The sequence below is a fragment of the Euleptes europaea genome, chromosome 9 (assembly GCF_029931775.1).
Source record: "Euleptes europaea isolate rEulEur1 chromosome 9, rEulEur1.hap1, whole genome shotgun sequence".
NCBI classification, from domain to species: domain Eukaryota; kingdom Metazoa; phylum Chordata; class Lepidosauria; order Squamata; family Sphaerodactylidae; genus Euleptes; species Euleptes europaea.
This window is the reverse complement of record NC_079320.1, coordinates 84582719-84726897: the sequence shown is the minus strand read 5'-3', so window position 1 is coordinate 84726897 and position 144179 is coordinate 84582719. Positions and strand designations below refer to the sequence as shown.

The following is a 144179-nucleotide window of genomic DNA, read 5'->3' as shown; positions in this document are numbered from 1 at the left end:
TAGTGCTCTGTTTATGCTTTGTAATCTCCCGCCGTTTCTATACTTTATATCTCCAACTAACGAGCAAGACACTCATAGCTGTCATCTTATCCTCAATGCACTGTATTGCCTATTTGACCAGTAAAAGCCATCTGCTTGGAATCTAATTGTCTCTGTGGTGATTTCTGGTTCTTTGGGTCAAGAGCTTACATTGGGGACCACCTTTATAGTGTTGTAAAACTGCGTCCACATAAATGGTGGTTTCCACTTCCTTCACCTTGGTGGGAGCTTTCGGTTTAGCAGGAGATTCTGCAGGGGTCTGTGGAGACGCTCCACTCACCACAGACTGGAGCCGTTTTTTGACAAATCAAGGGGGGTTTCCAGGTTCAAAGCTGGAGGATTCCATTGGTTCTCTTCGTCACAAGAAGGAGAGTTGTCCCCCAATGGGGCATTTGTAATCCGGGACCCGGCGGGGTCACTCGATGTAGGAAGGTTAGATGAGTCCTCAACGTGAAGTGCAGAGGGTGTGGGTCTTCCCGGTGCTGCGCTGCGGGTGGCCGCGGTGCCTCTGCGTTGAGGTCGTCCTCGAGCTCGGGTTTCCATGCTGGGGCGAAAGAGTTCAGGGCGATGTGGGCAGACTGCCACAAAGTGGCCCAGTTCCCCACAAGTGAGGCAAGCTCCTCTTTGAAACCGTGTTTCGCAATCCTGGGGTGGACGCGCGGGCTTCCGTGGATTGGGGAGCGGTGCCTTGGGCTGGGGTTTTTGGACGCTTTTCTCCTTGTTTCTTTGGCGGACGAGGGAAATAAAGCGTCGGCGGCTTTCCACCTCCTCGGCTAATAGAATCCAATCCTCGAGGGCGTCGGGATCACCCCGCATATACGACCAGTTCAGAATGTCAGGGTGTAAGGCTTCCCTGAAATGGTGAATTAGGGTGGCTTCGGACCAGTCCACAATTCTGCTTGCTAGTCTCTGGAATTCATCGGCAAACTCTCGAACTGGAGTAGAGCCTTGTCTTAATTGTAGAAGCTCCGCTTTGGCTCATTCCCCCATAAAGGGATCCTCAAACCTCCTCCGTAAGGCAGTCATGAAATTGTTGAGGGAACGGATAGAGCGGGATCGGGTGTCGAACTGGAGGACCATCCAGTCGGCTGCTTTACCTGTCAAAAGGGAAGCCATATAGCGAACCCGGCTGTCTTCTGTAGGGAAGAATTGTCCTTGTTCCCGCATATAGCTGTCTACCTGATGCAAGAAACAGGGCAGGGTTTCAAGAGATCCATCGTAAGTAGTTTTCAATTTGAGTTGTTTCCAAGGACCGGGCATGGGTTGGCCCGGTTGCACGGGTGCCCCGGGTGCAGGTAAAACGGGACCTCCGGGGACCAGGGGTTGAACAGGCACATTGGCGGGTGGCTGGGCTGGCACTCCCTGCTGAACCGGTACTGCGGCCCCCTGTGGAACGGGTTGTGCTGGGGTTGTCAGGGCCCGCTGTAACTGCCTGTTGTCCTGAAGCAAGCATTCCATTAGCTCCTGGAGTTGATCTACACGGCCAGATAGCTCTCGATTCTGAGCTCGTAACAGGTGATCGTCCTCTCCCGGGCCACCTGTACGGTGAGGTTTGCTTGTTCGAAAACTTGTGGCCCATTGAGAACTGTTCCCATACAAGTCCCCTTCCTCAGACTCCCCGGAGTCTTGGCGTTGTTCTGCGAGGCGGCGTGCGCGTTGGGCCGTGCGCGACGGGGCAAATACCGGGGAAAACGACAGACCCAACGGAGGACCGCTCCGTCCGGAGTCTTTGGGGCGGCCGCCTGTCCGCGCCCGATCTGCAGCCAACTGCTGCTCCTTGTCCCTTGCGGCTTGAGCTTCGGCCTCCGCCTTAGCCGCATCAGCAGCTTCCCTATCCGCGAGAGCCTGTGCGCTTTCAAGCCTCAGAGCGGTAGCTGCGGTAACGTGTGGTAAAAGTTCTATCTCCAGGAGCGTGAGGAGGGGGTCGGGCTCCCCACCTAACAATGGTTGCACTCGGACCGCGACCGTGAGTGCATCGGCCCCGAACGTCGGGGTCAAACGTTGAGCCAAGGTGGCTACCGTGGTATCCTTTGTACAATCCGCAAGGAGGAGGGCTGTCTGGATAGCGATCCTCTTGGCTTCAGCTTGACAGTCAGCTGCATTGGGTACCAAAGAAAAACTTGCTGGTGCGGCTCCCGCCATGGCACCTTCCCCCGAGGTGACGGGACGCCTTAGAGCCGTGGAGGAGAGAGTCTCACAGGCAATATCCAACAAACCGGTTATCCAACAAACCGGTTAGTATTTGTAAGTCCTCAGTTGCCAGCCGGGCATCATCCAGCAACTGATCAAAATCCTGGAGGTCTAAACAAGCATTAGTATCCTCCGACGTTAACATCCAGAGAACCCTCCCTAGAGATCGCCACTGCGTCTGGACCAGTCCACTCAAGCGGCAAACCTCTGAATTAGTCCTAAAGAGTTCAGCTACTATGTCCCGTAGGAGGGTAGGATCCTCTGAGGAGGACTCCAGGGTTCCAGGAAGCAGTAGTCACGGTTCACTCGGAGAGCGCCCTCCTAGCTCCCATCCGAGTGGCAGGCGAACCCTCCAGGGCTCCAGCCTGACTAAAGAATCGATGAAGAAGAGTAATAGCTGTCATAATGTCACCTCTTGACCCATCGAACCAGAAATCACCACAGAGACAATCAGATTCCAAGCAGATGGCTTTACTGGTCAAATAGGCAATACAGTGCATGAAAGGCAAGATGACAGCTATGGCTTGTCTTGCCCGTTATTTGGAAATATAAGGCAGAGAAACGGCGGGAGATTACAAAGCATAAACAGAGCATTATTTCCCAGGAGTGGCGTTCCCAGGCTTTGGTATGTGTAGCCGTCCTTGAGTCTGGACGGTTCAGCAGAGAAACGAAAGGAAACATCTAAACCGAGATAACAGCCTGACAAATATATATAAATGCAGATTATCAAGTCTTTAACACTTCTATAAAAACTCTTGTAAAAATACAATGTATGTACAATGTATGCAGTAAAAGCAAGCAAGTCTTACATACTATTCAGTTTCAAAATCCAACTTATAAAATATAACAGTCAAATTATTCTGATTCAGTTCAAAGTATCTAATTCACAAAGTCTAGAGTAAAGTATTTAAACCATGCATACCATTCAGCCTTTTCTGAGAGCCTTTTGGAAGGTTCTAAATCTCTGGGCTAACTGTAGCTGTATTTATACTGTTTCTAGACTCATTAAGAGTAAAGAGAAATCTTTTATCCCCACTTTCTTATCCATCAAGAGGGATACCTTTTATTCCCTCTGTCAGATATGATGAGCAGTGCAGTAATGTTTTAGTAGCAGCTGCTCATGTCTCCATGACCATATATGGGCTTCCTTTCCTTTCAGTCTATTCTGCTTAAAGTATAAACACTCATTTCTGAGTTACATGATCACTTTATATACCGTATATACTCGCGTATAAGCCGAGTTTTTCAGCCCAAAAAAAGGGCTGAAAAAGCCGGCCTCGGCTTATACGCGGGTCAATATGGTAGAGGGGGGAGGGGGGAGGGGGGAGGGGGGAACTTACCGCCGTCACCGCCGCCATCGCTGCCGGGCCCGCGCACCTTTCCCCGGCCGGCAGCAGCCTTCCAGGGCCGGAGAGAGGCCCCTCCAGGCCACGCCTCCGCCGCTGCTGCGCCCGGGCCGCTCCCAGCAGCCGGCAGCAGCCTTCCAGGGCCGGAGAGAGGCTCCTCCAGGCCCCTCCAGGCCGCGCCTCCGCCGCTGCCGCGCCCGGGCCGCTCCCTGCAGCCGGCAGCAGCCTTCCAAGGCCAGAGAGAGGCCCCTCCAGGCCGCGCCTCTGCCGCTGCTGCGCCCGGGCCGCTCCCAGCAGCCGGCAGCAGCCTTCCAGGGCCGGAGAGAGGCCCCTCCAGGCCCCTCCAGGCCGCGCCTCCGCCGCTGCCGCGCCCGGGCCGCTCCCTGCAGCCGGCAGCAGCCTGGGGGGGCCTCCTGCAGGCACAGGAAGGCCGCTCCGCCGCCGATTTGCCGCGTCTCCCGGTGAGTAGGGGGTTCAGGGGATCTTCCCCCTCCCCCCCTTGGATGGCACTGGGGTTGGGGTGGGTTGGGAGGGCCCGGGAGGCCGGCGGGAGGGCGACCTGGGGCAGGGGCGACATCATCCCTGCGCTCTAAAATGGCGGCCGCCATTTTAGAGCGCAGCATTGCCGGTAAAGGGAATTTCTTATTGACCCTCGGCTTATACACGGGTCAATAAGAAATTCCCTTTTCTGGCCTCAAATTTGGGGGGGTCGGCTTATACTCGGGTCGGCTTATACCCGAGTATATACGGTACTTAATTTTTATACCATCCTCTTCGTTAGGACAATACGCATTAAATGAGACTACTTAGAAATCTGTAACACAATATTTAACTGTATAACTCATAAAACACAATTATTGTTTACATTGTCACTTTGTGAACATCTGTTAGTAATACACAGCCTTGAGCAGATTACAGAAGGCAAGAAAGCATATTACTTGCTAGGACTGCAGGAACCTTTAATGCCTTTAAGTTATAAAAAGCACAGTTTAAGCTATTAATGCACTCTTAGTACATTAAGATATCTTGAGACCTTGAGAAGGGCAAAAGTGTTCTGCCTTTGAAATTCTGACATCTGGCAGCTGAGTCAGAAAGGTGATTTTAGTTACATCTTATTGATAGATAAGGAAAGGTGCTCTGCTCTTCCCCTTCAAGGACAAGATCAAGGTAACATAATTAGTTAGCTCTTGAAAGAGCTGACCTTGAAAGAATTCTGTCAGCCTGTTTGCATTACACAGGCTTTTCATTATACAAACCTCTGCAGTGGCTCAGTTTGCATGATGTGTACTAGCTCTATATGGAATTAATTCTGCACATGTTCACAGAATACCATAATTATGTCAGAGACTGTGACAAGCACATGCTCAACAATTAGCAAAAAACAAATGCTATATTCAAAGGCAATGAGTGTAAAACAACACAATACCATAAACATGAAATCAAACTGTACCAAAGGCATACAGACAAAAACAATACATAACGACAGCTAAATAGATGGAATTCAACAAGGTAAGTAGGCTACAAAGTTCACTGCCAAAGTTGGTAAGCGCAGTGGTTGATCCTGCTGAAAGCAATCAGGAGCGGGAGCTGATAGACATGTGCAAAACGGCAATTGTCAAAGCAGAGTTGGTCATGTATAAAATAATAAAAGAATTTAACAGTTTTTTTCCATCCTATTTTTGTGTATTTTAATTGTGATGGTGCAAAATTTGGCAGTGGGGAGCAAAAGATTAAGAATCTCCCCCATCAGAAGCTTCTTAGACAGGAACTCAACTGACTTGTCTGGGAATATGCTGATCAGGGGAGCAATAAATCTAATACGAGCCCCAAGATAAAAGCCCTTATGTCAGATGACAAGATTACAGGAAGCCAAGGCTGAAGGGAAAGCTTTGAGTTGCAGTCTAAGAGCCTAATTGATAGAACAACCTTCATTTCAACAGAGATAAATGGAAAGTTCTGCATTTAGGTAGGAAAAATCAAATGCATAATTATAGGATGAGGGAGACTTCAGTTTATTGTTACGGTCATAGACCAGCACGTATATAAAACACAATCTTAAGCCGACACTTATATGAAATACAATCAACAATGCACATTAAAAAAATTACATAAACCATCATACATCCATAGCCAAACATGCACCTAGTTAAATATAAAAAACCTGTGCAGCAAACCTGCTATAATTAAATTATGTAAACCATCACTTCGGCACATGGTTTTACTATGTATTAAAATTTATTAGCCGTCCTTACTTTCTTACTACATTTCTTTTCTTGATGGCCAGGTGACAGAATTTTGCCACACCGTGAGACACATGAGCCACCTTATCATCCAATAGGTATCTAATTTTATCTAGCTCTGTTAACCTCGAGTAATAACCTGATTGCTCAAGAAGGCTAACAGTGGGGAAATGATATTAGTTCTAACATCAGTGTAAAATTCACACTGCAAAATTGTATGTGATATTGTTTTGACCATGTTGGCTGAACACGGGCAACGCCATTGCTCCAAAGGTATATGTCGGAACTTTCCTTTCAATACGGCAGACGGTATAGCATCAAAACGTGCTCTTGAAAAAGCCCATCTATATTTAAAATAGGTGATGGTTGACAGATATAGGGCTGCTGTGGATCTGACACAGGGTTTCAATACATTGTAAGATTTTGGCAATAGTGGAAAATTGGATTGACTTTCGATATCCACAAGGCGTTGATGGACCAATGATTTTGCTTGCCTCAAGCCTAACTCCAGGAGATGTTCAGGAACTAACCCAATCATGTGTAGCTTATTGATTATTCTGGATGACCATCTTGGATATGGAATCGCTGCTAGAAGGAGAGGGAGTAATCCATTGTGATTTAAGTGGACTCAGCCAGTAATTGATTTGCAAAATCTTTGTTTCAACCTTAAGCAAACCAACCTCCTGTCTTAGTACCACATTAGACGTACATTTGGGTACTTTAAATAGTGCTCTGAGGAAGTCTGATTGGACCCTTTCCAAAGCCACATAGTTGGTAGCGAATCCTAGTTGAAACCCATAACTGAGCTGAGCTAAGGATTTGGCTAAGTAAAGTTTTAACGGTGAGGGAATGTGCCCTGCCGATGAGGGAGACTTGTCTTAGCAGTAGTGTGGGCAAAAAGGATCTTGGGGTCTTAGTAGACTGAACACTGAACTTGAGTCAGCAGTGTGATGCGGTAGCTAAAAAGGCAAATTCGATCTCGGGCTGCATCAACAGAAGGATAGTGTCCAGATCACGAAAAATGATGCTATCACTTTACTCTGCTCTGGTTAGACCTTGTTGTAGGCATGTGTTATTTTAGCCTAAAAGGACATAGATTAATGCAACATCTGCTAATTAAATGCTAGTTTTAGTAAGTGGCCAGCAGAAGACATGCTTTAGTTCCATAGCTGGCTAGAAGCAGAAGAGGGTGAGCAGTAACCGGGCGAGCCACCAAAAGGCCTTTGCTGTAATGTCAACATCCAGATAAGTTTTTGTCCCTTTTAAATCTTGGAAGTCAGCCTAACGTGGGGGTAATTGAAATATGTTGTATGGAGGGTTTACTACCTTGGTGTGATGGGATTGACATTGATGACCTGGTTGTTACTATATCAGTAGGCCTTGCAACTGGTCATTGAGAACCTTGGAAACAGGTGAAAGAAATTAACTGAAGGTCTATGAAAAAACCTTATAAGTATATACCAAACCTTATAAGGTGCAATCCTTATAAGATGGCAACCTTATAGTGTGAGAAGCACCTTAACAAACTTTACAGAGATTACATCAAGGTTTAACATTGTTTTGAGAAAGTATGAAGACCCTTGAAAAGATGCCATATAAGGAATATCATAGATTAGATTTCCCATGTCAAAATGTATAAAAGGAGCCTGAAATTGTTAAGAAGTTGGAGGTCTGGTCGAGATCTCCTGGGCGATGGTGGTAACGTATGAACATGCATTTGATATGAGTTATGATCTGTATACGTTGTGCAAATTTCCAAAATAGCCTGTTGTGTGACTCTGCCTAAAAAAAATAAGCAATAAAAAGCATTTCTAAGATTCAATCTGTTGCCTCTTTACCTTAGTGGCTATTTCTACCAAGGAACCATACTTGTCAATCAGGTATACATTCTTTAGATTTAGTCATCAGATAACGGTAATAGAGCCCAGTACAACCTCACCTAGAGTATTGTGTTCAGTTTTGGGCACTGTAATTTAAAAAGGATGCAGACAAGCTGGAACATGTCCAGAGGAGGGCAACAAAGATGGTGAGGGGTCTGGAGACCAAGTCCTATGAGGAAAGATTGAAGGAGCTGGATATATTTAGCCTGAAGAGGAGAAGATTGAGAGGGGATATGATAACCATCTTTAAGTACTTGAAGAGCTGTCATATTGAGAATGGTGCCAAGTTGTTTTCTGTTGCCCCAGAAGGTCGGACCAGAACAAACTGTTAGACGAATTGCTCTTTAATGTGGGGAAATTAGCTTAATCAATCGGTAACTATGTATTTATAAAGCGGGATGCACTCAACTATACCAGAATCCGTTTAATGAGACCCTGAATAAAGACATAGACAATAGATTCCAAATTAAAAAGAGTTTATGTCGTTTTTCAATCAAATCAGTGTTGCATACACACATACAAAGAAATCTAAGAAATTCAAAGGAGTACAAGCACAGATGCCAACGTGGCAGGGATCATTGGTGGGGTGATATTTACCTTCTAGACGAGGTGTTGTCCAAATTCACGTAGACTAAGACAGAGAAATCAATAGCAAAGGCGGGGGCAAGGGGTTCCTGTAGACTTGGCCAGCAAGGCGGGAGGGAGCGTGGTCAGTGTGAGGGTCTCTGTCTTTGTGTCTCTGCTTTCCATCACCTGCGGTGTTATCAGTGAACTCGTAAAAGCAGTTCACACCTTCTGGTCTCAGGCGCCAGGCCTGATGGCCCATGTATCTTCCCCCCCGCTGTTCTTCCTGCCAGTACTCCCTCAGGCCGGTGCGGCCTTGGAAGTGTGATAGCCGCACCAGACTTCCTGGGATCCGTCTGATGTTTTGTATTATGCCAAGCTTGTAACTTCCCATAACAATAAGTGTGAACCCCAGTGCCCCAGTGCCCTGGAGTCAATATATTCTGTAAACCCGTATAGCCCCTCACTTGCAACTTTCTACCTGTGCCTGTCTCATCTCCTGAAGGCTTCAATAAATCTATTGTTTCTGTATCAACGTCTGAGCAACTGATTTGGAGAAGCAAACTCAGAGAGGGGGATCTCTCACAGTCAGGCTGCGCAAAACCCAAACCAACAGAGTAACGGCGAAGGTGCCAGGAAAGACCTAAGGTGAAATAATGGGCTAGGGGCACCACAGATATACTGTTCTTCTGGGGGGGGGAGAGGGAATTTACCCCTCCTAGGTTCCCAGGTGACAAAAGGTGTTTGGGTGGGGTAGTGAGAATTTGGAAATCTATTCTGATTCCAATGGCTTTTGCACGCCGGGAGGAACCGGGAGATCTCTGCTGTGGTGATTAACGTTCTGGAACAATGGGTGCGTTCTCTGCAAACGTCCAGGGATCGCTGCTGCATAACAGGAAGAATGACTCATCTGATATCAGGATCGCTGCTGATTGCCCATTAAGCTGCTGATGTTGCAATGGGAGAGGGGGGTGTTGGCACTGACTTTCCACGACATGGCTGCGGCTGGAACAGGCTTTGCACAGGAACATGGAGTCACTCAGGTTCTCTGGAGGTTGCCCTTGCTTCTGTTTCCAAGCTGCTGGCTGCATGGAGCTTGCAAGAACGGCCGTGTCTGTTTAAAATGGCACGCGCAGCGGCCGCCCAGTAGCGTTTGGAGCGGGTGTGCAGCTGGAACAGTAGTCGAGTGCCTGCATAGTGGGTTGCCAGGTCCAGTCCAGGAGTTTAGGCGGCCCGTATGCTTTCAATTCCCCTCCTTGTCGCCTGAAGAAGTGGGTCTGAAATGGCGACACACTTTAACACGTGTTGCTTGAAGTCTTGATTGAAGACGCCAAAGCCAGAGATGCAAAAGCCAAAGGGTTTTTGGGAACCATTTACTATACTAGAATCTCAGATTTAAAATGGTGACTGCGGGGGCGATCCAATCGGCAGCTGCTCTCTTCCTACGGTTAGGGGAAGGAGAGACGTCTGTCCATAACTTGAGCCAAGCTTTCCATCCTTCTTGGCCAGGTTTTAAATAGGGGGCGCACTGAGGCAGTCTTTGTGTGGTGTTGAGACCCGAGAGTTGGACGCAGATCTCTTTTAGGGACATCTGGGGCTGAATGAGGACGGTTTCCTTAATATCTGTTTTGATTACGTGTGAGCCAGCGACTTTTGGAAAATCGGCCATGAGTGTCTGAGGGTCTGAGATGAGGGGATCAAAAGTCAGATTAAATGAGTCCCCTGCTTCCACTTCTAGGTGATATTGTCCCGAAGTGTGTGTCATGTTGAGTTCTATCACTCCCAGGTGGTGAAACCTGATAGAGTGGGCTTGACTGGGACATTTGGGGTCCGTAGACCTTATAAGCCAGTCTGGAGGTCCTTGCTTTTTCAAGTCCTCATTGCTAACTGTCCAAGGGGTGCTTGACCAGTTTCTCACTTGGCTTGCTATGACTTCTCCAGTGGGAGTGGTTAGTTTGGTGGATGCTTCCATTCTAGTTCTGGTGCCTATTAGAATTACAATTTTGAGGTGTTCCTCTGCCTTCCAAATTGCGGCCGACACGATGCAAACTGCGCAGTTTGGAGCCCAATCCTCTGTAACAGGAGGAGGAGTGGGGGTGGGGACAGAGGTAGTCGCTGGTCTCGTGGCTTTTAGAATTTTGATTTTGGGTGGTCTCTTTTGTCTCCAGATGCATGATGCATTGACCAAGGGACTTTGTTTGTCCAGATGTGAGTAGCACAGTAAAGTTGGTGGTTAGTTCGTACTCCAACGCACAGGAGCACTAGATCTGGGGGTCTGATCCATTGTTCGTCGCAGCTTCTGAAAGTGCGACTGTTTTGTTGGATTGCGAAGAATGTGTATGCATAGTTGCTTTTAATGATATCACACACCATGATATTGTAATTGGTGACTGCTGATTTGCACCTCCAGTGGGGCTTGCCTAGAATGCTAGGGATGGTTTGGTTGTAAGAGATAGTTTTACCTAGTTGCAGGATGAAAACGATGCATAGGGTCCTGATTCATGTTATTCTTCCCATTCTGTGGGTGTTCTGGGGTCCCTGCAAGCATAGAGATTGGGCATGTTCAGGGCATGGTGGGGTTTCAGTAGTGAGAAATAAAAATTTTGGTTGGGGGTATTTTTTCTGGTTTGTATCTTCTACTTCCCCCCTTGCTTATTCTGTAGTTTCTAACCCAGAAGAAGCAAAACTAAAAAGAGCAGAAAAAAACTTTTGTTCAAAGTTCCATGAAAGTTCCTTCCAAAGGGATGGTTGGAAGGTGGCTGATGCTTCCTCTGGAGATCTGCCTAATGGAGACTTCTGAGATTGGGAGCAGTGGAGGGGGATGCGTCCAAGCTTTGGTTGCGGATGTGTTGCTGGTGGCTCACCTTTCCACTCTTTTAACTGTGAGCAGTGGAAATATTTGTGCCAGGTGTCACCCTTTGGTCGGGGGATGGCAACCTGATATACTGCTGGGCTGAGCCGCTTTGTGATGGGAACGGGACCCAGCCATTTGGCGAACAGAGAGTGTCCATCTTGTGAGAATTTCCTGTTCAGAATGAATTGTCCTTCCTCCCATTGCTGGGGATTTCAGACCCACCCTAGCTTTTTATCAACCCTTTGTTGGTTGACTCCAAGGGTGTGGGCTACTTGTTTGTGTACTTCAGAAATGGTTTTGACTAGGTTGTGCACCCATTCATCGTTGATGACCACTGTTTCTAGTTCCGTAGGCATCTGGGAGTTCAGCCAGAATGTTTCAGGGAGGCGCATTTTCCTGCCTGTCATGACCATGTGGGGTGTGTAGCCGTGGGTGGCTACTGTGCCCCTGATGGCCATGAGGATAATGGGAGGTTTTTCATCCCAATCCTTTCCTGATGACTTCACCATTTTATGGAGCGCCTCTTTAAGGGTGCGGTTGGTTCTTTCAATTGTGCCTGAGGATTGGGGGTGGTTAGCGATGTGAAATCGCTGTTTTATGCCCAGCGCCTTGCACAGTTCTTTGGTGATTTGCCCAGTGAAGTGTGTGCCAAGATCGCTTTCTACTTCACATACTCCGAATCTACTCCATATGTTGTTAAAGAGAAGACGGGCAGTGGTGGCGGCATCATTCCGTTTACAGGGAAACGCCTCGACCCATTTGCTAAATTGATCGATCACTGTCAGGCAATGCTTATTGCCTCTGGCTGTGGTCAGGAGCGGACCAATAAAATCAATTTGAATTTCTTTCCATGGACCCTTGATTCTTTGGTGTTGGAGGGGGGCTTTGGGGCCGGAGGAATCCGCATTTACCATGGCACAGGAGAGACAGTTATCCACCCACTGTGCCACCTCTTGGCGCATGTGCGGCCACCAGCCTACTTCCTGAAATCGGGAGTGTGAGCTCTTTGCCTCTGTGCCCCTGCTCATGAACAATTTGAATGAGATCTCCTCTAACGTCTGTTGGTACGATCCAGTGGAACTCGCCATCTGAATCTACCACCCAAACAACAGAGTCTCTTTCCTGTACAGAGTACCTGCCTGTAGCATCTTTCCCTGCTTGGGCAAGCGCTTGGATCTCTGGATCCTTTTCTTGTAAAGTGGCCAAATCAAGGAGGTTTGGGGGCTGCTTCTGAGCGGCAGCTCTCCTAGTGACCACTGGTCTGAGCTCATTAATGTAGTGGGGTGGGGAGGGTTTATCATATGCGGCAGCAGCCTTTGCTTCTTGATCTGCCTGGTCATTCCAATAAGCAGTCGCAGACTCCCCTTTTTGATGTCCCCTTACATGAGTGAGTTGCGTGATTGCTACACGTCTTTGAATTAGGGCTGCTGCATCCATCCAGCGTTGCTGGTAGGCTACAGCTTTTCTGTCCTGAGTTTTCCATTCATTTTTCTGCCACACTGGGAGCCAGATGGTGGCTGCTCTGACTGCCCTGTCGGAATCTGAATAGATTGCGATGGGGGTTCGGGGGTCTTCAAAATCTAAGACTGCTAAGAGCACGTCTATTTCTGCAGCTTGACTGGAGTGGGGGCGGGTGATGCCCCTTATAACATGTCGATCCCTTACTCTAACGGCTGCAAAGCCGGTACAAGGAGAGCCGTCAATATAGAAGGAAGACCCATTGCAGAACCAGCATTCGAAGCCAAGCGCTTCTGCTTCTGCTAAGGGGACTCCCTCAGTTGCCGGCCAGGGGTCGTTCACTATAGTGGGGAGGGGGCACTCGTGCTCTTCTCCTGTGACAATGAGCCCATAAGGAGAAGGGGGCTCGCTGGGGGCTGGTTGAAACTCCACTCCCTTATTTACCAGAGCTAGAGTCCATTGGGCAATCCTTGCGTTTGACACTTGCCCGTCTTGGATTTTCCCAGACAAAATGTACTTAAGAGGAATGTGTGTGGTGTGGACCACAACACGGGAGCCGCCTATTATGAATTCCCAATGGGTCAGACTCCAGACTAGGGCAAGGCACATCTTCTCGCAGGGGCTGAAACGTGTTTCCATGAGGCTAAGGTTTCTGGAGGCGTATGCCACCACTCGGTGGGCGCCTGCATGCTCTTGGGTTAGAGTCGCGTCTAGGCTGCGCTTTGAGGTAGCCAACTGAATATGAAAAGGCTTGGAGGGATTTGGGTGAGCTAAGGCAGGGGCTTGCATTAGGCTGTTTTTCAAGGCTGCAAAGGCTTCCTGTTGCTCTGATCCCCAGCTCCAGGGGACATTCTTTTTGAGCAGGGCATAGAGGGGTCTGGCCTTATCGGAGAACGACTCAATAAAGTCGTGCGAGAAATTAAAGGTTCCTAGCAAGGCTCTGAGGGAAGGGACGTCAGTTAGAGCGGGGAGTTTTGAAATTACTTCAACCCGCTGCGTGTCTGGCATTCTCCCGTCAGGTCCTAGTGCTAGTCCTAGGTACTTAACGCTGGTTTTGACCAACTGCGCTTTCTCGCGGCTCGCTTTGAAGCCGGTGTCTCCAATAAGCTTCAGAACTTCTCTGGTGATTTCTGCAGTCTTTTCTGCTGACTCCGAATGTACTAGAATGTCGTCCACGTAACTAAGAACGTGGGGACGAGAGTCAGGCTGAAGTCTATCCCACATCTGTACCACATGTGCATGGCAGATACTTGGGGAGGAATAAAATCCCTGGGGCGTTCGTTTAAATGCGTATTGTTGGCCTCTGAAGGTAAAAGCGAATTTATACCAACAGGATGAGTGAAGCTCAGTGCTATGGAAGGCATTGGCTAAATCAATTACTGAATAGAATTTTGATCCAGCAGCGATGGCTGCAAGGATCTCATTAAACTTAGCCACTACTGGTGCTACAGGAGGTGTAACGGCATTGAGGGCACGGAAGTCGACTGTCATTCTCCACGTGACTCCATCTGCTTTCAAGACCGGCCACAAAGAAGTGTTGCAGATGGACTGCATCGGGAGGATGACATTCCATTCCAAGAGTCCCTGAATGGTTTTCCCTATTCCCTCCTCTGCATCTGCAGGGTATTTGTACTGCTGTTGGGGAGGGGGGTCCTTCCCCTCGATGAGCACACAGGCACCATGAACCAGTCCGCATTCCGCCTTATCCCTGACTCACACCTCAGGGAACTCCTGTGTCCAGGAGTCCTCCACTAGTGGAGCCAAAGGGAAGGGGGCTTTTAGGGCGGCACAGCGGTGAACCGCATTTTCAAATTCTGGTCCTCCTGGGATATGCCACAGGAGTCCATTTGCTAGGTCAATGGTGAGCTGTAGTCCCTTGAGGAAGGGCACCACTAGGATACCATCATCTTCTCTCTTGTTTTCACAAGCCTGTAGGGAGGTTCTGATGCATCCTACATCTATGAAATTATATCAAGAGTTTCCATCTAGACATTAGGAAGAATGTTCTAACTGTTAGAGCGGTTCTTCAGTGGAACAGGCTTCTTCCCTGGAGGTTTTTAAGAGGAGGTTGGATGGCCATCTGTCAGCAATGCTGATTCCTAGACATTAGGAAGAATGTTCTAACAGTTAGAGCGGTTCTTCAGTGGAACAGGCTCCTTCCCTGGAGGTTTTTAATAGGAGGTTAGATGGCCATCTGTCAGCAATGCTGATTCTATGACCTGAGACAGATCATGAGAGGGAGGGCATCTTGGCTATCTTCTGGGCAAGGAGTAGGGTGTGTGTGGGGGAGGTTGTTGTGAAATTCCTGCATTGGGCAGGGGTTGGACTAGATGACCCTGGTGGTCCCTTCCAACTCTATGATTCTATGATTCTATATGGTTTAATAACAAATTGTTTGTTACAGCCCATTCCTGAACCTTGAGGGCAAAAGCCCTTAGGAGGCCAGGAAGGGGCTCCTTTGGGGTTTGGGCTTCCTGCGCCAGCGCCCGTGCTGCTTACGCTGTCCAAGGTGGCCCAGGTGCCAGCAGGGAGGCCTGGACGCAGTCCTTCTCGTGCTGCCTTTGTGCCTGTGTTTGGATGGCGCACTTCTGTGCATCGTCCCCAGGTGGGGGGCGGTCCCGGGTTGTTCCGGTACTGGGGCAGGGGAGTAGCTGCCTTTAGGCAGCCTCCTCTGCCCTTTCAGGCCAGGAATGCCAATTTTTAATTTGCCACCTTTTTAGGTAGTGTATCCCCTATGGAGGGTTGCACGGGTTTTTCCTGATGTGGGGAGGTTTTGGCCCCGGAGGGGGGGGGACAAAACCTCTTTAGAGGCAGCACTGCTGCACTGCCTTCTGTAACCACACAGCCCTTCCTCTCAGGAATGCACTGTTAGAAGAAAGCATGTTCTATTTAATTATGTGCCAGAACCAAAATAGTTTTGAACACTAAAAGATGATGCCCTAGCCTTGCCCACACTGGCTAATCAATTAAAGCTTTATTTCACTAATCTACTCCTACCATTTATGAGTGTTGAGGGAACTGGGATGTACAATTTGTAACACATAATGCAACTTTATATTTAGAAAAAGGCAGGCTAGAAATAAATAATACAAGGACATTTTCAATCCTAACTTCTGGAAGCAGCAGAGAAACAGCACAAGATCCAGACTGTGTAGGAGTGTGGTATACTCGCTAATGTCCTGGACTTTGACTGGGAGATTTGGGCTCAAATCCCTGCTCTCCCCTCAAGCTCTGGGCTTGGGCCAGATTTGCTTTCAACAGCCTACCTTGCATGGTTGTCATGAAGAAAAAGGAGGGGGCATGTACACAGCCCTGAATTGTTGGGAAGAAGGATGCACCAGAGTCCATCACACACATGATGGGGCTATGAAAACTTCTGACATAGTAGATTTGTTTGTTTTTAAGGTAATACAGGGCTCTGATCTAACAGCAGTCATAGCAGCTTCCATAATCTCCTTCCTCTTTTAATGCAGCATTTTTTTGTCTCATGAAGTCAAAGCCAATCTTTGTTGTTTCCAAGAGCCCTGTGATGCAGGGTGGTAAGCTGCAGTACTGCAGTCAAAAGCTCTGCTCACGACTTGAGTTCGATCCCAGTGGAAGTCAGTTGACTCAGCCTTCCATCCTTCTGAGGTCGGTAAAATGAGTACCCAGCTTGCTGGAGGTGATGTGTAGATGACTGGGGAAGGCAATGGCAAACCACCCCATAAACAAAGTCAGCCTAGTAAACGTCGGGATGTGACGACACCCCATGGGTCAGTAATGACCCAGTGCTTGCACAGGGGACTACCTGTACCTTTAAGAGGTTCCCCCTCACTTCCTCAGAGGATCCTTGTGCCAGAGGGCAAATTTCAAAGCCCATGAGACACAACATGCTGGTCATTAGGAGTGGGAATCTTGAAGCCAATCTCAAGTGATGTTCCTTGGCTTGAGAGTGGCCTATGATTGCCCACAACCCCCAGGAGACTTCTGAGGCAAGGCCTGGGGAGGGTCACATCTGTCCCATAAGTGACATAACTTCTAAATGATCTAGGAATCTCCCCAAATCTTTTGGGTTTTTTTGGTATCTTGTACAAAACCTGGATTTAGCAGATTGCTGAAAGGCAACAGAGCGTGCAACAAAGCCAATCTGGTTACGGTGTGTTCTAAGAACAAATTTAAACAGAACTTCTTTTACTATTCAAAACTAATATGCTTACTAACTCCATTTCTAGATAAAACAGGGTAGATATAGTTTGCTAATCTAGCCTAACTAACTAGGATCGAGGGAGATACAGGACCTACGTCCTTCACTCATAGTGGTAAGATGGAGAAGGGAAGGGGAAAGGAAAACTCAGATAGATAGATACAAACGACAACAACAACAAATCTCCCTGGTAAAAACCATAGAGATTCAGGGGATTTATTTTACTGTAACCTGAACATTACATCCCTTCTGGTCAGACACAACCCTTAGTCATTCCACCAGGAACATCAGCAGCTGTAAGAAAGTGAGTGCTGTGGTATGGGATCCACTGCTGGAAGTGGGCAAATGATTATCTCAGGTAGGATACATCCCTACATCAGCCTTGGCTGGCAGCTAACCATAGGTTTTCCACTATAACAGCCCTGATCGTTTTGGGACTCACTGTGTTCATTTTAATCCACTACCCGTGAACTGTTAGACATACTAGACAACCCCCATTTTTGCAGTTCCAGGCAAGAAATAAAAAATGAGGTTTATCGGGTTCTCAATTGGTTGCCAGGTGTGGCTGGCAAGCTGCATGTGCCTTGGTGGTCTAGACAGGTCCGTTCTGCTGTGCTGCCATAGTTTTGCCCTTCCTGGTGACCATAAACTGACAAAACAAGGTGGTAACACCCAGCAAGTCTCCCAACAACCCACTGATTATCCCCAGCTTTCTTGTTTACCCGCAAAGGGCTCATTTCCTTCATGTGTCTGCTTTCAGAAAGATCCTATTGTCCTCTTCCCAGCACATCACAGAAGGCACATGTATCCCTCTTTCCCACATTTACGTCATTACTAAGCATCCATCTATAAATGAGGCCACTCTCCCAGTGACTAGTTATGGAAAAGAGACCCCACAAATGTATTCTCTCTGCATAAATGCAGCTTGAAATTTTGCTGCAAAGGATTCTAACAGGCAAGCAGATACCTTGTTCCATCGTTCCCACCAGCATTCTTTCCTCATACTGCATAAAAAGCCCTTTTAAAAGCCCTTAAAAAGGGGGGGGGTTCTTGTGGTACAGTTGTCCCATTTTGTAAATAACTGTTCAATATGACCTGAGAAAATCCTGAGAAACACAATTTTCATATAAATTGGCCATGGCTGGAAGAGTACGTCTGACTGCTATACGAATAAGCACTCCAGGATAAAATTCTGATTTATCGAGAATGCCCATAAAATGAGGGAACTGCAGTTTGTGGATGAAACTCCTCATTTTAATTATTTAAGATATGATAAGACTAAAAGCAGATTCCTTTTAATGATATTGTTGTTGCTCAGTCCAGCACTGTGTTTCTGAGTTAGAATCATAGAATCATAGAGTTGGAAGGGACCACCAGGGTCAAGTCCAACTCCCTGCACAATGCAGGAAATTCACAATGACCTCCCCCCCACACCCCTAGTGATCAGAAGATGGCCAAGATGCCCTCCCTCTCATCATCTGCCTAAGGTCACAGAATCAGCATTGCTGACAGATGACCATCTAACCACTTCTTAAAAACCTCCAGGGAAGGAGAGCATACCACCTCCCGAGGAAGCCTGTTCCACTGAGGAACCGCTCTGTTAGAAAATTCTTCCTAATGTCTACACGGAAACTCTTTTAATTTCAACCCATTGGTTCTGGTCCGACCTTCTGGGGCAACAGAAAACAACTCGGCACCATCCTCTATATGACAGCCCCTCAAGTACTTGAACATGGTTATCATATCCCCTCTCAGTCTTCTCCTCTTCAGGCTAAACATACCCAGTTCCTTCAACCTTTCCTCATAGGACTTGGTCTCCAGACCCCTCACCGTCTTTGTTGCCCTCCTCTGGACATGTTCCAGCTTGTCTACATCCTTCTTAAATTGTGGTGCCCAAAACTGAACACAGTACTCTAGTTGAGGTCTAACCAGAGCGTGTTCTGGACACTATACTTCTGTTGAAGCAGCCCAAGACTGCATTTGCCTTTTTAGCTACCGCATCACACTGCTGACTCATGTTCAGTGTTCTGTCTACTAAGACCCCAAGATCCTTTTCACACACACTACTGCTCAGACAAGTCTCCCCCATCCTATAATTATGCATTTGATTTTTTCCTACCTAAATGCAGAACTTTACATTTGTCTTTGTTGAAGTGCATTTTATTAGTTCTAGCTCACTTCTCCAGCCTGTCAAGATCATCCTGCATCTTGGCTCTATCTTCTACCATATTTGCTACCCTTCCCAATTTAGTATCATCTGCAAATTTAATAAGCATCCCCTCTATTCCTTCATCCAAATCATTTATAAAGATGTTGAACAACACAGGGCCCAGATCCCTGAGGAACTCCACTAGTCACTTCTCTCCAAATGGATGAGGAACCATTAACTAGCACTCTTTGGGTACGATCTGTCAACCAGTTGCAGATCCACCTAACAATAATAGGATCTAAACCACATTTTTCCAATTTGTCAACTAGAATACTATGTGGAACCTTATCAAAAGCCTTACTGAAATCTAGATAAACTATGTCTACAGCATTCCCCTGATCCAGCAAGGTAGTAACTTTCTCAAAAAAGTAGATAAGATTAGTCTGACATGACCTATTCTTGAGAAATCCTTTCTAAATGCTCAAGGACTGACTGTTAGATGATTTGTTCAAACACTTTTCCTGGTATAGAAGTCAAGCTGATGGGTCGGTAGTTACCTGGATCCTCCTTTTTCCCCTTCTTGAAGATGGGGACAACATTTGCCCTCCTCCAGTCTTCTGGCACCTCACCTGTTTGCCAAGACTTTTCAAAAATAATGGAAAGAGGTTCAGAAATTACATCTGCAAGTTCTTTGAGTACTTTTGGGTGCAATTCATCTGGCCCAGAGGATTTTGTTTCATTTAAAGAAACCAGGTGTTGGTGCACTACCCCAATGCCAACTCTAGGCTGCAAATCCCTTCCCTCATCACATGTTCTGTTTATGCCATGTTGAGCACCACTTCCCTCATGAGAAAAGACTGAGGAAAAGTAGGAATTGAGGATTTCTGCCCTCTCTTCATCTCCTGTTACAATTTCACTTTCTGGTCCACACAATGGGCTTATCTTGTCCTTGTTCTTACTCTTACTCTGTACATAAGAAAAGAACCCTTTTTTGTTGTGTTTAGCATCTCTTGCTAGCCTAAGTTCATACTGAGCTTTAGCTTTCCTAACACTTTCCCTACAAGCACTAGTTGGGTGTACTTCCCCCTCCCCTAATTAAACGAAGGAAGAACATACCCTGGTAAAAAGATAAGGGTGCCAACCTCCAGCTGGGGCCTGGAAATCTCCCAGAATTATTTTTAATTAATTAATTAATTAATTAAATTAATCTGTTCCCTGCCTTTCTCCCCAATGGGGATACAAAGTGGCTGACATTATTCTCCTCACCTCCATTTTATCCTCACAACAACCCTGTGAGGAAGATTAGGCTGAGAGAGTGTGACTGGCCCAAGGTCATCCACGAGTGGAGATTCGGCATTCTTAACCACTACTCCACACTGTCTGTCCAGACTACCGAGATCAGTTCCCCTGGAGGAAATGCTGCTTTGGAGGGTGGACTACATTATACCCTGCTGAGGTCCCTCCTCTTCTCAAACCCCACACTTCACCCCCAAATCTCCAGGAATTTCCCAACCCTACAGAAAAGGTCTGATGGGGGTGGTGGGAGACACCCTATACGTTGCAAAGCAGGCTTACAGAAGCATGAATTTGAAGGGGCCAACCAGACCTGCAACGGTTACTTGAACACTGAATTCCCCAGCACAAGCAGTGCATTGTTTACGGCTGCTCCACCAAACCCCACTGACAGGATAGCAGGAGCACCTTTCTGCCATATCCCACAAGACTGGACTCATGAAGGAATGTGGCCCTGAACCAAGCCATGTGAAACGACCATTTACAGAGCACACCACTAGCAACTTGCAGCACTGGCTCTTTCTTTGCTGCGACAAGAACAGGGAAGCCGAGTATAAAAGCTTCACTTATGCAGTTTCTGTCTTTTGGATGAAACTATTATAAGAACAGGAACAAGGGCTGGAAAAAGTGGTCTCCCTAGCTGAGAAAAGACATCAGCCATGTTTTACCAACACCTCTGATTTTATCGAAGTCCTTTCCTTCATCTAAGTGTTAATTATTCAAGAGACTGCATTGCACACACCCACAATGCAAATTGCTGCACACAGAACTGCCTGCTAGAAAACAGAAAAGGAGAATCAATCACATTGGCCTGAAACAAAGGTTCAGATGTTTTGTTCTTGATCTTGTACACTGCTAACATTGTGTTAAGTCTGCATGCAGCGCCGGTTAAAGATATTTTCTTATCCCAAGCAAGGCCCACCCTTCGTTTCTTGCAGTGTGCTGGAGGCAGCACAGGCAAGGATGCAGCATCTGGATGGCTGGGCGCCAGCCAAGTCCCTGCAGTGCATCGGTGCCCTCCTTATTGTGCCACCCCAAGCAGCAGCCAGCCATGTCTTTTGTCCTACAAACATACTGACCACAGAAAGAATGTTTATCTCAATAGCATTCTAGATGTACCAGTGTAAGACCCTCATAGGTTCCCTATAAATTGGGGGGGGGTGTATTTTAAATTGCAGTTTGTGAGAAAGTGATGCCTCCATCCGCCTGCGCTTCTGTGGGTTATTTCGATTCCATGGGAGTTTACTTCCCATCCCAGAGTACCAGTGGGAGCTCTCAGAAGTGGGTTGGGGAGTATTAAGCTCTCCCTCCGCATGCTCAGGTTGCACTTAAATCCCCACCACCTTCCAATTTATAAAGATTCAGAGTTACACCTGATCCTCAACATGGCCTGCCGCCAGGGTTGCCAACCTCCGAGGGAGGAGGGACTACTAGAATTATAACTGATCTCAAGACCACACAGATCAGTTCCCTTAGAGAACAAATGGCTGCTTTGGAGGGTGGGCTCTCTGGCATTCGTATAATGCCCTTTCCTCCCCACACCCCGGCCACCGAAGCCCCCGACCCCAAAATCTCCAGGTATTTTCCAACCCAGAGCTGGCAACCCTATCTGCCTAACTTAAAAACTTTATTTTAGGAATATATCTACCATCTTTCCAAGGACATCAGCCTATATCAGGAGACCCTACAGTGTGGAACCTGAGGTCATTTTTGGAATTTTGAAAGGGTGATGGTAACCATTTTATAAAAGTGGCCATCAGGGCAAGTCCATATCCAACATGTTCATCGGTAAGCCTATCACAATATGTCTGACATGGCAGCTAAGACCAATTACAAGAGGTCCCCAAAAACACTGTGGTAGGGTTCCCCGGTTCCCCCCTCCTGATGGGGCCTGGAGATCTCCCAGAATTACAACTGATCTCCAGCCTACAGAGGTCAGTCTCCTTGGAGGAAATGGCTGCTTTAGAGGGTAGACTCAATGGCATCATATTTCTGGAGGGTGGATTCTATGGCATCTTACTCTATGACATCAACCTTTTCAAGCCCCAAGCCCCAGGGTCCTGCCCAAAATCTCCAGGAATTTCCCAACCCACAGCTGGCAACCCTACACTATGAGGTACCTGCCAAACATGCTTCTACCTTGGATGCAGCCAAATCTGACTGGATTCCAAATCTGTTGCAGAAACAAAGGCTTCCTGCCTCCTATGCAATTCTGAACCACCCCCTGCCCACTCCAAGCAAGGGGAAGGAAGAATTAGCTTTTTGCTGTGGGGAAGAGGTACTCTTGTGAAGAAAAGGGTGTGTTTGCTCCGAGCAAGGTCACAGGAGAAGGTTGCAAAACCCAGATACTCTTAAGTTCAAGGCATACGGCTGTGATGCATCTGTCCAAGATGAGCTTGGTGCTTTGCTAGTCAATAAACTGGTAGAAGATGGTCCAAAGCTCCCTTTTTTCTTGTTCCATTCAAGACTCGTTGAATTTTATCCCCAAGACTCAAGAAGAGAGCTGGTGCCAGGGAATGCGCCAAGTTGAGAATCACTGGATATATGTGTTTTATATGCCATCAAGTCACCTCTGACTTATTCTGACCCTGTGAATTAATGACTGCCAAAACATCCTGTTGTTAACAGCTTTGCTCAGGTCTTGCAAACTGAAGGCCATGGCTTCCTAGATTGAGTCAATCCATCTCATGTTGGTAATTCACAGTGGGTAGCCGTGTTAGTCTGTTTGCAGTAGTCAAAAAGGGCAAGAGTCCAGTAGCACCTTAAAGACTAACAAAAATATTTTCTGAAGAAGTGAGCTGTGGCTCACGAAAGCTCATACCCTACCAGAAAATATTTTTGTTAGTCTTTAAGGTGCTACTGGACTCTTGCCCTTTTTGACATCTCATGTTGGGTTTTCCTCTTTCCCTCCTCCTTCAACTTTTCCTAGCATTATTGTCTTTCCCAGTGACTCCTGTCTTATCATAACGTGACCAAAGTACGATAGACTCAGTTTAGTCATTTTAGCTACCGGGGCAGTTCAAGCTTGATTTGATCTAGAACCAACTGATTTGTCTTTTGGGCAGTCCAAGGTATCCGTAAAACTCTCCTCCAACACCACATTTCAAATGAATCAACTTTCTTCCTGTCAGTTTCTTCATTGTCCAGCTTTTACACCCATATATAGTAATAGGGAATACTATGGTATGAATTATCTTGATCGCCAATGACGCATCCTACACTTAAGGATCTTTTCCAACTCCTTCATGGCTGCCCTTCCTAGTCTCAATCTCCTTTTGATACCTTGGTTGCACTCTCCCTTTTGTTTGATAATAGAGCCAAATAATAGAAAATGTTTAACAATTTGTTTCTTCATCATCAACCTTAAAGTTATGTAATTCTCCTGTAGTCATTACTTTTATCTTCTTGATGTTCAGCTGTAGTCCTGCCTTGGCACTTCCTGCTCTATCCGTCATTGGTAATCATTCAAGTCTTCACTATTTTCTGCCAGTAATTTGGTGCTATCTGCATATCTCAAATTGTTAATGTTCCTCCCACCAATTTTCACTCTACCTTCATCTAAATCTAATTCAGCTTTCCTTATGATATGTTCTGCATACAGATTGAACAGAGAGATAAAATATATCCTTGTCTAACACCTTTGCCGATTGGAAACCATTCTTTCTCCATATTCTTTCACCTTTCTCCATATTCTAACACCTTTGCCAATTGGAAACCATTCTTTCTCCATATTCTGTCTCTTGTCCAGTAACCACTTGTCCAGTGTCTAGCTTACACATCAAAACAATCAGATGTTGTGGCACGCCCATTTCTTTTAAAACCAACCATAGCTTTTCATGATCCACACAGTCAAAAGCTTTGCTATAATCTATGAAACACAAGCTGATTTTCTTCCAAAATTCTCTTCTATGCTTCAATAACCAACATAAATTTGCAATATGATCTCTTGTGCCTCTTCCTTTCTGAATCCTGCTTGAACATCTGGCATTTCTCATTCCATATATGGTAACTGCCTTTGTTGTAAGATTTTGAGCACCACTTTGCTTGCATGAGCAATTAATGCAATGGTTCGGTAGTTGCTACAGTCTTTGACATTTCTTTTTTCGGAATTGGAATGCAAAATTGAGTGTTTTCAGACTGTGGGACATTGTTTTGTTTCCCATATTTGTTGCCATATTCTTGTTAAGATTTTGATGGACTCCACTTCTGTGGCTTGAAATAGCTCTATTGATATCCCATCTGTGTGTATGTGTTAAGTGCCGTCAAGTCGCTTCCGACTCATGTTGACCCTGTGAATCAAAGTCATCTAAAACGTCCTATCTTTGACAGCCTTGCTTAGATCTTGCACATTGAGGGCTGTGGCTTCCTTTATTGAGTTAAACCATCTCTTGTTGGGGCTTCCTCTTTTCCTGCTGCCCTCAACTTTTCCTAGCATGACTGTCTTTTCTAGTGACTGTTGTCTTCTCATAATATGACCAAAATACGATAGCCTCAGTTTAATCTTTTTAGCTTCTAGGGTCAGTTCAGGCTTGATTTGATCTAGAACCCACTGATTTGGTTTTTTTGGCAGTCCACAGTATCCGTAACACTCTCCTCCAACACCACATTTCAAAGGAATCTACTTTCTTCCTATCAGCTTTCTTCAATATCCAGCTTTCATGCCCATACATAGTAATAGGGAATACGATGGCATGAATTAACTTAACCTTGGTGGCCAGTGATACATCCTTACACTTAAGAACCTTTTCTAGCTCCTCCATGGCTGCCCTTCCCAGTCTTAACCTCCTTCTGATTTCTTGGAAGCAGTCTCCCTTTTGGTTGATGATGAAGCCAAGGAATAGAAAGTCTTCAACAATTTCAGTTTCCTCATTGTCATCCTTAAAGTTGTGATATCCCATCTACTCCTGGCGTAATCACTGGATATACGCATACATAAAGGGAGAGCCCATTGCTCAGTGAGTAGAGCACATGCTTTCCCTACACATGGCTCCATGTTGAATCCCTGGCACCATCAGTTGAAACGGTTGTGGGTAACAGGGTTGGGAAAATATCCTGCTTGAGACTTTGAACTCTGATGAACCACCAGTGGTCTGATGAACATAAGGCAGTTTCAAATGCTTCTATGAAATATCTTCCCCTTCTCATTTATTTGTTTGTTTTTATTTTAGTGGTGCTATGCAAACAAAGCATTAATAGTAGACATATTTTTGGAAGACAAAGATCTATTAATGCAGCTATCATACAGCTCAGTTATTCTATTCTACCCTAAAAATATACACGTAAAATTAGCTTTCCATGTAAGACACATCAGAGTTAACACTATGTTGTTACCAAGACAACAGCTTAGAAATTGTTCTTGCACGCTAGGCTTGTGCATGTAATTGTCATAAATCATAATGCCATTGTAGACAGGATAACAAAAGTTACCCTTTTAAAACAGTATCATTAAAAGGTCTTCCTCTGGAGATAGTTCATGTTACTACCACATTCAGAAATGGCAATGTAACAACAGCACTGAATTATTTTTCTTCAATGCTGTTACCTTGGTTTTCTGGGGCTGCTTTTCAGAATGAAGTGCCAAAGATGCACCTCACCACGACTACAATATTTGTTGCCCTATTATGGGAAGCACTTTAACTAAATGTTTGTTATCTCTTTCCAGGGTGTCATAACCTCTATTCAAAGGCAGAAGAAATACTACCAGCTGTACAGCAACACCTTGTCTTGCAGCACCTTAAAGCCAATGGATCTGTTTTGCTAATGGTGCTACCTTCCACAGGTGTAAGGCAACTCTCATCAGAAGCTCTATGAGGGGAAGGCGCCACCAGAAATACTGGTTTGATCTGTGGGATCCAACCAATTCAGATGGACTGTGCACCCTGCCCAGGCACCCTCTGCCTGTGGCATTCAGTCTTGAAGCAAATTCTAGTTTCCTAGATGATGGCTGCAGCTGCAAAGCCATTGCTTCCCTGTAACTAATTCCCATATGACTATAGCAATGTTGGCAAGCCTGACCACACATAGGGGCCCAACTGCATGTGTTCTTCTCCCCAAGCATTAGTGAAAGTGGCTCATCATCCCAAAATCTCTTGCGTTCATCATAATATTGGGAGGGGGGGATCTTCATTTGTACCAAGAAACCAAAAGGTCCTACCTCATAATAATCATAAGTGGTAGTCTACGGTGCTGCACATTTCCAGCTTAGGAGGACCTACTACAAGCACAATTGGGAGATCTGCCTAATATTCACAATTGATTTGTTTTATTGTAAACTGCTTTGAGCAGGAAAGAAAAAGCGGTATAAAAGTAAACAAGACTTTTTTTTTTTTTTGGCTGAAACAGACTAACATGGTTTCTTTTATTGTCGAAGGATTTCACGGTCTGAGTTCATTGGTTCTTGTAGGTTATCCGGGTTGTGTGACCGTGGTCTTGGTCTTTTCTTTCCTGACGTTTCGCCAGCAGCTGAGGCAGGCCTCTTCAAAGGAGTAACACTGAAGGACAGGGTCTCTCAGTGTCAAGTGTAATATATAGTAATATATTTCTGACTATATATTACTCTTCCTACACACTTGCCACTGAGAGACACTGTCCTTCAGTGTTACTCCTCTGAAGATGCCTGCCACAGCTGCTGGTGAAACGTCAGGAAAGAAAATACCAAGACCACGGTCACACAGCCCGGATAACCTACAAGAACCAATGGTTTCTCTTATTGAATTATCATCTCGGAAAGACTAACCAGACATGCCAGTCATCCCCGTCCTTGGCATCCTCCTGAAGTGATTCAGTGCAAAAAAAGTTCGGCCAGGCAGAATGAGTAAGGTCGCCTAGCCTTTCTTGGCATGAGACCACCGTGGTAGACCAGAGGGCACAGCAGAGGAAGCCCCCAACCCACCTGCCGGCGAATGGAAAGCTCCACTCATTTTAACCCTGGCCATCTCAACAACAACAAAAACACCCGCCTTCCCCCCGCCCGCCCCCCATTTCACTTTTCCCTGCGACGGAAAAGCAACAGTAGACGTTGCAATGCGAAAAAAACCAGTCCCGCCTCCGATGCGCATGCGCCGTCGGTCGGCGAGTTCCCTCAGACAGTCGATGCGAGGGCGCGACTATTCCCTAGCCTAGACGCTTCTTAAGAGCCAGATCAAAGACCCTGGATGTCCAGTGTCATTCAAGACCCGCCTCCCATACCGTTAACATATAAAACCAACGCTACTGAATAAGGAATGCATTTTTTAAGGAAGGCATCTTAGAGAAAGAAAATCGGCGGAAGGATAATAAATGGTACGGTCCCATTTTGCTGCGGTGAGACGAAAGAACACAGCTAAAGGGAAGGGGCGGAGTCAGATTGAAAGGAGCGGGGGAGGGAGGAGCCTTATGAATTATTAACGATGAGGCGCGGCCTCGCGGGGCATCGGGTACGTTGACAGGCCGTGATGGAGGGGAGGGGATTGTGACGTATCATGGCGCTGACGCCACTTCCCGGGTTCTTCTGCCCGCAGTAGAAGACCCGAGAGAAGACCCGGAGTATGCCGGGTCCAGAAACAATTGAACGGGGGTGCAGAGGCAGCCCCCCGAGCCCTTGCTGGAGGTTTATAGGGCCAAGCTGCTAGGGAAATGGATGCAGCCGCAAAAGGGGTTTGATAGGGGCATCTTTTTTTCTTTTTTTAATTCGGAGAGGACTGACCTAGAGGCAGATCTTTAATTTATTGTTGCCAGAATCGAAGGGGGGGGGGAATCCCTCGGATATTCATTTATTATAAATTATCATATATGTGGGGAGATAAATTCGTAGAGGGTTTTGTTGCTCTCCCAGAAACTATTGCAATAGCACGAGCCGACTCTGTGCTCCCCCAAAACTCCGGGTAGGATCTTTTCCTGCAGTGGAAAGGAAAGCGTGTGGGTGCGCGGGTCGGTGGGTGGGAGCGGGAGGTCCTGCACTGGACCCGGCCCGTTTTGCCCGGAGCTCTTCTTGCCCTAACGGGATGCCTTTTTGCCCCAGGCAGGTTTTGTCGCCTTGAAGGCTTCACTCCCCGCGTCCGGAGCCGGGGGTGGGGGTGGGGGGAGGTGTCGTCGTCCCTCGGCCGGGCATGTCGGCCTTCGCCCTGGGCGGGCATCCCCGAGCGCGACCCGCTGCGGGGGTCGGGGCGACCCGCTCCTCCGGGCATCAGTAAGGAGGAGGCCCTTGTGGGGCGATTCGGGAGTCCTCTTTGCAGGCGGAGGGGGGGGGGAGGATCTGCGCTTGGCAGCCGCGGGAGCCCTACTGGTTTTTTTTGGGGGGGGGAGGGAGGCGGCGTCGCCCTTCGCCAGCTCCTGCCCTTCCTCCTCCTCCTCCTCCTCCTGGCATGGTTGGCAGCCTCCCCTCTTGCTCGCCCGTAGACCCACTTTAGAGGTGAGGTGAGGTGAGGGGGGGTGGGGTGGGGGCGGCCGTTGCGTCGGCGGCCGCCGCCTCCCCCCGCCCCTCGCCTGCCTTCTCCGCGTCATCCCGGCAGGAGCCGCTCCTGGGACGGGCAGCGAAGGGGGGGAGGGGGAGGCTGGGGCGGGCAGGACTGACGGGCAGAGCCACAGCGGGCCGGGGCGGCAGGGGCAGCTTCTGCGGCCGGGGAGCTGCGCCCGATGCGGCACCCGCGTCTGCCCGGCTGAGCCCGGCGTCTCCTGGGCGGCACCTGTGTCGTCGTCGCCCCCGTTGCCGGACCCCCCACCCCACCCCACCCCACCCCCGATGGAGTCTCCCCCCAACGGCGGCGGCGGCGGCGGCCACTTGCTCCTGCCCGGCGGGCTGGGCTCGGGCTTCAGCAGCCTCCAGAGCCCGGAGCTCTCCAGCCACCCCCACCCCCAGGGCGGAGGGTCGTCCTCCTCGGCCGCCTCTCCGCCGCTGCCCGGCTTCGGCACGCCGTGGTCGGTGCAGACGGCGTCCCCGCCGCCGCCGCCTCCGCCGCCGCCGCCCGGACAGCAGCCCCAGCCGCCGCCGCCTCAGCCCTCGGCCGCCGCAGCCATGGCCCCGCCGCCCAGCCCGGAGTCGTCGGAGAGCGGAGGAGGAGGAGGCGGAGGAGGCGGCGGCGGCTTCTACGCGGGCGGCGGCGGCGGGGGGCTGCTGTCGTCGCTCAACCCGGCTTTCTTCCAGAGCTTCTCGCCCGGCGTCTCCCCTCACGCCGCCTTCGGCAGCCCCTTCTCGGCCGCCCCGCCGCCGCCGCCTCACATCAGTTTACCTCAGCAGCCGCAGCAGCCGCAGAACCGGCGCTCCCCGGTCAGCCCGCAGCAGCCCCAACACCACCAACACCACCACCAGGCCGCCGCCGCCGCCTTCCTCCAGCAGAGGAACTCCTACAACCACCACCAGGTGGGTCTTCTCGGGAGGAGGGCCGGGGGGGGACAGGCATTGCCCAGGCTCCACTACCCACTGTGTGGACGCCCATATTTATATCCCGCTTTTCCACAAACTCCCCCCCCCGCCGCAATTGGCGCAAAAAGGGCAGCGAAACCAGTTGAAACACATTCAAGAAGTCTGTGTGTGTGTGGGGGGGGGAGATCCAAGGAAGGTGCAGGCCTGAGGGGGAGGCAGAGTCCTCCAGGGAGGGTTTTCAAAAGTTTTATTTTCACAGACATGAACTCTTGGTGGATATATAGACAAATATATGTTTACAGAATGTACATGTGTGCGTATTGTGTATCTATGTGTGTATAACAAATGCATTATTTTAATATATGTGTTTGTATGTGTCAGCTGTGACTTGATGGCAAAAAATTTATAATATGTATGTTTGTAAAATTTTGATGTAGGTGTGATTATATGTCTGCATGCGTATATGAAATATGGATATAAAGGCGTGTGTGTGTATATATTTAAATAGACGCACATAGATTTGTATTAATGTATAAATATATGTGTGTATGTCTATATACTACATATGAATACATTTGTACTTACCTGTGTCTATTAAAATATATTAATACACACACACACAGCCAAATGTGTGTGAGTATGCATATTGCAACAGTTGTGTGCACACATGTTTGGATGTGTATTATAGTATATCATGTTTATAAAATATAAATGTAAGTATTCGTGTTCTCTCTCCTCTTCTCCTCCTTTAGACGTCTTTAGCCACCTGTGTGTGTAAATAAAACTCATTTTCTCCATTCACACCTCCCATTGCAGAAGGGCAGAATAACGGAGCAGATCATCCTCCAGGAGGTGGGGCAGGGGCAGAGATGCTGTGGTTGAGGTTGAAGAAAAATGCTTTCCTCTGCCTTTGGCCCCTGCGTAGCATAGCGTTATCCAGTTTTGAGGAAGGGAGCTGTGCTGTGTCCTGATGCAGGAGGATTAGACCACTTACCCATTTTTGAAAAGAGCCACTTCTCTGTGCGGGAAGGAAATGGGGCTGGGGATCAAAGAGACCCTGAATTGACAGGGTCATAATAAACCCACTTTGCGGGGGCGGGGTTTAGTTGGAGGGAGAAGATTTTAAAATGGGAAATAACCCAAGATAGGCTTCTTCAAAAGTATACATCCCACCTCACCCACATAGATGTGTGTACCAGCCAAAGCAGTGACAGTGTGCCCACTGGTTTATAAAACAGGGTGGGGCTCCTGCAGTTTTTCTTCAGACAGCCCAGTTTTTGCTTGGGGGGAGGAGGAGATGAATGAGATGTACCCTTTTTCTCTTCCCTCATTGAGCGTTCTTGGCATCTCGAAGGGGAAAATAAACTCTTGTGCATCCAAACATAGAGACTGCCTTGCTTTGGGCTCTACAGTTGTACTAACATTTGAAACACATTTGTGTTTAAAATGGCATAAAAACCCATATGTATCTTTGCACATTGCCCATGCACATCAGTGCTTTCTGGTGCATGCAGCATGAAATACATTATTTATGGTGCTCTGTGTTTCATATTGGAATTTGGTAGCGTGTTAAGTCCTGGGAAAACAAAGGAGACTTTTAACCTCTCCACTTCTTTCTCTCTGGTGTTACAAAGTGAATTGTTAGGATTCTCTTTTCACCCTTTGTGGCTTATATGTGCTGGACATGTATACACTGCCTAGAGCTACCAGAGAATTATAATGTGCTAAGTTCGTAATCAAGGATCTATGCAACTTCTAGTAGATAATGTTTAATTGATATTCTCTGCATAGTTCTGTTGGCTCTCAGTAGGTTTCTTTTGCTTTCTTTTCAGCAGTTCCATTTTACTGCAGGTGTTATAATGGCAAAGCAAGCAAGAGAATAGGGCAGCTTTTGGGGGGGCAGTGTCAATGTTTAGCATGGAACATCTGCTTCAGACAAGCATTTTAGACTGATTTAGCTTGACCCTTTTCCCCCTTTTTTAAAAATAGAGGCCATTACGTCCTGAAAGGTTTTGAATGAGCAAGCGATAGGTAGACTCAGATAGTCTAATCTCCTTGGCAGTAAATTGGACTAAAGGCATCAAACCTTAGTTTATTCAATTTGTGGACAGGGCTGTAAACAATTTTCAGTTTACCCCCCCCCTTTTTTTTTTTTTGCAACCTGTGTTATGTACAAAGAAGCTTGTATAAGCTGCAAGCAATGCCAAGAAAAGTTTAAGTGTGGAATTTCAGGTTGTCCCAGTCTTCCGACATGGAGCACTTAACGCTGCTTTGATGGGTGGGGTGGGATTCTCTTCTCCTATTGGCTGGGAAGTTGCTTTCCTTATGGAGCCCTGTAAGAAGTTTATTTTGATACATACTGACAGTAAGATAAGTGTACAGTTTCATGTTTTTTTATGTAGTGGATGATTAGTTTTATTCTTCTCAACCTTCAAATTGCTGTATTGTGTTCTGCTTATGCTCTTGTATTAATTTTTTTCCTCCAGTCTTATTATTTCGTTTATAAAAAAGCTCTTTTCTGTAATCATCATTTGAGAGGAGGGTTAAACTAGGAACTAGGTCTGATGTTTCCCCCTCTATCCCAAGGACTTTAATTCAGGGAAACCACCAGTATTTCTGGAGGGGAAAGTAGCTTTAAAAACAGTAGATTATGATAATGATTATTAATAATAATGATTATTAATAATTTTGATTTCTAACCCACCTTTGGACCCAGGAGCCTTCTCAGGATGGCTTACATAAAAATTAATAATTAAATCAAGGGTGATTCTGGCCTTTCCAGTATGCAGCTCTGGCATTGCGTTGATTTGTGTTTAATAAGACATCTGAAAGAAAAAAAGGTTTTCCTTGTTACTCGCAGTTCTAATTTTGAACCAATAAGTGAAGTGCACACAATTCCCCAGCTTTTAATAAAGTGAAGAAAATCTCTTCTGTCTCTTCTGATTAGGGACTTGATAAAATTGGAGTTTGTCATCAGTTTAGTTCACTGTTTAGTTTACGGTAGGGTGAGGGGTTATAACTTCCCAACAGAAACACTCAGAATTTACCACACAAGTATTTACAGAACTGTGATGTCTGCCTGATTATCCTAGTAAAATGGCTTTGTGATGCATTGTATTTTTGCATTTTAAAATATGCTATGTTGAAGAAGCTGATTAATATGTTTTAATTTAAACTATATAAACTAAAACTAAAATTAATTTTATATTTTAAAAGATTATTTCCTGTTCTTGTGAACTGTTTGAATTGTATAAAACCCAGGAAATGTAACACAGTTTGTTTTAAGATGTGTGTGATGTTTTTTTTAAATAGAAAGAAACTTAGTATTTGGTTTACTTTACTTTGCTGGCCAACGTTGCACAGCTATAGTTGTTCTGACTTTATTGGTATCAAGTAGTCTCTTAACTTTATTTTTTGACGTAGAGTGTTATGTGAAAAGCTGCAAAAAGTATTTGATTTTTATTCTTTGGAGTGCTCCTCAGCTTTCCTATTGTACTTTTAGTTGAGCCCCTTAGTCATCAGTAGTGTGTGTTTTTATTGTTCCCATTGATTTTTGTACATTTTTTAATCTTTATTTTTGTACATTTATTTGGTACATTATGGCCTAGCTGTTATTTTGAATATCCAGATCAGATTATCTCAGGTTGGGTTTGTGCCTGCTAACTCTTGTGTATTTACAACGAGGCTGTCACTTTTTATAGAGTAGCTGTATACAGAAGTACACTCATTAGAATGGGGAGTCAAAATGACTTAACATATGTTGAACCTTCAGGTGTATGTATTAAGTTTTGTTGTTGTCTTTTAGAGACAAATACAGTATATGATATGAGGCATATACAATGTACGGCCTGAAGAAAAACCAGAATATATATAGTACAAAATTTGTATTAGGAAAAGAAGTTAACCAAGACCAATCTAGGTCTGTATTTCCTACTGCGTTAGCACTTAAAGTAGAAAGGCCTTTGGCACAGGTGGGCGACTACTGCTGGTCCAGAGAAAATGCATACAAACATTTAAATAGAGGTAGAGATAAAGTGCCCTGACCTGGATGGCCCAGGCTAGCCTGATCTTGTCAGATCTCAGAAGCTAAGTAGGGTCAGCCCTGGTTAGTATTTGGATGGGAGACCACCAAGGAATACCAGGGTTGCTGTGCAGAGGAAGGCACTGGCAAACCACCTCTGTTAGTCTCTTGCCATGAAAACCCCAAAAAAGGGGTCGCCATAAGTCGGCTGCACCTTGACGGCACTTTACACACACACAGAGATAAAGTAGAGCTTGTGTAACTTCCAGTACCTTCTTAGACAGATGTTTTTTATGCTACTAGTTTATGCTACTAGTATAGGTACACTGGATTTCTTGGAAATCATCTTTAAATATTTTTACTGTTGACTGAGTCCCCTTGTGGTACTCTGCAAAAGTCCCTAAGAACTTTTCTAAGGTGACAGTTCCTTAATAACTTGTTAGTAAACCTACATAAGATAAGGAGATTCTGCTGCATGTAACACCTTTCGCTAACACTGGTTAATGTGGCAGCTCCAGTGCTTCCTACATAAGCAAGATCTGAACATGGTTATCCGTGATCTGATCATTTGCAGGTTGGACTACTGCAGTGTGTTCTTCATAAGGTTGCCTACAAAGGCTGCTCAGAAACTTCAGTGATGTGGAATGCAATGGCATGATAGCAAGTAGGCACTAACTGTGCAGAACATATCTCCCCAGTCTTGAAGGAACTGTACTTGCTACTTATTTGCTTTAACTCAAAGTACTAGTTATTTCCTTCAAAGCCACAACTAGTCATGGGACTTTAAAGGACCACTAGCATCCATAGGAACCTGCCTGGCAAATTTGGAGGTGGTATTTTGTGCTCCCACCTTCTGAAGTGGATTTGCATTCAAGACAGGATCTTCTCTGGAGTGACACCTTGACTGAAGAATGCTATTTGCACAGCTATTTGGCATCATGTTAAAGCATTTTTTATTTGGCCTATGTGTTCTTCCCTCTGCTCTCTTTACTATAGCTGGTTGGATTAATGCTCAGCGCTATTCATTTTGTAGATGGCTTTTAGTGTTGTTGTTTTTTTAATTAATTGTTTAATTTAAGATGTTGTAAACCTCCTTGGGTACCTTTTACGCTAAGAGTTGGGATATGAATATGTTAAGTAAATAATTCTAAATTCATCAGCTCTTTTTAAAATAACTTGGTATCTTTCCCTTTCCAGCCTCTTCTGAAGCCGTCACCTTGGAGTAACCATCAGAGCAGTGGTTGGAGCACAGGAAACATGTCCTGGGGAAGTATGCATGGTAGAGACCATCGTAGAACTGGAAACGCAGGGATTCCAGGAACTATGAACCAAATCTCTCCCTTAAAGAAGCCATTTTCTGGTAACGTCATAGCTCCACCTAAATGTACACGTTCTACTCCATCGTTGACACCGAAATCATGGATTGAAGATAACGTTTTCCGAACAGACAGCAACAGTAACACTCTCTTACCCTTACAGGTAAGAATGGTATGTAGCTACAACCTTTTGAATGTGGCTTATCTTGAACATTTGTAGCTGATCCAATGATGAAAATTTATCAGTATTTTTAATGGCTAAAAAGTTTGTAAAATGTGTGTTCTATTTAAAAAATGACTAAAACTGTAGTTTACATGTTTGGCTTTAAAATCCTTTTAGCATTTACATTTGGTCATGGAGACATTTAGATGATGGAGATAGAATGGATAAATAAATAAATTTTATTTGTGGCTAGTATGCCAGATAAAACAGGTAAAACAGAAACTGACCATACAGAGTAGATGTTTATAACCAAGGACAACAAAATTAGGAATCACCCAATTTTACATTTCCACAGATTAAGGAACTACATTAAGGCGACATAGCTTCATTGCTTCTGCACAGTATTTTGCGACCTGGGTGGTGATTGGTGAGCTATCTCCCAGCAGAAACCTTTTGGTCCATTCACCCTCATCACCAGAGCTCATTTCCCTAATCATAGGGTCAGTAATATTGAAGCGGGCTGACTTGTAGAGGGGACATCTAAAAAATACATGGTTTCCAGCTCCCCTGTGTTACATGGGTAAAGTTTCTCCACCCTGGGGATCTTCTTAAATCTCCCTTAAATCTCCCTAGTGAGCATTACAGAAACCTGGTGGAGGGGAGAGAACCAGTGGGATACAGTCATCCCTGGTTACAAACTGCATAGAAATGACAGGGAAGGGCGTATTGGAGCGGGTGTTGCTATGTATATCAAGGAAGGCATAGTGTCTAATAAGCTATAGAGACCATAAAAAGGGCAGACTCGTCCACAGAATCCTTATGGGTGACGATTCCAGGCCCCAAAGGAGATTTAGTACTGGGGACGTTCTATCGGGCCCCTGACCAAATGGCTCAGGGTGATCTTGAGATGGAGAATGAAATTAGGGAAGCATGTAAAGGTAATGAAGTAGCAATAATGAGAGACTTCGACTTCCCTCATATTGATTGGATAAATGTATGCTCCAGTCAAGCCAAAGAGATAAAATTTTTAGAAATCCTAAATGACTGTGCCCTCGAACAGTTGGTCATAGACCCAACCAGAGGGGACCCGATCCTGGATTTGATACTCTGTGGTGCTGCCAGTGATTTAGTGCGGGATGTGGATGTAGTTGAGCCAGTTGGCAATAGTGATCACAATGGCATCAAATTTAATTTATATGCAAGTGAGAAGGTGACTGGGAAATCTCACACAATTACCTTTGACTTTAAAAGAGGGAACTTCTCTAAAATGAGAAAACTGGTAAAGAGGAAGTTGAAAGGAACAGTTAGGAGGGTTAAATCTCTTGAAAAGGCTTTAGGGTTACTCAAGTCCACATTACTAGATGCTCAGCTAGCTTGTATACCGCAGGTCAGGAAAGGTAGTAATAAATCCAAGAGGTCACCACCATGGCTAACCAGTAAGGTGAAGGAAGCAATTAGAGAAAAAAAGTCTTCCTTCAGAGACTGGAAGGTTTGCCCAAACGAGGCGAACAGAAGCAAACACAAACTTGCACAAAGGAAATGCAAGCAGATGATTAGAGATGCAAAAAAAGATTTTGAGGGGCATATTGCTAAACACATCAAAACAAACAATAAGAAATTCTTTAAGTATATTAGGAGTAGGAAACCAGCTAGGGAAGCGGTTGGACCATTGGATGACAATGCGAGTAAAGGAACTGTAAGGGAGGATAAAGCAATTGCTGAAAAACTAAATGAATTCTTGTCTTCACTGTTGAAGATACAGGGCAGATTCCTTCTCCTGAACAGAGATTTTGGAGAGGGGAAAATGAGGAACTGAGGCAAATAGTGGTAACAAGGCAGGAAGTCCTAGAACGTCTAGACAAACTGCAAACTAACAAGTCACAGGGACCAGACGATACTCATCCTAGAGTTCTTCAAGAACTCAAATGAGAAATTGCTGAACTTCTAACAAAGATATGTAATATGTCCCTTCGATCAGCCTCTGTACCAGAGGACTGGAGAATGGCCAATGTAACACCCATTTATAAAAAAGGTTCCAGGGGGGACCCAGGAAATTACAGGCCAATTAGCTTAACGTCTGTTCTGGGTAAATTACTGGAAAGCATTATTAAAGATAGAATTGTCAAGCATATGAAAGGGCAAGGTCTGCTGGGCAAAACCCAACATGGCTTCTGTAAGGGTAGATCCTGTCTCACTAACCTATTCGAGTTTTTTGAAAGCGTCAATAAGCATGTGGACAAGAATGAGCCTGTGGATATTGGTATTTGGATTTTTAAAAAGCTTTTGACAAAGTCCCCCACCAAAGACTGCTAAGCAAACTTCATAGTCACGGGATAAGAGGACAAGTCCTCTTATGGATTGAGAGCTGGCTGAAAAATAGGAAGCAGAGAGTAGGAATCAATGGACAGTTCTCCCAATGGCGGGATGTGAGCAGTGGGGTGCCTCAGGGATCTGTGTTGGGACCGGTGCTTTTCAACCTGTTCATCAATGACCTGGAGTTGGGGTTAAACAGTAAAGTAGCCAAGTTTGCAGATGACACCAAATTATTTAGGGTGGTTAAAACAAAATCGGACTGTGAAGAGCTCCAGAAGGATCTCTGCGTACTGGAAGAATGGGCATTAAAATGGCAAATGAGATTCAATGTGAGTAAGTGTAAAGCGATGCATATTGGGGCAAAAAATCCCAACTTCACATATACACTGTTGGGATCTGTGCTGGCAGTGACACACCAAGAAAGGGATCTTGGGGTGGTAGTGGATAGCTCAATGAAGATGTTAACCCAGTGTGCGGCTGCTGTAAAAAAGGCAAATTCCATGCTGGCCATAATTAGACGAGGAATAGAGAATAAAACTGCTGATATCATACTGCCCTTGTACAAATCTATGGTGAGACCACACTTGGAATACTGTGTACAGTTCTGGTCACCACACCTAAAAAAAGGATATTACAGAGCTTGAGAAGGTGCAGAAAAGAGCAACCAAAATGATTAGGGGACTAGAGCAACTGTCCTATGGGGAGCGGTTAAGACGCTTAGGGCGGTTTAGCTTGGAAAGAAGGCGGCTGAGGGGAGACATGATAGAGGTCTATAAAATTATGCATGGATTGGAGAGAGTGGCCAGGGAGAAGTTTTTCTCCCTCTCTCATAATACTAGAACACGGGGTCATCTGCTAACGCTGAAGGGTGAGAGATTCAAAACAGATAAAAGGAAGTATTTTTTCACACAACGCATAGTTAAATTGTGGAACTCCCTGCCCCAGGATGTGGTGATGGCTGCCAGCTTGGAGGGCTTTAAGAGGGGAGTGGACATATTAATGGAGGAGAGGGGTATTCATGGCTGTTAGTTAGAATGGATACTAGTCATGCTGCATACCTATTTTCTCTATTATCAGAGGAGCATGCCTATTATTTTGGGTGAGGTGGAACACAGGCAGGATGGCGCTGCTGCACTCGTTTTGTTAGTGGCTTCCTAGAGGCACCTGGTTTTCCACTGTGTGAACAGACTGCTGGACTTGATGGGCCTTGGTCTGATCCAGCAGGGCCTTTCTTATGTTCTTATGTTCCCTTCTAATATGGCAGATGGTAGGGCTGCACATCTGGCCAGTGTATAGGCCCTCCTATGTGTGTTCCTTTCTTAGGAGTATAAATATGCAGCTGGTACTAGAATATACCTGGAATGTTGAGGTGCTATAAATGCAGGGGATCTCAAGAGATCCTTTTGACACTCAATATCTTTGACTCTTTCATTTATAGTTCGTCTATATTGCTCCATACCCATTTGCAAAAATGCTGACAGAGCAAGTCCCAAACTATTTAGTTTATCCCCTATAGTGATGATCCATCTTAACCTAAAGGAGTCACTCAGTACCAGTGGCAAAAGACCCCTAGGATTAAGATTCATCCTAAGCCATATATAGAGAGAGGATAAGCAGACCTTTGCCTCTACCCTCATCATACCAGTTTCTAATCAGATCACACACATCTCGGGAGTTGAAGGTCAGTTGAAGGATTGCACCAGTTCAAGAGGTGTAAAGCAAGAAGGTGTAGAGCCAAGGTGTGTTCCGTAGAGCATCTGAGCTAATGTTTTTGCCTGAAAGAGTTTAAAGGCAGCTGGGACATAGTGAGCCCCTTTTGTCCACAAGAACTTAATTATATTGCCAGCTTTTCTTGTCCCTAGATTGGCGGCATAGGTATTATGGGCCATCTTAGATCCAGAATAATCACACCTAGGTATTTAAAACAAGACACCTGTTCCAACCTTTGTCCATTGACACTCCAAATCCTATTCCTAGGGCGTTTACCAAAGGCCATCACTTTCGTTTTCTCATAGTTGATCGTTAATCATTCATTTTCACAGAACACCACCACTCTTGTAAGCAGTCTCCTTAATCCCACTGGTGTCCTGGATAAGATCACAGCATCACCCGCATAAAGCAAAACAGATGTGCCTATTTGCCCGTTTAGGTGGATGAAGTTCTGGTGTATTAAGAGAACTAACCAAGTTGTTTATATAAAAGGTGAAAAGCACAGGAGCAAGAAGACAGCCCTGTCTAACTCCCCTGTTGGTGTTTATAGGATCAGTGAGATGCCCAATTTTGGTACACCTAACTCTTAGCACCGTCTGCTCATGAAGAGCATGCATCAGCAACAAGAGCCTTCTATCTATGTTTGATATTCTAGCTTGGACCCGAGTTGGGGTCTAGATATTGAATCAAAAGCTGCCTTGAAATCAATGAATGCAGCATATAGTGATGACCGACCCAATGCAAGGTATTTCTCTATAAGATGCTGCAAGATAAGGCAATGATCTATTGTCAACCTCCCTTCCCTGAAGCCTGCCTGTTCTATACCTAGAATGTCCTCTTGATCAAGCCAACAGGCGAATTTATCAAGCAAATGCCTTGGATATATTTTGCTAATAACATTAAGGAGACTAATTGGCCTGTAATTGGAGGGGTCTTCCCTGCCTTTTTTATATAAAGACACAATTTACTGCTGACCCCCAGACCCTGTAGTGTCGATGTATGTGAATAAGGAGGATGGAGATAGAATTCCCTAATTTAAAAATGTTAGTTCAATAGGTCTGAGGGTATGCTTGGAAAGCACAAGTTTTTTTGTTTCTGAACGTAAGCACATCTAGGTCTGGTCAGTGTTTCAATGGGAAACCTGTGGATCCTGTGTAAGCTGTGTTGAGTTCTACATGCAGGATGCAGACACAACAAATGTATTTATTTATTTATTCATTGTTACCCTGATTTTCTTTCCAGTGTGGACCCAAAGTGACTTACATTGTTCTCCTCTACTTCATACTATCTTCACAACAACCCTATGAGTTGGTTAGGCTTAGTGTGTGTGACTGGCCCAAAGTCACCCATCAGGCTTCCATTACAGAGATTTGAACCTGGGTCTTCCAGATTCTAGTCTGACACTCTACCATACTGACCATCGTATAAGACGCTGCTGTTTTCTTTCGTACTAGCGATTTGGAGTTGCTGTTACTTGGGCATTCAGTTTCAGTGAAGAGTATAGATGATCTCATTGATAATCTGTTGCATTCCAGAGTGTGGTGTGTTCCCCCTCCATCTTTTTTTCAGGTTGATGGGGGAGAATTTTTAAACATAAAATGCAGTTGCTGTATCAGGCTATCCTGTATAGTCAGAATTTCTCAGGGATACTGTCCCTGTAAAATTTCTTTATTTTCTAGTCGTTCCAACTTAATTCCTATTCTTCTTGCAGTCAGCCTGTTCTCTCTTGGCATTCATAAATCAGTTCTTGTTCTCAGGGGTGTGGTTTTGTGTGCCATGCACATACAGTTAAGTACTGCTTTTCACTTTGCATCCATCTGAAGCCAGTGCTAATTTTTATAATTGTAATTTTGTATTCACACTATCAAGACTGTTTGTCCTTCCCTCTCCTGAACTAACTATTAATTCATGAACACTGCAAGAGAACTGATGAGCTGTGAGAGAACACAAAGTAATTAATTAGGGTAAAAAAGGAATAAAAAGGAAATTACAGGGAGAAGTGGAACTTTTGCTGTATAGAACATACTTCTGAGTACATAGATAATAGGATGTTCCCCATGAGGACTGAATTTTATGGGGAACATAGCATGTTATCAGTAAACTCAAACACCAGTTTCAATTCTACTATTAGCTGTTGGTGGAAAAGTAGTTTCTGCAGAAGAGCAAAACCATTCTTCTGTGGTTAAATCCTCTTGTCATAATCTCAGTTTAAGAAGTGGGGCCTTACGTGATGTGATGTTGAGGATCCATGATCTTTTGAGATGCAGTTTACCACTTCTGGGGGTCCACTCTTCTCTTCCTTCCCCTTCTGTCTCTCCTTGCACCAAAATTGTTCCCTTCAACCTTTAAGCCATGTCAGTTCAAAAGGCAGTTCCTGTATTGTGCCTGTCTACTTTTTTCACAATGGGTTTTAAAGCAGTTGGGGGGGGTGAGGGGAATGGCACAGAGGGGTGAGTTTAACTTCCTTTCCCTGGTGACACAGCCCTGGCCCATATCACGCCCTTCAGCTGCTTTATTTGCAACTAAGTTACACATCTTTGAGACCTAACTCTGGATCCCAAATGCGACACATGGCTTGGCTCTTACTTTAAATGTTGCTCATGGGCTCAATCCACACATGAAAGCAGTTTGATCTTAAGAACTGCTATGAAAATGAATGCGTAGTTAGGAGGGGTATATGCAGACATTATAAATTATAATACTGCACCAGCATAACAGTTGTAGTGCATTGCCATTGTACATGTTTAGTATTGCCATGCAAGTCTTTTTTGAGTATAGTTTTTGTAATGTAATGAATGTGTGATTGTTCTTTTCCTTTCCTCTTCCCTCGCCAACATTTTTCATCATTTGGATGCCACTGAAATAAGCCTTTTCTTGACTCTGAAAAAATTCATAGAACTTTAAGACCTGACAATAACAATTGGCCCAATTCTTGTGCTGTTCTTTGTTTTTTTGAATGGGCTGCATGAAAGAATGTAGAGTGTACGTAAACTGGGACACTTAGCAGCCTAGGCTACTTATTTAGAATACAGTGAGATAGAATCCAAAACCATGTGAAGAAAAATAAAGAAGATGAAAAATAAAACATGCAAATACTAATAGGGAAAATTACCTAGACAGTAGTACTGAGTTTGGAAAAATGTGCATGTGAGATTACAAACAGTGGACCAACAATGTAATTTGTAGTAAAAGAAAATGTGAATTCCTTAGATTGTAGGTAAAGGAAGTAGCTGTTTTAGTTGGCAGGGATTTTGCCTGTAGTACTAGACATAGTTTTGTGTTGCACATTAAGGCTGGAAACTTGCACTTCATAGTATGTGGACAACGTCTACTGGAATTTGTAGAAAATATGTAGGAATTTACTAGAAATAAACTGCAACAAAATACATTGACAAAAATGGAGATGGTACAGATCTGGCAGTATATGGTTTGCAAGAAACCTAGCAGGGAAGTTAACATGTTTCTCGACAGAGACAGTGTTTTCTTCTCTCTTGTAAAAAAAATACAGCCTATAATGATCAGGCTGTGTAATAATACTTACGTTGAGCTAGCTGTATTCAGAGTGTGTGGAAACTGAAGCGTCTGTGTGCAACTGATGCATAAGTACTTGGAGAGGATTTGACAGGGCTGATACAGGGCTGGTTCAGATGTAACTCTGACAGCGCATTTCTGAGGCCGCAGACGCTGCGCCGTGGTGGGAAGAGGTGCAGCAATGGCGCAGCCGGGAGGCCTCCTAAAAGGCTTCACAGTGGCGTGCGCGGCCAAGGAAAATAAAAGCAAAAAGGGAAGGGAGAGGGGGAGGTGCGGGGCAGTGGCAGCGGGGGCGCAGGGCCCCCAAGGCCAGGCAGGGCTACTTCCGGGGGAAGGGCATCATTGGGGGGTGGGGCATGGATTGGGGATGGGAGAGACAGGCCATGATGTGGGATGGGCCCCTCAGTGAGAGGAGTACAGGGGGAAGGGTGGGGGTCACGAGGGAGAGAGAGGAAGGGCAGGAGATGTCCCAAAGGGGCCAGGAGAATGTCAATAATAAGGGTCCGTGGGCTCGGAGAATTGGTGCAAAGTTTCAAAAGGGCCACCTCCACAAGTCCCCACCCCCCCCCAAGTTGCACCCAACCATCACTCCCTTGACACGACCTCCAGGGTGGGGCGGGGGCTGGCAGCAACACCCCTCAAGTTGCATGAAGGTCTGTTGTCACCCTCGGCGTACAGGAGCCTCAGATATTTCTGGGGGCCAACAAGGGAGTCTTTGTGGCTCAGCTCCCCTCCCTCTGAAGTTGCTTCTGCTGGAGCCACCACCACCCGTCCAGTGTCGGCCAGTGACCGGGACTTCTCTCTTCCGCACCCCAGCACCACTTGGCAAAGTGACCTGCCGTGACGAGGGCGGGCAACGTAGTTCCCAGGGGCTGAGGACTGACAGTGGCTCCTTGGCCAGCTGCCTGGCTTCGGCTGAGAGGGCGGGATGAAGGGGCTGTGGCCATCTCGACGGCCACCCCTCCCAGCACCATGGTCGGGGTGCCTTGGTTCTCCTCCGTCTTTCCAACCCCCTTCCTGTGTGTCCTCCTATTCACCAAGCCCCCAGTGCCTAAGAATAAAGATGATCGCACTCAAGATAGGGTCTCCTGGCTCATCACTTGGTGGCAGGGGAGCAGCGGGACAGTTGGGGGTCGCCATGGCAGATGCAGCACTCCCAGACCTCAGGGAGGGATGTGAACACCCGTGGAACGGGTGCTTCTTCTGCCGTCTCCACGACGGATAGCACCTGGTGGCTGTTCTCTGGGGAGGCTGAGGTTCAGCATCTGGCCAGCTCCCACTGTGGCCACAGAGCCAGAAGGGAGGTCAAGAGGGCGTGGATTGGCGTCGCAGTGCTGGCAGCTCCCAGCCACCCTCATGGACATTTGCATGGAGGCAGCACCGTCCTTTGCTGCCTGCTCGCGGCCAGCCATGCCCTCCAGGTGCAACCCCCGCCAGTGCGAAAGACCCCCCCCATTCCCCCAGGACTTGGACCACCATGACATGTTGGTCTTCCGTTTCCACACAGGTGGCACCATTACCACTCATCCCACCCTCATGGGGTCTGGCTGTGTTCCAAACCAGGTCGTCCCACGCACTTGCTGCTGGGATCCCCAGGGCCTGCATGGGAACGGGAACACCCGTCTGTGATGATGAGCTGTTCTCGTGTCTTGCACCGGTGGCTGGAAGGTTACAGCAAGTCCGGAGGAGTTGCATCCACTCTTGTGGTTAGCCCACATAGGCAGACGACAGCCGTGTTCCCCCTCCTCCCCTTTCCCTTTCCCCCCTCTTCAGGGGTACCACGACAGAGCAATCCCTTCCTTATTCCTACGACCTACCTAGTGAGATCCTGGAGGACTTGGACCACTGGGCCCTGCAGCTGGGGTCGTCGACTTGCCCTGACGACCCTACCCTCTTGCGGGATGTGCTATTGGAAGCAATACGGACTGATGCGGAAATCAACCGCCTAGTGGAACTTATTCGAGGCCAGTGGCAATCAGTAGCCGCTGCTCAACCTTGGACTTCCGAGGACTCGGATCAGAGCGCCTACCACGACCTTGTGATCCTGGACGGGCTTCTGAACGAAGTACATGCTGCCCAGGCCAACCTGGTCACCTTAACCCGCTTGTTGGCGAGGTTAACTTTGCAGGAGGCTCAACAACGACCTTTGACAACGTCCCCAATCCGCCCTGCCATATCCCGAGCCATGGCGGGACCGGCGCCGGAAGGTGCTTCACTGGTGCCAGATGCGGCCCATGTCTGGCAGAGGCACAACAGACTGCTGTCCAAACTGCGTTACAGTTTGTGGGACTACCTCTAGATACCACGGTAGCCGATCTAGCACAGTTGTTGACCCCGACTTTCGGGGCTGGGGCACCCGCGCTAGCGGTCCAGGTTCAACCGCTGCTGGGCGGGGAGTCTAAACCGCTCCTCGCCCTTTTGGAACAGGAGTTCCTGCCAATTGTTACTGCGTCCGCCGCCCTGAAGCTCGAAGCTGCCCAGGCTCTCGCAGACAAACAGGCAGCAGAAGCGGCGGACAAGGCTCAGGCCGATCGGGCAAGGGCACGAGTGCAAGCGGACGTATGCCCCAAAGACACCGTGCGGACCGGCCCCTCGTTGGGTTCAACATTTGCTCCGGTCTTTGCTCCGACCCGCACTGCCCACCACGCGCGTCGCCTGGCAGAACGTCTTCAGGGTTCGGACAACTCTGATGAAGAGGATCTGTATGGGGACTGTTCCCATTGGGCCACCGGTCTGCGGACCAGTCGAGCTCGTCGTACGGGGGGTCCTGAGGAAGAGGTGAACCCTTGCGAGCCCACAACCGGGAGTTGAACGATCGTGTAGACCGCCTCCAGGACCAGATGGAACGCTTGTTCCGTGAAAATGAGCGCTTGCAGCAGGCACTGACAACTCCGGCCCAACCGGTCCCAGCACAACCCGTTCTCCCTGGCCCAGCAGCACCAGCTCACCCACCGGCTCAGGGACATTGCTGACAGATGGCCATCTAGCCTCCGCTTAAAAACCTCCAGGGAAAGAGGAGGTGTTCCACCTCCCGAGGAAGTTTGTTCCACTGAGGAACTGCTCTAACTGTTAGAAAATTCTTCCTAATGTCTAGACGGAAACTCTTTTGATTTAATTTCAACCCGTTGGTTCTGGTCCGACCTTCTGGAACAACAGAAAACAACTCGGCACCATCCTCTATATGACAGCCCTTCAAGTACTTGAAGATGGTTATCATATCCCCTCTCAGTCTTCTCCTTTTTAGGCTAAACATACCCAGCTCCTTCAAACTTTCCTCATAGGACTTGGTGTCCGGACCCCTCACCATCTTTGTTGCCCTCCTCTGGACCTGTTCCAGCTTGTCTACATCTTTCTTAAATTGTGGTGCCCCAAGCTGAACACAATATTCTAGGTGAGGTCTAACCAGAGCAGAGTAAAGTGAGACCATCACTTCGCGTGATCTGGACACTATACTTCTGTTGGTACAGCCCAAGATCACATTTGCCTTTTTAGCTACCGCATCACACTGCTGACTCACATTCAGTGTTTGGTCTACTAAGACCCCAAGATCCTTTTCACACACAAATACTGATGATACCTTTTCCTGAAGCTATGGAAGATCTCTCTGACAGCTTCAGAAAAATATTAAGTAGCATTGGAATTTGCAAGATCTGAGCAAGGCTGTCAAAGATAGGGCATTCTGGAGGACTTTGATTCATAGGGTCGCCATGAGTCGGAAGCGACTTGATGGCACTTAACACACACACACATCACTGGAACCAGTTCTAACCATTTAGGCGAGAATGGGGCTGGCTTTTGCAATGGCTAAAGCTCACTGTGTCCCATACACTAGGCCAGTGGCCAGAAAAGACGGGAGATAGGATGTCATCCAGGACCACCCAAAAATACAGAGGCCACAGAGCCATTTATTGTTGGCTGCTGCTGTTGTCATGAGAATTGGCTGTCTTGCCTGAGGCTGAAAAAGATACATAAACTGCAATCCAAAGCATAGTTATTCTTCTTAATTTGTTGAAGTCAGTGGGCTTGGAACAGTGTAACTCCTCAGGATTCCACTATCAGGCCTGCACAAGGGTCATGTGCTGGCCCAGTGGAAATTTCTTGACTTTTTTTCTTTGAACAGTTAACCTCTGTCATGTCATAAAGCACACTTTAACTTTCATCAGCTTCAAAAGATTAATTTGATATGGCATGAGAATTTACAGTTCAAGAAAAAAAGTTTACAATCACAGCACTGCAATGAACTCTGCCTTAGTGTTTCAGGAGTATTACTATATCATAGTGCATCCCAGGGGTCAAAGCTAGATTACACTGGTATTTCACGGGAATTTCTTCTAGCTTTGAGCAGAGAATCCTGCAGCGTATGACACTAGCTTTATAACTGTCTAGCTTCTCTTGGAAGGCAAGCAAACTAGATAGACTTCCAGGTGGCTAATTCTGCCTTCTGTGTATTGAAAAAGACCACCCCGTAAACATAGACTGCCTAGTAAACGTTGTGATGTGATGTCACCCTATGGTCAGTAATGACCCGGTACTTGCACGAGGGACCACCTTTACCTTTTTATGTGTCAACTTCTCCAGGTGATGCTTGGCCCTCTACTCATTGCTGATCTGAGTTCTACACAACTGGGATTTCCCTCAGATTTTCAGAAATCTCCTTAATCCACAGTGGCCCCTTTTGTGGATTTTTAATCTCTGTGAGTGGGCCGTACTGAGATATCTGATAGAACAAAGGTCCCAACCTTTTTGAGTTTGGAACTCTTACACAGAGTGATGAGCACCACAAAAGAGCTAATGCAGGAGGTGGAGCCAAACACAATCTCGGAGATCTCAGTCATGCATAATTATAATAGAATCATAGAGTTGGAAGGGACCACCAGGGTTATCTAGTCCAACCCCATGCACAATGCAGGAAATTCCAAACTATCCCCTTTACACACACGCACACACCCAGAAGATGGCCAGGGTGCCCTCCCTCCCATGATCTGCCTAAGGTCATAGAATCAGCATTGCTGACAGATGGCCATCTAGCCTCTTCTTAAAAACCTCCAGGGAATAAGCATTTACCACCTCCCGATGAAGCCTGTTCCACTGAGGAACTGCTCTAACTGTTAGAAAATTCTTCGTAATGTCTAGATGGAAACTCTTTTGATTTAATTTCAACCCGTTGGTTCTGGTGCCCAGAATGGCCAAATCCCAATGAGGTGGCACCTGGCCCAGACTAAGCACCAAATCAGGTGAGGCTGATGGTGCCTGGTTAAGCCCTGCATGAGGTGAGTCAGGCGATGGGGCCCAGATGGGCCAAGCTCCATGGGAGATGAGGCAAGGCAGAGCAGAAGGTGACACTCAACTGAGTCCCAAGTAAGGTAGAGGGCAGCATCCAGCTGAGCCCTGTGAAAAGCAAGGGTGATGCCTAGCCAGCCCATTCAAAGTGAGGCAGGCAGTGCTCAGCCTACGCAAGACAAGGGAGGCGGCACCTGACCAACTGGTTACGTAGGCTGCCTCTTCCTCCTTTGTTCTGTTCCCCCCCCCCTTTGGGGGAAAGGGCAGGGTCAGACAGCCTGCATCTTCCTCTCCTGTCCTAATATATTCTAGTGCTTTGATTGTGGGATCCTGCATGGTGGGGAGAGGGTTGGGGTCACTGGGGATGTGGGGAGGAGGTAGTTGTTAATTTCCTGCATTGGGCAGGGGGTTGGACTAGATGACCCTGGTGGTCCCTTCCAACTCTATGATTCTATGATTCCTTTGGTGGAAGGGCTAGGGTAGGCTGGGAGAGTGGCCCTTTCCCAGGGTTTTTGACTCCCAGCTCTCACCTGCTCACAGGGGTGTTCTGATAATAAAAATGGAGGAGAATAAAGCAAGGTGCTTTGAGTCGCCATTGTGTAGTAAGGTGGGCTATAAATGAAGTAAATAAATAATAAATATAGCTTCAGATGGAAGACAGAAAACAGGTTGGTGGGTGGGAAGCAGAGAAGGTTGAAGATATGGAGGCTGTCAGGTAGAGGGAAAGAGGAAATAGTGTGGGAAGTTAAAATGGGGAAAAGGGTGCCATTTGCAAGTCCTTGCAGGCTGCCTGCTGTACAGCTGGGCCTGCCTTGGCAACTGACATTGTTTTCCTGGGTAGATGGTTCCAGGGTAGTGTAAGGCGGAAAACTGAAGATTGGGAGAAGATAAAGGCAAATTGGCTGGTGGATGGGAAGGAGAGGAGGCAGGAAAGGAAGAGAGGCTATGGGGGGGGGCTTTTAAAGAAGGAAATAGTGGGGGAGAGGGAAATTCATCCCACAAGTTCTACTTGTTATATCTAATTCTCAACTTGGCCAAATCTGTGGGTCCTTAAATACAGAGACTAGAGCCATTAATGGACAAGACTTGTCTTTCTACATACCTTAAAAATGCCCAGGTGTGCACAAAAATCTGAAATAAAAGAAGCCATGGGGGGGGGGCTTAAAACTCCCCCAATTAATATAAGCAGCACCCATAGCTTTAAAAAAGTGAATGCTCTCAGTGGCCGTTGCTAGGCAATCACACAGACTTCACCTTGGCCTTATGTCAGTAAAGGGCAGGGGGAGTAGGAAGGCCCCTTTCCAGGGCTGTTTCAGCCTTCTAGAGACAACAGGGCTGAACTCATCAGGGCCAGGCCTGGCAGCAATCTTCGGGTGACTTTCGTGACACACTGTGGTGGACAAGAGGCTGTCCTGGCCCTGAAGGGAAAAACAGCCAGTCAGCGGATTCATCCCTGAGCCTATAGGAGTGCAGCTCCAGCATCCAGTCACCTTTTGGAGGGATGTGGAATGTTGGGGGGAACCACAGAAAGAGTTAGTTCAGATCTGCCTCAGGGAGAGGGCAGTGATAGTTTTGGGTCTGCCTCAGCAAAAGAGCAGACAGTTTAAAGGGTAGCTGCGCCTGGTAGCATGCAGCGCTGAAACCCCAGATGTAAGGGCTCACTGAGCTCGCCAGAATCTATTCATAGCCTACATTTTGGCAGCTGGATCCTCAAATCCTTTGTTGGTGCACGGCTTAATAGTTCTATAGCTCAGCCCTTAGGGTAGAGCCAGTTGGAACCATAAAAAGACATCTGAATTCTCAGTTAGGCTGCACTCGTCTCACTTGTGCATTTTAACACCAAAAATCAAATTTTCACCTCTTTATCCTAACAAGCCCCCTCGGATGGCCTTCTACCTCCCTATTATTATTATTTATTTATTAGTTAAATTTATAGCCTGCCCTCATTCCCGGTCAAAGCCGGGCTCAGGGCGGGTGTCATGATCCCAGGCCTCAAGTGTAGCCTACAGGCCCTAGGGAGGCCTATATTAGTTACCAGGCCCACATCTCCCACATCTGGGCCTTGTGACTGGTAGAAGAGGATTTGGAGGGAAGGCTATGGCCAATCGGGGTAAGGGGTGGTGTCTGGGGAGGATGAATAATCCCTTACCTGAAAAGGGAGTGGGTTCACCCCTAGGGAGAAGGGCTGGAAAGTGGCTGCTGCAGAAGGAGGAATCCCTCCTCCAGGAAGGGATGAGTTAGCCTGAGGCCTAGTGCCAGGAGACAGCTAGGGACAGTAAAGATAGACATGTTAGGGTTTTTATTTGTTTGATTGACTGGTTTTATCATCCTATTGTGGCTTGAGTTATCATTATTATTAGACTTCTTTAATAAACTGCTGGTTACTCTGCCTGGGTCCTCACACCTCATTTGGTCACCTAGAAAGTATACTCTGTTGGGAGAAGCAGCAGCCAGGGGCAGGGAGGGTGCTCTGGGCCCCCCTGAGGCAGGCCCACACCAGAGTGGTGGCAGCTACTGAACATCCGCATTCTTCTCCCTTACCTGACAGCAGGTAACAACAATCCTAATAAAATCATATATATCTAAAATTCATAAGTAATCAATAAAATTCATAAAATCATTCGATACAATTAATACATTTGACAAGATGGTACTCATATAATTACAGGGCCGTTGGAGGCCTGGCAAAGCAGCCAAATCCTTATATCAGAAGTCCCGAGGGGGAGGGAGGCCAGTAACGATGGCAACCTAGGGTTGCCCTCCATTGTAGGCCTGGTGAAATAGCTCTGTTTTCCAGGCCCTGCAGAACTTCTGAAGGTCCTGCAGGGCCCTGATGTCACTCGGAAGAGCATTCCATCAGGCTGGGTCCAAGGCCGAAAAAGTACTGACCCCTGTTGAGGGCAACTGCACACTTTTAGAGAATGAACCAATACTTTACTCCACACACTGATGTTGGGTGGTGTGGCTTTCGTTCCTCCCAATTTTATTTTTCTTCATTTTTGGTAAGTTTTTTTATTATCTTTGCTAGTGTTTAGGTTGAGGTGTGCTTATAAGCTTGGTCCATAGTTAGTGCGAATGATATTTATATGTTTACATGTCTACTGGGTTCGTTAACCAGCAACTAGTGCTTCGGTTCCTAGATTTACCGAGATATTTCTGTTTTCTAGCATAATTTTTAAAAATATTTTGCTTATTCAGTTGAGTTTTTTGGAAGAGGCAGACCTGGATTATTTCTCATTTACTGATTTTCTAGTGGTAGAATCCTTTGTAGACAGTTCAACATAGGTATTCGTGTGGGTCATGTCGAAGGTAATGCCTTCACAATGGTTGACCCGAGTCTTTCTTCCTCATGGCATCTTTGGTCCTTCCCAGTGCCATCTATTGAATTTTTATATAACTATTGTTTTTATTCACACCAGTGACTAGGGTTGCCCACTGCCTGGTAGTAGCAGGAGATCTCTTGCTGAGCTCCAGCCGATAGAGATCAGATCACCAGGAGAAAAATGGCCGCTTTGGCAATTGAACTTTATGGCATTGAAGTCCCTCCCCTCCCCAACCCTGCCCTCTTCAGTTTCCTCCCCCAAAATCTCCCACCGGTTGAGAAGAGGGACCTGGCAACCCTACCAGTGGCTGAAATGTGAGATAACCAAGTACAACAATTTTAATCAAAACCTGAGCTGTAGTAGTTAATTTTTAAAAAAGTTGTGATCTGCCATAGAACAACCTCACTGAAGAAGATAACAGCGGTTACCCAGACCTCATTGCTGGTGGGAAGGGGCTCACTGTATGGCCCATTTTCAAGAACTCCACCCCACTACCCTGTTCTCCTTCATTTGGCCCTCAAGGTCCTTTGGACCTTGTTGGATGTTGCCCTATTGGGTTTTTTTTAATAATATTTTTTATTATTTTTCATAATATATAAACAAGCAGTTCAACAATTGATAAAAGTCATCAAGAAAGAGTAAAAAACAATGAGTTATTGTTGAAAATACAAGAATTTCAGATTAAAGATTGGTTTATGTACTATAAACTAAAGGATGTATTCAGTAAGGATAATAGGCTGGGTTTTAATCAAGCCAAATCTAAATTTGAGATTATATTATCTAAGGGTAGCAAAGGAATGATAGGAAAGATTTACAAACTATTTATAGAAATGAATTTAGAACAGGAAAGGATTAAACCTGTGATGGTCAAATGGATGAGGGATTTAGGTTATAATATAGATTTGGAGATATGGGGAAACTTATGGAAAAAGGAATTTAAATTCGCTGTTACAAATGAAATAAGAGAAAGCCTATATAAAATGTTTTATAGATGGTATATAACCCCAGTGTTATTAAGTAAAATGACAAAAGACGATAAGGCTTTTTGTTGGAAATGTGGAACAGATACTGGAACATTTATGCATGTTTGGTGGTTTTGTAAAAAAATTAAGAGATTCTGGTGTTTGGTTTTGAATGAAACTAACAATTTGATCAAATCAAAAATCAAAAAAGATCCTGCCTTTTGTTTATTGGGAATTCCAAAAAAAGATCTAGATAAAGGTGATAGAGTCATATGCCAATACAGTTTTGCTGCAGCAAGAATTGTTATTGCTAGAAAATGGAAGCAAATAAGTAAACCTTCAATTAAAGAGTGGAGAGAAAAACTATGGTTTTATATGCGGATGGCTAAAATTACAGATTCTTTACATGGTAAAGATTTAGATGAATTTTAACATACATGGTCAAAAGCCGCCGCATATTGGGATAAATTGGCAAAAACGGATTTTAAAGGTATATTTAACGAATTATAGTCCAATGTGATTTTTAATCAATGAATATAACAACAGATTTTTTCTATTTACTGTCATAACACTTCGCCGGAAGTCCAATGGTGAAGGGCACTCAGGTGGGTGGTAGGGTATGGGGCACTATAGGCCTTTTTCTTTAAAAAGAATAGATAGCAAACACTAATGTATTAGTTTAGGTCGTAATAGTGCGCTCTATATGTTATATATATATATATATATATATATATATATATATATATATATATATATATATATATATATATATATATATATATATATATTGTTTTCTTTTTTGTATGTTTTATTATATAAAATCAATAAAAATTTAAGAAAGAAAGAAAGAAAATACAAGTATTTTAAATTAAAATTGATGTTGCTCTATTGGTGCTGGTTGCGAAGCGGCCCCCATAACAGTTCAAGCTTCAGGGCCCCAAAAATGTAGGTGCCTCTAGTATTCTATTTCATCTTTTCCTGGTCCTTCTCATACTTCAGTTTCCAAACACAGAACTTGGTCACAGTTGATATCCTGAACAACTACACATAATTATGGATCTGGATGATTTCTGGGCTTCTGACAGCGAGCTTGTAGTTCACATGGGTAGCCCTCATGTTGATATCCTGGTTGATCTGTGGAACGTGGATGTAACCATGTACTTGACATGAGCTGTAGCTTGTGTTTTGTGGAATTATTAATTTGTTTCCTGAAAGGCTTGTATAAATAAAAAGAAATTCCAGAAGGACAACTGTATTTAGTTTGCTGCAATTGAAAAAAAAAAAAGGCTGCTGTGGCATATTAACTGGATTTGCTGTTGCCCTAAACCTTTATGGGCTAGAGCTCCTTTCATATGGATGACAAAGTAGTATCTTTCCCACCAATGTTTATGCCATAATAAATGTGTTAGTTTTTAACATGCCAGAGATGGCTCTGTAATATATGCAGGAAATATCAGCAACATAATTACAGTGGCTTCTCATAAAATTTTTCAGTCTAAGTTATTAGCTCTTCTCTATTAAATTTTCCTGCCCTGACCTGGATGACCCAGGCTAGCCTGATCTCATCAGATCTCAGAAGCTAAGCAGGGTCAGCCCTGGTTAGTATTTGGATGGGAGACTGCCAAGGAATACCAGGGTTGCTATGCAGAGGAAGGCACTGGCAAACCACCTCTGTAAGTCTCTTGCCATGAAAACCCCAAAAGGGGTCGCCATAAGTCAGCTGCGACTTGACTGCACTTTACACACACACACATTAAAATTTTCCAAGTACAACATGAAGCAAAAAGAGGAAAAGGTCATTCAAATTTCAACTAAAATTTTAGATGCCTTTAATACTTTATTAAATGCCATAGTATAACAGCTTATGAAGAAGTTTCGTAAAACAGCTTTAAGCCATTTAAATGCATTATTGGTTGGCTGTTGGGTAAAGTATTTGATCTTCACAGGTATGTTGATATCCACAGACACAGATGTATGTCTCTTCATTGAGCTTGAATATTTATGTTTAAGTGTGCAAGCGGGCATTGCCGCTATTTAAAAGGCTGTGAGAGCTTAGCTTCCTTGTACATCCCCATTGCACTTTTTCAGGTGCTGAAACAGCTGCGGAGATGTGTGTGCAGCCGTTCCAGTACTTGATAAGGCACGGGGGGTGGGGGTGGACAAGAGCACCTCAGACAACTGTGCTGTAGGACCCTCACAGCATTTAAAATGACTTTAAAATTGCAGTAACGACCTTGTGGTGGCCATAAAGATGCCATCACATCTCATTTGTCCCTTAGGTACATACAAGTGTGCCAAGCACTTAGGTCATATTGGAAGGAGACATTATTTCAGATTAACAAATGTGTTCAGTGCTCTTTAATTTCTGGATTGCTCATACTCCAGAGGTATAGCTAGGAAGGAACAAAAATATGGACAAAATATTGTCGAAGGCTTTCACCGTCAGAGTTCATTGGTTCTTGTAGGTTATCCGGGCTGTGTAACCGTGGTCTTGGAATTTTCTTTCCTGAAGTTTACATCAGGACCACAAAACGCAGCATACAAACAAGGATAAAAGAACATGAAAGATACTGCAGACTTGGCCAACCTGAGAAATCAGCAGTGGCTGAACATGGACTGACACAAACAGGACACAGGGTCTTATTCCAAGACACTGAAAGACTGGACAATTCTACCAACTATTTTGTCAGATTGCACAGAGAAGCCATTGAAATTCATAAACATCAGCACAACTTTAACAGAAAAGAGGAGAGTTTAAGAATGAATAAGGCTTGGCTTCCTGCCCTGAAAAATCTCCAGACAAAGACAACATTCAACAATAGCCATACAGATTAGTTTTGGATTACACACATTAACAGATCACTTCAGGATACAATGGTTCCATATTAACATACCATACCCTCATTAGCACATTATCTTGATACTTACAGGACAATACTTTTGCAGGACAATACTCAGCTCAAACCCAACCCCTTTCTGACTATATATTACTCTTCCTACACCCTTGACACTGAGAGACACTGTCCTTCAGTGTTACTACTCTGAAGATGCCTGCCACAGTTGCTGGCGAAACGTCAGGAAAGAAAATTCCAAGACCACGGTTACACAGCCCGGATAACCTACAAGAACCAAAAATATGGACCTTACTATTCTAGCTCCTTCATTGTTTGTTCATGTGAATGTTTTTACAGACAAAGTCCCTTGTTCTCTTTATAGGATGCCACTGGTCATGTCATAGTGTGTTTTCTTGCACTGTAGGCTCTTGTGAATGTCAACTTACTTTGAGGGTGAAACAGCTATATGTTCTTCTATCATTAACATGTCTGAAGCAATGCATAAGTAAGGCATAGTCCTCAAATAACCTCAGTAGAAATGTGCTTATGCTCACATGAACATTGCTTCAGAAGCCATTATTAGTATAGTTCTGTTGGTGCCACTGTATTTGGACACTTGTCTACAAATATATAAAAAATAAAATCTCTAGATTATACTATTATTTGGACACTGTTCTTTGAATTTGGATACATTTAATTTGCTGTGTGACCAGGTCAGGATTTACACAGTGAAGTAGACCTAAATTTTGGAAGACTTGCAAATTGGTTCTCAAAACTCCTACTTTATATTAATATTTTAATAACTCTTCTTTTTATATTTAACATCATATATTAAATTACTGAAGGACTACTTGAAAAGGTAGATTGATTCATTAATGCCTAATGGAGGCATACTTTAGGCTCAGTTAGCGTTGTGCCTCTTAAAATGTCCTATTTGTATGACAGCACCTGACAGGTATATTGTAATTTCCAAGGAAGCTACTTGTTGTGGATTATCAGGTCAGCATTTAGGCAAAGCTGGATGTATTGCCAGGTGTAAGTTGCTACTTTAACTATTTAAGATCTTTCATGTTGTGTGTGCTGCAACAACTACATTAGCTAGCTCTAGATAAATGCATTTTTGATCAAGGGCAGCCAAGCTGAGAGCTGTTAGTTGGAGCAGTTATGCCCATGTTTGCACTAAATCAATATTTTTTTATGACATACAGCAAAAAAGGTCTTTGATGAAGGAACTGTGTTCTAGTTGAAGCTAGTATAAATGTGTTTAAGAATTGAGGGGGAGTAATAAATAATACAAGCTATTATCTGTCTTTAGAGATGGACTGGGAAATTGAGGTCTGTTGATTAAACCTCAGGATTTGAGTGGATAATCTCACAATTTTTTGGACCTTCTCTGTAAAAAGGTAAAGGTCCCCTGTGCAAGCACCAGGTCATTCCTGACCCATGGGGTGACGTCACATCCCGATGTTTCCTAGGCAGACTTTGTATACGGGGTGGTTTGCCAGTGCCTTCCCCAGTCATCTCCCCTTTACCCCCAGCAAGCTGGGTACTCATTTTACCGACCTCGGAAGGATGGAAGGCTGAGTCAACCTTGAGCCGGCTACCTGAAACCGACGTCCGTCAGGATCGAACTCAGGTCGTGAGCAGAGCTTTTGACTGCAGTACTGCAGCTTAACACTCTGCGCCACGGGGCTTTCTCTGTAAACCTTGTCCTATATTGAGTTTATCAGTATTCCTAAGTGAAGTATATGCTGAGTGTGGGTAAGGATGCTCTTCTGGTCATTGATAAGGAAGTTGTGTTCTTTCAGATATCTCACTGTGGTGGCTATGACCTTATAAATTTGCTCCCGCAATGGAGAATGCACAAGTAGGGTATCATGACAGGGCTGCATCCCCCTGATGGTGGAGTAGTGCCAAAGACGACACATGGTGACCAGGCAAAAAGAAGAGCCCTTAACTGATAGCATGTCCCTGTGTATGTAAACCTCAGGTATTTTCAAACGGGATGGCAGTGTAAGTATATGGAAATATGCCTCCTTGAAGTGTCTTTCTTAGGACTTCACCTGTAGACGGGTGCTGTCTCCATTCAGAAATGCCTGTATTTGAGAAATGTGTTCAGGAATTTTTAAAGTCAGTGTTGTTCTCCACATACAGGTTTGTATAATTTACTTGCCTTGTCAATTGCTGAGGTGAGTTTTAATATGTGGTAATAAGAATTTCCTGATTGGCCTTTAGTGTATTAACAATCCCTAGTACAAGAGAAAATCAGAGAGCTCTTTTTCACCCTTCCACATTTTGATTTTTAGTACAAACCATTCTGAAAAAATCCTGTTAGGTCTTTAGAGAAAAATTCTTTGAGTCAAAGCTGGAGATGGAGTTTAAAGTATACCTTAGCAGGGCTGTCCACTTTTCAGTGTTCTTCATTACATTCAATCTCATCATTTTGAGTGTAGAGTTTCATCTAATCTATGATGGTAAATGGTATCTGTAGCCTGTCCTTTGGATACTGAAGCTGGATTTGATGAACATCGCTTATTTGTTGCCTCTGCGTTCAGTAATATTCTGTCCTATAGCCTTTGCTAGTAATAGCAGAACTACTCAGATATTTTTACTGGGTAAACAGTACCCTTGCAATAGCTATGCTAGCTGCCACGTCAAAGAACCTTTAAAATTTGTTGTACAAAAGACACATAAACAAAGAGGGCTTTCTTCCGTGCCTACTCTTGGATTATGAATCACTTTGGCAGATATCTTCAGTGGGGCACTTAATTTGCATGCAAACTGAGCTTTCATGCTGCCTGTGATCTTTTTGAGTTCTGTGGAAAATGAGCATGATGGCGTTCTTAGGGCCCAAGTAAATGCCTGACGGACTCTTTCAATACTGGCATCCATGCTGCACTTGAGAGAGGGATGCTATACACCATGTGTTTTACCTGTATGGAAAATATACGTGGAAGAACTTCAAATAACTTCATGTTTGAAAGATATACACTTGAGTGTATTTGCGATTTCATTGTATTTTGTATGTTTTAAATTTGGATTTGTAAGTTCCCTTGAGCCACAGGCAAAGGTGGGGTATAAATATTTTAATCAGTAAGTGTAAATAAACCTTCCTATCCAATGAGATTTTCAGAGGACCATTTGTAATCTCTGCGCTACGTTAAGTTGGAAATCTTAGTTTTATATTAAGAAATGCTAGATACAAGAATTATATCTAAACAGTTGAGCTCAAGGAGTGAGGTCTTCCATTGGAGACCTTGATTGTGTGCTTAAATAAAGACGTAAAAATCTTGGAAATTTTGAAGCTGAGGAAAGACATTGGTTATCCATTTTTGTTTGAGAAATGTTAGGGGAAAAACTGACATAATTCAATAATTACTTTAATAACCTAAAATCCATCATTTATAAGTCAGCGCAGAACATTGTACTATATGGCATATTGATAAAATTTAAAAGTTATGCAAGCAACATCCAGTACCAGAGAGGGCTGAAAACTGCTGCTCCCCGTGCTTCTTGTAGGACATATATCTTTTTGACATCTGAATGTTATAGCATATATAAGAATTATCCATTGCTTGCTACAGATTCTCTTACATAAAAATTTTCATAGTAAACTTTTTAAGTGAGTAAAAGCATTTTTCTCATGCCAAAAGATTTTTGTTTTTTTCAGTGTTCCTCAAAATTTGTATTTTTGTTTTTTGTAAATATGGGGGTGGGGGATTCTGAGGCAGCAAGCAGCCAAGGAAAAAAACAGTGTTGTTCCTAATTTTTTGGCTTTCCCCGCCTGGCCTTCACACTACTCTTCGCCTATACCATCAGTAGTGTCTGTCAAGGGGACGCTAAAAGCAATATGTATTCTATTGTTTTTATTGCAAGGCGATGGCAAATATTGTTGGATCAGACATAATTAGTGTAGAATAATGTGTTAGGATATATTAATAATTAGTATTGAGCAGCAAGAAGCCCAAGGGACAAAACTGGCTCTTTGAGAGACACTCCCCTTATTAGCTTACCATGCCATCCTTATGCCTCAGAATAGCTCACCAGGAAAACTAGTTGCTGATCAAGAAGTACTGGAACACTGCTCTTTTTTCTCCCTCTCTTTCTTACCATTCCCCCCTATTATTCTGCCTGAAGTTGTACCAGTAAGGAGCAATATGTTAGTGGGAAGACCAGGAAAATAAAAACCAGTCCTTTAACTGGGCAATGAAGAACTTGTCGAGATCAAGATTAATATTGTAATACAAACTTGTAGAACAAGTTTGCCTAGATGGTTCTGGTCAGGCAACCTAACATTTTTCCTAAGATTGACTGCTATATGTTCTTTATAGTCCTCCCAAATTATAATCGAGAGAAACTGTTCCTGTCTTGATATTCTAATGCATTGCCAGTATATGAAGAAAATCCAGACTCCTTAGCAGATCTGCTGGAACTTTCATGTAAACACTTTAGTTGTTTCTTTGTCTTTATAATAGTTGTAGCTCTAATCCTAAGGATTTGTTCTTTTCTAGGATCGAAACAGAATGTATGACAGTCTGAACATGCACTCGTTGGAAAATTCCCTTATTGATATAATGAGAGCTGAGCATGATCCTCTTAAAGGTATGGAGCTCATTCTGCTTTTCCGTATTCTTGTTCTGGAAGAAGTAGCATGGGATATATTGAGTCAGTGCTGAACTTGGACTACATGCAAACATCATGACAGATTTGTTTTTGATGGAGCATGAATGCAGCTTGTTGTCATGTTTGTGTCCTCCATCCCTCCAATTCTTCATTGTGTACGGAGTATAACTGAATGCACCCTGGTTTGTTTTGTTTGTTTATTTATTTTTATTTGGACCCCGGCTTTTCCTGGCAAAGCTGGGCTCAGGGCAGCTAAGAACGTATAAACACAACCATAGATAATATTTTAATATAATATACAATTAAAACCATAAAACCATATATTGTGTGTGTAAAGTGCCTTCAAGTCGCAGCCGACTTATGGCGACCCCTTTTGGGGTTTTCATGGCAAGAGACTAACAGAGGTGGGTTGCCAGTGCCTTCCTCTGCACGGCAACCCTGGTATTCCTTGGCAGTCTCCCATCCAAATACTAACCAGGGCTGACCCTGCTTAGCTTCTGAGATCTGATGAGATCAGGCTAGCCTGGGCCATCCAGGTCAGGGCAAAACCATATTTTTTTTCCCTTTAGGTGGTAGGGTAAAACCATATATTACCCTATTACCTAAAGGGAAAAAAATATCCCCACATGGTGGCAGGCCCAGATGATAATGGGCAATCACCAGCCAGTAGTGATCTCACTACTACAGTGGATGGAGACAGAAATAAAGGAGGGAGGAGAAGGGAGGGAAAAAGGGAAGGAAGGAGAAAAGGGAACAGGGGAAGGAAAACCAGGGAGAGGGAAGGAAAGGGAGGCCAGCTAATATACCATCACAGCCCTCAACCATAGGCCTGGCGGAACATTATCTCAAACCCAAATTGGCCATGATGTCAAAATATGAGTGCCTGGGCAAACTGGACTGTGTTTTCTTCCCACAAACAGGGATTCTACACCACAGTTCAGTTCCACTTCAGAATCCCCATTTGTGGGGAAGAAACAAATCCAGTTTGCCCAGGGACCTGCAGTTGAACACCATGGCAAATGGGAGTTTGACGGATTAAAGTTTTGCAAACCACTAAGCTTGCAAGCGTAAAGGAAGGCATGAGTGAGTGTGTAAGCACAAGGATAGCTGTGTATCGTGAACAAACAGAGGTTTGTGGCAATGTTTGAATGCGCTATGTATTTATATTGAATCAAGCAAAATAGGGCCTGTTAGATCATAGAATCATTGGAAAGGACCACCTGGGTCATCTAGTGCAACTCCCTGCACAATGCAGGAAATTCACAACTACCTCTCCCCCACACCCCCAGTGACCCCTACTCCCATGTCCAGAAGATGGCCAAGATGCCCTCCCTCTCATGATCTGCCTAAAATCACAGAATTAGCATTGCTGACAGATGGCCAATCTAGCCTCTGTTTAAAAACCTCCAGGGAAGGAGAGCTCACCACCTCCAAAGGAAGTATCCTCAGATAGGGCCACACTTTCCATTGATGTAAATTCTATATGCCCAGTAATTCATTAATGTACACTTCATTATTTGTCACTGCCCTTTTCGAAGACAGGATTCTAAAAGGTGAAGAATTTTGTTGCATATTTGGGATTACACTTCATAAAGCACTTTGATAAAGTAGAAAACATTTTTACTATGCAGTTGCAGAAGTTTAGAACTAAAGATTCTCTATTTTGATTTATCTAAATATTTTCTGTTTTATACCTTAAATGCTAACACTTAACAGGAAACATTCATAAAACTTGTATCATCATAAAATATTCCTTAAGATGTTTGGATTCAATGAAAAATAAATTTCTTAAGTAGTGCTTTTAGTTTGAAGTGAAACTTCAAATGTTGTGTGAGGGTTTTCAGCCATTTGAAATTTTCCAGTGTGACTGTTAAGCAACTACATAGAAGTTTTCATAGTGGGAATGAAAAAGAAGACCTGAAGTAGTTGCACTATTTCTGACTTTCCTGAAACAAAGAGGACCTTTATCCTCTTGGAGTTGATCCCAGAGCAGATTGCAGATCTTATGACTGAAAATTGAGGTTAAGAAGTTCTTTTTTTCAACTTTAAATTTGGTCAGAGGTAGTGTTAGCTAATGGAGTAAAATATTTGCTGGTTTGCATTGACCAAGCAGAGCTCGAGATGTATTTAAACTTCAGTGTAGTTACATTTTTGTCTCTTGTCTTTCCTTCCTTAAGTATGAAAAGCTAAATTGTCTATATTTGTTCCTAGGTCGTTTGAATTATCCACATCCAGGGACTGACAATCTTCTAATGTTAAATGGTAAGAGGTAATCTTCTAGCAGCTTTTAATTATCTCCCATTTTAAGTTCTAAATGTTATTGCTGCAATATATACCATTGCCTTCTATTACTGAATATTACTGCTCTGTTTTCCCAAACTAAATTTCCTCCCGAAGTTTTTTAAAAAAATACTTCTTTCAAAAAAGGAAAAGAAAACTAAGGGAAAAAAGTCAAAAGCAACTAAATAAAATTAAAGAATAACGTAGAGATAAAAATATAACAACAGTGGAGGCAGATCTACACAAGTAAAAGGTTTCCAAATATCTAAAAATTAGTCCATATGCAATTGTTGTCTATATGCCATGTGTTCAAATATTGATAGAGTTTGAAGGTCCTCAATCCATTGATTTACCAGAGAGGGGTATTTATCTTTCAAATGTTGTAATATGAGTATTTTAGCTGTAGTAAGGGCATGGAGGGTCCATTTTCATTGACCACTGGTTAGCTTCCAAGAGACGGGAAGGTAGTTTAAAAGTACGTAAGCATCCTCAAAAATCAATGAACATTCTAATACAAAATTGATATAATAACTTTTCCCCAGAAAAACCAAATGATTTGATATACTCAAAGCATATGTTTAAGGGGCACATCCTGTGAGTTACAATGCCAGCAGTTAGACGCTTTACTCAGTCCATTGCTAAAGAGCTGCTGTAGTGTCCAATATAAACAGAAGTTTTTTGCTGAATAAGCTGCAACTTAAGATCCACAGAGAGAGCAGGTATAAACCTTAAGGCCATGACTTTGGCAAAATAGGGTGATCTAGTGCCTTATTCCATTCATTCCTGAGACTGCATATCATGCTTATTAATTGACATCAAATATTTATAGACAAATATTGTAGGTTTCATTTTCTGCCTTGATTCAATTAGAGTTTCCCAAAGCAAAAGGGACACTTAATGCCACAGGACCATATTTAGATACCAACAGATGTTGCAGTTGTAAATATTGCCATTCATCTGAAATTAACGAGTCATGTCTAGACCTCAACCAAGAAAAGGACCAAAACTCATCATCATAGTCTATCAGTTCGTCCAACGTAAAAGCCCCTCTGTCAGGCCAAGCCTTTCATAAAAATATTTCTTCCCAATTTTTAGGTCTGGGTTGGTCCATAATGTACATTGAGCATGTGAAAATGGATCAAATTGATACTGTCTTGACATTATTCACTACTGTTCCCTAGCTGCAGAAAATGCAGGAGGAATGGGATCCACTCTAGTATAAGTTGACCCTAATGCATTATATTTGGAGAGGGGCACCAGTCAAGAAGCCTCCAAAAGAGACCAAGATGGATAATCCAACTACAAGGAGCAATCCCAGTAATTAGTACAAGTAAACAAGTATGCTTGGCTGTATAAACTAAGATCAGGAAACCAAATCCTCCTTCGTTGAATGGAAGTTGCTGTTAGTGCCTTCAGAGGGCAAGACTGGACTCTGTAGATTGGCCTTCATTGCAGTGGTCCACCTGGATCTGAGCTATATAACTTCATGTTGCAAGTGGAGGCTGTCATGATGGAAAGCCAGCAAGGCAGTTGGAAGGCTAAACTAGAACCTTTTCCTCTAATATCTAATTTAAAGGAAAAGTTGCATGAATAATCTTGTAAACCCTCACCTTCCATCTGAAGAGGTATAGCCCTGGCACTCAGTTATTACTATTTTAGGGACTCAGCCTAAGAATCTATCCAATACTGATTCAGAATGATTTTTTTTTAAAGCCTTCAGCTTTTTTTTGATAGGATTTAACCATACATTTCCTGTGTCCCAAGCTAGCTGTTGTATTTATCAAACTGGAGAAATTCATTTTATTTTGACGCTTGGGCCCTGCAAAAACCCCACAGTCTGGGTTTTTTTGTTTGTTTTTAGTTTTTTTAAAAAATATTTTTCTCTATGAGCAGAAGAAAGCCAGGAGAAATCAATTGTTCCCACATATTGACAGTCCTGCCAATGGCTCTAGTGAGTACCAAGCTGTCAAAGTTTTTCAAATGTTGCATCCTGGCCAGAGACAAAGAAATGGCCAGCTCACACATTAGCTAATATTTTGACACCCAGGAGGTGACAGAAACGTGGATTGCAGGAGACTAGATAGGATCTTCCTGGAGACCCCAGGAAGAAGAGGTTTTACCCACAGATATTGTGAGAAGAAATGAAACCCAGTGGCATGAAGTGAGAGGGATCCAATTTGACTGATTTCATCTGGAGGAAGGAGTTCTCACACCTATGCTGCATCTCGATGGCTGCCATTGCTGTGTGGAACAAACAAAGGGCTGCCTAATCAAAGACTCCAAGGTCATGGGAAGCTTTTAGAATTCTGTAATGTGGAAGTTTAAATAGCATATGACTTAGAATAAGATCAGGTAGGGCTTGTATAGAGTTTTAAAAATATATATTTTATTTATTTTATAATATGGATACAGAAGGAAAAAGGGATGAGTAAAAATAGGAGGGTATCTGTCTTATGATAAAAGAAAAATATAACATAAACATAACATCTTAGAGATTAGTCGAGCAGACTACATTGTAACTCTTATTTTTAACTGTTATCTGGGCAGAAATATAAGTACATTCGAGGAATAAACATCCACTATATTTTATAACTAGCCAAACAATTTTCTACTCTACACTAAACAACTACCTTGTGATTATATAACATTTAATTTTTAATATTATTCTGGTTATCCTTCAACCTCAACATATCTATAAAATAGTTTCCATTTATCGTTGAATTGTTCATGTGTCGCATCATTAGTTGTATTCATCATATGTGTCATTTTAGCCATGAACACCATTAGCCCTCAAGTGGTGATCACAGCAAAAGGCATTGACCTATTTGGGCATCAATAAATAGATATATGAAGGCTGACGAAGCGACCACAAAACGCCTGGGAATCTAGACCAAGCGTACCTGGCTTTTGTGTTTGTTTCCCCCCACCCGGTTATTTATTTTATATTGAGGCATTGCCAGCCACAGGAGACCGTCAATCTGCTTCCCCTCCCCTGGCGGGAGTTTGGCAACCTTTGTGGGCAGTTACGGCCTTTCCTGACCGGGAGTCAATTTGTCACTGCTCTACGCCTCTCTTCTCCCATCGTCGGGTGCTTGATTTCTCATCTCCTGACGCTTCACAGCTGCGGGACTGACTGCTCATGACTGCAGCCGTTTCTTTGAATTTACCCCATCTCAGCTCTACTAAACTTTTCACTCCTGCCTGTGATTGAGTATTGTTCTCACTCTGGGTTTTGTACCAGGGATTATTTGCCTGTTTGCTTTAGTTCATACAGAATTTTGCACTATCGTTCTGCTGTGCGTTTGTTATTTGTGTCATTTGAGTTGTTTCTGGTTTTTATTAGAGTGATAGTTAAGTTTCCTTTATAGGTGTTTGATTGATATTCCTGAGCTTAACGTGCTGCTTTTTTGCTTATTTTGGCCATGATAGCATACTCCATTAATTTGTCCTTCCATTCCTCCATATCTAGGAGGAGTGATTGCTTCCACCTTTTTGCAAGAATAACTCTAGCCACAATAGTAGCATACTTAAACAAGTCTTTGAGTTGTGGAGACAATTCCATTGGCATTACTCCTAATAGCCAGTTATTAGGGTCCAGTATGAATTTTTGTTGGAACTTCTTTTGTAGTTCCTTATGGATCGCTTTCCAATAAGATTGCAACTTCGGACAAGTCCACCATACATGATAATAAGAACCATCTAAGGCTTTGCATTTCCATCAAGCTCCTTGCCTTGTTTCTTTCTCATTATTCATCTTCTCACTCAGGAGGGAGGAGGGCATCTTTACTGTGGGTGTTTTCCTTTCCTCTTGCTTCAAGAGGCAGGAATCAAAACATTTCCTCACTTGAGGGAAACGTCCCCCTTACTCCTTCAATTTTGTTTCTCAGCTTAAATTCTTTAGGAAACTAACTTAAACCTTTAATTCATCTAATCTTATCTATTTTATTCTAATCTTACCTATTTTATTACTCCTATTCTACTCCTATTTCGATTATTCTGTCCCTCCTTGGAGTTTTTTCTTAGCTCTTTTTGGGGGGAAGTTTGTTTTCCTGCAAAACAAAATGGCGGATCCACAATCCGACACTTATTGCTCCAGGAGATCTGGACCCAGGTCTCCTTGCGGCTATGCTGCCGACCCAGAAGCAACCTTCATGCAGTTACCCTACTGAATCCAACTCCAAGGGTAAGGTTAAGAAGGGGGGGAACGGATCAGGCAAGTGGAAGCGAGTTGGCTCGACTAAATCTAAAAGCACTAAGCGTCTTCTAACCGCCGCCCGCGTTTCCCGATCTTCAGCCGTGTACAGGAGCGGCAGCTGGGAGAATACAGCTGCCATAGCTGCTTCTTCGGTTGCACCTAAAAATACTGCCCGGGAGCCGGCAGCGGCTGCAGCCGCCTTTCCAGCCGCATCTAACAGCAGCAGCCAGGAGATTACAGCAGCGGTAGCCGTTCCTCCTGTAAAGTGCAGTGGCCCGGAGTTCACAGAGGCTGCTGCCGCTTCTCCAAATGTGTGCTCACAAGGGCTTCCTCAGGCAGTTGGCGTCTCGCCAGCAATACATACTGCCTTAATTTCAGGCGTCTTGCCTCTTATCAGCCCCGGCGCGGCCATGGGCATCTCGCCCTCCTTTGTTCCCGGCCAGGACAATGCAACAATCTCCATTGGTATGGCAGCCCCCTCCTTTATTTGATGCAAGTGGCTTGTCCTTTTTGAAAGCAGAGCTCTCTTCTCTTATTAAGGACACCTTTACTGGGGGTCTGCGAGCAGCCCAACCCATCTCCCCTGCCCCTTCTTTTCTGGGAACCCAGGCACACGTGCCAGGGCCCCTCTGTACCACCCACGGGGGGAGAGAAAGTTCTCAACCTACGGGCCAGGACTGCACACGCTGGCCTACCAAGGCAGCTCTAAAGTCACACCCAGAGTCCTATCCACACCATTCAGAGCGCTCCAGCTCTTCCTTTTCTACCGGGGATGAGGCAAGTGACAAGGAAGAGGGCAAATACTCTTCCAATGGAGAAGATATTATAGAGCAACCTAAGCAAAATAGAATCTTTAACGCAGAGGAATTTTCTCTCCTACTAACCAAGACATTGGCAGTCCTTGATCTCTCTGAAGAATCGGAGTCACAGGGCACAGAGAAAAAGAGGGGTACCAAGAAATTTTTTCACATATATGAAACCCCAGATAGAGTGGTACCCGTCCCAGATTATTTCCTGACCTTGCTAAGGGCAGAGTGGGAAAAGTCAATGGCGGCCAAACAAGTCCCCTTATCCACTAAGAAGTTTTATACTTTAGCCAGCAACACTTCTGATCTTCTTAAGGTCCCCCTAGTGGAGAGTCCCATTACGGCCTTGCATTCCTCCAACCTAGTTACTGAGGAAGGCTTGGTGTTGATTAGAGACCCGGCTGACAGAAAGGTGGAGCTCGCATGCAAAAAATCACACGAGGCATCCACTCTTGCCATAAGCTCTTCCATTACCTCAACTCTAGTGTCTAGAGCGGCCGTAATTTGGGCCAGAAAGTTGGGCCAGCTTATCCCTGCAGACGATAGGAACTCCCAAGAGGGCGTCTCAAGACTTTTAAGGGCAGTATCTTTCTTGACAGACTCAACCTTAGATACCATGTCTTTCGCAGCTAGAACCATGGCTACTGCCTCAGCTGCCAGAAGGGCCCTCCGCCCATGGCAAACTGAACACCATTCTAAATCTGTTCTCATGGGCTTCCCCCATCAAGGAAGGAAGGCTCTTCAGCAATAAGCTAGACCCCATCCTAGTTGAAACTAGGGATAAAAAGAAGGTACACATGATTTCCTGTATCCGTTCTGTACAGTTGGCACGACTTCGAGCCAGACCACTCCAGTAGTATCTCAGGGCCTATCAAAGAGACATCCTTCAAAGAAGGGACAGACACCTAATTCTTTCCAAGGCAGCCAAGTCCAGCCTTCTCTGGTTGGTCCAACTGCAGAACCTGTCCAAGGGCCTTCAATACATCGGATTTACTCCTATTCAGATGTTCATGGACGCATCCCTATCGGGCTGGGGGGCTACCCTCCTAGGCCAGCCGGAACGGGTTTTGGAACAATCAGGAAAAGAAGATGAACATCAACATTCTGGAAACTAGACCACTCCAGTAGTATCTCAGGGCCTATCAAAGAGACATCCTTCAAAGAAGGGACAGACGCCTAATTCTTTCCAAGGCAGCCAAGTCCAGCCTTCTCTGGTTGGTCCAACTGCAGAACCTGTCCAAGGGCCTTCAATACATCGGATTTACTCCTATTCAGATGTTCATGGACGCATCCCTATCGGGCTGGGGGGCTACCCTCCTAGGCCAGGTGGAACGGGTTTTGGAACAATCAGGAAAAGAAGATGAACATCAACATTCTGGAAACTAGAGCGATCTTAAAGGCCTTACATCACTTCCAGGAGCAACTCCAGGGCCTGGACCTGATGATCAGAACCAACAACGTGAGCGCCAAGGCTCACCTGAACAAGCAGGGCAGCTCAAGGTCATCAGCTCTTCACAAGGAAGCCACAGCAGTGTTGTTCTGGGCGGAGGCTCATCTATCATCCCTATCTGCAGAGCACATAAAGGGAACCATGAACATCCAGGCGGACTGGCTCAGCAGGCAACACCTAAACGAAGCCGGATGGTCACTTCACCCAGAAATCTTTCATCTCCTCACCCGTCGCCTCGGCAGACCATTAGTAGACCTCTTCGCCTCCAGAAGCAACCACCAACTTCTGAGGTATTACTCCAGGTACCAACAACCAGGGGCGGAGCAAATTGATGCTCTTGTGTTGCTTTGGCCCCCAGGTCTCCTATGCGCATTTCCTCCTCTTCCACTCATCCTGTGGGTCCTGTGAAGAATCCGACATCTGAAGGCACGGGTCATCATGATAGTGCCATATTGGCCTCGTCATCCATGGTTCCCCTCTCTGATAGAGATGTCCACCCAAGACCACTGGAGACTTCCGGACAGACGAGACCTCCTTCTTCAGGGGCCGATATGCTACCCCTACCCGGGCTGGTACAAAATGACCACCTGGGTATTGAACAGAGCAGACTTTTAGACCTAGGCTACAATCCTGAGATCATGACTACCATTCTTGCCTCTAGACGGCCATCAACCCAGCGAATCTATAATACCACCTGGAAAGCCTTTGCTTGCTGGTGCAGACGAAAACACCGGAATCCCCTGAAACCTCGAGTTATTGGTATTCTGGCGTTTCTTCAGGATGGTCATACCCAAGGGTTGTCAACCTCCACACTCCGCAGACAACTGGCAGCTATTGCTACCATAGTACCTATGGTTTCCGGTCACCCCCTAAGTAGACACCCACACGTCAAGGCATTCCTTGGGGTGTTAGCCTGATCTCTCCACCAGTAAAACATAGGTACCCTACCTGGAGCCTACATACCGTCTTAACGGCACTCACAAAGCCACCTTTTGAGCTCCTCAGTCAGAGAGGTCTAAAATGGCTGAGGATGAAGACATTATTCTTGACAGCGGTCACCTCAGCTTGCCGAGTTTCAAAGTTAGGAGCACTGTTAGTGAGACCAAGTCTATGCACCTTTCACAAGAATAAGGTTGTCTTTAGCCCGGTCCCTTCCTTTATTCCTAAATGCAACAGCCAATTCCACAGGGAGCAGGAGATAGTCTTACCCTCCTTCTGCCCTAACCCAAGGTCTCCAAGGGAAAAGACCTGGCACTCCCTAGACCTAAGAAGGGTTCTCCATGTATACATTAACCGCCCAAAAACCGTTAGGAATTCTGATGCTCTCTTCATAAACCTGTCTTCCCCTAATAAGGGCAAACCTATGTCTAGGGTATTCATTAGTCACACTATCACTGTATGTATTTCTCAGGCATACAAGGAAAGTAACCTTCCAGTCCCTTCAGGAGTCACTGGAGCGCTGTTACCTCCACTGCCTTTGACCGTAGTGCTCCTCTGGAAGAAATCTGTAGGGCCGCAACCTGGTCCTCAATGTCCACATTTGTAAGGCATTATAAAATGAATATCTATGCATGTGCAGATGCCTCCTTTGACAGGCGCGTACTGCAGAGCGTACTCCAGGACATCTAACTCCCGCCCTGGCCGGGACAACTCTTGTATGTCCCACAGTAAAGATGCCCTCCTCCATCCTGAGTGAGAATGAACCTTGGCTACTTACCGTGAAGGCTTCTTCTGCTCAGGAGGGACGGAGGGCATCTTGCCCTCCCAGACGTCCTCTCAAATAAAAATAAAGTGAGGAAGGAGAAGAGTTTGTTTGTCCTTATTTAAAGGGACTACTGATATAGTTAATACGTTTGACTCCTTGTACTCCAAGGTTCATTGTCTAGTGAGCTCATATTCTTCGCTTCCACTGTTAGACAATCTTCTGTTATTGTTCATGTTTGTTCCTTATTCCTGTCCATTATCAGACTAATTTTTACTCAGAAAATTTTTAAACTGAAGTGACAGGAAATGAAGTTTTGATTCCTGCCTCCCGAACCAAGGGGAAAGGAAAACATCCACAGTAAAGATGCCCTCTGTCCCTCCTGAGCAGAAGAAGCCTTCACAGTAAGTTGCCAAGGCTCGATCTATATCATATTGGGAGTAAGGTACCATCTTGTACCAGTTCTCTGACTTCTTGGCTGGCAGTGAACTTCAACTCTGTTGCTTCACACATGCTTCACACATTTCCATTGTTACCATTTCTCCAAAATTCTGTATCCACTTAATCATGTTTATCTTCACTTGTTCCATTTCTGTATCATATCTTAGCAACAGTTTATAGATCTTTCTGAAACAGTTTATAGATCTTAAGATAAATAGGGCTTGTATAGAGTTGAGGGGCAGAGGTCTGCATCTTTGCGCCTTTTCTTTGTATTCCTTGTTCAAGTCTGTTGCTGTGCAGAGTATGTGTGAGGGCTTTTTCCTGTTAATGAATCAATGACTATTTTGAATGCTTGTAGTAGTTCTGCCATAGACCTCCATTGTTTGCATACACTGTTTAAAATGGGCACCAAGGGATGGGAGGTAGCTGGTTGCTGGATGGCTAATTCCCTGGGAGTGTGCATGTGCAATAAGCAGCTCCCAAGGTAACCCATTCGCTGGGTAGTGTGAGATGTGGGCACTAGGTGGAGACTTTAGGAGGAAGCTAGGAGTGCTGGCCCTTTTGGCAGGCAATTCCAAAACTGACCAGCTGGAAGAAGTGTGAAAGAAGCCCTCTCAGAGTCGAGTGAGCAAGGAGAATGGCACATTGCCAAGCAGAGATTCAAGATGACCACTGGTGCCCAGATGCCACAGAGGGCTGAATCGGAATGGGCCCACAAATCAGCGGGAGCCATTCTGCTACACAAATCATTTAAGTTAAGAATAAAACTAACATGTATAATGAGCACTTGAGTTGAAGGACAAATGTGAAACAGGGTAATTGGAGACAATAATGAATGATGTTGCTTATTTTTTTCTGACAACCATCCTTCAAACAAAGCATTTGGTATGCCATTGTTGCTGTATAACATAGTCAAGAATTACCAGATACTGTTGAAATACCCTTTGTTGTAGGCATGTGCAATTTTGTTGTTTCAGAACTTTTGTTTCTGTTCATCATTATACATTATGTTCATTTTAATTAGTACATTGTTCCTGATAGGCTGACCGAGAATGCAGTTGCCACTCTCCTTCTTTCCCTCTTCCTTGCGGCAGTTGCTGTATTTTATGTGGCTGCTAAAGTGACAGTCATTACCAGGCTTGTAACAGTGGCCAGATAAGCAAGAGGGATAAGAAACGCTCTCCTTTCAAGGTCTTGTGTATTCATTGTGGAACTTTTGACTTGGTTTCTTTGAACAGAAGACATCTGTGTCATATCGCAGACTGTTTTTGAAAGTTCTTGCCATTTCACAGAAGTTTGGCTGTGTGAAACAGGCAGCTGAGTTCATACTGTGCTATTGGGAACACAGAACAAATTACAAATGTCTTTGTGTCCATTTAACATAACTTGGCAAGTTTCCATTCATTGAACATGTAACAAAGTCAGGCAGATTTTAATTCAATTTCTGCTGATCTAAATATGCTTATGGTGACTGATTTCCCCCCCCCCCAGAATGTTAGCTGTGATATTAATAAGCCATAGGCAAAAGATCCTAACGAGTAGTTAATTTTTGAATACCTTTAATTAAGGGAAAGGTTACTTTTATAAAGGGTAAATATGCTCTTATCAGATTTTTTTAGGAATACATACAATGGGCCTTTTTGTCTTTGGCACACATACGTTCATGTATGTTAATCTAGAAATTTTTTGCCCACAACGAAGCTCTATTGCCCACAAGGATTTCTCTATTCACCTCAAAGAATGGTTCAGCCATGTGAAAGTACAGGGTATCACAGGCAGAGATGAACTTCTCCCTTGAAATTGATAGGGAAGCATGCTTGCATTAGGCTTTCTTGTGTATTAATTGGTTAATGTTGCTATCGTTATTTTGATACGCTTTAACTGTTTTAAGCTTAAGCATGTGTTGTATTTTTAAATTTGTGTTTGGTATTGATTGTGATCCACCTACAACCTATTTTGGAAAAGTGGGATAGAAACCTTAAATCAGGGGTGCCAAACATAAGGCCCACAGGCTGGTTCTGGCCCCCTGAGAGCTCTTATCTGGCCCGCAAGCCAGCCAAGGCAACCCCCCCACACACACACCCCAACTCTCGATCTTGGCTGGTGAGGCATGGCCCGGCCCAACCAAGTGACATTTATGTCATAATCGTCTGTCGCAACAATTGAGTTTGACATCCCTGCCTTAAATAAAACATGCTGTGTGTTTTACAGTCTATCTTGTTTGCCCTCCTATCAGTTGCAGCATCATGAGGTATGTCACTACTACTGTCATTCTATAGATAACGGGCCAAAGTTGAGAAATAATGACTTGCTGCCAAACAATTTTTTTTTCACGACTGGAATGTGATTTGATACCAGATCTATGTCAAACATTTTGTTTACTAGACTAAAGCTTCTTAAACTGGTTTGCGACCCCATATGGGGTTGTGTAACTGAATGTGTGGGTCGCGAAAATAATTGTTTTAAAGTAAATTTATTTATGATTTATTATCAGTAAATTTTGATTTGTAGACCTATTTTATATACTATATACCCGGGATTGTGTAAAAATTTCTCGGGCAAGTGGAAAAAGTTTTAGAAGCCCTGGACTAGACCACTGAATTGGAGTTACATCCAAGATTTCTTACAGTCCAGTCTTGTGTGTGTTTTCTTGGATGTAAATCTTACTGTTTCCAAGTTAATGTACATAGGATTGCAGCCTGAGTCTGGCGGCCCTCTTGAAATTCAGAGCATAAGACATTCAGAGCACAAGAAAATTGCATTAAAAATGTGCCTGCCTGCCCACCTAGATTAGACATTTGTGTACACGCTTGATTTTAGAGGAGTAGCCATGTCCATCTGTTGTAACCAAACTAACAAAGTGTATTGCAGAACCTTAAAGACTAATGAATTTATTACAACATTATAATATGCAACAATAAATTTGCTGACCAGAAGACTCTTGATTGCATTTGTTGTTAATCCATTACCTACTTTAATGAAAATGTATTAGACATGTTGCCCTGCACATTCAACAAAATACTGCTGAAATAATATTTTATATCTGCATCTTTTTAAGTGTAATTAGCTTAAACATCCATACAACATATTTATTACTAATTTGCTATATTTTAAAGGTCCTGTAGAAATGTGACTCTGGCTCCCTACAAACTCTCTTCATTTCTTTCCACTCAGAGTCTTCCCCCTCCCTTCCTTTCCTAGGTTAACCAGGGTTTTTTTTTTTTTTTTGTTTTAACCTGTGTAGGAATATAAAACCTGGACCCTTTTAACCATAGCCTGCAGTTTCAAAATATGGTTTACAAAGGATCCTGATATGCACAAGCCATTGTTTTTAATAATTGAACATATAACACAAAACCATAGTTTAATGCTGGGAGATGGGGGATGCTCCAGAGAGCGAAGAAGCACATATTGGAGAGGCTGACACTTGCAAGGAACCAGAAATGATCTACATCGCCATCCTAAATGCAGCATCCCAGGAGGTTTCCCATCTTAAAGCCGAGACAGCACTATCTTAGGTGCCTTCAAAAAAAGTAGCCTTCAGACCATTCTGGTGGATTCTGTGACAGGTTGAAGTTCCATTTATTATCTGGGAGAGTTGAAATTAAGCGTGAGAAGTGAATTCACTAAATAATCTACATTGGGAAACTTCTACTGAGAGAAAACATTAACAAGCATTTCCCCCCTCTTAAAGCCATGCAAAAATAATAAATTCTCTGATTCCATCAAGGCTGGTTGAGCTCTTAATGTGGGATTGCCTTTGAAAACTGGAAACTCCCACTGTGTCTAAATGCATCTGACAGGATGTTCGGGGCTGGATTTTTGTTTTATTTTTTGCTGTCAAGTCACATCTGACTTACGTTGACCCTGTAGGGTTTTCAAGGCAAGAGACAGTCAGGGGTGGTTTACCATTGCCTGCCTCCATGTCACATCCCGGTATACCTTGGAAGTCTCCCATCCAAATACTTGCCAAGGTCGAGGCTGAGAGTATATGATTGGCCCAAGGTCACCTAGCAAATTTCCATGGCAGAGTCAGGATTTGAACCTGGGTTTCCCAGATCCTAGTCCATCACCTTAACCATACAACACGCTGTCTTTCTGGGGGCTAGATACAGGAATCTAATCATCCCAGTGCTTCCAGGCATAATTCAGAGTGCTGCTGTTTCTTTTAAGGCCCTAGATGGCTGAGGACCAGAGTTACCTGAAGTACAACTTGTCCAGCCTGCCTGTCAGCATCAACCCCTCAGACCTTGTTCTCTGTGTCCCTACCTGCAGAGATGACATAGGTGGCTACTACAGATAGGGCTTCCTTAGGGACCTTGCCTTCGGATTACTGTTCTCCTTGAGGGCTTCCTAGCACCCACACTATCATCATTTAGTGCTAGGCCAAAACATTTCTTTTTTTATGTAGGATTTTCACTGAAGATTTTTTTATAACTGGTTGTTTTCTGGACTGCATACAGATGTTCTTGTGACTACTGCTTGTAACCTCTGGAATGGCTTTTTGCTATTTATGCCCCTTTAAGGGGTTTTATTGACAACTTTATTATGGTTTATTGATGTTTTATTATTTGTATTATTTAGATTTATTTCTTCAACCTTCTCAAGCAGATCTTTAGAGAAGCAGATAGTAAATGTCCTAAATAAATCAACATGGAAAGAATAACCCTAGCAATAACCCAGAAAGAAGTTTATTTGGATTTTTTATAATTTATACAATTGGGATATTCTCAGAGGCTATTTGAAATCAAATGTGTGGCTGCAAATACAGAATTTTAGATAAAGATTTTGATTTTTTAGAAAAATTGGTTATGCAAGGTGAGAATTAATAATCAGTTTTGTTGTATTTTTAGAACAGAAAAATATGAAAAGGAGTTATGCTTGATACACTGAATGTAACTTGATTAATGGTCTTCAGAAGTCGTGGAACTCTCAGACATTAAAGCCTTTATGGAGAAATGCCCTCCGCCGTAGAATTCACCCCGATATTTCTACTATTGGGACTACTCTGTGTTTGAGTTGGAACCCAGCTACCAGCTTATAGCTGGCAGAATGGAGGGAGCTTGAGGATGAGCTCAAGTCCCAAGCCCAGAGTACTTTAGATAATGGCTCTGGCCATTGTCCATGGCAAGGGACAAGATGTCACAACTCTGGAAACGGATTTAATGCTGAATTTCAAACTATTGCAGCTTCAACTAATGCTAGCCTGTCCTTATTAAACAATATTTAGGATAAGTACAGAGTGCAGGGTGAGAGGATTGCATGCTTTCACCTTTTTTTTGTATCCTTGCACAGTCTGATGCTTGAACAGACCATAATTATTCTCTTATTCTTTTATTAAACTTTCTTATACTTTGAATGCTCTAAGACCTACCTCTGTAACCACAGTACACATTATGCATTTTCACTATCTGAATGTGATAATGAGGGGCAGGCAAGCTGGCCACTCCTGGAGTGCAGTTGGTCAAATTGGCAACTCACATGTAGAGTACTGGATCTGTAGATCTGTCTAGTGGGAGACCCTCTTTGATCTGCTGGTGGTGGTGGTTACTGCCCAGCTTGGTTTTGGTAAACCCCCCCCCCCCCGGACAAAAGAAAGGGTGTGTGTTGCTGAGTGGAGATTTGAGATGGTTGCGAGGTTTTCTGTCCTCCTGGGGATTGAAAGAAACGGGCTTGCAAGTCTATTCCTTCACACCCTTATCTGCTATAAGAAGAAGAGTTGCTTTTTATATGCCAACTTTCTCTACCACTTAAGGCAGAATCAAACCGGCTTACAATCACCTTCCCCTCCCCACAACAGACACCCTGTGAGGTAGGTGGGGCTGAAAGAGTGTGACTGGCACAAGGTCACCCAGCTGGCTTCATGTGTAGGAGTGGGGAAACAAATCCAGTTCACCAGATTAGCCTCCGCCACTCATGTGGAGGAGTGGGGAATCCCGGTCCTCCAGATCAGACTCCACTGCTCCAAACCACTGCTCTTAACCACTACACCACACTGGCTCTATAATGTTTCTAATATATTTCTTCCGATTAACCCTCTAGTTCTTGTATGATTTATTATATTTTACACGTTACAAAAATTAAATATCACCCTTCCTCCATTGAGCTCAGCATGGTGTATATGATTCTCCTTTCCTTCTAGTTGTACCTTTTTGCATATTTAGATGTCAGCTAGGGCTTTCTGTCGACCCCGGATAAACAAGATGGTTCCTCACCAGAACAAAATGGAATTTGAGTTCACTCCGTCCTTCCTCGTTTGCATTCTGTCCCCCACCCGGCATCTGCACCACAATGGAGACCCGCCCGGGATAATCGCTAGTGTGATACCAGGTCCCGCAGTACAATGCCTGGGAGCCCTGGAGATCGTCTAGCTATTTCACGCGTTAATTCCTTGTATGCGTTTTCAATGAGTAGTTACCGGCAGTTACCTTCTGTATTGTTTCCTTGTATCTGAACTATCAGCTCTGCCACACCTCGTCCTTTTGTGTTATATCCTGAACATAATCAATCTTATTGTATGTACCCTATAAATGTACTGGTGTTTCTCCACGTCTGTATTCTAGCCTTATGCTTCTATGGACTGACTGAACTCGCTGGCTTTCTTAATAAAACTTTTAAACTCGCGACTACGTCTGGAGTGAAGTTCCTTATGAAAGAAACGCAACGAAGTACTGCAGTCTGACACTCTATAACACTGGTTCCCAACCAGGGGTCCGTGAGAACTAAATTAAGGTCCACGAAACAAAGTTATAAACCCACAATAAATTAATATTTTCAATTAAAAGTTCTCTATTATAAATATATATATATATTCAAATATTATTCTGTTTAATGTTTAACTAATAGTTATGATTAAAGTTTATTTTCAAATTCTCGGAATTTTTATTTTGAACCTTGGGGTCCCTGCACCGAACAAAAAAGTCCTAGTGGTCCCTGGTCAAAAAAAGGTTGGGAACCACTGCTCTATAATGTTTCTAATATATTTCTTGCGATTAACCCTCTAGTTCTTGTATGATTTATTATATTTTACACGTTACAAAAATCAAATATCACCCTTCCTCCATTGAGCTCAGCATGGTGTATATGATTCTCCTTTCCTTCTAGTTGTACCTTTTTGCATATTTAAGGAGCAGCACTTGTGACTACATTGTAGGAAACAACATAACATTAAATACGTGCTCACAGATCAGTGAATTACAGTGGTAGTTACAAAACTTGGGTCTGACTACAAGTAGGAGCTACACGTTCCAGCTTTACATCTTGTACAGATACAGGTTCCATTTGGGCATCATTTCAAATCATTATTAAGAAAGCTTAATTACTGCATGTGTACAAACCTTGGTCCCTTCTAACCTTTGCGTGATGTGGGATTTTGTCCAAAGTGAGCAAATGGAAGCTGTGGTTCTGACATAAATTTGCAAGCCATAACTTGTGTCAAGCAAGAGTCCACAAATCCAGCTGCCATGCTCAGTTTGGCAAGGGCCCCTTCCCCTTCTGCAGAGCATGACATGACTACACCCTTGTGTTCTTCCCTTCCCAGTGCTAGGTTTTCTAAGCCCGTGGCCCTCTTCAACTATGTAACTGTTTCTTCTGTATTAATATGTAAAATAAATAAATAGAACTTTTTTAAAAATTCCGCTCTCCCAGTACCTTTTAGCAGTGCTCAGCATAGGAATTGACAAGCCATAGCGAGAGCCATCCTTCTGTCTACATAGTCAGATGCACCATTCTGGGGAAGAATCTGGATGCTTAGTATATAGGCATACCTCTGAAATACTGCAGGTTCCATTTCAGACCACCACAAGAAAGCAAATATTGCAATAAAGCAAGTCACACAAGTTTCCCAGTGCATATAAAAGTTATGTTAACAGTATACTGTAGTCTATTAAGTGTGTAATAGTATTATGTCTAAAAAAATGAACATACCTTAATTGAAAAAACTTTATTGCTAAAAAATGCTTACCATCGCCTGATCCCTCAGTGAGTCGTAATCTTTTTGCTAATGGAGGGTCTTGCCTCGATGTTGATGGTGTTGTGCTCCCCCATTCTCATGGAGTCCAGTGAGAGCAATGAGGGCAGGAGGTTGGTTTGATTACAGCTTGCTTTATTGGCTAAGAAGTCATAACTGGGTGAGTCAGGATCCAGACAAACAGCTCTGCAATCCTGTCACACCGAGGCAGGGCAAATGCAAGAGGTTTTATAGACATTTGACATACCAATAATGCAACAATGATACATTTTCTTAACATCCGATTTTAGCTTGTCAATGCAATGCAATGTCATTAATTTCTTCAGTGCGTGCACGAGCCTTGCTACATTAATGAATGGAGCCTATCAGTTCAGAGTGTTCCCTTGCAGGGTGAAGCGAAAGTATCAAAAGGAGGAATAGGTGGGAGGGATGCTGTCGGAGTGTTCCCTTATGCGAGGGGAATGTTTCCAGCCTTTGGAATGTGTGTGTGCATATGTGCTTGGTGCTAAAGGAAAGGGGGGCCACTGGGAAGCGGCTTCTGTGGTTTTGCTTGTAAGCAGCTTATGCGTGTAGCTTGCATGTATGTCTGAATGTGATGCAGGTATGATTACTCAGGCACAACAATGGCTGCTGACTTTAAAAAATGCAATGTTTGTGGTGCGCAATTAAGCGAAGTGCAATCAAGTGAGGTATGCCTGTATAGAAAATGAAAACAGATAGGTGTCTCCAAACCATGGATTCCCTGCACGTTGTATGTACTATGGTTTCATCCTAAAGTATGGTTTTGGTACAAATCCTGGTTAGATATGATGCCTGAATGGAACCACAGGAATGACTCCCACACAGTCAGCCTTTGCAGTGCCCTTTATGTAAGCTGTAAGGGGCAAACTGTTGGGGCAACAGCAGGTGAAAGTAGGGAATCCTGGGCTGAAAACAGCTTCTTGCTGCTCTCATGGCTATGTCTTCACTTCGGGGAATTTGCAGTTCTGAGATAGAAGGTGTGATAATGTCATAGAGAGACCAGGAGCAGATTGGCAGTTGAATGCACAACCCTGCAAGCTTTTAAATTGCAAAAAGTTTGGCCTGTTGAGGGAAATCAAGTGGGCCAGAACCATCCTGTCCCACTTGAATGCCAGGCAGGGGTATTTTTCCCAGTTAATCTACAAAACCAGTCTGTTCTCATAAGGAAGCTTTTGTTCCAGACAAAGTCTTTGAGTTAATTTTCTGCCAGCTGTCTTCATGGCAAATGAAGGTCTTGGCTTGTAGTATTTGTGTTGCCGCTGTAGGGGACAGAACAAAATGTCCCAGGAGTCAGGACACTTCTCACATTCATTTAAGTCTTCGACACTTAAGAATGAAGAGCTTTCTGTTAACAGTACTAGTTGCCCTTCTTGTGTAAGTTCTTTCATGCGTGTAAGAGACAAAATGTTTAAATGTTTGCATGAAATGAATTGCATTTATTACTGCTAATGTCAACAGACTTAAAAGTTCATTGGAAAATGCCACATTTAAAATAATGATCCAAAATATGTTTCTTATTTAAATATTCATTAGTTGCCCTAAAGTTTTTTTTGTAAAATGAAAACAAAATTGTTCGTTGGTAGCAATTTCCTAATATGAGCTTAGTTTGCCCAGAATACACACAGGTCTCTTATTTCATAACTGTGTTTTCATAATGGTGTATGTGTAGTAGTTCTTTGACATTTTACAATTTGTCCTTTGTTTACATGCAGCAAGGAGTTATGGGCGAAGACGAGGTAATTCTCTTATGTTTGCTATAATACTTTGAATGCTGACCAGGGGGTAGTACTGGTAATTGTGGCTAATTACTCCAAATCGTTGATTCTCAGTAGGCTAACTGCTTTTCATTGAAGTTGGTGGTAAAACACCAATTGATTTTTAATAAGGCTAGCTTATTCCCTTGACTTTGCATGACCTCCCTTATCATTTTTTTCTATTTTAGATACTGATTTTTGTATGATAAATGAATGTTAATTCTTGAATTTCTTAAATATTTTGCTATACCATTTATAATTTCATTGGTGCTTACAGTAAATACTTGTCAAATACATGTCTTAAGTTATAGCTTTCCCATATAGCAACCCTCCTCCCCCTTTCTTCCCAGTATCATGGTTCAAAATAAAACAAATTGTAGAAGCTGAACTCCACATCTACTTTTAATATGGCAAGACTGTAGTTCAGATTTCAAACATCATGGTTTTAAAAAAGGTTAACCCTCAGTTTTAATTGGTTTGACTTAATAGTATAAAAATGCGTAACTTTCCTTGTCTAGTGGCTGGTTCATGCAGGAAAATAACTTGGTGGTAAGTTAAGGAAGGATAGCAGCATTTAGCAATATGTAAGAAGATCCATTATTTATGGATTTGAGATATATTTGAGCAGGTTTCCAACCCCGTGGCCCTCCTGTTAAATTATACATTTGGATTTAGTAATAAGCTCTTTTTCCATGGCTCTGTTAACAGTGAGGGTAGACTGCTGTAATTCATTTAATGAGGGGTTGCCCTTGGTTTTCATCTGCTTTTAAAGTATTGTGACCTGTCTTGAAATGGGACAAGATAAACTAAGACGAGTACGAAAAGTAATGAGTGGATGTGTCCTAGAATCGTGTTAAAGAAGTACCGTATATACCCGCGTATAAGCCGAGGTGCCTAATTTCTCCCCAAAAAAGGGGAAAAATTAGGCACCCGCGTATAAGCCGAGGGTCGGCTTATAACTCCTCCCCCCCCCCCGCAGGCTTACCTGACCGGCTCCTGGCGGCGAAAAGCGGCGCGGCCCCGGTGGGGGCGGCTTTCCTGCAGCCGCAGGAGAGCCGCCCCCCGGGCGGTGGAAAGTGGCACGGGCCCGGCAGCTTCCCAGGCAGGCCCCGCTAGCAGCTCCCAGGCCGCTCCCAGGCGAGCGGGGCGGGGGCGGCGGCAAGGCCTGCCTGCTCCCAGGCAGGCCCCGCTGGCCGCTCCCAGGCGAGCGGGCCGGCGGCGGGGGCGGCGGCAGCGAGGCCTGCCTGCTCCCAGGCAGGCCCCGCTGGCCGCTCCCAGGCGAGCGGGCCGGCGGGGGGGGCGGCAGCGAGGCCTGCCTGCTCCCAGGCAGGCCCCGCTGGTCGCTCCCAGGCTGCTCCCAGGCGAGCGGGCCGGCGGCGGGGGGGGGGCGGCGAGGCCTGCCTGCTCCCAGGCAGGCCCCGCTGGCCGCTCCCAGGCTGCTCCCAGGCGAGCGGGCCGGCAGCAGGGGGGGGCGGCGGCGAGGCCTGCCCCGCTGGCCGCTCCCAGGCCACGGGAAAGCGAGCGGGCCGGCGGAGAAGGATGGCGACAGTGGTAAGTTTCCCTCCTCCCCCCTCCCCTACCCTACCGTATTGACCCGCGTATAAGCCGAGTTGGCTTTTTTCAGCCCTTTTTTTGGGCTGAAAAACTCGGCTTATACGCGAGTATATACGGTAATAGATATGTACTCACAAAATAGTCCATGGACTACATCAAAAGAAAATCTCACTGCTGATGCAGAAATAATAAAAACCTGTGAGGCACAACCAGTTTCACAATGCTGATCAGCCTTGGTACACTTCAAACCAAGCTAACTCAACCTTCCTGCAACACTGCTCATACTCATAATGTATGCCCTGGGACTCTCAATCCATGGACATACTACTCATCATGCTATAAATCATACATGACTTAAATGGAAAGAAAAATATGGCAGAAAAGGTATTTTTCTCCCCGATGCTTTGCTCTGGCCCAGGGCAAATGCATCCTTATTAACTTAACAGAGCATAATATCAGTGCTAGGCAACCAAAGAGGTTAAAAGAGTAAGAAGAACCTTGTGTGTAGAAATATGAAGGTCAATTAAAAAAAAACCCTAAACTTATATTAAATGAAAGAATAGTTAATCAAATTGTAAATATTTAAAACTGAGCATAATAATCCATACAAGGTTTCTGCATACAAGGTTTTTCTTATTTTTTTTTCAGCCTCTTTGGTTACCTGGTTTGTTCTGGGTTGAAATGTTTCTCCCCTCCCCCTCTTTTTATTCATTTCCACTGTATAATACGAGTGTTGACAGCTGCTAGTCTTTCAGCTCACTGCTTGCAAGTCACAGTTAAAGATTAAATGCACAAAAGCAGTGATGTCCTTGTTGTGGTCATGAATTTCTTCTGTCTCATGGAGAATGAATCATTCTCAAGCTGAAAATTTGCAGGGCATTGATTTGTTCCCTGTTGTATTAGAGATCTGTTACATAGAGCTCTGGTTTTCTGTTTTATCATGTTTTGACTGGCTAAGTGCCACAAATAAATTGTCTGTCTGTCTATCTGTCTGTCTATCGCTCTGGCTGTTGCCCTAGAGGAAATTAGTCTATGTATACTCAGGGATTCTGATTCTATGCATGCACGATATTCTGCTTTTTCCAGTGCATTTGTTTTTCCCCAAAGCATTTGAGCACCTGACAGAGCATATGTAACACACTACTGTCCCTGCAGGGCACTTGGACCTGTTCACCACAAGTACAGTGTGCTCAAAATCCAACAGTCTAATCTATTTACCCCTAGGAGCCCTCTGACAAACCATGGCTGGAATCATAAATAACGAAGGGGTAAGCCTCGTTGTGTTCAATGAGATTTACTTCTGAGTAAATGTTCTTAGAACTGCACTGCAGGACTTGGAGCACGTACTGTACGCATACACTATTGTGCATCTCAGCATATACAGTGCCCTCCTTGCGGTCTTCTTAGATGTATTTGGCCACTTTTGAAACAGGATGCTGCACTATACAAATGCATGGTCCTGTCTAGTAAGGTGTGTTTTGTTTTTAACAATGTATACCTGTTTTGCTCCATGTGCATGACATCAGTGTACACACAAGCATACCACAAGGAGAGCAACAAAGATGGTGAGAGGTCTGGAGACCAAGTCCTATGAGGAAAGATTGAAGGAGCTGGGTATGTTTAGCCTGAAGAGGAGAAGACTGAGCTGGGACATGATAACCACCTTCAAGTACAAGGGCTGTCATATAGAGGAGGATGTCGAGTTGTTTTCTGTTGCCCCAGAAGGTCGGACCAGAACCAACGGGTTGAAATTAAATCAAAAGATTCCATCTAGACATTAGGAAGAAATTTCTAACAGAGTGGTTCCTGTGGAACAGGCTTCCTCGGGAGATTGTAAGTACTCTTTCCCTGGAGGTTATTAAGCAGAAACTAGATGGCCATCTGTCAGCAGTGCTGATTCTGTGACCTTAGGCAGTTCATGAGAGGCAGTTTATGAGAGGGAGGGCATCTTGGCCATCTTCTGGGCATGGAGTAGGGGTCACTAGGTGTGTGTGGGGGAGGTAGTTGTGAAATTCCTGCATTGTGCAGGAGGTTGGACTAGATGACCCTGGTGGTTCCTTCCAACTCTATGATTCTGTGATTCTTCTATGATTCTAAGCATTAAAAATGTGAATTAGAGTGATAAGGCTGAAAACCCAGATTGGCAGCAGGCTTTCTGGGTGTGTGTATGTGGTGGAACAAGTGTGTCATTTGAGATGGGACGTGTGAGGTCCCGTGAGGTTTTCTGCACACACATTATATCTGTGGCAGAAATTAATCATGTGGCTTAGCTGTGGAAATGATAGAGTAATGTCTGCCTGTTGTGTCATATAGGAAGGTAGGCTACCATAAGTGTGTGTACTCCCATACATTTTCTCTTAGACGCAAACACTCACACATGTTCATGTTCTCTCTCTGTATCCAAGGAGGGCTGTTCCCTTGTTATGATGAAAGTGCTATGCAAACAAAGGAGGGAATTTTTTTAGATTTACTGTGCTCTGTACATGTTTTAATCTTGTAATGCTCTTTCCTGCCTACAGTGATACAAAGGCCATTAACGCATGGCCATTTTGACTGGCATTTCTCCCGGAAATGTAGCGAATCTCAGAGGTGGACACACATGCTTGTCTCCCTAGCGTGTGATCGCACCTCCTCCTTCCACTACTCTTCCAGTAGGGCTGTCAAAAAAAAAATTCGGTACAGTTCGGATTCGGCCAAATTTGGCCCTTGTGGGTTCGGTACGTGTCGAAGTCCGAACTCACCCGATTCGGATCCGTTAAATTCGGCGAGGAATTAAAGTTCAGGAAAATATTCGGCCGAATATTGCCAGTTAAAGTCAAATCAATGAGTCTCGGGCGGCGGCTGTAGGGGGAGGGGCATATTTTGAGCGGGACGTCCAAAACTGTCATCATTGCTTATTTTGACCCTCACTGAAAGGACCGCCAATTTTGGTAACGATGGGTTCCTAGGGAGGCGAGATATGGATCCGGGAACCCCCCCCCCCCATTGCCCATCGCAAAGCATAGAATATAGACCGTCCGTGACTCGGCTGCATTAGAACAAATGATGCAATGCAACACATTGGACTCAGCCCACGCAATTCACAGACTGCATCCCGGGGTGAGGCGCGAAAGATAAGCATTGCACGACTAAAAGTGGTTGAAGGAAGGGAAATACATTGGCCCCCCTTCCTTTTTTCTGTGTATATTCTCCTGTCTATATCTTCCACTTTGAGTTGTGGCCGCTGCCCAGCGGCTTTTGGCAAGCCCCGGTTGCAAAGATTGGAGGGGGTCGGGGGCAAAAGTAACGTCGGATTCACGACCAGTAAACACGACTTCCCCTGCCTTTCCGAATGAGGTCCGTGGTTGCCTAAGCCGTTTGATGGAGAAGATGGATCACAGGCTGCAAGCGCTGCGCTCCAGCTCGCTGTCCACGTTACGGACAGCCTACTAACTGAGTGAAGAAGCTGCCCGCCCCAAGTGGTGGTGGGGGCTTCGGAAACATCACTGTAAGGTGATGGTCCCCCCCCCCCCGCAAAAGACGGACATCCGACTCAAAGGCCAACCTTCTTTTTAATTCAGAAAACCAGGTACCATCCGCTTAAGTGAAAGCAACCTTGTTTGACAGCTGTCAAATCGCCGGCCGCGGTCAGAGACCGATCATGCTCCCGGCCGTGAAATTGACATGTGCCAAACCCTCTGGTCCAGACCGGTGTTCGTGACAGTTCTGTCTGTGGCGACTGGCGAGGCAGAAGTACCCTACACCTCCCCAAGGAGTTGCAGTAGCAGAATAATGTTAGACCGTGATAACAATTGTCCTTGTGGCGGGGTGAAACGGAAGCTCAGCCAGGCCAGCTGTCAGTCACTAACCCCAGCGCCCCAATCTCTGAGAAACGGTTTTGGGAAAGGAAGAAGGGGAGAACGGAAAGCTTTGCTCCCCACCTCCCTCTCCCTCTCCCCCTCCCCCTCTGAGGAAGTGTTTTCTCAGTGTGCTTTAGACTTTCAAATCTCCCTCCCGAGTCCCGGCAACTCCCGTCATTTCCCATCCCCACCCCTACACGCCGCGCGTAGCTCCACCCCAGCACTGGTCCTCGTGCAAGAAAATGGCGGCGAGAGCAAGACGCGCCATGCAATGGAGGGGCGTTGAGGTCGAGGAGATGTTAAAAATTATTGTCCGACGTGGACTGGCCTTTAAGGTAACCTTCACCGACCTCCCTCAACGCCCCCTGTTTACGAGGGTGGCGCGACTTCTCACCTGCGCGGGATACGCGCGGAGGAGCGCGGCCGCCTGCCACCGAAAGTTCAACCTCCTCTACAACTCCCTCCTGAGATACGAGATGGAGGGGGGGGAAAGACCACCACACTACGAACGGCTGCTGGAGGTTCGCGATGCGTCCCACGCGGAGATTGACGTTCTTGTGGGTGAGTCAATCGCTTTACCTAGACCTTTTGTTTTGAAGTAATGTGCTTGTTCTGTTGGACTAAGGACACATTAGGGACCAATAACGCACGTTTACACAGTTAAATGGGAACTTCTGGTCCTGCCTCAGGCTTTTATTCCACCTTCAGGTTACCTTGTAGTTCCAGGTTTGAGTCACTTCTCCCCTCTCAGTGTTGGATTTGCATTTAAAAGCCCTTAGACATATCCCGGGGTGTAAGCTTTCAAGAGTCCAAGCTCCCACCCTCAGACCAAGGGGATCTTAAGACATGACACTCTGCAAATCTGGTTGGTCTTCAAGTTCAAGGTGCTTATGTAATGCAATTGAATGACCTCGCCCTCCTTCAATCTCCCTTTCAGGGCATTTTCTTTTGTGGAATTCCCAACTCTAACTTCCCCTTCTCTGCATTCTGGTGAACCTCAGTCACCTTTGCAAAACCACGGTTAGGGTTGCCAAGTGCAGGTTAGGGTTTTCCTGGAGAATTAGGGGTGGAGCATGAGGAGGGTGGGGTTTGGGGTGGATGGGCATTCCTTGGGTTAAGGTGCCATTGAGAAGACCTTTCACAGTTGCTGTTTTCTCAGTGTGCTGGAGATCAAATGTGATATCTCTAGCTACCGCCTTGAAGATGGATAACCCAAGCACTCTTCAAACCAGACCCTGCGCCCTCACACCTGCCCACTTGCCACCGCTGTGTCACCTTCTCATCCCAACCTCAACTCTGCACAGGAGATTCTATCATGTTCCTACCTTCTTCCATTCGTAAGCATCTGATTCACAGGCACTCAAGCAGCGCCGTGAAGGGAGGACAATTTCATATTCTTCCCATCGTGGTCGCTGGCCAAGGAATTAATTGGTTTTATTTTTGCCCCCGCATCATGGACAGAGAAGGTCCAAGCTTCTCCTCCCAGCTCCATCCAAGCCTTGTGGAATGATTTTCTGGAAGTTACCACTTCCTGGTTTTTGTGCAGAATGCATGTTGATTATTGTGTCAGATGAGCTCTGGTCTTCCTGATAACCTAGAAAGATTTGGTTTCTCCCTTCTGAAATGTTTGCACTCTCCAAGTGAGTGCATGGTATGAACCAAAGAAGGTGAATGTGTCAAAACAGTGCTTTGTATCATGGGCCAGGTATGAGGACACCACAGGGAAGCATATACAAGAGTTATTAAAAAATTTTCAGGCGGCATCACATTCCTGGCCAATTTTAATGCACAAGGCGGGGTACAATGTTTCCCTCAACTAGGGATCTCTCGCATTTAATGCCCCTTCTCATATCATGAGCATTTGCCCATCATCGCAGAGTGTTGATCTCCTGACCCGGGATGCGGACATCATTCCCTCAATGGAAAATTTGGCATTTTGAGGGGTGGGGTCTCAATTGGGATGGCCACTTAAATCCCTCCCCTTACCACTGCTCCCCCAGTGTTGTGAAGTGTTGATTGTCTCTGCCCAAAATGTTCCCTGCTTGGAGCGACGATTTAATGAACCGGCATGCTTCCAGAGCGCATCATGAGTGAATCAACATCAAAGGATTCAGCAGGGAAAGACTAACCTACCAGCTGAACTTTCCAATGAGAATGCCACATTACCAAACAGTTTGAGCCAATGTCTGGAATTGGATAAATTAACAGGGGTTGCAAGCCACCATTACAACTCGTCAAAGCAGGCAGCAACACAACGCTAACTCGCACATCCGGAGAGGAAGTCAAAGAGTGGCACTGAGTGCAATTTCTGGGTGGCCTTGCGTTATAGTAACCATGCTCCTTCTCTCTCTCCATCTCCCCACAGAGGAGGAACACCGAAGAGCCATGGCGGGACGGCAGGGCATTTATCAGTGGCTGCACAAGCGGTGAGTATGGAGGTTACGCTGGGTAGAACCGTTATATGAAATGTTACCAACCCCCACGTTTGGCATCATTTCACATACCTTAAAGGCCCACTTTCTGTGCCCCTTTCCATCTCCCTCCGACCCTCCCGCGGCTTTAAATACACAGTGTGTGTCTCGGACTGTGTCCTGCCCTGCAGTTAGCGGAGACACAGCGAGCCTATGAGCGTCTGCCCACACAGCATGCTTCCCCCATGAATGGCCGCTTCTTCGTGTCGCAATGTCATAGTCTGGTCTTTATGTCAATTGAAAGTATTGATCCATTAACAAGGCCAAGAGTCCAGTAGCACCTTAGAGCCTAACAAAAGTAAGTGATGGGAGGGTATGAGCTCTTGTGAGACACTGCTCACTTCTTCAGATAAAACAGTGAGCCGTGGCTCACCAAAGCTCATGCCCTCCCATCACTTATTTTTGTAAGGCTTTAAGGTGCTACTGGACCATTGCCCTTTTTGACTGCCACAAGAAGACTAACGCGGCCGCCCCCTGTGAAAAATCTCACTGAACAAGGTTTTCCTCTTACAGAGACCATGGCCATGGGCCGGATTGCGAACTCTGGGAGGTAGTGGGAGAACTGTGTGCCTCCGGTGAGTCCTTTCAGTGATTTGACCTATCATTCTAGATTAAGAGGGACCACGATTGAAGCCCACATTGCTTAACCCACTTAGAAGATTCCAGGCTACCACTATCTGTGTTCTCTTCTCCTAATCTAAACCCCCCCTCACCCGCACGTGACCAGCCACAGAAGCATAGCTTAACAGTTGATCCTGTACGCTTTCAAAGGTTTCTATTTCTAAGAAATTTTTAAGCTACATGGCGAGCTGTGACCTGAGGAGCGCTGGGGTTTTGGTGGCAGCTCAGGTCAGCCAACACGTTGCCCACGGAAGGATTGTGACTGGCATTGCGTGCCCCCCCTTCCAACATAGCAAAGTAGCGACCTGACATGTCAACACTACTGTCTTTCCCCCCCTCTGCAGTGGAAAACCTAGAGCAACGCGTGGTGCACCTGGAGGAGGAGCGGCGCCAACCAGAACCACGGGGAAACTGAGGAGAACACAAAGTGAAAAATTATTTTTATGTTTCTAAATGTCTGGGTTAAACTGTTGTGATCATGAGGTTTTTTAAATTGTTGAGTTCCAATAAAGAAAAATTTAATCATTTGCATTAAACACTTTTACTGATTAAGACAGATTAGGTTACAGACATTTCCCCAATGTGTCCTTTTAAAAAAAAAAAAAAAAAGTTGAGAAGCCTCAAAGTTTAGCCTCTTTGCTTGGGCGGCTCTATAAAGCGTTTTATTTCTTACAGTAATCCAATGTGGGGTTTCCAAGATTGAGAGCTAAGTGGACTAATCCACCATGAGATGGTGATCAGACCAGGGGGGGCCAACAAACACCCACGTTGAAACAATTAAGGGAAGGCCTCAGAGCAGTGGGGGGAGGGGTTTTATTGCACCTGTGTCCAGGGCAGCCCTCTCCGTAACACATCAACAAGCAGCATGGAGACGGCGGAGCTTTTCAGTGTGCGTGCCCACGGTGTCATCACTGGCCTTCCTGTTCAGGGACCCACCCCCCACCCCCCAGAAGCATGGTGAACGTTGATGGGTACGGCCCACACCATGCTGTGGGGCCTTTGGAGCTGGGGGGAAAACAGGGAACGTGTGCCTTTGGAACTAATGGGTCATGAGAGGCGTGGAAGCTCACGCAAAAGATCAGGCCCACACTTCAATTAGATGGCGCTCAGTGACGGTGGAGGCTTCCAGGATGGCTCACGCCAGAAAGGACAATCTGACCTGTGAAGGAAACAAAAAAAAGGGCACATGAAGAAGGGAAACTGATTGCCAAACAGCCCCAAGTCTGCAGAAGTTAGTCCTTTAGTAATGAGACGTTTTTCTCCTCCTGCAAAATCAGATCGGGGACGATGCGTGATGCAAGCTTCTGGACTTGAATCAGGAACAGTGGTGGGGAGCAGACCAGAAGTGGCTGCAGGCCTAATTCTTACACAGACGTTCATCCCCCCTCAGCCCACTCCCAAAAAGTAAAATGGCAAGTCAGGAGCAGTGCACGTGAAGGGGTTCCCCCTTATGCTCCGTGTTGTTCGAAAGTGTTGAGAGAATTCCTGACCTGACACATGACTGTTGGGGGAGAAAACAGTCGGGGGAGGGCAGGACTCTGATAAAGTCTCACCTTTCTGTGCCTGAAGCTTGGGTGGAGTAGAAGCCTCCAGGATGGCACCCAGCAGAAAGAAACACCAGAGCTCATCAGGGATGCAAAAAATCATACAGAGAAGGTGATTAGACAGGTGAGAGAGCTTTATGAGTTTGAGTCATTACTGTAGATTTAGACCTCATTTTGGGGTGTCAGGGGTCAAATAAGTCTGGAGAGGGGAACTGATGCTCTATCCTGTCCATGTTTTAATCGGGAAAGAGGGCTTCACCCAAACCCCACCAACACTGTCCACGAGGACATGCAGTCACAACACGCTTGTGCTCACCTCATGCTTCCTCAGTGTCCAGGTCGGGGAAGCCAAACAGGGGCAGGTTGACCTTTAGGAATGCCAACTGCTCTGCGTGCCAGGGTGCCAGGCTTGCGCGTTGTGGGCGAAGAACTTCACCCAAATGTGAAAAAAGGCGCTCACTCTGGACGCTCGTTGGAGGGCAGGAGAGGAGCCTCTGGGCCAAGAGAGCGAGGTCCGGCCAGACCGACTTTTTCGCGGCCCAGTAGCTCAGCGGACACGTCATCTGCGACTCGTAGGGCTCTGAAAGGTACTCCCTCACCATCGCTTCTCCCGTGTCCTGTCTCCTGCGCCTAGCCAACACCTCGGAGGGGCCAACTGCCCACCCGATGACGTCCATCTCCATCGCCATCGAGGTGGTGGCTTGCAGGGGGACAGCACGAGATGATGAAGGCGGGGGATGGGCAACAAGGGAGTCGTCCCCCTTCTCCACCTCCTCAGTGGCAATCCCCCTTTGGGCCCGCAATCGCTCCACACGCTCAGAGAGCTCGTCTCTCCAGTGCAGAAGCTCGCTGGCCCGCTCGGCAATGCTGCCCTTGATGCGCGGGTCGCACATGCTTGCCAACATGTAGACCGGCTCCTGGGCGACAGGCAGCAGACGGTTGGACACACCGTCCCGAAGTCTGTTCACTAGGCCAGACACGGCTGTAAGATCATCTCCACGTTCCGCGTACTGCTGCAGAAAGGCGCTCATCCTCGCATGTAGCCTGTGGGCCATGGGGGTGAACAGAGCCAGCATCGCCGTGTCAGACGAGAGCATCTCTGTGCAATGCTTGAAGGGCTCAAGCACTTCCACAGTCTGAGCGATAGTCTGCCACTCACGTTGGTTGAGCTGCCGATCAGACACCACGGAATCTGATTTGAGAAACAGTGCCCTGAGTGCCCTCTTCTGCTCCACCAAACGCTCGAGCATGGCGTGAGTGGAGTTCCAGCGCGTGTCAATGTCACCCTTCACACGGTGCTCGGGCACGCCTTCTCGGACCTGCATCTCACGCAGTGCGTAGTTGTCCTTCGGACTGCGCGAGAAGTGACTCGCAAGCTGCCGGCATTTCACCATGAGCTTCCGGAAGTCGCGAGTCGGCTCATCCTGCTTGGATTCCGGTTGGGATCCGAGGCCCAGGGCATCTTTCACCACGAGGTGGAGAAGGTGGGCCACACAGTAGATCCGTGCCTCAACGCCCAATTGCCCTGCCGCCGCCCTGATGTTGGCGCCGCCATCCGTCACCATGAATCCCATGGTGAGATCCCTGCCTAACCAATTCTGTATGTGTGGCTTCAGGATGGCGACTATGTTGGCCGCCGTGTGCGCCTCCGCGAACTCCTCCGCGTGTAGCATGGCCTTGCAATAGCCGGCCCGGCGCCAGTCTCCCTGCCTAACGCTGCCCACCCCACCCCCACCCACGAGGTCCTGTGGTTGCTACCAATGCGCGGTGAGGGAGATGAAAGATTCCGCATTCAGACTTGTCCAAATGTCGGATGTGAAGTGCACAGTCCCGCTGGCAGCGCGCGACAGCTGCGCCCTCACATGTGCCCTTGCGCCCTCGTACAACGATGGCACAATGGATGTTGCCATCGTATTGTGAGAAGGTAACTTGTACCAGGGCGCAAAGAATTGGATCAGTCTCCGGAAGCCAACCTTCTCTACAACACGATAGGGCAGATCGTCCACGGCAATCATTTCGCCGAGCAGACGAGTGCCCTTTTTCGTGGCTGCTCTGACCCCACCTCTCGGCATCCTACAGACGTCATCCCCCACACCAAACATCTCTGAAAGAGTGGTTTGGCGGCTCTTTTCTACGGGCGTCGCAGCACGGGGCGCGACGGGGAGAGCACCAGACGATGGCGGTGTACTGGCCGCGGGCCCCCTTGCCAGCGAAGTACCAGCCTGTCTCTCCTCCTGGAGCAGCACCGCGTTGTGGTGCTTCCGGAGATTGTTCCGGAGTGCGGTGGTCGAGAGATGCTTGAGATCTTTCCCTCGACTCACCCGCGCCCTGCAGAGCTGGCACTCGGCAATGCGGGGATCATCCTCTGCCACCTGGAAATGCTTCCAGGCCAAGGATGTGAAGTGGCTCCCATGCGGCTTGTCCGCGGAGGTTGCCGCAGGAGCAACCTGCCTGGAGGTGCTCGGGGCAGACTCGTGGTGTCTAGGGACCTTGTGGGGAGGGGACGGCGGGGGAAGGGTTTGAGATGGCTCCAGCACCAACACAAACTCTTCCTCTTGCGACTCCTCCACCCTCTCCTCACATTCCTTTGTTTCCAAACTGCTGCTGGGAGTTGGAGAAGCAGGCAAAGTCGGTGGGCTGTCCATCGACCGTGCAAACTCCTCCACCACCTTTCTTGAAGTGGGGGTGAGGTACCTCAATGCATCGGCATCAAAGCATTCAATCCCCAATTCCTCCCCAGACAGCACCCCCTCCTCCTCCTCCCGCTGCTGCGGGACAGGCTCCTCCACGGCAGCAATAGGAGGAACAAGAGGAGGTACGGTCTGGACAGCAGCAGCAGTCCCTCGTCCAGTGCCAGCATCACCTGTCTTCACCTGTGCAGGTGTGGCAGCTGCGGAGGCACCCTCTGAAAAGTCGATCCGCCGCTGTACCCTGGAGGGTGCCACCGAAGCTGATCTCCGCACAGGGTGGGGGTGAGCCGAAGCCCTCCCCCTCCCCCTCCCCTCCACCCCTCTGGTCTTCTGCAGCGCTTTCCCCCCAGGGCCCCTGTTTCCTGGACGCCTGGCACTCATCTTTCCCCTTGGCAAAACTGGTACGCTAACTGTGGGAAAGGTTAACTGTCTAGCTCCCTGTACCTCACCTGATCACTACTTTTATTAACCCTCCCCCAGAGCCAAATGTGCTGGATGAACTCAGGTGGCACCCAAGCACGGGGGAGGGGTGGGATGGGGGCGCGCAAGCCTCGGCGGCGAGAGGGTCCTCGCACTTCCGCACGGAGACCCCTCCTCGCCCTTCTCAAGCCAACCTGGGGGGGCTCGGCTGAACCGTGGGGACCCCAAGCAAAGCGACCACCCGCACAACTCAAAGACCCCAAGACAACCCAGAGCCAAATGTGCTGGATGAACTCAGGTGGCACCCAAGCACGGGAGAGGGGGTGGGATGGGGCGCGCAAGCCTCGGCGGCGAGAGAGTCCTCGCACTTCCTCACGGAGACCCCTCCTCGCTCTTCTCAAGCCAACCTGGGGGGGGGGCTCGGCTGAACCGTGGGAACCCCAAGCAAAGCGACCACCCGCACAACTCAAAGACCCCAAGACAACCCAGAGCCAAATGTGCTGGATGAACTCAGGTGGCACCCAAGCACGGGAGAGGGGGTGGGATGGGGCGCGCAAGCCTCGGCGGCGAGAGAGTCCTCGCACTTCCTCACGGAGACCCCTCCTCGCTCTTCTCAAGCCAACCTGGGGGGGGGCTCGGCTGAACCGTGGGAACCCCAAGCAAAGCGACCACCCGCACAACTCAAAGACCCCAAGACAACCCAGAGCCAAATGTGCTGGATGAACTCAGGTGGCACCCAAGCACGGGAGAGGGGGTGGGATGGGGCGCGCAAGCCTCGGCGGCGAGAGGGTCCTTGCACTTCCGCACGGAGACCCCTCCTCGCCCTTCTCAAGCCAACCTGGGGGGGGGGCTCGGCTGAACCGTGGGACCCCAAGCAAAGCGACCACCCGCACAACTCAAAGACCCCAAGACAACCCAGAGCCAAATGTGCTGGATGAACTCAGGTGGCACCGAAGCACGGGGGAGGGGGTGGGATGGGGGCGCGCAAGCCTCGGCAGCGAGAGGGTCCTCACACTTCCGCACGGAGACCCCTCCTCGCCCTTCTCAAGCCAACCTGGGGGGGGCTCGGCTGAACCATGGGGACCCCAAGCAAAGCGACCACCCGCACAACTCAAAGACCCCAAGACAACCCAGAGCCAAATGTGCTGGATGAACTCAGGTGGCACCCAAGCACGGGGGAGGGGGTGGGATGGGGGCGTGCAAGCCTCGGCGGCGAGAGGGTCCTCGCACTTCCGCACAGAGACCCCTCCTCGCCCTTCTCAAGCCAACTGGGGGGGGGGCTCGGCTGAACCGTGGGACCCCAAGCAAAGCGACCACCCGCACAACTCAAAGACCCCAAGACAACCCAGAGCCAAATGTGCTGGATGAACTCAGGTGGCACCCAAGCACGGGGGAGGGGGTGGGATGGGGGCGTGCAAGCCTCGGCGGCGAGAGGGTCCTCGCACTTCCGCACAGAGACCCCTCCTCGCCCTTCTCAAGCCAACTGGGGGGGGGGCTCGGCTGAACCGTGGGACCCCAAGCAAAGCGACCACCCGCACAACTCAAAGACCCCAAGACAACCCAGAGCCAAATGTGCTGGATGAACTCAGGTGGCACCCAAGCACGGGGGAAGGGGTGGGATGGGGGCGCGCAAGCCTCGGCGGCGAGAGGGTCCTCGCACCTCCGCACGGAGACCCCTCGCGCAAGACCGTGGAACCCCAAACAAACCAACCACCCGCACAACAAAAACACCACCAAACACCCTCAAACCAGTTCCGATTGATGAACTCGGGTGGATCTCTCACAACTGCAACAATTCTGCTGGCTGGATCTCGCCACCAAAATGGCAAACACTGGGTAAGGGAGGGATGGACGGCAGGCGTTTTAAACTTTCTCTTGGCCAGTTCAAAACTTCAAATCAATGCTCTGATTGGCCAGGAGAAGAATTTGCTGGGCTACCATTGGCCGTGGGAGAAAGCGGGCGGATCAGCTCCTGCGCATGCGTCTCCGCCGAACCACCGAATTCGCCGAATTTACTCCCCGAACATGCCGAACATGAAGAGTTCGGGCTCCCGGATTACTCTCATTTTGGAGTTCGGATCCGTCCGAACTGAAAAGCGTCAAATCGAGGAGAATTCGGTTGATTTTCAGTTCGGACCGAACCGAATTGACAGCCCTATCTTCCAGGTTTTGGATTTGCTGCTTTGTGCCGATTTATAGGGAGGTCTCGGTGGTTCCAAGAGTTCTCCCATGTGTTTTGGTGCCGGGGTCGACTCCCCGCTGGGAGACTGCCTGGCTCCGGCGTCAGCAACGGCAGCGGCACTTCCACCCTGACCCCATGCCCTCTCTCACCCCCTCTACCGCGCCTTCCTCCGCTAGCAGTTTCTGTGCCGGCGTAGGCCAAGGGCTGGGCAGTGCCCGCAGTCCTCAGACGTGCGGGAGGTATTTAGCCCCTTTCGGACCAGGCGACAAAGATTATGCTATCTACCAGGGTCAGAAGTCAGAGGCGTCGTCAAAGCAGGCAGGAGTCAACGGCCGGAAAGATCAATCAGACGCAGTAGCAGGAACACAGAGAAGCTGCAAAGTGAAAGCATGCCTGCACTGCCTTTATCAGTCAGTGCACTTCCAAGCTAGGCTTCATCCTGAAAAGACTCAGCACCAGTTCTCTGTCTGTTTAGCCTCTCCAAGCGAGCACTCCTCCTTTTACCCTGCAAAACCACACGCTGCCGAGTCCTGATATGCCTATCAGGTTCAGGTGAGCTTGGAGGGCTACCATTCTCAGCTTCTGCAGCAGGGGTTGGGGGAAGAGTAGCTTCTGTCTGCCCTTGTTCCATCTCTCTGCCTAGCTGTGGTTCCTGCTGAGTTATTTCAGGCTCCTGTGCTACTGACTGCAATGGAGGTACTGAAGGCCCAGAGGCAACCTGTTCCTCCACTTCAGAGTCCTCCGAGTCCTCAGCTCCCAAGGCAGGGCCCATGACAGCTTCCCCTTGCCTCCACCCAGGGAGGGAGAGGTGGAGGAATGAACAGGCGGACGGTAAGTGGAGGCTACAGTGGCTGGTGAAAGGAGCATCTGCCCCTCTTCACTCCTTCACCTCGCCATCCCTGGGTGGAGGCGAGGGGAAGCCACTGGTGGGTGGAGGCTGCGGCAGCTGGCAAAACCAGTTGGGGGGGAGCGCAGAGCGTTGCCGCAGACTCCGCTCACCACCGGCCTCCCCTCAACTCCACCATGGGAAGGTGAGGTGGAGGAGCGAAGAGCAGCGAAGGCTCCTTTGCCAGCCGCTGCAGCCTCCACCCCCCGCCATCCTCTTCTCGCCTTCACACGGGGACGGTGAGGTAGAGGAGCAAATAGGCCAACAGCGAGTGGAGGCTGCAGCAGCCAGCAAAAGGAGCCACCACCACTCTTCACTCCTCCACCTTGCCATCCCTGGGTGGAGGCGAGGAGAGGATGGCGGCAGGTGGAGGCTGCAGAGGCCTGCAAAACCAGTGTGTGGGGGGGGAAGCAAAGAGTGGCAGTGGCTCCCGCTCTTTTGCTCTATGCGTTTCATTTTAGGGTTACCAAAACAAACAAGCCTGCGATTTTACAGGCACAAAGGAGCCATGTGTTAATGGCGAAGCTGTTGGTGTGGAAACTGGGCCTTTGGGTATGTAAGCCAGCAGCTTACTAAAGATGCTTTCTTCTCCCTTTGCTATGGAGATGGTGTCTATATTGATCCAATATAGCTTTGCTGAGGTTCCCTGGCGTAATTCCTATGTTCCTTTACTCTAAATTCGGGTGGGGGGTTGTTAGGCCAGCAGAGTATCTTATCTGCTACAACTTCATAGTGAGGTAGCCTGCGTAGCGCTGGAAGGGGCCTCCTGACAACATGGCTCCATAATGGTTGAAGTTCATCCAGTCTTTTCATTTTGCCTCTGCTACTTAAATATTCATAAAGCATTCTGTTAAATTGTGCTTCTAAAAGCTCCTTATACCTTTAAATGTCCACATGCATTTCCCGCTTCCTAAAGGCAGTGGTCCATAGCATACATGGGACTCTCAAGTGATGCCTGATTCAGTTGTTTAGTCCTGCTTAGCTTCAATAACACCTGCCCTTGCACCTTTCACTTAACTAAAATTCCTTGCCAGAGAAGGAAAATGGATCAAGTACAAAATATGTTAGATGAACATTTCCTGGCTAGGAAGAATATCCATCATAAAGATGAACGTTCTCCCAAGACTGGATTTTTTATTTCAGTTTCTACCAATCAGCATACCTGTTAAGACGTTAGATAATTGGCAGAAGTGAATAAATCATTTTGTTTGGAATGGCAAGAAACCAAGAATTAGATTTAAAGTATTACAGGACGAGAAGAAAAGAGGTGGGCTTGCACTACCAAACTTTAAATTATACCACCATGCAGCCTGCTTGACTTGGATTGTAGACTGGATTAAACGCCCTGAAAATAGAAATACAATATTGGAAAGAGCAGACCTCTCTCAAGGCTTCCCCAGAATTCTATGGAATCCTACAATGGTGCTGCAAGCGGATAAAATATTTGAAGATAGCGATGTTAAACCGGCGATTCTCAGAATATGGCAAAAATATAAGAAAAGAATTAGTCCCTCTCCTCCATCCATAATGTCTCCAATTGAAGCCTATCTGGATGACATCAAATTAAAAAACGATTCACCACTAATATATCGTTACGTGGTAGATGCATCGGGAGAGATTAAAAGTTTATCAATGCTTCAGGATAAATTTGAAAGGATAAACTGGCTGACAAATTTTCAACTTACAAATTACTTCTGAAATACCATACAGAGGACGAACAAGTTAAAACAAACATGATTAAATGGATGCAAAACTTTGGAGAAATGGTAACGATGGAGACCTGGGAAAAACTGCACTTCAGAACGGAAATACACTGCAAGTCAAGAAGTCAAGGAAAACTGGTATAAGACATTCTATAGATGGTATATGACACCCAACATGATTTCCCAGGTGGCCACTCAGAAGGAGGAAAAAAAAGGGGGCTTGCTGGAAATGTCAACATACAGATGGTTCCTACTTTCATGTCTGGTGGACATGTCCAAGGTTACAAATTTATTGGAAGAAGATTCAACATGAACTACAAAACATAACTAAAACGAAAGTAAAACTGGATCCTAAATATTTCTTACTAAGTAGAATCCCATCCTATTTCCCTCTGAAGTTCAGAGATATGTTTAAATATGCTGCAACAGCTGCAAGAACCGTACTGGCAAAAACCTGGAAACAGTCGTCTATACCTGATATTGAAGAATGGAGAGACTATGCAAACTTGGCTAAAATGACTTTTATGACGAATTTTAACACAAATGAGTTAATAGATCAGTTCAATGAAAAATGGCAACCGTTTTATTATTATATATCATTAAATCAATAGTTAAATACAATATAGTGTAAGAAAATATATATTTAGTTTATAGAATTAACCATATGAAAGTATATCTTTATAGTAATGCATATCTATCATAATGAATGTTTATTGTTGCAGATGTTCATTTACTGTATTATTATTTTTTAAATGTTTTTATGAATTCATCAAACTGATAAGACTATATTTCATGTCTATTGCAGACGGACTACCCTTGCCCCCCCTTTTCCTTTTTGTATCCCATATACTTAAAATAAAATCTTTTTTTAAAAAAAATGTCTGCCTTGGTTAACTCTAAGCCAGTATCCTAGGCATTTGTGCCTGCCTAACTTTTTCTTATTCTCTGCATCCTCAGAACATTGCGGAGATTCAGACATGTCTGTGACGTCCTTGGGTTTTATGGGCAGTTAGAGGGATGGCAGTAAATGGAATGAATCTGACTTCTTATGCATTAACTTTTTAGGATGTTTTACTATGTGTTAATTTTTTACTTTCCTTAATATAAAGTACCAGTATTAAATATGATTTCTAACTTTATCATGCCTGCTTTCTCAGTATATATTTTCTTTTTACAGAACAGCGTGCATGTATTAAACTGTAGTTGTGGCATTTAGTGACCCTCCAATTCCATAGTTTTGAAATACACTCAGTTAAAATTAACGAACTGACCATTTTTCACTACACATGATTTTGGTTTTTATTTGCATTGAAGTATTAACATTTGTCTGGGTCTTTAGAATGTTCATAGTATTTCACATACATAATCTCAGTAATCCCTTCAACAGTCCTGTGTGGTAGGTCCAAATTACTACCTTCATATTGCTGGTGGGTAGGCTGAGACTGAGATGATGGCTTGCCTTAGGCCACCTTGTAAATTCAGGTGAGATTTGAATTCAGGACTGAATCAAGTCCGTTCTTATTACAGCAGTTTGCAAAACTATCTTCTGTTCTCTCTCTTTTGTTTTAAGGTCGTTCTTCACTCTTCCCTATAGACGATGGCTTGCTGGATGATGGTCACACTGAACAAGTTGGTGTGTTGAATTCACCTACATGCTACTCTGCTCATCAAAATGGAGAACGGATAGAACGTTTCTCTCGGAAAGTGTTTGTTGGTGGTCTTCCACCAGACATTGATGAAGGTGAGTTGCTTTTCAGCCTTATTTGAAAATTATTCATTGTAACTGACTCCCAGAGATTAGTGTGAGAACAGAAAAAGCAACAACATTAACATCCTACAAATTGTGTTGTATGAGAACACAATACATTTCCCAATGCTCAGAGCATCTTTATCACCACTGACAAATGAAGCATTTGGGTGAAGAATGGATGGGATGGACAGTTGGGTGCACTTTGGGCCCCTTTCTGAGCCTTTCAGGTGTCCCAGAGGCCGCTGTGTCTCAGCAGCCATCGTTCATTATTTTGTTGAACATGGATAAGAAGAATCAAAATGAAGATTATCTGAAAACAGTGACAGAAATTGCTATTAGTCTAATTTATAGAATATGTTCAATTTTTCATTGCTAAATCCATTGCTAAGTTAATCAATATTCAATGTTGGTCACCCAGCAAGGTTTTAACCTCTGGTAATGGGAAGCCGCAAATCATAAAATAACACACTAAATGAATGATAAAATAACAATAATGCTTACTTCAGAATATTGACTTGACAATCAACCATGTAAACACTCCATGAATTTCCTTGCTAGTTTTTCAGACCTGGACACCAAATCTGGCCATTGTGAACATACTGAATGTATAAGGGAAAAGCATGCCCCCAAGCCACAACTGACTTATGGTGACCCTGTGAAGTTCCACTTCATGGGGTTTTCAAGGCAAGAGATGAGCAGAGGTCTCTCAAACTGACTCTGCTTAATTTCTGAGCTCTGGCAACAAGTTCAGGCTAGTCTGGGCTATTAGGGATGCTACGTGGAATACCATAAGGTTAAAAAGTTTTAAACAGTTTCACCAACTCCCTTGAACAGAATTAACTATTCAAGGAGTTTCTTCTTTGGCAAAATCATAATAATGATTTTGACAAACATCTTAAATTTCAACTGTAGCGCATATGCCCCAAACTGCTGTGGCAGTACCTTATTATATTGCCCATGGATAGCATTGATTGAGACCATAGGATCATAAGTGCTACATGAAAAAAGATTCTTTCATTCCATCCAACATTTTGCAGGCCTACAAGATGTTCTTACTGTGGAATACAGGTTGAATATCCCTTATCCGAAATGCTTGGGACCAAAAGTGTTTCAAATTTTGGATTTTTTTGGATTTTGGAATATTTGCATTTGCCTAAGGACAGGGGTGTCGAACTCATTTGTTAGGAGGGCCGGATATGACATAAATGTCACTTGGTCGGGCAGGGCCATGTGCACATTAATAAAAAAGAAAGAAAGAAAAAGAGGGAGGGAGAGAAAGAAGGAAGGAAAGAAAGAAAGAAAAGGAAGGAGGGAGGGAGGGAGAGAAAGAAGGAAGGAAAGAAAGAAAGAAAAGGAAGGAGGGAGACAGAGAAAGAAAGAAAGAAAGAAAAGAAAGAAAGAAAGAAAAGAAAGAAAGGGAGAGAGACAGAAAAAGAGAAAGAGAAAGAGAGGGAAAGAGAGTGACAGAACAAGAGGAAGAAAGAGAAAAGCCTTTCACACACACACACACACACACACACACCCTGCCATGCAAGCGGCCCCGCATGACCGGGAAGAAGCCTCCCCAACCTGGCCGCGCAAGTGGCCTCGCAACCTGGCACAACCAGGCCAAAACCTCCACCCTACACCCAGCCATGCAAGTGGCCTCGCAGCCCAGTGCGACTGGGCAGAAGCCTGCCCCCCCCCCGCCGCAGCCACGTACGCAGCCCTGCACAACTGGGCAGAAGCCTCCTCCACTCCCTCCCCAGCCACGCACGGGCCCCAGGAAGCCTAGAAAAGGCCGGGGGAGGGGGAAAGGGAGACTAGATGCCTCGGCTCCACAGGCCGGATAAAAGCCCTCCAGGGGCCAGATTCGGCCCACGGGCCGCATGTTTGACACCCCTGCCTAAGGAGATATCTTGGGGATGGGACCCAAATCTAAACACAAAATTCATTTTTGTTTTATATACACCTTATACACATAGCCCGAAGGTAATTTTATACAATAACTTTAATAATTTTGTACATGAAACAAAGTTTGTGTACATTGAACCATCAGAAAGCAAAGGTAATCTCAGCCACCCATGTGGACAATCTGTAGTTGTTTGGCATCACCATCATTCCTGATTCTGAAATTATATGCTGCTGCTAAGCAGTTTTCCCTTGAGTACACTGAATAAATTGTCTGTGTGTGCTTGTGTTTTGATGGCATCCCGTCACATGAGGTTGGGTGGCATCTTGTCAAAGGGTTTTGGATCATTTCAGATTTTCAGATAAGGGATACTCAACCTGTATACAGTATAAAAAGATGAGGACTTAATATATCTCAAGTCTTAGGCATTGCAATGCTTATAATTATCCCTTTTGATATTGTTTCTAGTTTGGCTAAAGCCATCAGAATCTAATTCAAAACTTCTTAATTAAGGCTTCATATAGTCACAGATTTTTGTAATTAATACCACTGCTAGTCATAACCTCAGTTCTTCCCAACCATTATTGGGTAAAACACCTTCAGATAATTTTGCTAAATTTATGATAAAGAAAAATAGCCTTAAAATATAATATCTAATAATTGGTATGAAATCAACATTCATTTCAAGATGAGCATTTGGTATGCAAGATGGAAAGCTCACAAGGTGCTCAGAAATGTATTAATATTATCATAAACACAAAAGCAAGAACTATGAAATGATGAATATAAACAAGGATCAACAGGATCACAAGGTTTTGTTTTTCAAAGAAAACACCACTAATTTCTAGAACATTAAAGTTGATATATGCCTAGTGTTCTTCATAAAAGATTAAATGATTGAATATTGTCCTAAAATATAATATTCCAATAGTAATTAAATCAATTTATGTACACAAATACATTCTGGTTCATTTTTCCAGTCCTTTAAAAAGTAGCTGACCAAGTTCTTTTAAACCTGTCTAAAGGCAAAGCATATTATTGTACCAGCTAACAAATACATGTAAATCTGGGATTTGCTTCATCTTTAGGATGAAAAGGTAGAATATATCCTGTTATATTTCTGATTGTATCTTGTTTTTCTTGCCAAAAAGGTATAATCTTGAAACAAATCCAAAATGCTTGTTATAAGTCAACATGTCCATTTATCATGTGCATTGCAATAGATTTGAGCTAATCTGTAAGACTTCATAAAGTACAGCTATGTATTCTTTATTTCTGATTGTATCTTATTTTTCTTGCCAAAAGGTATAATCTTGAAACAAATACAAAATGCTTGTTATAAGTCAACATGTCTTATGTATTGCAATAGATTTGATCTAATCTGTAAGCCTTCATAAACTACTGCTATGGAATCTTTTTTAAAGTATACATTTATTTTGAGCATTCTCTGTGCCAGATATCAGCTCCAAAAGTGATTGGGGAAGGGGGAACATTAGTTAACAGCACCTTCTAAACTGAGGTAGTGAGACCGCAAGTGTTGGTAAAATTTAAGAAGGCTTCACTGACCTTGCTTCTTTTAATTTAACTGCCATAGTTGGATTTTTTCAATGCCCCATTTGTGCAAAATAACCTTTATGATAAGTAAAACTTGCTCAAGGTACCCACTATCCAACTTGTAAATTTAATACATGGGCCACAGCCATCACACCGGGACCTAAATCCCAGAAGCAGCAGGCCACGGCAGCATCGGGGGCGGGGGGCGTCTTCCAAGAGAGATGCTTCAAAAAATTTTAGTATCGTATCAAATTGACATACTATTTTTTTGTTTTGTTTTTAGAGCTAACATACATAGTATGCTTCCCATTTGTCTTAGAACTTTTTGATTGGTCTTCTATTCATATAATTTGTCAATTTTGCCATTACTGCATATTCAGCTAATTTGCTCTTCCAGTACTCTCTATCAGGGCACTGTTCTGCTTTCCATTTTGTTGTAAGTGTAACTCTGGCCACCATAATCATATATCTGAACAATTCTTCTGACGTTTTTGAGATATTTTTTGGTTAAAAGCCCAATAGCATAGTCTTGGCTTCCACTTGAAATTTGATTTTTAAGATTTTTTGAATTTCAGCATGTATCTCTTTCTAGTATTTCTTTGTCTTATTGCACATCCACCACAAACGAAACAAAGTTCCATCCACCTCTTTACATTTCCAACATTTTCCTTTGTAGTCTTTGTTCATCTTCTCAATGTCCTTTAGAGTAATAGACCATTGATAAAACATCTTGTACTGGCTGTAACTGTTGTCTTTTTTTTTTTAATATATATTTTTATTGCATTGGAGGTCATTTTACATCTCCATACCTTTATAATTACACTTTACACTTTCCTTCTTCCAATACAAATTTCCCCTTTTCCCTCCCCCCACGGACCAATCCATAATATCATATTTTCATATTTTCAGCCATGAGCATAGCCTTTTTAGTTTTACTAAAGTCTCTTCGTTGGCTTCTCCTCTTTTCACCCAATTCATGTATGGGTTCCACTTAGTCTTCAGTTCCATTTCTTCTGTTTCTCCCATCGTCTGTTGTTTTAAGTATCCCAATACATCTGTTTGCACATATTCGAACACATAATTATTGAACCTGTCCATAGTCCACTTTGTTTTATCTTTCCATCCAAAAGCTATAACTGCGTGAGCCGCTAATATCATCGCTTTAAACATCTCTTGTTCACTCTTTTCTACCTTCTCACACCCAATTATTCCCATAAACATCAGGTCTACAGTTACTTGAAGTCTAATCTTAAAAAATTCTTTAATTTTACTATTTTGTTCCAAAATTCTATTACCCTTGGGCACTCCCACCACAAATGTGAGAACCACCCCTCTTTTGCGTTACAATGCCAACAATTCGGTCTCATTCCTTTGATCAAATGTGCTATTTGGGCCGGTGTTCTATACCAGTTCAGCATTATTTTCCTTTCCAACTCTTTATATCTATCCATCTTCAACATTTTAATACCCTTCATCATTTTATTCACCATTTGTGTTGATATTGTGGTTTCTTTTGCCCATTTTGCCTGTATTATTGTAATCATAAATTCTTTATCTGTTATCATCATTCTGTATATTTTCCCTGCTAATCCTTTTCTAATATATGCTTCACTCTTTATTAACTCTTCCAATTCATTGTCCTCTCTTTTCATACATTCTCCCCATCTTCCTTGTTTTACTGCTTCATATAGTCCCCTCAGTCCCAGCCAATGTCTTTGGCCCACTTCATCTAATACTCTCTGAAAAGGTTTCAAATTTCCTTGGTGATCTAATATGTCCTTCACTCTATAATAACCCTTATTTTTCATTTTTAACCCTAAGTTACCATCTATGACACTTTCTTTCACGCAGACTATTGGGGTCCATCTTGATTGTTCATCCACTTCATTTTCCATTTCTTCCAAACACTCAATACTGCCCGTCTCGGGCCCTTGGGTTAATCGTAAAGCTTTATTTAAATTTTCTGTAAATATCCCATATTTCATCGGCGTGGCTTCTGTGCAGTCCCACATGGGTACTGCGCACGCGCAGGCCAGCCGCGGAGATCTTCTGGAAAGCTCTAGAAATTCGGCCCGCTCGCGTCCCCCCTCCCCCCGGGGATTCTTCCCGCCTTTCTGGTCATGTGATGGGGGAGGAGCGAGCGGCCGTCCCTCCAGTTCTTTCTTCGCCGCCGCGGGGTTAGGACGTTCGGTTGGTTAGCTCTGCATTTCTTGCGTCGTCACGGCCTAATTATGATGGCGCTTTTCAAGAAATGTTCGTCTTGCGGCTGTAAAATGTCGCAGTTGGATGATCATGACCGATGTATCTACTGCCTGGGGGAAACCCATAATTCCGCGTCCTGCAAGCATTGCAGGTCGCTATCTCATCGGTCCCGCCAGGATAGAGAGATGAAGTTGAAGGCTCACCTATACGAGCAATCTCTCTTCCCCATGCTGGCGGCTTCTTCTAAGGGTTCCCCTTCTCCATCTCTTAAGAAGAAGAAGAAGTCAGAGTCCCGGGACTCGGCCGAGCCTTCAACCTCTGGGTCCAAAAAGGATTCCAGAGGACCGGCGGAGACGACGACCCAGGACTCGTCTAAGGCCAAAAAAGACTCTACTTCCAAGAAGTCGACGTCAAAGAAGAGGTCGGTACCGGACCTCCCCGCCGCCCGCTCGGCTGGATCGGTACCGAGAAGTGCCACCACGTCCCGGGCAGGTTCGGCACCGAAAACAGGATCGGTACCGAAGGAGGCAGGCCCAATCTCCCCTTCGACGGCGGGGGCACCGGGAACTGCACCTCTCCAGGAACTCGACGTCGGGACCCAACGTTCCCCGAAATCTGTGGAGACCTGCCGGTCTGTTTCTTCGTCCAGGGGACACCGTAGCCGTGCCCCCTCCAGGAGCAAGGAGTCCCTGACTAGGAGAAACTCCATCTCTCCCAAGAGGAAGAGATCCCCCTGCGAGAGACAAGCTTCCTTCTCGCCGTCGGACCATGATGTCATTGTCATCCCGGACTTTCAGTCTGACTCGGAGCTCCGGTCGCGTCACTCAGCTGACACCCATCGCAGCGGCTGCTACCATGCGCGCCGATCCTGGGATCAGAGGAGGAGCTGTTCTTGCTGCCGCTCCCCACCGCCTAAACAGAGAGGGACACGACTGCGGAGTTCGCCTCGGCACCGAGACTCGCCAAGCCCGGAGCGTCGGCACCGAGCCCATTCGTCACCGAGAAGCGACGACCGGCACCATCGTTCTCACTCCTCAGAACATAGAGATGAACGACGACACCGAAGCCCACGGGCGCATCATCACTCGACGTCGAGAGGTCGCTCCAGGTCCCGGGATCGGGCTGCTCGCCCTTCGACATCGAAAGCCTCTAAGGACATTTCTCCTCTACCGAGGCAGGTTTATCATCACGACTCGGCTGATTCTGATGAGGACTCTAGGGCTTCCCAGAAGGGTTCAGAGACTTCCTCTTGGCCGTCTCCTGACGATGTCGTAGGGGACCCGTTCCCTGTTTCCCCATCCGAAGATATTAGGGGTTACAATGAACAACTAGCCCGAATGGCTAAGGCTCTGGGGCTTAAGGTGAATCCCACACAATCTAGGGAAGAGGACCCGATTATGGATGTCCTTTACACCCCGGACGCTGAACCCATCGCCATCCCTATGGTTAAGGGTATTAGAGGGGTTGCCCTTACTAACTGGGCCAGACCAGCATCATACCCACTAATCCCCAGAAAGGTGGACAACCTCTACCGTGTCCAAGAAGGGGAATTTCCTTGCCTGTATCAGCATCCCCAGAGTAGCTCTCTGGTCGCTGACACCCTACCAGCTAGGGGAAGAGCAGGGTCCCACTCGTCTCCCTCCGATAAAGAGGGTAGGAAGTTAGACTTATTGGGCCGACGTTTATATTCGGCGGGGTCTTTGGGCTTACGGGTAGCTAATCACAATGCGCTGATGGGACGCTACCAGATGCTCTTGTGGGAGCATGTCACTGACCTGTTCCCAGAGGTCACGGAGGAAAAAGTCAAGGTAGCCAAAGCCATGCAAGCAGAAGGCTATAAGTTAGGCTGCCACCAATTGTATGCAGCCCGGCATGCGGCAGATGCCGCCAGTAAGGTCTTGGCATCTAGCATAGCGCTACGCCGCTTTGCTTGGCTGCGCTCCTCTAACTTGCCCCAAGAAGCAAAGAGCAGGTTGGAAGATATGCCGTTTGATGAAAGGGCACTTTTCAATCAGGCCTCTGATGAGTACTTGCATAAGTACAAGAAGGATAGAGCGGTTGCGAAATCGCTGGGAATTACAGCCCCTGCGTCATCGGGTTCCTCCTTCCATCAGAGGTATAAACCTAGACAAAAACCCCCTTTCTACAACAGGGGTTATCAGTTTGCCCCATATCAATATGCTAATCAGAATAGGCAGACCTTTCCTGCCACTGAACAACGTCGTTTCCCTTCCAGGGCGAGGGGCAAAAGGGGTGACAGATCCCCCCAGAATAGATCCAACCCTAAGAAGGGACCACAATGACTGTCCGTCCATATTCCGGAACTGTTACCTTTACGTTTTCTAAATAGGCTGACTGGTTTCTACACTGAATGGTGTTCTATTTCTTCTGATAAGTGGGTGTTATCCATAATAAAAGATGGTTATTTTTTGGAATGGCTTGCTCGTCCTCCTTCTTCGTATCCACCATTACGGGCTGTTCAGGCCCCCCAGGTACTGAAGGACGAGGTAGCCCAGTTGCTCCATAAAGGAGCCATTAGCCAGATCCCACCGGACCAGTGGGGGAAAGGATTTTATTCTTCCTATTTCCTCATAGACAAAAAGGGTGGTGGTAAGAGACCCATTCTAGATCTACGTGACCTGAATAAGTTTATCAGGGTTCGATCGTTCCGGATGGTGTCGGTCCAGGAAGTAGGGACACTATTGTCCCAAGGAGTATTCTTCGCGGTATTAGACCTGAAGGATGCCTATTTTCATGTGGCTATCCACGAATCGTGCAGGAAATACCTTCGATTCTCCTGCGAGGATGCTCATTTTCAATTTAACGTCCTTCCATTTGGTCTCTCTACCGCTCCCAGAGTGTTTACTAAATGTGTAGGGGAGGTGATTGCTCATCTAGCGTTATCTGGCATCATCATCTTTCCTTACTTGGATGACTGGTTAGTGGTGGGTTCCTCCCCTAACGAGGTTAGGGACAGTGTAACCCAGATTCTGCAACTTCTACATAGGTTGGGATTAATTGTTAATGATGTGAAATCTAGACTAGAACCCTCTCAAACTGTGGAGTTCATCGGAGCCGTATTGGACTCTCAGCAAGCTAGGTTGTTTCCCCCCATTCAGAGAGTGAGGGCAATTCAATCCATGGTGGAAGCCTTTCAACGCACCAGATTCCAAAGGGCAATCAGAATACAGAAATTGCTTGGGCTAATGGCATCCACCACCGCTGTGGTTCCCGTCGCACGGTTGCGTATGAGACCGCTCCAGTTGTGGTTTTTGCAACATTTTAGGACGAACATAGACAGCCAGAAGAAAATGCTTTCCATCCCCAGAACAGTAATTAGATCTCTTGCATGGTGGGGGAAAGAGAACAATCTTTTGAGAGGAATCCCTTTTGGGGTCCCATCCCATGATACCCAGTTATTTACGGATGCCTCCCTAGAGGGTTGGGGTGCACACTGTGGACAGCTCCATACTAAGGGCAGATGGTCTCCAGAGGAGAAGCAATTTCATATAAACCTACTGGAGCTTAGGGCTATAAGATATGCTCTGATTTCTTTCGCAGGGTCAATACAAGGACAGCGGATCCAGGTGGCTACAGACAACGTGACTGCCATGTACTATATAAACAAGCAGGGTGGCACAGGATCACGCCTTCTCTGCGAAGAGGCCATGCTTATTTGGGAGTGGGCAATTCAGCATGGAGTCTCGCTAAAGGCGATTCACATCGCGGGGCAGTCAAACGTAGTTGCCGATGCTCTCAGCAGAGATGCGGACAGGCAGCACGAGTGGTCTCTAAACGAGCGTATTCTGACACAGGTTATGGACCGTTGGGGTATTCCCTCGGTAGACTTGTTCGCTTCAAGAGAAAATGCAAAGTGCCCCAGGTTTTGTTCTTGGGCAGCATGGGATCCCTGCTCAATGGGAGATGCGTTCCAGATCCCATGGAAGGGCAGCCTGATGTATGCGTTCCCCCCAATCCCTCTAGTTCACAGGGTGGTGGGGAAAATTGTGGCAGAAAGGGCACAAGTGATCCTGATTGCTCCATTCTGGCCGAAGAGGCCATGGTTCCCGATGCTGTGGAGGTTGGCCCGGGGACGGTTTTGGGAACTCCCTGTCACACCAGACCTGATTTCCATACGGAATGTGTGGCATCACGATCCGGCGTCACTCCATCTGACGGCCTGGCTCACGGGTTAGGTGGGGAGATCCCCAGCAGGGTCACTGAGGTTTTGGTAGCGGCCAGGAAACCTTCCACTAGGCGCTCTTACGCTAGTAAATGGCGAGAATTTGAATTGTGGGCGTTAGACAGACAACTCGAGCCCACTTCCTGCCCATTGCCCCAAGTTTTAGAATATCTATTGGCCCTTAAGGAACGGGGTTTGGCGAACTCGTCAGTGAAGGTTCACCTAGCAGCTATCTCAGCTTTACATGGGGGGATTAGTACTCGGTCTCTGTTCTCCCACCCTCTGTGCAAAAGGTTCCTGAAGGGCCTTAATAATGTTTTCCCTCCGGTGAAGCCGCCCTTACCTCAGTGGAATCTCACCAGGGTTCTATCTCAGTTGATGCTCAGACCGTTTGAGCCTTTAGTTTCCTGTCCTCTGTATTATCTGAGTTATAAGGTGGCGTTTCTGGTAGCCATTACGTCGGCTAGGAGGGTCAGTGATATGTCAGCCCTGCGACATGACCCACCATTTCTGAAGGTGCATAGTGATAGGGTAGTCCTCCGCACCAGTTTAGAGTTTCTTCCCAAGGTGGTATCCAAATTTCACATGTCTCAGGACATAGTGTTGCCTACCTTTTTCCCCGATCCCGGTTCGGAAGAAGAAAGGCGCCTACACACGTTGGATGTCAGACGGGCTCTGTTGTTTTATTTACATAGAACCAAACAGTTTCGACAGGATAATAGTTTGTTTGTATGTTTTTTTGGCCCAAAGAAGGGCTACAGGGCATCGGCTCAGACTATCGCTCGATGGGTGACCAAGGCCATTTCGATTGCCTATCAAATGGCAGGTAAGGACTGTCCTCTTGGTTTGAGGGCACATTCCACGAGGTCGGTAGCGGCGTCGGCTGCATTCAGAGGCGCGGCCAGTTTGCCAGACATTTGTAGAGCGGCGACGTGGTCTCATCCGGCCACTTTTGTATGCCACTATTCTATGGATGTTGGTGCCCGCTGCGACTCAGTGGTGGGTACGGCAGTCCTGAACACAGTGCTGTAGGGGGTTAATAAAGATTTAAGTGAGTTTGCAACCTTACTCCCGCCTCCTGTGTTTCTTAGCGTGCTATTCTCCCATGTGGGACTGCACAGAAGCCACGCCGATGAAAAACAGTGTTGCTTACCTGTAACTGTTGTTCATCTAGTGGTCTTCTGTGCAGGCACACATCCCTCCCTCCGTCCCCGCTGTGGGTTGCTTTCTTCCAGGGCAATTCCGCGGCGGCGAAGCGGAGAACTGGAGGGACGGCCGCTCGCTCCTCCCCCATCACATGACCAGAAAGGCGGGAAGAATCCCCGGGGGGAGGGGGGACGCGAGCGGGCCGAATTTCTAGAGCTTTCCAGAAGATCTCCGCGGCTGGCCTGCGCGTGCGCAGTACCCATGTGGGACTGCACAGAAGACCACTAGATGAACAACAGTTACAGGTAAGCAACACTGTTTTTCCCCATACCTTGATTTAATTCATTCTCTACGCTTATCCATTTCTTATTTTCAGCTCCCTCAATCTCCATCAATGCTTTTAAATGAAATGCTTCATAATACTGTTGTAATTGTGGGAGACCCCATCCCAATTCCTCCTGAGGCGCATAAATAATTTTCTTCATTACTCTTGCCTTCTTTCCTCCATATACCCATTTCCTAATAGCTTCATCCCAGCACCCACTTGCCGTGAATCTAGTTCCACCGGGAGAGTCTGAAACAAGTACATCATTTTTTATATTATAAACGTTTTGGCTGCCCTAATTTTATTTAATATACTCAAGCTTTTATTCTTCCATTCCTCCATCTTCTTACTCATATTTTTCCATATCTCCTTATAATTAATATTTACTATTCTTTCTATATTCTTTGGTAACTGTACTCCCAAATATTTAATTTTTTTAACGCCTGTTTTTATTCCTGTATATTTCCTAACTTCCTCTTTTTCCTTTTTCGTTCCATTGAACCACATAATTTCCAATTTTTTTATGTTTACTCCCAGCCCTGAAATATTCTTGAAATCTCGCAAAATAATTATTAGCTCTTTAAGACTTGCCAATGGTTGTTCCATTATCAAAAATATATCATCAGCGAACAGATTAATTTTCACCTCCTCTTTTCCTATCTTATATCCCTGTATTCTTACACTGTTAGTAACTGTTGTCTTTTGTCCATAAAGTTTCCATTGTTGAAAAGATATTTCTGCCTCAAGGCTTTGCATCCATAGGGTTGCCAGGTCTCTCTTTGCCACCGGCGGGAGGTTTTTGGGGCGGAGCCTGAGGGTGGGGTTTGGAGAGGGGACGGATTTCAATGCCATAGAGTCCAATTGCCAAAGCAGCCATTTCCTCCAGGTGAACTGATCTCTATCGGCTGAAGATCAGTTGTAATAGCTGGAGATCTCCAGCTAGTACCTGGAGATTGGCAACCCTATGCATCCATCTAACCATACCTGTCTTAACTTGTTCTGATTCTGTATCGAATTGAAGTAAAAGCTTATATTTTTGTTTTAAAAAGTGATCTTTTTGTTGCGTTATCATCCTTTCAAATTCCGTTCCTTTATTACTCAAAAATTGCTAAATTGTTCATAAAAAGTTAATAAAACAGGACAAAAGACGCTATATATGTCTATTGCAGCCAATTCAATTTGATGTTTGCAAGAAGAAAATGGATTTTGTGAATCCATAATAGTTTTGGTTTAACACTCTAAAAAACTAGCTGTTAATTACCAGTTTCACCTTTTTCATATTCCTTTTAAATTTATTTTATGTACTTCAAGAAAATGTTTTTAAGTCAGTAAATTCTAGTCCATGGCTAGCTTTGAAAACCAGTTAAAAAAGAAATACCACCCTAATACATTAACTGCAATCGTTATGCAATTTTGTTTCAGATGAAATTACTGCTAGCTTCAGACGATTTGGACCTCTGGTGGTTGACTGGCCTCACAAAGCAGAAAGCAAATCTTATTTCCCCCCTAAAGGTAAGTACCTTTTTTTAAAGTTCTGGTTAAAAAAATATCTTAACTTCTTTTCAGTTTCTTGTTCTATATAAAGAATTGTAATTACGAGGACTGGCATCAAGAGTCAGGCAGTCCTTGAGGGCCCAGGGCTCCCTGTCAACCACTGAACTGCATCTGCTGCCCCGGCTCTTTGTTGGATGGCAACAACCTGATTGTTTCCCCCTCCTCTAGTGTTCATGATGTCCTCCCTCTTCTCACTCCCTTTGGGAGTGACAGAAACTTCTCCCCTTTTGGGGCAGCTACATGACCAAGCGCTACCAAGCCACCAGGCAACAAGAGAGCCACCATTACCAAAGAGGAGGAGCAGGCAGCTGCTGCTCACTTGCCTCCTTTGTGCCTCTGCCCTTGTTATTAGTTTGCCACATGAGTAGGATTGCCAACCTCCAGGTACTAGCTGGAGATCTCCTGCTAGTATGACTGATCTCCAGCCAGTAGAGATCATGAAATTTATACACGTGACATACACTCATTCAAAATGCAAATGGTCAACTTTTATTTACCACACTGACTCCTATATATAGCACAGTCAGTGACTGCGTGAATGGGCACACTAAACTATTCTGGAAGGGGCTGAAGTGTGGCTTGAATAATTAAGCTGCTTTTTTTGGAATCATAGAGTTGGAAGGAACCATCAGGGACATATAGTTCAACCCCCTGCACAATGCAGGAAATTCACAATGACCTCCCCCTACACCCCCACTGACCCCTACTCCATGCCCAGAAGATAGCCAAGATGCCCTCCCTCTCATCTGCCAAAGGTCATAGAATCAGCATTGCTGACAGATGGCCATCTAGCCTCTGGTTAAAAACCTCCAGGGAAGGAGAGCTTACCACCTCCCAAGGAAGCCACTGAGGAACCGCTCTAACTTAGAAAATTCTTCCTAATGTCTAGACAGAAACTTTATTGATTTGATTTCAACCCGTTGGTTGAAATTAAATCATCCTCTATGTGACAGCCCTTCAAGTACTTGAAGATGGTTATCATATCACCTCTCAGTCTTCTCCTCAGGCTAAACATACCCAGCTCCTTCAACTTTTCCTCATAGGACTTGGTCTCCAGACCCCTCACCATCTCCCTCTCTCCTCCAGACCCCTCACCCCTCACCCCTCCTCTGGACACGTTCCAGCTTGTCTACATGCTTCTTAAATTGCGGTGCACAAAATTGAACACAGTACTCTAAAAAGGTAAATGTCCCCTGTGCAAGCACCAGGTCATTCCTGACCCATGGGGTGACGTCACATCCTGATGTTTCCAAGGCAGACTTCATTTGTGGGGTGGTTTGCCAGTGCCTTCCCCACCCTGGAGACATCGTTATGGCTTATGGGTCCGAAGTCTTGCCCATAAACGGCCTGAAAGGGGCTAAATCCAGTGGATTGATGGACAGCATTATTGTACGCATATTCAGCAAAGGGTAACAATTCAACCCAATCATCCTGGTGATAGTTAACATAACAGCTCAAGTAGCTTTCTAGTACAGCATTCAGTTTGGCCATTGGTTTGGGGGTGGAAAGCACTTGAAAGACCTTGTTCTACCCCACTAATTTTAAGAAAGCTTTCCAAAATTTAGCTAAGTAGCTACTTCCGCGGTCGCTTATCACCTTGCGCGAAAGGAATGTAGATGGAAGACGTGACACAAAGAGACAGGCCAGTTTTGGGGCGGATGAGATACCTGCACAAGGGACGAGATGTACCTGTTTGGAGAACAGGTCCGTGATTACCCAAAGTACAGTTTTTCCCTCGCTGAGGGGGAGGTCAGTCATAAAATCCATAGCAATCACTTCCCAAGGTCTAGTGGGGGTCTCTAAAGGTTGTAGTAATCCGAGAGGTTTCCCTTGGGCCCGTTTGACCATAGCACAGACTGGGCAACTGCGAATGAACGAATCCACATCAGTCCGCATGCCCGCCCACCAAAACTGCCTCCGTAACAAATGCAATGTTTTTAGAAACCCAAAGTGTCCTGCAGTCTTGGCTCCATGGACTAGTTGTAGGACTTCTTTTCAGAGCTTTTTAGGCACATACAGCTTAGAGTCTTTGTACCAAAGAGTCGACTGAGTCTTTGTACCAAAGAGTCGGCTGAGTTGGTACCGGTTGGACTGGGGTAGTTTTGGCTTGTTGTAAGCGTTCATTTTCTCGAAGCAATTGTTCCATTTGGTCCTGCAGACGGGCCACACGATCAATCAAGTCCCGGTTTTGGCCCCGCAAGAGACGCATTTCGTCCCCAGCTCCCCCTGTGCATCGGGACTGGCTGACCCAGAGATCAGTAGCCCAGTGGGGTTCCTCACCATACAGGTCTTCCTCATCCGAATAGTCCGGCTCAGTGAAGCAACCTGCATGCTGACGTGCGCGCTGTGCGTCGCGAGATGAACCAAAACTCGGGGAAAATGAGGGAATAAATCCAAACTTGGTGCTGTCTCTGAGACGCACTTCCGTGATCGCGCGGGGTCGAGCGACGGCCAAACGTTGCTCCTCTTCTTGCGCAGCCCGCGCCTGAGCCGCCGCCACATCCGCTGCCCACAACTGTTCCTCGGCTCGCTGTCGGTCTGCAAGCACTTGGTCGGCCTCGAGCTTGGCGGCAATCGCCGTGGTGACGATCGGGAGAGCTTCATTCTCCAAAAGTAGAAGGAGTTCAGAGGAATCTTTTAGGTCCAACAACGGTTGAACCCGAACAGCCAGAGCAGCAGCATCTGTCCCAAACCCAGGGGTTAGAAGATTCGTGAGTTCGGCCACCGTGGCCATGGCCAAGGTCAGTCCCACAAACTGCAAGGCCGTCCAGGCCACGACATCCCGTGCTTCTGCCAAGCACAAGTTGGGATCAGGAGCGGTTGGGACAGGGACTTCCGCCCGTGCCCCCACCATGGATCGGGGACGGATCGGGGCCGCTGCCGGTTCCTGTTGCTTCTCACGTATAGTTAACCCCGCTAGCAAACGGGTCAAAGTTGCTAAATCCTCCTGCGCCAGTCGAACTTCCTCCACCAAACTGTCCAGTATGCGGAGTTCGTGCTGGGCACTTCGATCTGCGTCGGGGTCCATCCAGGGAGTCGTGTCAGCTAGGCAATGCCACTCACTGAACTCGAAGGAGTACAATCAGGCGATTTATCTCCGCATCCGTCCGCAGTGCCTCAGCAAGAATGTCATCTAGCAAAGAAGGGTCATCGGGGTACTCGTCCGACAGTTCCAACTGAGGGTACCAAGGTTCAGGACCCTCCAGGGTTTTGGCCAAAAAACCCCTACCCGGGGAGCGACGCCTCTACTCCCACCCGGGACCTAGGTGAACCCTCCGGCGCTCCAGCCACAGGCAATTCACTCGGAGAGCATGTCCCCTGCTCCAATCCGAGGCCCCGGCGAACCCTCCAGGGCTCCAGCCAGGCAGGGAAAAAATAGAGAAGGGATTCGTGCCAAAATGTAAGCACTTGTCCCCGTGGTAATCCCACAAACAGCATCCCCAGACGAGGAGTCCAAAAGAGAGCTGATTTATTGGAAAACATACAGGTATGCAGAGCTTACAGGTACATTGGCACGAATGGCAATTGGGAGCACAGTGCAGGCCTATAAGGGAAAGTATTAGTCACAACGGGTCAAGGCGCCCCCCCCTACCGAGGAGCCGTTCCCACGGGAGATAGCGCTGGAACAGGAATTCAGTAGTTAGCAAGTTTGACCTTGAGAGGCACCTGGTGGAATCGAAACTAAAACATTCACAGTCTGACAGACTGCTGAGAGCAGTGGAAAGCAGGCCTGAAACAGTTAGAGCGGTTCCACAGTGGAACAGGCTTCCTTGGGAGGTGGTATGCTCTCCTTCCCTGGAGATTTTTAAGAAGAGGTTAGATGGCCATCTGTCATAATGTCTGTCATAATGCCATCTGTCATAATGTCAGCTCTTGGCCCATTGAACCAGAAACCACAGCAGAGACAGTCAGATCCAAAGAAGATGGCTTTACTGGTCAAATAGGTATTACAGAGCATGAAGGGAAAGATGACAGCAATGAGCTCGCTGCCTAACACTCAGCAGTATAAAGGCAAGGATATTTGCAAGTGATTACAGAACACAAACATAGTTGCTGTTCCCAGGACTGTTCCCAGAGCTTCAAACGGGCTTTGGTATGCAGGATTGTCCTTGAGCGTAGTCAGCGATAGAAACGAAAGCAAAACAAAGTAACTGAGATACAAAGTAACTGAGATACAGGCCTGACAGCAATGCTGATTCTGTGACCTTAGGAAGATGATGAGGGGGAGGGCATCTTGGCCATCTTCTGGTCATTAGGGGTGTGGAGGGGGGAGGTAGTTGTGAATTTCCTGCATTGTGCAGGGGGTTGGACTTGATGGCCATGGTGGTCCCTTCCAACTCTATGATTCTATGATCTAGATTTTTAAAAATTAAAAATCACATATTAACTACTCTTTGGATTCTTGTTTGTGCTGTGATGGGAAATTTGCTAGGTCACTTATGCAACAGCCTATTTTACTTTTAATCTCCAGAACTGAGATTAGTCCTCTAGTGCCAGATCTAGTTCCAATGAATTCCTAACAGCATCCATTCCTAACAGTTAAATATTAATTGGGAAACTAAATACAAACTTAAGATGGTATTATGAGTAGACTAGTACATACCTGGGAACAGTACAGGAGTTAGCTACATCAAAGATGTTTTTGGAGGAGAGCTTTAAGGTCAGTCTTTCAGGGACTGCCTGGGAAAAGCATTTGTGCAGATGTCTGTACTGGGCTTGTTCATTTATGACCTGATCATTTTTAGAATCATTAGCTGGTATCCCTTCCATGGTTTCCACTCATTCTCCTTACCTCCCCCACCCCCAGCCATTCATGATGGTCAGAGGGGCTCTTTGTTGCAGCATCAGTTAATGCTGTGAGGGATTGCAGTGCAAAGCAAAAAATCAGCAAAACCTAGCACACTTTGGAAACACTTTAGGTGTGAACAAGGGGCCCTTTGGATCCAGGTCATATGTTATAAATGCTTTTGAAAATAAGTTGAAGAAAAATATTAACTGTATTTAAAATCCCCCCAATCCTTTCTAGGTTATGCATTCCTCCTTTTCCAAGAGGAGAGTTCTGTCCAGGCCCTGATCGATGCCTGCATCGAAGAAGACGGAAAGCTCTATCTCTGTGTTTCTAGCCCCACTATCAAGGATAAGCCAGTAAGTAAATACAAGATGGCCTTCAGGCTGTAACTGCCATCTGTCCGAAGGTTGCTTCTAAGAGGAGAAGGAGGAGGAAAAGAATCACATGCAAGCTATAATTTAGGATTAAGCCGCTGGTGATATTTCAATCAATTACAAAATGTTTTGCTCAGTTTGTTGAACGAATAGATTTACAAAGAGAAAAACCAGAGAAGTTAACAGGATTGTGGCTGTCTGGCAGTTTATGCAGACTGATGAAATCAAACAATGCAGTCGGACTACACTAGCCATGGTCTTTTGTTTCACTAGGTCCAGATCCGTCCCTGGAACTTAAGTGATAGTGACTTTGTAATGGATGGTTCGCAACCTCTTGACCCTCGGAAAACTATTTTTGTGGGTGGTGTCCCCAGGCCGTTAAGAGCTGGTAAGTCTAGAATTGCTGTTCTTAGTAACCGTTTCTAGTGAGGGCAGAACAAAAAGTTTGCAAGCACATTTTTTGACCTGAAATGGAGGCTTTCAAGAGAGCCCCGCCCCAGGGCACCTGTTTTCATAGTCACCCTTTTCCTAGTCCTAGTAGTGGCACTCATGCTGTCATACAATCATAGAGTTGGAAGGTACCACCAGGATCATTTAGTCCAACCCCTGCACAATTCCGGAAACCCCCAGGAACCCCTACTCCTTACCCAGAAGATGTCAGTTGTTGCTGAGTGTTGTTTCTTAGGCCATTTTTGCATGGGAGATTTTCCCTTGGATTTACTGCTCATCTGAATGCTCAAAACTGCATGGGGGCTTACTTTTGAGTTTTGAGAATTTGGATGGGAAAATGTGCATCTAGAGAGCGACAAATCCAAGGAAAATCCTCCCATGCATAAACCCAGTTCTACAGCTATCCAGCATGGCTTTGTGGTTACAGTGTGGGATTAGAATCTAGGAGACCCAGGTTCAAATCCCCACCCTGCTATGAAAGCTTGCTGGGTCACCATGGGCCACTCACACACTTTGGGAGGGGCCGTGGCTCAGTAGTAGAGCATCAGCTTGGCATGCAGAAGGTCCCAGGTTAAATCCCTGGCATCCAGTTAAAAAGACCAGGCAGTAGGTGATGTGAAAGACCTCTTCCTGAGACCCTGGAGAGCAGCTGCCAGTCTGTGTAGACAATTCTGACTGTGATGGACCAGTGGTCTGATTCAGTATAAGGCAGCTTCATATGTATATGTAGATTAAGGTTTGCACTATTCACACCTAAGCTCTTTCTGTATTAGGCATCACATTTTTACTTAGTATTTAAAAACTAATTAAAAACTTACAGTTTGGCTCTGGAGGAAGCTGATGTGAACATGGAATGTATATTGCCTGGTATATGGGGTAATAAGCAGTTAGCAGGCAGCCTCATCTGTGTATTTATGGGTGTGTTATCAGCACCTGGCAACACACCTTCTCGCAAGTGTTTGCATCAGTGCATAGCGTAGGCTACCACGGAGAAAACAACTGGCTTGAACAGATTGGATTTATGTTTGTGGATGTGTAAAATTGAACATTTCAAACAATTTAGTAAGATTTATTTTGATACTGAATGCTTTTCACATTTTCTATCGAGCATCTTTTCTGAGAAACTTTAATCACAAAGTATTGCTTTTACCATTTGCTAAGTACTCACTACTTTTTAACACAAAATAGCAGGGTCTGCAAAAACTACATTCCAAATATATTATGCGGAACCTTAATGAGCCTTGTAGAGGGGAATCCTCACGGTTGACTGGGAATTTAGTAAAATTAGCTTTCTTCCACACGTCACATTAAGGCTCCTTACTCTGTGAATGGACGGTAGCATCAGCATTGTGCCTATCTTGGCTCAGCCAAAGTATTAATTAACAAGTACATTTGAAGGCCTTAGCTATAGAAAACATATTATTTTATATTGATAGCTGCTGTAGAATAGTGCTGTGTGGTTTCAACAGAATCATATGCTGCTTTCAGGATGATTTTACCCATTCGCTAAACATTTTATCACTTTTTTTTAAGACATATTGATGTGCTGTTCTCACTTAATGTAAATTGCATGTTATGGCAATTAAGCTGGAATTAGAGCAAAAAGAATTCCAGGATATATAGCTCTATAATTTGTCCCCAAAGTCTATGCTTGTGAATAAATAGGAAACTTTTGATTACTCCTCTGATTCATATATAGCAGCAGCACTCTTAACTGGAAGGAGTTCAGCAGCAGCACCTAGTGCATTGTAGCCCAGTTGGCCTAGTGTATCAGTAATATAGGCTGATTGATGCATGTCTGGCCTTTTACCTTGGCCTGGTGTATCAGTAATACAGTCTGATTGATGCATTTCTGGTACAAGTGAATCCTCTGCGGGTAAAAGTATCAGTGTCGTCTTGGCTGGAGCTGGGTATTTGTTTGTTTGTTTGTTTGGCTTTTATCCTGCCCTGTTCCCCTGCCTAAGCGGGGCTCAGGGCGGCTACCAGCAAATATTAACATATTAAATATTACAGTAACAATATTAAATATTAACAATAACAGTAACAATAAAATATAATCCAATGAATACACAGGTAAAATTCTAAAAGACAACTATCAGTATCAAATATCAAAGATGGCACTCATTACTAAAGCATAGCCACAGTCGCATGGCGCCACTAGGTCATCAGGGTCTCCTCCATAGAAAAGCTGTTAACCTATTGCCAAAAAATGAAGGAGGCCAACTAGAATGGAAACCGCAGCTGTCCTCAACTGTAGGCCTGGTGCTGTAACTCGGTTTTGCAGGAAGGGGAAAAAGGAAGAGCCAGGTAACTACCTACCCATCAGCTTGACTTCTATACCAGGAAAAGTTTTCAAACAAATCATCAGTCAGTCCTTGAACATTTAGAAAGGATGGATCTGATCACTAAGAACCAGCACGGGTTTCTCAAGAACATGTCATATCAGACTAAACGTATCTCCTTTTTTGAGAAAGTTACTACCTTGCTGGATTAGGGGAATACTGTAGACATAGTTTATCTTGATTTCAGTAAGGCTTTTGAAAAGGTTCCACATAGTATTCTTGTTGACAAATTGGGAAATGTGGTTTAGATCCTATTACTGTTAGGTGGATCTGTTACTGGTTGACAGATTGCACCCAAAGAGTGCTTGTTAATGGTTCCTCATCCACTTGGAGAGAAGTGACTAGTGGAGTTAATGGATTATACTTGAATCAATTTGCATTTGTCAAAACATCAAGATGTGACTTTATAACTCAATGAGGAAAGTATAAGATATATATGGTTCCTCATCAACTTGGAGAGGAGTGACTAGTGGAGTGCCTCAGGGATCTGTCCTGGGCCCTGTGTTGTTCAATATCTTTATAAATGATTTGGATGAAGGAATAGAGGGGATTCTTATTAAATGTGCAGATGATACTAAATTGGGAGGAGTAGCAAATCAAAAGAGTTTCCGTCTAGACATTAGGAAGAATTTTCTAACAGAGCGTTTCCTCATTGGAACAGGCTTCCTCGGGAGGTGGTAAGCTCTCCTTCCCTGGAGGTTTTTAAGAAGAGGTTAGATGGCCATCTGTCAGCAATGCTGATTCTATGACCTTAAGCAGATAATGAGAGGGAGGGCAACTCGGCCATCTTCTAGGCATGGAGTAGGGGTCACTGGGTGTGTGTGGGGGAAGGTAGTTGTAAATTTCCTGCATTGTGCAGGGGGCTGGACTAGATGACCCTGGTGTCCCCTTCCATTATTCTATGATTCATGTGGCAAGGAGTTCCACTAGGCCCTAAGTTGAGGACAGCCAGACACCCTTTGGGCCAGGGACTACCCACAAGTTGTTATTTGAGAAGCGTAATGCTCTCTGGAGAATGTATCAGGAGAGGTGGTCCCGCAGATATGATGGTCTCAGACCGTATAAGGCTTTAAAGGTCAAAACCAGCACCTTAAACCTGATCTGCTGTTTCAGCTGGAGCCAGTGCAGTTGATGCAGCACTGGCTAAATATAAGCCCTCAGCGGGTCCCTGTGAGGACCCATGCTGCAGTGCTTTGTACCAGCTGGAGCTTCCGAATCAGTTTTGAGGGCAGCCCTATGTTGAGCGAATTACAATAATCCAACCTAGAAGTGACCGTCACATGGTTGCTAATCTTATGCCTTTCTTTATTTGTGCAACAAACCATAGGATCATAATTCCTCCATTATACCGTATATTATGGCTTCTCAAATATTTTTCCTATTGATTTTTTACATCATGTTAAAGCATTTCATCTTAATTTAAAATATCACTGTAATGGTTTTTTCCCCATTTCTTTGCAGTGGAGTTAGCCATGATAATGGACCGACTCTATGGTGGAGTTTGTTATGCAGGAATTGATACGGATCCTGAACTGAAATATCCAAAAGGTGCTGGGCGAGTGGCTTTCTCCAATCAGCAGAGCTACATTGCTGCCATTAGCGCTCGGTTTGTTCAACTTCAGCATGGCGATATTGATAAACGAGTAAGTTGTATAGAATCCATATTAAACATTTCATTTCTCTGGATTAGAACATGACAGAGTATTAAGTTGCATCTTCATGGCAGCTATCCTCTCCTATAATAGAGGTTACGCAGGCCACCCATCTTTCAGCTCTGCCCCTGTAGCTGTGCTGGTTTGTGCTTCCCTGGTTCCTTAGCGTTCCTATCTTTAAAGTGTTTTACACACCTTTGGGGACACTCTGGGTTGCAACCTGGGTTATAAATTAAACAATTTATGCCAGTAAGCTGTAAGCGGGGAAGGTAGAGTTACCAGGTGCCCGGTGGTGGCAGGCAAACCCCCGGCCATTTGCCCCTCTGCCGGCCGACCACCTGAGGGTCGGCGGGCAAACATTCACACTTGCGCACACGGCACTTGCGGTTTACAACCGAAAGTGCCACCTTGCAAGGGGCCTTTTCCTCTTAGTTTGAGGGCTGCTTTGCCACTCAAACTTAGAGGAAAAGGCCCCTCGCAAGGCAGCACTTCCGGTTGTAAACCAGAAGTGACGTGCACGTGCGTCGGTGCACATGCACGCGCGCAATCATGGCCGCAGCCCCATAGCCTCCCGCTGGAGGAGAGAGGGGACCTGGCAGCCCTAGGGGAAGGTAGTCAGATATTACTTGTTTCTGGATTTGCTCAAAGCGGCTTACAATCGCTTTTCCTCCTCCCCAAACACAACAGGCACTTTGTGAGTTAGGTGGGGCTGGGAGAGTTCGGAGAGAACTGTGACTGGCCCAAAGTCACCCAGCAGGCTTCATGTGGAGGAGTGGGGAATCGAACTCTGTTCTCTAGATTAGAGTCTGCTGCTCTTAACCACTACATCATGCTGGCAACAATTACTACCTCTTCTCCATTGCGCTTTCTCTATGGGCTGCAGCTTCTGGCTGCCACTGTGGGCTTCCATGGGCGCGCTTCCCTGCTCTCTGGAGGAAGTGCATGAGCAGCAAAGAGCAGCAACCAGTGCTAGGCTGTCGGCTGCCCTGGTGGAAGGGGCAGAGAAGAAAGTGCCGCATAGTGGTAAGGAGAGGGTAAGCCTGGAAGGATTCAGCTCTTGCTGCTGTTCAAAGGGAGAGGACAGGCAGCCACCACTCCTGAGTCCAGGCATATGGAGGGGGGAGGGCCTGAACTGCTAGCAACAGCCTCTAAGGATGCTGACCCCTGACCCTGACCCTGCTGTCCATCTTCATCAACGTAGCTGCTGTTCCTGTTTATGTTGTCTCTCATGTATTTGAAGTGCCAGGTGGCATTTTCTATACCTGTGCATTCACTGTTAAGTAATTTAAAATACAGAGCATCTCTTCACAGAAGCAGTCATAGACATAAATTGTTACACAGCAGTGGGTTGGATTCCATTTAAATTCCGTGCATGGAAGCATTACTTCCCCATCTCCCTCTTCCTGCTGCAGCCTGAAATCCCCCCCCCATTGCTGCTCCTGTTGACAGGGTTCCCCCAGGAGTAGCATAAATGGGGGGATGACAGGCTGCCACAGCAAGGGGAAAATTGGCAAAAATCGCCCCCCCCCCTTGTGCATGCAGATTTTCATGGGATCCTATGGTTTTTCCTCCAAATGCTTGGTTTAAAGGGTTTGGAGGCACATTCACCGTAAAAAGAGAATTGCTTCTTAAAATGTGTTGGCTTTTTATTTTGAGACTCTGTTTTCTTTACATCAGTGGTTCCCAACCTTTTTTCGACCAGGGACCACTAGGACTTTTTTGTTCGGTGCAGGGACCCCAAGGTTCAAAATAAAAATTCAGAAAATTTGAAAATAAACTTTAATCATAACTGTTAGTTAAACATTAAACTTAGAATAATATTTGAATATATATTTTTATAATAGAGAACTTTTAATTGACAATATTAATTTATTATGGGTTTATAAGTTTGTTTCGCGGACCTTAATTTAGTTCTCGCGGACCCCTGGGGGTCCACGGACCCCTGGTTGGGAACCAGTGCTTTACATACTCTGTTAGCCATTCAGCTGCCTTGGCCTCATACAAATTACTCTTTGGATTCCTGCCATGTTTCCATTCTGGTGGTCAGATGTGTTTGTGAAGAAAACAGTATGTAAGGCAGGTGTCTCCGTGGCACCATGAGAATTCACACTGAATCTTAACTGATACCTTTTACAAAAAATGGGGTGCACGCGAGGCTATATACAGGAACTAAAGCAAGTGTTTGCATGCTTCTTCCTCCTTTCACCTTCCATTTCAGTGCTGCCTGTACTTTCTCATGAGTTCTGTATTGGCCAGCTATGGTTTGTGCTGTTCCTCCAACTATAATTTCAAAGTCTGGCTTAAAGCATGCCCTGACAAATTTCCTTTAGTACTAGAAGCAAACCCAGTCATTTAGGAGTTAGATTCTTGTCAGTCTTCAGAGTTTCATATATTAATTACCATATTTTCAAATTATTCCTACCACAAAACTGAATCCTTTCTTCAGTTTCTTGTGCTTTTATTAAAGCCATGACAAAAATGTTGCATATTAATAAGTATAGGGATAGTCTTGGTTGTTATTGCTGCAACAAAAAAGCTAACAATCCTAGCCTAACTTCTCCCCATCTCTGATAATTCCATTGTTGCTTTAATTTAATTCAATCTGGAGCCAGTCTAGAAGGCAGCATTAAGAAATGAATTCATCTACCACCATTGAATGGTGTAAAGTTAACATTGCCTGTTTATATAACAAGAACTTAGTGTGCATGTATTTCTTATTAGCGAGATGTTATGCCTTAGACTCAGCCGAGACACAAGGGCGATACAATAAAATTATCACAGAACGCAAATGCCCATTTTGTCCGGATCAAGTAGACTCCCTAGCCCACATTGTTATTTTTGTTAAGATACGCCACGGTTTTTGCGCCGAGCAGAGGTTTCAGAAGTGCTGAAACCTCTTTAGGAGGCAACGCCGCTAGTTTGCATCCTAAGCCCGGAGCGGGCATTCCTTTCAGGAATGCTCTGTGAATGTCTGCCCATAAGTCCCTCGCATCAATACCAAGACACTTTCTTTCCGTTTTTACAAGCACCTATTTCTAGGAGTACACTTGCTGTGTTTTCATTTACAGAACCATGGCTGGGATATGATGAGTAAATCTGCTCATGTCATGAGAGCCCTTTTTGGCTTTGCCTCTGACAGCTGCCTGGCTGTGACCAAACCATTGTTTCTCTGCTTGAGTTCCCATGAGGGAATTAAGAGAAAGTCATGGGCTGAGTAGGTCTCTACCATAGGCTTACTAATAAGGCCTTAGAAAAATAATAAGAAGAAGAGTTGGTTTTTATACCCCACTTTTCTCTACCTCAAAGCGGCTTACAATCACCTTCCCTTCCCCTCCCCACAACAGACACCTTGTGAGGTTGGTGGGGCTGAGAGAGTTCGGAGAGAATTGTGACTGGCCCAAGGTCACCCAGTAGGCTTCACATGGAGGAGTGAGGAAACGAACCCTGTTCACCAGATTAAAGTCCGCTGCTCCTAATCACTACACCATGCCGTCTCTCTTGAATTCACTTGAATTTCTCTTAGGGGTAAAGGGAGAGGCTTTTAGAGAGGCGGTCGTTTGAAATGGGTGAATAGTGTTGGGGTGGAACTTTAAGCACTGCCGCCTCTGGTAGGCAGCAGTCATACAGTGTATCTCATTAAAGCTCATATTACCTTGCATTAAAAACATAAATAATTTTCCCTGAGTTGTAACTTTGTACTGACCTTCTCCCCTCCCCCAAGTATTCCCAAAACAAATTACCCAGTTACTCCATTTCAGTCTGAGATGGCCAATTATGCTGTAACTCTTGCGTTCATTTATTGGATTCTAAATGAAAATGACTGGGTTTCTTTTACAAGCACTAGTTTCTTGGAGATAGTTTCAGGTGGGTAGCCATGTTGGTCTGCAATAGAAGAGCAAGGTTAGAGCCTAGTAGCACTTTGAAGACCAATGAGGTTTCCTGGGTATAAGCTTTTGAGAGTCAACTCTCTGTCAAAGGGAGTTTTGACTCTCGAAAGCTTATACTCTAGGAATATTGTTGGTCTTTAAGGTGCTGCTGGGCTCGAATCTTGCTCTTCTATTTTCTTGGAGTAGCACTTCCATCATCCATGAGCAGAGTAGGCCTCACCAGCACCCAGCAATATGGAGATTCTGCTACCAGGATTTAATATGTAAAGGTTTTGCAAAGTTATGTAAGTGGTAAAGATTTTACATAAATTAAAGAATACTTAATAGTGCAGACAATCTTTTTCTTGAGCTGTAACTATGACCGATGCGTCAAAGAGCTTTTGTGTCCATTCTCTTCAGCTGATTAACATTCTTCACATGACCACTCTTGAAAATATGCAGGAGCCTGATAATTCATTTGTTGTTGGTGGTGGTGTGTGTAACAGCAAAGCTAATTAAGAAGCCTTAATTTCTGAGCCTGTTTTTTCCCTTGTTGTTTGCCTCGGGATCCTAACCCTCTTTGTTTTGCAGCTGTAAAATTGTAAACGCAGCCTGTAAAGGAGGAAGACGAGCAAGGTTTGATCCTCTGATGGGGATCCCTTTCTCCGCTACTGCTACTTTAATTCCCTCCAAAAATTGGTTCTTTTAATATAACTAGAGAGCCAGTGGGTAAATTGTGGATAGATAATTGGTCCTAGGTTTGAAATGCTTTGCTCAGCCTGTGTGGCCATGAGCCACTCCATTCTGCTGCTGTCTGCCTCACAGGGAAATGGATTAACGCTGGGTCCAGACTTTGAGTTCCCTGAAGGGAATGAAGCGGGTCAGTGCGTTTCAGTGCCTATAACCCTCACCCCTCTGTTTTCTTTGTTTAAACAGGTGGAGGTAAAGCCATATGTATTGGATGACCAGATGTGTGATGAATGCCAGGGTGCAAGATGTGGTGGAAAGTTTGCTCCCTTTTTCTGTGCCAATGTCACTTGCCTGCAGTATTACTGTGAGTTTTGCTGGGCGAACATCCATTCTCGGGCAGGACGTGAATTCCATAAGCCATTGGTTAAGGAAGGGGCTGACCGCCCACGCCAGATCCACTTCCGCTGGAACTGAGCTAGATTCTTCAAGATCCACCTTAAGGAAAGAAGAGTGCATGTGGCTTACTGTGTTTGAAGAAACTGACATGCAGAAGAAATAAGTGCATTTTTCTGCTTCTTACCCCAACTCGTAATACATGCATCTTTTTCAGCAGCCAAAACACTACAGAGCCTCTTGTTTTTCACCAAAACCCTACATCTCAGGCTTACTAATTTTTGTGATATTTTCATGTTAAAATAAAAAAAGGTTTTTTTGTATTTTTCTCCAACTTATTTTTATATGTAAAATTAAAACTAGATATGAGAATGTTTTTGCGTAGGGGCACAGAGTCTGCTGCTATATTTAGTGGGTGAAGTGTGCACTTATTTCTAAACATGGGTTTTTAAACTTCAAGATCTGCCCCAGTAATTTACCAAAGGTAGCAAAAAATAGTGAAGATGGAATATGTCTGCTACAAAAAGCTTATTTTTATTGTTGTTGGTATTTTCAGTGTATACATCAATTAAAAATAGGGTTGATTTTTTTGCGCTCCATTTTGACTTGCAAGAAATAATACCTCAAGATAATCTGATTTATTAGCTATTTTTAAACATTTATAATCACAAGCTGTATTAGCTTTGCTGCTATATAGGTGTTGTGTGTAATGCCACCTATTAATACGGGATTTCAAGATACACTGCATTACAGATTAAAATGCAGGCAGCACAATATGGCTAAAACTGCCATAGTTTTAGAATGTGAAAAATTGCATGTTTACTTACCTGTATACACCATATGCATGCACTAGATCTAACAAGACGCAAGTTATTGCAATTTTTTTAAAGGCTCTGAAATCTAGGTAGCATGAGCAAATTGCAAAATTTGTTACAAAAAAAAAGAAGACTTGCATGCATGATTGTGACTCAAAGTTTTTTTTAATGTCCTACATGTGTACAATATGCAAATTAGTTTTAGATTAGAAAGTGCAGCCATTTTGTGACCTGGTTGGTAGTGGAAGTCAATTTTTGCAGACTGGATATAATATTGTAATCCCTGTGCAATTTTGTGATGTGTGATTCTAATTAATGTGCAGTTGTGTAGCATAGACATGTTTGAGTAAAAAACAAAAGTAGTTTTTTAGTTATTTATTTCAGCCCCCTTAATCGTTCATGGTTGAAACTTCCCCTACAAAACCAAAGATGGCCAGCCCACTGCTAACCAGTCACCAAATGGGAAACTACTGAGAAATATGCATAGAAATGTGTTCATAAAAGAAAGCCTGATGCTTGAGTAATAAAATTTAAATGAAGTCAAAATGGAGATGGTGTAATATACAGACAGCTAGTTGCATAAGCTAAAATTTACCTTTAAGACAACAGTGAAATCCGGTTTAAAATTGTGTGTGTGCTTGCTTGACCTTGAGTGCATTTGGTCTTCTATCCAACTGGGGTCACTGCTGCATGAAATGTCATTAGTTGACTGGCAACCCAACATAGTTTTTTTTTTAATGTTGATGGAGATCTAGTAATGACCTGCAAATTTTTGAGAAGAAATGAAAACCATGCATGAACTTTTCCTAGATTCTGAATGAGAGAAGTTCATTAGCGGTTTTTTTGTCCATCTCCAAACATTTTAATGCAACTAGCCCTTATTTTTCCATGGAAAGAAAGAGTTGCTCTACAGTTTAAGCAAGCACCCAATGAAAGCAAATGCAGAATTGAAAGTCTCTAATTCCTAGAGAGAAATGTACAAGGGGTTTTGTCCTTGGCAACCTCTTGAGGACAATCCTTCATGTAAGCAAAGTGTTACTCTTATATTGGTCATCTGCAGTGTGCTTTTTGTACTGTACAATACGTGGTTCATGTCTAACTCTGCTGTTTTGTCGTGGTTGTAGTTCATGTTTTTAATGTTTTAAAGTTGATGCTGTTTTAAGAAGAGCTTTTTAACTGATTTATTTGTCAATGTTCCCTATTTGTTACTTAACCATGATCCTCCAGATTTTTTGGAGTATTGTTTTCTAACCTTTAAACCCTGCCAAACCTTGATCCATTTTTGACATTTGTTATGCACTATTTTTATATCTCTATGAGAGATTTTTTTCCAACAAGTCAGCTATTTTAAGGCACACCTTTTTTTGACTGATGACATCTCCTTTGCTATACCTCAATTTTTGGAATTTAGAAAAGAGAAAAAAAATCAGTAGTTTTGCAATGTTAATTATTTAGATATAATTTAATTCTGCAGATGTTTTTAACTTTATTTTCATATTTCTTGCTTGAAGTTTAAAATTGAAGAGCCTTTACATGTTTTAAATAATGAAAACAAATATGGGAAAATAGTACACGATTGAAATAATTGGAGATGTTGAAAAATCCATTCCCCCTCCCATTAAGCTGTTAAAGCTAGGAAAACATTAGTATATTCTTTATTTTTGGTGTGGGTAAAAGTAACCAAAATATCAGACTATGCTTGACACTTCATTTCTGGAGCTATTACAGCCAATAGCTTCTGCAATCTATAACTCTTTTGTTCTTTTGAAGATTGTACTCTTGGGGCACAATCCACCATGAAGGTCTACGGTACCAGCAACCTTTGGAACATGTGGGAGCCGTGCAAGAACATAATGGTGTTCTTTTCTCCTGAGCACAAGGTGCCAGTGGTTGGGTGGATTGTGCTCTTTTTTCTCCCAGCGGTTTTGATTGGGTTCTTTTTTCTTTTCTTTTTCTTCCTTTTTTTTACAAATCATATTTATTTTACTATTTTTTGTAGGAGATTCATTTTATTGTATTTTTGTATTTTTAAAGCTTCTTTACTTTGTTCCCCCAAATGTGCATACTGCTGCCCACACACATGACTGTGGAGGAAAAAAATACTTTAAAAGTCCTTTTTTTTTTTTTTGTTAAGAAGGAAACATTTAGCATTTATATATTTGTGTATGGAAAACACTTGATATTTTATTCCCTGTTGCATCTGGCTGCACGGAGCCTCTCCTCAAAGATGCTACAAAACTTGAATATAACACATTTTGGAAGGCTGACTAACCTCGATTCTGTGTTGTGACGTGCAATACTGTTTCTAATGTTTGTATAAAAAGAATAACAGTGTAAACCTTTTTAAATGCAAATTTTATTTTTTTCATTGCATCTTTTGCAAATTTTATCCACAGTGTCATTTTTTACTGTCAGAAAAAGAAAACCCCTTTTGTCATTGCAAATATTTTTTAAAATCCAGAAATCTTTGTACTGATGTAAATGATCGTAGTTATTTTGGATAGTGTTTTGCTAACAAAAGGAGAGACTTTTTTCATGCATATTTCTATTTTGTTGTCTTTTGTTGTTGTTTTTTCTTTTGTTTTATTTCAAATGGTAAAAAAATACTTGGAATAATTTTTCATATTGTCATTAATATTATTTTGTATTTTTATGTGGAAATATATAATTTTATGACGCTAATGGCTAAAAGTTTATTTTATGTTGAATTATTTTTGGAGCTAAAATCTTTGTAATATTAAAGCAACTAGTTTCTAAATTCCGAGTTTCTGTAAAGAATCGCACAAGTGGTTTATGGAGTGTTTCGATTGTAATTATAAATGGTTCTTTGATATGCAAATCAATATTTTCAGTTAATTTAATTTTATATTCCTAATGTGGTGTTAAAGCAGTTTTTATTTTATTTTATTTTCTAAATAAAAAGAAAACCCATGCTTTTATGGACACAAAGGGAGCAATCCACCAAGCTCTGTTGCTGCGTCACCTCCCTTGGGCTCAGTGGCACTTCCGTTGGGAACCCATAAAAGCCCCATGGAAATTGGGGGGGGGGGTTCCGCAGCAGCAGAGTTTGGTGGTTTGTACCCCAAGTTAATCACCTTTGGCTTAAAATCTTTTGTTAAAAAAATCTTTTACTTAATTTTACTGTTATCTTCCAGGTGTCTAAATCTCCAGTCTGTCTGTTGTACTGGTAATTTAATTCTGTAATGGAATAGTTTGCTGCCAATTATTTATATATTAAGTAATTTTTAAATATTTGTAATATTGTTGACTGACTAATAAACTATTAAGTTATTGGCATATTTTTCCCTAACTGAGTCACAGACTTGAAACTCACCAAAAAATGGCAGGGTGCTTTCAAAGGTTTTGGTTCTTCCATGTAATTACAGTCCCATTCTCCAGCCCCCAATGTCACATCCTAATGTCTCTCCCAAGTTGTGCCAAACTTAATTTGGAGTGTTAAAAATGTTTTGCATACAATCCTTTTCATGCGAATGGATCATGTACCCAAAAATTGTCGAGGGATATATTCTTTAATTCGTCCATATTCTCTCTCTCTCTCTCTCTCTCTCTCTCCCCTCTCTCTCTCTCTCTCCATGTCTTTCTCGCCCTGTTATTGCACAGAGAAAGAAATTCATGGCCTGCATTGTGCAGTTTTTATGAGAACGCAGGGCCCATCTCCAAACAGAAAGGGAAGATTGATTACATGGTCGTGGAAACTTTTGTGCTCAAATATGAACAACATTATTTACACAGTACTTCCTTTGTACAATTGTGTGGGGGGGAAATATAAGAATCTAAGTCTCTTCTCAGATTAAAATTCTTCCCAGAAGGTATCAGCTGAACCAAGCCTCTTGCATTCATTTACGATGCTGGCCTTATCATACCTTGCTATGTGAGACTGTGCTTATGTGTCGAGCGACACAACAGAGGTTATTTGGTTGCCCTCCAGACAAGCAATCCTCAAATAACCAAAAGGGTGAAATTGTAAAAAACCTTTTGTTAAAAGGATGGGAAAGATGAGGTTTAACTTCCTACTGATTCTTCAGTTAGCCAACTTGCCTGCCCTTGTATTTCAGGCCCACAAATCCCTTGTGATTTCTGACAAATGAAAGGTGTTATGTTCAAGGTCCACAGACTAGAAACAATTATTCTATCCCAGAGACTGTGACTGTCCAAATGCTACCAATACATGTTTTGTTTGCATGTTCCTGCGATGGCAGACTTTGTGTGGTGGAAGGAGAAGCACCACCAATTCTACGCAGATAATATTGTTAACTCGTAAACCAGGTGTCCCACAATAATTTTATTTACTTCATTTATACACTCCCCAAAGGGGCTTACATCATTCTCCTCTCCTCCATTTTTTATTCTCAGCAACCCTGTGAGATAATATATAGGCTGAGTGTGTATGATTGGACCAAGGTTACCCAGCAGGCTTCCATAGCAGAATGGGGATTTCATCCTGGGTCTTCCAGATCCTAGTCCTACATTCTTGACCCTGACACTACACTGGCTCTCAATGCGCAAACTCAAAAGTCCTGAGCATGCAATTTCATTTATCACATTCACACAGTTTTGGGGAGAGAAAATATTGTCCACATGGAGCATCAGGCTCAGAAATGACAGAGATCTTGGTAGGGGAGAGACAGGCCAATATAAGTTTGTAATAGGGTTGCCAGCCTCCAGGTGGTGGCTGGAGATCTCCCACTCCAGGCAACAGAGATCAGTTCCCCTACAGAGAATGGCTGCTATGGCAGCATACCCCACTGAAGTCCCTTTCCTGAAGCGGGTCTATGCTTTTCAGTGCCTACTCTTAGAATGGACCCCTTTCAGAGAAGAAATATGTTATCTTATTCAGTTAGACACCTACTGAGCAGGACTCAATGCTTCTTACCGAAGTAAGCTTTCTCTTGAAGTGCTCCAATAAATTATGAAAAGGATGTGAATGTACATACAGTTTATTTTACATAATATATATGCATATAAATGGTTACAAAGTTAAGACATTATGAGTCTTAAACATGTTAATGTATGCAAGCAATCTGAAACAATCTTTATTCCTCTATATGAGAGTTCAAACCTTAAACCAGTAATAATATTTCATTCAGGAAATATAAGTTACAGATATCTTGTAAAAAATGGTTAGTGTATTGAATAAGATTTAATTTAGTTAAAAGCATCTTAGTTCAAAGTACCTATAATATCATAAAATATAAGACATACTTCACCTAGTCATGTCATTTGCGAACCTCCCCAGCACAGCAGGGCCTAGAGAGATCTGAAAAGTTTCTAATTCATGTTAAGGATAAAATAGACCTTTTTGGGTCCTCTATGTGTTATTTTAGTGTTTAAATGTCTTTCCTTTCCTTTTATCCCTTAGAAGCTCCTTGATCCATTGATCTTGAGCAGCATATATCTAGTGTTGGAGGGATATAAGGACTGAAACAAATCTTGCCACTGACAATGTAGCCTTGGGGTCCCTGTCGCTTAGTAAAAAGGCATTATGTCAGTCACAGAGGCATTGGATTTGTATATTAAAAGGGGGGAAATATAGTGCGATCGAAGTTCCTCGTAAAAGCGGCATTCCAAAAGGGCATGGGCTAATGTGTCAATAGAGCCAGAAGAGCAAGGGCAGATCCTGCCTGAGTATGGTATATTCAGAATTCTGCCCTGCATTACCATAGAAGGATTAGCATTCAATCTAGCCAAGCAAAAAGCTCTACAGAGACGAGGAGTTGTCAGATAATATGTATAGGCAGGCAGACCACGTGGAGGGGGTATTCCGAAGAACTGTGATGAACAGACACGACGAGCACGAAAAGTAGTGCTGTTATAATCGAGCTCTTTAATGTGCTTTTTAATTTTGGCAAAAGCTTCAGTTTTCCCAAGATCTGATATTTAAATGTCTTTGGTGTATACAATGGTTAGAGAAATCTCTGATTCCATGAGTTCATGTATGAGCTGAAGTCATGAGCCAGGACTAGGTTCATGAAACCATAGAGAAATCTTTTAAGTGTTTTTAGCCTATGAAAGGCCTCTGATCTATGCTAAGATCAGGGAGTTTCTGTGTGTATGTGCATGCCATCTTCAGCTGTGTCAGAACTAGAAAGCTATGCAAAGCTTAAAGCTATGTGAATGTCAGAGTTCTGTGTAAGAACTGAGTTCAGAGGTCTCTGTCAGCCAAAGAGATCTCTGACTCATGCTCAGAGAATATTCAGAATTCTCTCTGTTAGCTAGAGAAATCTCTGACACATGCTCAGAGTATAAGCTCCTAATGTCTTCAACTCTTTGAAGGGTTGAAGAGACCTGTGTGAAGGGAGCTATAAGGTTTTACAATCTCCATGTCTGTCAGGACTGGGAGGCCTGTACAAGGCTAGATAGATAGTGAAAACTCATCAATCCCTGCTAGAATAAATGAGATCTCAGTGTTTCCGTATTAAATATGGAAAGATCTAAACTCTTAGACTCCACACAAAGGTTGATAGATTCTATGCAGGCATTCAGTTCAGACATCCAGTCCTAGCAAGGGCTGGCTATCTTGAAAAGAATCCCCCTTTTAGGGAGTTCTCCAGTCTCACAGGAAGATTTGTAAATGTTGGAGAAATCTGTAAGTATTCAGTCCACACAAGGACTAAACACTTAGAGAGATTTTTGGGCAAGAAAGTCTTAACCCATATGGAAGGTCTGAGAGCCTCAATCCACGCAAGAATCAAGGGTCAGGAACCTACATCCCATGCAAGGGATGGAGAGATCCATGCAGGCCAACGGGCATCAACCTGCTAGGAACTCCAACTCCTGGCTAGGAAATTCCTTCTTTTATATCTTTCAAGATCAGTATCCTTCCCTACCCTTGACAGTATTTGGTTGGATCTGATCTTGAGACATACCTTGATACCCGTGTGCACCGCATGTCCTCTGGGCCGCAAGTCTTTGCACTTACCTTATACGGATTTCCTGTTAGGTCATTTGCTGACCTTAACTATAAACTAAACAGTTTGTGTCTCTGTTGTGTATAAGTAGTGGTTGATTTACCTGCATTCCCATCTTCAGAATCTTATGGTCAGAAGGAATGATTCCTTTATCTTATAAGACGTTTCTCTCATTTTGAAACCTTAAAACTCACATTATATGATTACATTACATCATTAGGTCAAAGTTAGTAACACATTACCAGGAGAAAAAGTCAAAAACACTTTGATGCTGCCTGCATTTCAGTGGAGAACATCCTGGAAGCCTCCTTACTGGCTTCAAGGTCGCTCTGAATATCCTCAGAAACAAGCGCCTTTCTAAGAGGGCAATCAGTCAAGGACGGAGCTGCAACTCAGGCCTGTATCTTAAGAATACAGGAAGACCTTGACAAAAAATATTTAAGCTGAGTCATTTCCAATGAGAGTCAGGCTTCTGAAAAGACTATTTTTTCATTACATATTAAGTCTATATGGATTTCAAATGGAAAAATTCTATATTCTTTCTGCATTTGTGCTCTAGCCCGTTACATTCCAAACCCTGCCCTCCTCTGGCTCCACCCCCAAAATCACTAGGTATTTCCCGACCTGGAGGTGGCAACCCTAGTCTGTAATGATGTGTTCAGCCATATCTGATGGGAAGGGTGAACCTGTGTCAGTAAAACCATGGAAAATGGTTGCTGATAAGAATAGAATAAGGCAAGAATGTCGAATATACGGCCTACAGGCTGCATCCAGACTGCCACAGGCACTCTTTCAGGGCTCACAAGGTAACCCCCTATGAGTAAACAGCAGAGGGGTGTTAAATTTTAAAAATGCTGTTGGGTCTTAAGTAGCAAGCTTTGTTGCATGTCAGACAGTCAAGAGTTAATGTTGAATGTATAGATGCTGACCAGTTCAAGGATATGATGTAATGTGTTAATTAACCAAGTGGTCAGCGAGTATCCACTGCAAATGTGTTTGTTAGTCACGTACACAAGCAATTTGCATTTTACTGCTTTTGTATTTTCCTTTGTGTAGAAGCGAAAGCAGTATCCAGTTTGAGTTTCGATACCAGCCAGTAAGGATGGAGAGGCGATCTTGTCCTTTAAGAATGCCTACTCGAGAGTAAGCTTAGTACCTGCCAGAAGCATCTGGCAAGGTTAGGAAACTTAGCAATGTAGAAAGGATTATTTGTTTTACCTCCCAGTGAACCCTACCCTTGAGTTTAACTAGTAAAGATTGTTTTTACTAAGACAAACGCCTTTGCTTCTTTTGTGCGTGTGTGTGACTGCACTTTACTTTCAATAAGCCATAACCACGATCCTATCCCTCTGAATGGTAGCAGTACAAATTAATAACCCCAACAAATGCCCTTGTTGCATGATGGTTAGCCCATATTTTAGAGGAGGAGGGCAGTTTAGGAGTATCATCTTCTATTTTTATGGTCAGCCTGCCTTGGACTTGCCAAGCAAAAAGACAAGGTGGTTGCTTTGGATTCCAGCTGGTTAGCCCATATTTCCCTGGGTCTGGCTTCCACAAATGAGTTTAATGTAAAGATAGTGAAAATGTACACATTTCTAAGGCAGTGAAAATGTACACAAAGAACATCTTAGAACAAGTGAAGTCCAAGCAAGAAACACCTGGAAGGTCGAGCATGCAGGGGAGCAGAGAGTAAGAAGAACCTTGAAGGGTTCCTTTCTTAAAAGTAAAGCATATGGTGGGGTCATTAATGGTCACTGCCCCCATATCCTGAGGACTTTCCTCCTACCTTGATTTTTGTTAGCCAATTTAAGCGATTCTTCAGTAGCACCAGCTCCAGGATTTGGGGCATCCCTTTTAATATGACCAGTTTACAAGCACACAAACTGGGAATTATCTCCCACCATCTCTGATAATTGGGTGCTTTTTTACAAAATTAGAATGGCCAATCCAATCAGGATTGGGTCCTTGCAGAATTTTTAAATAACTTCAAAATGTTGGCGGCTCCCTCAAGAGAGCTTTGGCCATTAGATACTCTCTTACAGACAGTCTGAAACAGAAATATGCCAACAAATCCATCTTCAACAAATTTCCATTTACACTTTTCAGGAAGGACTATTGTTAACTTTGAGATGTTATCAGCAATTTTCAAATTGTATTTCCAGAGAGTACTGGAGACATTCATTGGGGCTTGAAAAAGTTGGTGAGAAAGTTTTGCTAGCTGACATCTTGCTGAGCATGACTGATCCTCTTCTGCAGTGTACATCTGCAGGAGAGTGTTCCAGAGTGAAACTTCTCTGTTTGCGCAAGGCAACAATGAGCATTCTCCTTGCGAACAGAACATTTTTTGTTCAGGCAAGTCAGCGTGGAACAGCATTAAAAAAAACAACTGCTGCCTTATACAACTGCACAGCCAACCAATTGCACAATTGTTAATTCCCCTGAAGATTTTAGTGACCTTTTGAAAAGATAAAACCTGCTGATGGGATTGGTGTCATTATTTTGGAAGGTGCAAATCAATATCTGTTTTGTAGCTAAATGGATTGTCTGCTATGAAAGTGATTTATTTTAGCTGTCAGACACATGTGTGTTGAATGGCAGCAGTAAGAAAAATGGCAATAAATTAAGATAAGTTTGTCATCCTATTACAGAGAGTTGTAAAGGAAGCACAATTGTTTAATTAACCGAATCACAATGAATTCCATAGAACACACAAACCTACAATCTGTCCTTGAAGGCTTCAAGGTAGATGGTAGAGAATATGCTTAAATGGGCTACTGACTGAGTTATTTGCTACACTGTGTTTTATAGTAGAAATCTTGTAGATAAGGTGTCATGGTAGTTAAATAATTTAGCTCTTGTGTTTGGCAAATGCTGTCAATGAGACCATCTCTAACGGCCCATTCCTGAAGGGGGGGGGGGCGAAGCTCCTTAGGAGTTGGCATGACCCCAAACTGGTATAGGTGGCACCTTATAATGGAATAAGGTGGCACTTACGCCAGCGCGGAGGCAAACATGCTGGTGTCCAGGAGTTGCTGGCCCCTGCCGCCAGCGCAGCCATACTGGAGGGATTTCCCAGAAGGGAAAGCACAAGCCGGTGTGAGAGGGCGTTCCCGGGGGCAGAGCAGCTTCCTAATGCCATTCGCCCCGGAATGTTCCCTCGAGCTGCGCCGTGGCGCAGCCTCACTTTGTGTAATGGGTCATTTCCCCCTTTTAAAATGTTTTTAATTTTTTTTTGCCTTTGCAGCGGCCGGGAAGCCTCTGAGGAGGAGGCACATTGAGCTGCTCCCCACTGCCATGGATCTACCCCCCTTCAGGAATGGGCTGTTAAAGACCTCTCCTTGGAAACAAAATCAGCACAAGATTCTTAGAACAATAAGAGAACTCCATCCTTGTATTACGTATGCCCTAGTGTTACTGATGCATACCTACTGGTACAGCTGCACTTAATAGTCACCCAGCACAATTTTCAAGTCAAAAGTAGTGCTGGGGTGTTAGAGAGATTTCTCAAATATCTAGGTAACTCAGGATATTCCCCTTTTTGTTTATTTATTAAGAAGCTGTGTATTCCAACTCTAGAAATTCTTCGAGATGGCTCATGACTAAAACAATACCAACAACTCAATAAAAACAAGCCGAGACAATTAAAAAGTAAATTTAAAAAAACATGCCAGGGCACAAAAGTGTAAAATAAACCGAACAGGCTAAAATATTGATGAAAACAGGTTTGGAGCAGACCACAAAACAGCTAAAAGAGATGGATCCCCTTAGTTGAAAGCCTTGGTAAAGACAAATGCTTTGGTCTGGTGCCTACAGGAAAGTAAGGAATGTGCCAGCAAGCCTCAAAAGGTGGGCATTCCAAAGGCAAAGTGCCACCACCAAAAAGCCCTGTCTCTCGTTACCACCATCTGTTCTTCTTCAGGCAGTGGCACAGACAGCAGGGCTAGAGAAGATCTTATCTGGTAGGCTGGGCAGTACAGGAAGAAGAGGTCCTAATCCCTTATTTGCTAATCCCATTCTCAGTTGTTGTTTCCATTCTGCTGTTGAGTGTTTTAAAAATTTAATTGCTGATTTTTCTCTTCTTCATGGATAAGTCACATGAGCAACGCAAGACCATATGCGATCAAACCGTAACTGGAACAATGTGGAGGAAGAAGTTGTTGCTCAGAGGTGAAGCATTTATTTGGCATACAGAAGGTCCTAGGTTCAATCCCTGAATTCTCTAGTTTTAAAAGGATTAGATAGTAGGTGATATGAAACACCTCCAGCTAAGAACCTGGAGAGCCACTGCCAGTCTGAGCTTTTTTTAAAGGAACATCTGAAACTGTGGTATGTGCTTATAATATGTATACCTATTTTGCACTGCCTCAACCAGTGCATTTTCCTTGTACAAGCTCATGTTTTGAGATTAGAGTCATACAAGCAGGAACCCGCAAGGACTTGCAGGAGGCATCTCATGTCCTCCTCTTCCACTATTTCCTCTTTCTCTTTCCTGAAAGCCCCCACAGCCTCTTCCCTTTTTCTGCTTCCTTCTCTCTTTGTAGGGTAGCAAACCTCCAGGCAAGCACTGGAGATCTCCTGGAATCAAAACAGATCTCCCAACTACAGAGAGCAGTTCCCCTTAGGGTTGCCAACTCCAGGTTGGGAAATTCATGGAGATTTTGGGGTGGAGCCTTTGAAGGGTGAAGTTTGGGTATGAAAACAGCTTCAGGGTATAATGCCATAAAGGCCACCCTCCAAAGCAGCCATTTTCTCCAGGAGAACTGATCTCTGTCATCTGGAGATCAGTTGCATTTCTGGATGATCTCCACCCCCCCCCCCGGAGGTTGGCAACCTTAGTTCCCATTGAGGAAATGGCTGCTTTGGAGGGTGGAGTCTATGGCATGATACCCTTCTGAGGTCCCTCCCCTACTCAAGCCCCACTCTCCCCAGGCTCCACCCCTCAAATCTCCAGGAATTTCCTAACATGGAGTTGACAATCCTATCTTTCACTCTCAACAGCCAACTGACCTTTGTCTACCCCCTGTCTTGAGTTTTCCCGCCCGGCAGCCTCTACCTAGGAAAACTGTTGCCCAGTTGTTTGGCCATTGGACAGGGCCACTTGCATTGTAAGGACTTGTGGGGGGATCTCACTTTCCCCCATATCCCCCTTCCCACACTATGTTGTCTTTCCCTTCCCCTGGCAACCCCCATATCCTCTTTCCTTTCCCTGCCTCATTCTCTCTTCAACCATTCACCAAATTTTATCTGACTCCCATATTCAGCTATATTTATTATTAATTTATACCTACCTTTCTCTTTAGCAGGGATCAAAGCAGCCTACTTTATTTTCCTCTCCTTTTTTCTCCTCAAAGCAACATCCGTTTATTAGCAAGAAGATACAAAGGTGGATGGATGGGTGTGTTCGATTCAACCAACCTGGCCATGGCTGATTAAAACTCTGGAGCGAGCAAAACGACGTTACAAGGCTCAGGCTGACAAGCATCATTCCAGTATGGAATGTAAAGTGGGGGATCTTGTCTATCTGTCCACCAAAAATCTATGATCCACCCGCCCGTGTGATAAACTCAGTGCCAAATACGTGGGTCCGTTTCCCATTTCCCAGATTATTAATCCAGTGGCTGTGGAACTCTCCTTGCCCAAGTCCCTACGGAGAATCCAACCTGTGTTCCATGTCAGTCTTTTGAAACCGTATGTTCCTTCCCAAAAATGGCATCCTGAACCACAACCCGAAGTGCCTGAAATGGTGTGTGGGGGGGAAAGAGCATTTTGAAGTAGCCAAAATACTGGATTCTTGCATTTGCTACGGTACCTTTCAGTACCTGGTCCGCTGGAAACATTTTAGTCCCGCCCAGGATGAATGGGTGCGCGCCTGTGATGTCTCCGCCCCCCGCTTAGTACAAGAATTTCATGCAGCTTACCCTCACAAACCCATGGTGGGAGGGTGAGGGGGGGTCTTTAGGGGGGCAGAATGTCAGGAGCAAGCCATGAGAATGGTATGGGGTAGAGCGATTGTGCCGCTCCCAGGTGCTGTTGTGCTGTTCTGTCCAAGGTCAATCTGTGCCCTGTGCTTAGTCTTCCTAAATTCCCATACTGTTGCCAAGTGCTCCTTCCTGCCTCTGGGAGGGGGGGTTGCCTAGGTTACCAGTTATCTCCTGTTGCTTTTCCATATATGCTCTGCACCTTGCCTTTGCCCCTTACTAGTGTCCTTCTGAATATGGCTTCTGAAACCTGTCGATGATAACCAATAAAACTGCTTTCATGGATTTGCCGTCTTCTGGAATCTGTTTATGGTTTGCTGCAGGGCTAGAGCTTACAACCAGTTAGAAAATATAGAATCATAGAGTTGGAAATATGTTAAAACATCTTTATTCTGCCTGAGAAGAGATACTGTGAAGACTTTATTTATTATTCTACACTGTTGCTTTTATTTTTGTATTTTGCTGTTTTATTGTTTTATCCATTGCTTTATTGGATAGAAATATACAAAATAAAATAGACAGCTCTAGACAATGTCAGTCAGTCAATGTGTATTACGGCCCACAAGCCATACAGAAATAGAAAAGGGTTAGATTCTGAGTAAATTATACACAGGATGTTATCTTGGCCTGTATTTCCATTGCAGAGAACAGAAACTTAGCTATAGATAACATTAGTTCTTTGGTGGACCCCTCGCCAATAAAATATTGAGAGTCTTCTGTTCAGAGGACTGCTTTTTTTTTAAATTAAACTACACCGGTTCCAATAAATCCAAGTTCGATGTCGAATGACACCGAGGCCCTCGCTGTTGAGGCGACTTTTACAAAGATAGACGACGGTCTGAAGGAGCCGGGGCAAGGGACTTGGCCGGTAGGATGATCAACTTGAACGTCTTGATGACCGAAGGGAGGATTTAGCACACTTAGATGTTCAGCCGAGCGTCCTGAGGAGAGGTTTCTTCTCGGGCTCCGTGGAAGTCTGTCCTGCAGGGCCAAGCCTTTTTAGAAGTGCCTTCTCCGGCTTCCAGATGAAGAGGTTCAGACGATCAGTACAAGCCTTCAGTGCTCTGAGGGTGGAATGAATGTGCCGTTCCCTCAGGCAAAGGAGGCAAAGCTTGTGGCAATAAGTCTTCGCATTTTGGTGCCACAAAAATAACATTGATTGAAAAGCGGAGCCTTCTTAGACTCCACTCAGTAATAACAATAGAAGAGAAGCTATAGACACGTTCTCTCTCCGTGGCGGCAGAAAGAGAACTGGAGGGGAGAGTGCTCCCTCCCCCTGGGTCATGTGACTGCTGGGCGGGAAGGCTGCATGCCCCGAGGGGAGGGGGAGCACTCTCACTTTCGATTTTGCTAGAAGCTGACAAATCTTATCCGTGGCTGGCCTGCGCCTGCGCAGTCCCAATGTGGGACTGCATAGAAGATCCACCAGATGAACAACAGTTACAGGTAAGTGAAACTCTGTTTTCTTTGGTGGACCCCTCGCCAATAAAATATTGAGAGTCTTCTGTTCAGAGGACTGTTTTTTGTTTTTTTTTTTTAATTGAACTACACCGGTTCCAATAAATCCAAGCATACCTGCACATAAAATCTACAATGAAATTACACATGAATCAACAATTCAATCAAGTTATCATATTAGGGGCAAAATATACAATTAGATGGACTTTTTAAAAATCTTCCTGTCATCAATTCAGAACCTTTCTAGACAATAATGCCTAGCCCTGGTTGCTGCTTGTGGTTTTGGAAGAAAGGTTCCACATGTGATGCGGTAGCTAAAAAGGCAAATGCGATCTTGGGCTGTACCAACAGAAGTATAGTGTTCAGATCACGCGAAGTGATGGTGTCACTTTACTCTGCTCTGACTAGACCTCACCTAGTGTATTGTGTGCAGTTTTGGGCACCACATTTTAAGAAAGATGTAGACAAGCTGATACGTGTCCAGAGGAGGGGTGAGGGGTCTGGAGGAGGGGGGAGATGGTGAGGGGTCTGGAGACCAAGTCGTATGAGGAAAAGTTGAAGGAGCTGGGTATGTTTAGCCTGAAGAGGAGAAGACTGAGAGGTGATATGATAACCATCTTCAAGTACTTGAAGGGCTGTCACATAGAGGATGATTTAATTTCAACCAACGGGTTGAAATTAAACCAAAAGAGTTTCCGTCTAGACATTAAGAAGAATTTTCTAACAGTTAGAGCGGTTCCTCAGTGGAACAGGCTTCCTTGGGAGGTGGTAAGCTCTCCTTCCCTGGATGCTTTTAAGCAGAGGCTAGATGGCCATCTGTCAGCAATGCTGATTCTCTGACCTTTGGCAGATGATGACAGGGAGGGCATCTTGGCTATCTTCTGGGCATGGAATAGGGGTCAGTGGGGGTGTGGGGGGAGGTCATTGTGAATTTCCTGCATTGTGCAGGGGGTTGAACTAGATGACCCTGGTGGTTCCTTCCAACTCTATGATTCTATGATTTAAAAAAAAAGCAGCTTAATTATTCAAGCCACACTTCAGCCCCTCTTCCAGGATGGTTTAGTGGGCCCATTCACGCAGTCACTGACTGTGTTATAGGAGTCAGTGTGGTAAATAAAAGTTGACCATTTGCATTTTGAATGAGTGTATGTCACGTGTATAAATTTCATTGCCCTCCCCCCCATTCCATCAGAATGGCCTGGATGTTTTTAAGCAGAGGCTAGATGGCCATCTGTCAGCAATGCTGATTCTATGACCTTAGGCGGTTCATGAGAGCACCTCTCTGGCCATTGAGGGGCTCACCAGGTCAAAGTGGCTGATCGCCCACCCGCTGTGTTGCCAGGCCGTGGTGGTGAGAGGGTCTCACCCCTGCAGCCTGCCCCTCAGTGAACTCAGCAGAGCCACTGGTGGGGGGCCAGAACGTCTGTCCCTGACTTCTATGCATGTGGGATGGTGGGCCCAATCCCCAGTTGCCACTGCACACCGTGCCCTCCATTCACCCTCTGTTCCTCTCCTCCGTCCTCCGCCACTCTGTCACCTCATCCTCACCACCCATGACCTGCGAAGGCCAGGGGTGGAGCATGAGAGGATGCCTTAGAGCGGCAGTGTGCCCACACACTGGCAGACACTTTGGAAGGGGGCAGGACAGCCTCCAGAGCGGCTCCATTGGCCTGCCTCCCCTGAGCATCTGCAGGTAAG

At 45.0% G+C, this 144179-nt stretch overlaps 1 protein-coding gene across 1 annotated transcript; it reads left to right on the top strand.

Moving 5' to 3' along the window:
- Positions 1-27656: 27656 nt before the first annotated feature.
- Positions 27657-128473, top strand: CPEB2 (cytoplasmic polyadenylation element binding protein 2). Its single transcript, XM_056855115.1, has 13 exons — positions 27657-27694; positions 28200-28363; positions 28686-29533; positions 34755-35036; positions 59501-59591; positions 61824-61874; positions 80189-80212; positions 99711-99881; positions 112614-112703; positions 117772-117890; positions 118182-118296; positions 122162-122343; positions 127155-128473. Exons 1-13 carry the CDS (start codon positions 27657-27659, stop codon positions 127380-127382), a joined length of 2403 nt encoding a protein of 800 aa, XP_056711093.1. The 3' UTR covers positions 127383-128473.
- Positions 128474-144179: the final 15706 nt, after the last annotated feature.

Bases quoted from the DNA above. Each gene is read 5' to 3' on its own strand.
- CPEB2 (XM_056855115.1), top strand. From the start codon at position 27,657: ATGGCGCTGACGCCACTTCCCGGGTTCTTCTGCCCGCA. The intron at 28,364-28,685 runs GTAAGGAGGAGG...TCATCCCGGCAG, and splicing joins ACCCGCTCCTCCGGGCATCA to GAGCCGCTCCTGGGACGGGC. The intron at 59,592-61,823 runs GTATGGAGCTCA...ATTTGTTCCTAG, and splicing joins TGAGCATGATCCTCTTAAAG to GTCGTTTGAATTATCCACAT.